Genomic DNA, 124,552 nt, shown 5'->3' with positions numbered 1-124,552 from the left:
AGCTCTGCTGGGCTGGTTGAAGACCAGACCTGCTGCATTCTGGATCCTCTGTAGAGGTTTGACTGGACCTGCAGGGAGACCCGCCAGAAGAGAGACATCACGAGAGCCTGAACCAGAAGCTGTGTGGCCTGTTGGGTCAGGAAGGGTCTGATCTTCCTGATGTTGTAGAGGGCATAACGACAAGACCGAGAAACTGAGGCCACGTGAACCTTAAAGGTCAGCTGGTCATCAATCATGACCTCCAGGTTTCTGGCTGAGTTTGTGGCACAAGTAGGCTGGAGTGAAGTTGGACACTGATCTGAGGCTGGACAGATGGACAAGCTGGAAAGACCATGAGTTCAGTCTTAGACAGATTTAGCTGAAGGTGGCGTTCCTTCATCCAGGTGGAGAGATCAGCCAGACATGCTGATATCCGAGCTGAGACTGTCGTGTCGTCAGGTGGAAAAGAGAGGAAGAGCTGAGTGTCATCAGCATACAGTGGTAGGAGAAGCCATGGGGGTGAATCACTGCACCAAGAGAAGTGGTGTACAGAGAGAAGAGTAAGGGGCCAAGCACCGACCCCTGAGGGACCCCTGTCGATAGGCCACGTGACCTGGACTCCTCCCCTCGCCATGAAACTCTGAAAGATCTGCCTGTGAGGTGGACCAGGACCACAACAGGACAGAACCTGAGAGGCCGAGGTCAGAGAGTGAGGAGAGGAGGATTTGATGGTTCACGGTGTCAAAAGGAAGCAGACAAGTCCAGCAGCAGGAGGACAGAGGACTGACCAGCAGCAGGAGGACAGAGGACGGACCAGCAGCTCTTGCCAGCCGCAGAGATTCTGTGACTGAAAGGAGTGCAGTCTCGGTCTATATGTTGTTTGTCCACGGGGACTTGCCGTAGGAAGCGGTGACGTCATCGGTAGGCGCGGCCCCCCCGGACAGATTTGGCAGCCCGGACACATCTGGTACCTACACCGGACCGGCACTGCAGCTTTCAAGTGACAGTTTAGCGCCGTTAGCGGTACTGGTAATGAATATGTCAGGGCACATCGTACACATCATTAAAAACGTGTAGCATATTTATGGTGGAAAATAAGTATTTTTAAGGTTGTAAAACTCCTTAATGCACCTTTAAGGCACAATTATGCACAGAGAGAACATGCAAACAGCCGCTTCGCTACAACCAGAAAAGCAGGCAGAGAAGAAAGAGGCGGAGTTAAAAATATAAACTTCAGTTTATTGCACAATCGTTGCTGGAGACTGAGGAGTGTGAGAGCCTGTCTGTTACACAGGGCGCTGACATGAGAAGTAGAGCACAGGGGCACGCCGTGTGTGTGTGTGTGTGTGTGTGCACGAGCACACGGGCCACACACACCTGGGAAATGAGGCACTCGGGGGACGCCGGCGGCGGCCCGCCGGTGCAACGGGAGGGAAACTGGACAACGGAACGGAATTCATGCTTTGCAAGAGAACACACACACACACACACACACACACACACACACACACACAGGGCCTGTGGACAGGCTCCCAGCCGTCCCTCAGAAGCCGTTTGGCTGCAGAGTAGCTACAGGAGCAGGGGGCGGCGGCCTCCACCAGAGGGCGCCGCGCTCGCTGCTTTGACACGTTTTAAAAAGTGGCTGAGGACGCTGCAGATATGCAGAGACGATAACAGACAGACTCCCTGCATCCTGCAGAGAACGGGCTCGTCTCAGTACCTGTACGCACGCACACGCACACGCACACACACGCACACACACACACACACACACACACACACACACACACACTGGTGTGTCCACCAGGACCCACACAGCGACAGTAATGATCAGTAGAGAACAACAGGTTATCATTAGAAACAGGTTGTTAAAAGGCTATCCGGCACCTGTATCATGTTAAAAAAAAAATCCCGTTTGTTTTCATACATCAGGTCTTTTTTCTTCTTCTTTCATTTAACATATAGACAAAACAAGTTGTTTTTTTGTGTGTTTTTGTTTTTAAATAAATGCCACCTGTAATCCCCCTTATTCAGAATCCGGGACTGACTGCAGCTGGGAGCGTGAAGAGACGGGGCGGCGGAGGGACGGACGGACGGACGGACAGACGTCTCCCGGCCATGTTCCAGATGTTCCAGCTACTGTTATGGCACCCTGAGAAGTGGGAGACCCAGGATGTGTGGGGCGGGGCGTGCTGGGGGGCGGGGCTTGGCGGGGCCGGGCCCTCCGCCGCCGCAGACCGAACGCAAAGGAACCCTTGGGTTGATAATGCATAGATAGACCAGTGGTAGTCACGAGGTATTGACCCGCCCGCCGGCTCCCCCCCACTGCGGTCACAAGACGGCGTGAAACCGGCGTCAGTCCTGCTGCGCTTCACGCCGCTTCGCTCTCTCTCTCTCTCCTCTTTGTGTTTGGCGTTGGCGGCGAGAGAAAGCAGCAGCATCCTTCTCTCCTCGTATCAAAACAACAGAAGTGGATCGGGGTGTATCCGTCTGCGCTGTACGCACACTCCGTCTACATACATGTATTTACATTATTTATAGGGACTCTAAATATGCTTCAGAACTGTAGTTTATGCTAATCCAAAGCCCTTTGAGATGGATGAACAGTGCAGGTTGATCGTGCCGTATTGCCTCTGATCATCTCCACCGTCGCCTTATGTTTGCATCACTTTTAGCCAAAAAATAAACTTTCTATTGTTGTTTTTTTAACCATAAAATGAAGCTTGAATTTCGCTGGAAGCCTCCCGTCTGGCCGTGTTCGAGTCCCTACTGGTACCTGCGGGTGTGAGGATGTTGTACTACCACTGCAGGAGAGGCACCCTCAGCCCGGAGACCTGCTCCCCACATGGCGGCGGCGGCGGCGCCCGGGGGCGGCGGATGACCTGCTGCTGCTGGCTACACTGAACAAACGCTTAGCTAACACTATGAGACATCAGTGTCTGATTCACAGCTACTTTCATGCAATTTTTTTGTTTGTTTGTTTGTTTGTTTTTCTTTTGTCAGTTTCATTCGATGGCCACAGGAAGTACATTAGATTCAGCTTCTACATGGTGGACAAACGGTGGTCTGACTAACGAAGCGAGGGAGGAGGAGGAGGAGGAGGAGGAGGAGGAGGAGGAGACTGTGGGGAATCCCGGTGGGCCTGTGAGTCAGCACAGGAAGCGGAGGATGTGCGACGCGTCAGCTGATTTGGCGAGATGAGACGGGATTGGCGGCGAGTCGGCGGGCCGGGCTCGGTTAAAACGTAAACTCTGCCTCCATCGTAGAAAAAAAAAAAGACTCACACGTTGGGCTTCAGAACCCAACAACTCCAGAAGAGCAGCTGGAATGACAGTGAAGCCATGAAAACACACACATGCACACGCACACGCACACACACACACACACCCCGCAGCAGGGCCGAGGGGTTCAGTCCTGATCCAATCAGCTGCTTTCGACCCTTCAGCGGCGAAACGCCCCGATGTGCTGAACAGCTGCATCTTTCCCTTCTGATCAATCCTGACTGATGCTTTTACTTTGAAATTCTAATAAATAAACCAAGAAAAACAACCTAAATCAAACTAATGCTACAATCAGTGCTGCACATTTCCCGTGATCGCCATGTCAATATTGCACATTTACTGTTATTGCAATCTCAACACGTGGTGTGAGAGTAGCGCTCGTGTCTCACGACATCGACCGACCGAGCTGCCGTGAGCGATTCCAAGCGCTGTGCAAAGAAAAGTGCATCTATTTGCCATTAAATAAAAACAAGTGCAAAAAGCGATCGATCGATCGATCACCGATACTGAAGATACCACACGTTGACGTTCTGCAGCACTAATGATACGTTACACAGCAGGACAGCGCTGCACAGTAAGCAGTTGATGCTCGAGTCAATCGAGAGACTTTTCAAGTGAGAATTGGTGAAAAATGTTTGATTTTTTTCGGTTTTATCCTGTTTAAACGGCTTCAATCTGACTTAGAAGACGACGATCTGTGGCGCAGTATTTCAACAAAGGGTTAAAAATACACGTTATCATTAGAGACAGAAGACTTGTGAGCCTCTAATCAGATTTAAAATAAGTGCAAATCACTTCGTGCTCCGGTCCAAAACCCAAACAGCTGCAGGGCAGAAGCGCTGCACTCAAATCAAACGCGCCCATCAGGAGCTCACGAAGGACCGGAGAGTTCCTCGGCTCCGCGAGCGAAAACATGCAAATCCAGCCGGACGCCGAGCGGCCCGAGGGAAGCCTGCCGGAAAAGAAATAAATAAAGAGAGAGCCTCCGGGGAGGGACGCACGCTTTAAAGGTCACCCTGCAGCCGTTTCTTTCTGGATTACTGCGAACGCGGCGACGCATCCAGACGGGTACTTTCTCCGCGGTATTACTGCGGGCCGGGCCGGGGGGGGCGGGGTGGGGGGACGCAGGGCTAATCCTTGGGATTTGCACGGTTTGAATAAAACAATGGATTTTCTTTGACCTCTAATGTGATCTGTGAGCCAACGATCCCACACGGCGGCGGCGGCGGAGGCGGAGCCTCACCTGCAGACGCCCATCAACACGCGCAAAGACTCAAACTAACATCGTCAGTGGAAACTGTTGGCGAGCGGCATGGTCCCGTTTCTCAGAGCATCACGTCTCTACAGCAGCCAGCGAGGAGCAACGCTTCCTTTTAAAATCCACATTTCACACACAAACACATGAGAACACAAAGAAAACAAGCATGAACTAGAGAGCTCTGGTTTTAAATAAAAGCGAGTCATAAATAAATAATTAAAAAGTTTTTCTAAACGGAGAGGTTTGGATCGAGTGCATTTATACTGGTTTATAACATTTTGTATTAAAAACTGCTTTCAGTGCATTTTTTTTAGAGTTATTAACACAAACTGAAGCATTTCAGTGCAGAAAGACCAAACTGATAAATAATAACTTGAACCTTTAACGTGCACGTTTTCAGAAATCCTGCAGGTTTCGGCTCGCCTGCTGACATCCGGCATCACGTCACGTATGTATTTTTTTAAGTTTTAAGAGCATCAATTAGCTGCCAGGCTGCGAAAAGCCTCGAATGCACGAAGTTTTGAAGCCAAAAAGTAATCTTTCGTTGTGTTTTGGGTCCGTTTACACAGCGACGGTGCTCATCTCTTGTCACAGTTTTTTGAATTTTATATGTTGACATCTGCTTTCTGAGGAATCGACGCTTCCTGCGTCTTCACCTGTTTGCAGTGATTTTGGCAAAATAAAATAAATAAAAAAAGCATCTACTGTGCTAAAAATCCCTTTAAGATTTAAAAATGTGTGAACTTCCTTGGAACTGAGCTCAGCTGACAACACTGCTGAAGAGACTCCGGTTAGTGGTTCAAGTCAAGTCACTGCCTTCAGGAATGAACCCCTCACCAACCGTTCAGAACACACACACACGCACACGCACACACACACGAAAACAAGGAGGCGGTGGCAGGATCCAGACAAACTAACAGTGCAGCGGGTGAAGTGGAAACGGCTTGTGCATCGCTCGTGAGTGGAATATAAAAATATAGGTGAGGTGGAGCGTGTGCAGTGAGGTGTGTGTGTGTGTGTGTGTGTGTGTGTGTGAGAGATGAGATATGGATGTGCTGCATAGGTAGCAACAGAGACATCTGAGAGGACCGGAGCGTGAGAAATCTCTTCCACCGTTCTGAACCATCGTGACGAACGCTCCCACAAAACCTGTATCAGGCAGCAGAGGCTTCAAACCGACGCCTCGAAACAGAGTTTCTGAGAGTGTGTGTGTGTGTGTGTGTGTGTGTGTGTGTGTGTGTGTGTGTGTGTGTGTGTGTGTGTGTGTGTGTGTGTGTGTGTGTGTGTGTGTGTGTGTGTGTGTGTGTGTGTGTGTGTGTGTGTGTGTGTGTGTGTGACTCGAGCTGTTTTACCTCCACTCACACCGAGAACCGGGATGGACCAAAGATATGAACATTCTGAGTTTGAGCACATGAGGTGAACACATGCACAGCGTCACCGCCGCCCCCCGCCCCTCCCCAGCCCCCCCCCCGGTGGGGGTCAGTCCGAGGGGCAGTTGTAGCTGTCGATCCACAGCAGGTCGTCCAGCACGCCCCAGTGCAGGTAGAGGATGGAGCCCACCACCAGTACGTGCATGATCTGGTGGCTGTTGCACCAGTAGTCGAAGAGGCCCGGGCGGAAGCGCTCGGGGATGCGCGTGATGTTGATGACCCCGCCCAGCACGGCCAGCGCGTCCATCATGAGGAAGTGGCGCAGCGAGGTGGGGCTGCCGCCGCCCACGCCCGCCCAGCGCAGCAGGAAGAAGGAGAAGCGGAACAGCGCCTGCCAGGCGAAGGAGCGCAGCCGCCGCACGCTGCTGCGCGCCGTCACCGCGCAGTAGATGGCGTGGCTGGACAGCAGGATGTAGACCAGCAGGGCCACGGTGCGGATGAGCGGGTAGCACAGCAGCGTGCTGTACACGATGGGCAGCGCACCTGGGCCGGGCGAGAGAGACAGAGAGAGGGAGAGCGAGTCACTGACTGACTGCCGGGACGCTGCAGACCCAGCAGTCCGGTCCAGGGACTCCATCCGGGTGACTCGTCCCCACGAAAACTTTTTTTTTTTTACATTTATCTCATTTTTAAATAAACTAAACAACATAATCAGTTTGAATAATAACATGGATCTGCTTCATATCTACCTGTTTTCTAATAAGTTTCCAAAAAAAGAATCGACTGCCCAAAAGACATCAGAATTTTCTATCAAATATTACATTTTGATCACAGTTAAAGTCACTTTCAGCATAAAATACCCCCAAAAATTCACTACAAGCAATTTTCCTTTATATATTTAAACTTTTTTGGGATTATTTGTAGACGTAAATGATAATCTGAACATCTCACTGCAGGTTAGAGATTAACAATCAGACAGATTCAGAGAACTTATGGTCTGTTAGTATTTCTCATGGCATGAATACATCATGACAATTAATTCAATTCAATTAAAATCTAAAAAAAAAAAAAGACTTTCATTAAACACAAAATTAAGAATTATCCTAAAAACTGACTTAAAAACTGCTGAGCGATGATAAAAATAATTCTAAATGACTGAGAGATTATTTACTCTTCTGAATAATCAGCTTAAGACTGGGCCTCACCGCGCCGCCACATATCATTGGCTATAGCGTTCCGATCGATAGATGTACTCAGACAATCCGAGAGGGTTGCTCCAAGGACACCAGCACATAAATACAGGAGGAATAATGCACTTGTCAGTCCTCCTCGCATCCTGGCCGATCAATAATCACTTCAGATCGCCGCTCACGAAACGCGGCTCCGGCCGATCGGCGGCGGCGGCGAGGAGGCTCACCCAGCGTGTTGATCATGCAGATCCCGCACACGTCCAGCTTGAGCAGGGTGTGGTAGACCGGCTCGCCGCCCTCGTGGTTCATGAAGAGGTGGTAGAGCACGGAGCCCAGCTGGGGCGACAGGCAGGCCAGGAAGTGCACCACGCCCAGCCACGTCACGCTGATCTGGGACCAGGGGATGTTGAGCGGCAGCAGCACCAGGAAGCAGACCAGCGGGATGCCTGCAGGAGCACACACGCACACACACACACACACACTGCTTTGAATATCAGGGCCGTGCCGCAAATCCTGCCGTCAAACAGCGGCTTTACATAAATCGGCCCGTCCTCTGTCACAGCGCGCCTCTCAGACGAGAAGAGCCTCGCAGACCGTCCAGGAAGAGAAACGGTTCGATCCCCCGACGGTCTGGAAGGAAGCGCTGAGACACTTCAGTACGATCACACATTCCAGAGCCAAAGACACACTTTCCAGGAATCTCACAGACTCAGAACTCTTCAAGTTAAAGACCTCTGTCCTGCTGTCAACACATTCTGGAATTACAGAACTAAAGCAAATTCCACAACTCTCTCAAACTCTGGAGGCCCGGCAGCTTTCAGAGCTTTATTGAACTGAAGAATTCCAGAACGTTCACATGTTGAGAGAGTTCTACAATTTGTGATAGTGTGACAATTTCAGAAAACTTTAAAACCGCAGAGCTTTGACTCACTAAAATTGTCGAAGCATCAACAATTCCCAACGATATGTGAAAGTTCCAGAATCCTGCAGTTCAAACGTGTGACTTTCCAAGAGGTTTCAGAGTTAGGGAGGTTCCACAATTTGAGAGTTTCCGATTGTTTCAACATCTTCATAGATTTAGAACTCACTCTGTGGAATTCATTCAGAACTCCCAAATTCTCAAATCCTCACAGATTCCAGAACTCTGACACGTGCTTCAGATTCTCCAACATTCACACCTTGTGTAACTGTCTCTGCTTTTGGAACTTTTTATACTTTTACAAGTTTTCTGAAAGAAAGAAATTTCACAATTCCCACAAATCTTTGAACGGTGAAACCTGCCCACAAATTCTAGAACTTCCAAAAACAGTTTTAGAAGCTGTTGGCTAAAGTTAAAGCTCGGGTAGACGATGTTGTCCAAAAGCATTTTTTGTCATACTGACTGAAACGCTCCCTGCCCCCTGGGAGAAGTCAATACATTATGTGGACGGAAAAAGGTGCGGAAAAAATCTGACAACAGTAGTGGCCAAAGGACAGTAAAAACTCCGACCAATCGTAAGGCGCGGACCACTCTTCAGGACCCAACCAAATCCCTTCGCCGTTCTACCAGCCCCCTGCGCGTTCATTTCAGTGGCGTGCACTGGCCCTGGTTCAGCGCGCGTTGCCAAGGCGCTCCCGGCGCTCGTGTGAAAAATAAAACGAAGCGGAGCGGGCGCGCTGCGCTCCTATGCGGGTTGTGTGCGGGCAGTCAGAAAGGTGTATAACATTGGAGGCGACCACAAACTCCGTGCGCGTGGCGCTTCCGTGCGCGTGGCGCTTCCGTGCGCGCGCGGCACTTCCGCGTCCAGTGTGTTCGCTCCCAACGGGAGCTCCTCCAATGGGGTGGGAGCTGGGCGGAACCTTGGGGGAGATGCTACATTTTCCATGCTAGTTTTCCAAGATCGTCGACCCTAGCTTTAAGAAAATGTGAAGGAGTGTCTCAGATCCCTGAATTAAAACCTGCCGGCAGCAGTGGAAGGATTCCCTCTGGCTGAAGTTTCTTCTCAGGTCAGCAGGAGAACCGGCGGAGCGCGGCGCCGAGCGTCCAGCCGCCCGGCGGAGCGCGGCGCCAAGCGTCCAGCCGCCCGGCGGAGCGCGGCGCCGAGCGTCCAGCCGCCCGGCGGAGCGCGGCGCCGAGCGTCCAGCCGCCCGGCGGAGCGCGGCGCCAAGCATCCAGCCGCCCGGCGGCTCCACAGCGACTCTGACAGAACCGGACGGCGGCGTCATGTTCGCCGTGGTGGACGATCTGCTGGGCTCAGCAGCAGAGACGAGCCGAGGAGGCTTTTCCCACAATGCTGAGTGTGTGCAGAGTGGCGGGGGGGACGGCGGGGACGGGGGGGGGGGGGGGGGGGGGGGGGGGGCGTCACGGAGGGGGGGACATCGCTAATGGCTAACACTGCTCCAATCTGAGCTCCTGGATTTGGCACGGAGGCGGCGCTGCGCTGCTACGTGAGCAAAATCCAGACCTTGAAACCCGATCCGTCCTGAGCTGTTACGACGGCGCATCGCTCCGCTCCACGCCGCTCTGCTCCACGCCGCTCCCTCTCTCTCTCTCTCGTCCCAAAGTCAGGCCGTTTGTCCCCGGCAGGTGATGCAGGGAATGCCAGCTACTGTAACACATCTATTTAAGTGTGTTATCTCTGCTCGCCCCCCGCCCCCCCTCCTCGCCCGTCCTGATCCGACCGACCCAGAGCCCGCGGCGTGACGCTGTCCCGGGACGTTTGGAGCTCACATGCAAAGCAACAAAAGAGGCTCCTGAACCCCCCCTGGATTAAGCGTGTGGCGACTTGGCGAGTGACACGTCCTGAACGCCGCTCGCGACCACGGCCGCAGATTAACGTGCGGCTGCCGACCTTCAGCGAGGAGCAGCTCCGCTCCGTCCGACGACGAAGCAAGTGACGCTGCTGATCCCATCACTGCGGACACGGGGGGAGCCCGGCGCAGCCCGCCAGCACAACGCCGGCCCCTCCGGACGCACCACTCAACGCGTCAGCGGAACCAAACGTCACACGTAATGATAAAACACCGAGACGGATGTGTTTGACATATTTCAAGCTGCATTGCTGCGATCTGCTCATTTAAACTGCTGCAGGGTCCAGTTCCTGTTATTTGACACCTGCCTCACTGTCGTTCTACTGAAAAAAAAAAAGAAAAGAAAAGAGCTACAGAGTTGTGCACGAGAAGGAGAATCTCAATAAACACGTTTAAAACGTAACCTGAGAAGTTGGCAGAGGGACGGGATTAAAAGTAGATAAATGCATCCAGACCGTCACTGCGGGGGTAAAACTGTGGCTTTCTCTGTTACTTCATTCAAAACTACAATGAAATTAGATGAAAGCAGCATCAATACAGAGTAGTAATCCATTCATTCACACCAGTGTGCCTAACTCACTGGGACTATACTGCAATCCAATACCTCACATGGACGACACACGTAGCCTCTGCAGGAGTAAGAAGGTCATCCCAACTGGATGTGAAGGTGATAATCACTTCCTGCATGTTGCATCGACTGATGTGTTTCATAAAGTTTACTAACATTCGAATTGTTCACACAGGGTGAACGTGAAAACTGACGACACACTGAAACGTGTCAGATTGGTGGAAATGAAGAGAAAAACATGATAGAATATGATCTGCAAGTAAAAGACAAGCCTGGTGTCATGATGAATGCTGATGTTTCCCACGATAAAAACATGTGAGTTTAGTGGAAAAGTTTACAGTTTGAGCCCTCTGGGGTGTTCATTGATTAAGACTTTGCATCAATAGAGTAATAATACCTTAATTTGCAATAAAGTTTGGAAATCCATCTGACTATATTGTAATCTAATACATATGGTGGAAGAAAAATGCTCCGTAAAGCAGTAATAAGGTTATTACCGCTAGATCTGAAGACATAATGACATTTTGCATGAAGTTTTCACAGTGCATGAATGCTTTGAATGAGTTAAGTTGAAACTTTGAGTAACTGAGCTGTGGGGGTCTGTTGATGCCGTTATTGCATCCCTTCATTTATTTAAAGTATGTAACTTCATGTGATTATATAGTAACGTGGAAGAGACGCCTCTAAAGCAGTGATGAGGTTATTACCACGAGATCACATTCTGTTGTGTGAACTTCCAGTGCGTTTTTACAATGTGATGCACTGAGATGTGGCAGACTGATGGACATAAAAGGAACAAAACTTTGTGACAGATGAATTGAAAAGCTAAAACCTCGCGTTAAGGCTGCTGCCCAGCAGAGTGAGCTCTGTGGGGGTTTAAATGAATGATCTCCAGCCTGCAGAGCGAAATCCTCCTGCAGGTGGAGAACATCTCACCTGCTGACTAAGCACGCCATCCCTCTGCCGGGTCCACTCACCGTGCGTGTAGATGTTGCCCAGCTCGTTGTGCAGGTAGAAGAGGCTCCGGATGCAGTCCTGCACGGAGGAGATGGGCCGGTACCCGGTCAGGACGTATTTGTTGAACTGCAGGTGCGGGGGAGAGCTCGCCCAGTCCAGCAGCCGCGGGCCGTTCAGGAACGCCATGGCGAACAGGACCGTCAGCAGGACGCCGCCGAACAGGTAGAAGACGGACTGGACGCCGACGTACACGTTCAGGAGGATTATTGCCACGAGGACCTTGTGGGACACCATTGGCGATGGGGTCGGTGGAGGGAGCCGCCGTGTGGTTGAGATTAGCCGCCTCTTTAGCCGCGCGCGCCACGCTAGCACGAGCCGGTGAATCCGCGCCGAGCCGCCGCGACCTGCGCGCGTGTCATCCGCGGCCGGCCGCACGCACGCTGCGGGCTCCGGGCACTCTTCAGCATGGAGGAAACGCGTCCGCTGCCGGATGAAACGCCGCCCGTCATGTTGGAGCCACTTCCCCGGCAGTTAGCATTCCTGTGGAGGGCGGAGGGAGGAGGAGGGATGCTGGGCGAAGCCGCGCGAGCGAGCGGGCGGGCGGGCGAGCGGCCACCTCCAGAGGATGCTAGCTCGATCCCAGCGGTCACGGATCCGCAGCGGATGGATGGAGGGAGGGATGGAGGAGCTTCGTCTCTCGGGCCTCGGAGGAGGAGGAGGGGTGAGGAGGATGCCGGCCACCGCTCGGTCGAAACAGCAGCAGACGGTTCTCCGTGACTGTGGAGCGCTGATTTTTTTTTTCTTCTCTTTTTTTTTTTTTTTTTTTTTTTTGAAGGACTGCGGGGCTAGCAAGCCGGGCAGTCAGCTACCGCCGTCCGGCGCGTGGAGCGCAGAGAGCGGGGATCTGATCCGGAGGAGCCCGAACACACTCACACTGCCCCGGGAAACGCTCCCACGTCCAGCTGCCCTCCATCATCCGTCCTGGCTGGATGAATTCCTCCGAATGCGGAATCCTCCGTGGCGGCCTCGCGTCTCTTGCGGCGCCTCCGACCGTCAAGTTGGCGGGAAAATAAGCATCCGCATTTCCGGTGCGCGCTTTCAGAGTAAAACACGCTCGATAAGCTAACAGATCGTTGTTCTCATTCAAACACACCACAGGCGCACACGTGAACGAAATCCTGATGCACATTCCGCAGATTGCAACACTTAAGACTTTAAAAGTGGCCAAAAAAGAACAGTAAAAAGTATAAAAACAGTAAAAATGTATAAAGACTCCTAATGTCTTTACTCCTAATGTATAAAGATGCCTGAAAGTATCGTACTGGATGCTGCACTGACAAACACCTTGATCTGACATCTGGATTTTGCACTGTGAACATCTTTTGAAAACATACATATTCAAACCAGGGGTATCAAACATAAGGTCCATGAGACAAAAGTGGCCAGAAAGATGCACCAATCTGGTCTACAAAAGATAAAAAAAAAAACAAAAAAAAAACAAGATGGTCATGTAGGAGCCATTTAGCACATTTCTATGCATAACAAACTAATCTTTGTCAGGAAAGTGTTTCTGCAAAGAAGGAAAATTGGTTTTTACTGTCAAAGAAGCCAGTTATGTTGAACTGTGTGCATGACTTGAAGCTTGTTATTGTTTGGGATCGATAAATGTACAGAGCTTTCAACCTGTAAGCTATTGTCTCAGACTTTCTTGATCCAAGCGGTAAAGGTTGTTGGCACGTCAGTCATTTCAATCCGTTTGAGTCACCTCACCGGCTTCAGGCATCAGCTTCAGCCTCCACTTTCGAGTTTCTGCCATTCTACCCAATCCAAACATTAAAATCATTTCATGAATTTTTGGAGTATTTAGAGTCTGTTAATCCATATTTTCTCTGAAAATCAAAACATCAATGTTTTACCTCAGTTCAAGGATCGAGTTTTACTCTGAAGGTTGACTTCCGGTGTGATTCTGAGTTGCTGAGTGCAGCTTGATGCTCCCCTTCAGCTCCAGCTGCCTTCACTTCATGGAAACACTGCAGATTGCACCTGAGCTCACAGACGAAAACAGATTTATCAGTTTGAAAAGAATCAATAAATTCATTAAAATCTAAAACCAGTCAGAGACTAAGGACAAGAAAACTTCAAATGAATGCAGATTATCTTTAGAAATAGTATCTGTGATAAAATTATCAACCTTAAATAACTCATGCCAGTCCTTAACAAGTGAATTCATGCCATAAATACAGGTTTGTGTTTACCAGGGGCAAACAGAGATAATTAGACACTGTGATACTCAAACACAAGCAAGAATTTTGAAAAGCAGATTAAAAGCTTTTTATTCAAACTAGAATTCATGTTGTCTTTTTATATTATTTGAGTGTTTTGCTCTTGATTTTAAATTGAGATCTTTCTCTGGTGATTTCTTCTGGATATGAGCATATATATAAAATAATTTATTTTAGTTTCCATTTTAAAGGGGCTGTATCATGCTTTTTTAGCTAGTCCAAACCCTCGTATAAGCATTAACATGGCAATAGTTTATTTTGGCGCAAAGGAAAAGTCATTTTGTGTGAAATAAAAGATTTTCTGGGGCTAATTCTGAAATCCGGAAGAGAAAACGCTCTGTTTCACTGAAAATCCCGCCTCTCCTCCTGTGGACTTTGACTGACAGCGAACATCAACCAAGCAGTGCTTCAAAACAAATACATCAACATGCATTAGCTTCTATAAGGGTTGGCTGTGGCTCTTTAGCTCTAGCTTCTCTACATGCAAAGACACATGAAAACACTCTTGCTTGATTGTTGCTTTCAGATGATGGTTAAAGTTTATCTCCGTAATCTCCGCTACACGCAGTGTTGGCGTCACTTCCGGTTTAGCCACCGGAATTCGCCAAAAAAAAATTGAAAACAAAAAGCGGCGACGCTGTTTCACAGCCGAGGGCCTGCAGGGGAGAGGGAGAGGGGCGGGGAAGAGGGGCGGGCTCAGGGGAAGAGGGGCGGGCTCAGGGGAAGAGGGGCGGCTCAGGGGGAGCATGCTGCTCCTAGTGACGTCACGAGAACAGACAGAGCGTTTTCACGGGTGTGGGAGGGGCTGCTTCTCTGAGCAGGAGAAAAACAAGGAAAGCTCAAACACAGGCAAGGAGGAAAAACCTGCTTCGGGGTGTTTTTGATGAGTAAATAACTATATAACAAAGTTGAAACATACAAACAGTGAATTTTGCATGATACAGCCCCTTTAAGATTCTTCTCTTTGAAGACTGAAATGAATTAAAACATTTTGGGGGCTTTTGCATTGTTTGCATTTCATGGATTAAAGTTACTGTATAAAGAAATTTATGAGAAAATACCAAAAATTCACACTTCAACAAATTTCCAACTCCATTGTCTAAATTGTGCAGTATTTCACTGCGTTCAATTTTGAGGAAACGTGGCGAAATTTACAAAAAGATTCAAGCCAAAGTACTAAGAAGGCTTCAACTGTGGTTCCAAACCAGCTGGATGTGAGACCCTGGACGTTCCACAGATGACACAGGAAGCTGTGAGTGAATTCACACCAGCTTCACCTTCACCTTCACCTCTGTGCCGATCACACTTCTGCAGGGACGTGAGAAACCCAGATCTGCCCTTGACTGCAGTTCTCATGATGAGATGTTACACTTTCAGCAGTACTCTCTCTTTAAGACATATAGACGATGTTCATTTCTGCTTTGAGGTTTTGTTCTTAATAACAGTGCTCTTTCTCTTGGTGTGTTTATCTTTTCTACTTCAAAATCAAGGTGAACTTTATTACCTCTGAAGTTCAACCGATGGAGCTCAAGAGCTACTGCGTCTGTTGGATCAGTGTGTCAGTAAACTGCAGGGTTCTGTGTGTGTGTGTGTGTGTGTGTGTCAGAAGAAAACCCAGTTGACTCCATTTAGAACAGTTTCTCAGATAGTTCTTGACATTTTTCCTGAGCTTGCATCTGTGGAACTTTGAGAAAACCCTCTGACTTCATCTCCGTGGAAACGGTGTAAATTGAACTTTTTCGGAGGGACCAGGTTGGGTGACGGAGGCTTTCCTCTGCAGAGTCTGCATGTTCTCCCTGCATGAGCGTTTTCTTGATTCCCTATCCTCAATCAGAGTTCTTTATCAGGCCTCGCTGAGTTTGCATGAGCGATGTTTTGCATTTCAGCTGCTGTCTTCTGGGTTCACCGGAGCGGATCGCGTTTTGAATTGGCTCTTATTCAACCTGCAGTTGAAGGTTTTTGTTTGTTTGTTTTTTCTCTGCGGGTCAAACCGCAGTATATTTCCATATTAGAGTGTTTTTTTTTATTGTGATTTCAACAGTTGTCCACCATTAACCATATTCACACCGACACTTGTTGTTTTTGCTGCAACAATCAGACGACATTAGTCATCACACGCTCCTCTTCTCACCTCAGAGCTCAATGTGAGAAAAATAACCGATTCCTCTGTGACCACTCCTCTTCGTCACATGTCCTTCATCTTTAAAAGCAGGATGCCGGTACTGACTGGGACAGGAGACGGAGGTAAGCCAGAAAATTACTCATCACTTCATTCAAACACTACAGAATATTTAATTCTGTCTGCTTTCAATGCTGTTGGTTCAATTATCTGTGAACAAAATAACTCAAAGTTTATTATCAGATTTTGATTAAATTTGGAAGATTAGGAGGTAATATACTAAGAAAACAGAATTGATTGGTGATGTGCTGAGGAAAGAGACAGAATTTTGATCTGGATCATACTCTGAATAATTACAATAATTATAACAGTAATAGAGTATCATTAAAGTACAAGGGATATTTTTAAAGTATTATTATAGTAACTGTAATGGTAATAAAACAATCAATAAAGCACCAGTACCAGTTAAAAAGTATAAAGTACCAGTAAAAGCTCAAAAGCATCAATAAAATAGTTAAAAACATCAATAAACTAGAATTTGGCACTCAGAGAGGCAGACCTCCGCCACAGCTCAAATCAGTCACCAACAACCATAAGAACACCAGATATAATCACACATTGGGGGTGTGATCGGAGCGGAGCGCTGCAGCGTGCGGTGCCTCTGTCTGTCTGTCTGTGTGTGTGTGTGTTTATCTGAAAAGGAAAACCGAAAAGTAACATGATTTATGTTATTTTACTTCATTTTAATTTGAAAATGGACCGGATTGTCTCGTATTTTCCGTTCCCGACTGCCTGTGTGGTGCGATCTGCTCTGTCCAGCTTTACAACTGGCGGTCCACGGCGTGCGGCTCGCGGAGAAAACAGAGCGGAGCGGAGCGCCGCGGTGCACGGCGCGAGCCGCTACGCACGCGGCGCGGTCCCGCACTTCCTGTATGAACCATCAGATAGGTGAACAGGGGCGCCGGTGTGACAGTCGCTGCACAGCGTCGGAAGCGGCGCGTCCTGTGAACCAGATGTTTGTCCACCCTGTCGGCGGGCTGCCCGACCATAAGAAAGACTCCCTATCTGTCAATGATAAACAATCCTTTAAAAAACTCCTGGATCCAGACAGTGATCCGGATCTTCACCAAAATTTAATGGATTCTAAGTTAGCCCAAGACCCACCTTTCCACTAAGTTTCATTGCAATCCGTCCATTACTCTTCCCGTGATCTTGCTAACAAACCAACAAACCAACAAACCGACATGATTACATAACCTTCTGGCGGAGGTAAATACCAAAAAAAAAAAAAAAAAAAAAAAAAAAATCAAAAAGCATCAATAACGTATCAGTCATAATGAAAAAAATGGACAAAAAAGTCTCTATAGGTGAAAGTAAGATAAAATCTCCCTGCATTTAAAGACGGAGCATTTCTGTTTTTCACCAAAATCCCATCCCCTGCGAAGAGGAAATCTTTCGCAGTTTTTCATGATTTTTGTGGAAACTGTTTAGCAGTTCATTAACAAAAGTCATGGCACCCTACTTTGGAATTTACTGCATGTTTCGATGTGCTTTTAAATGTTCTCAAAGAAAATCCGATGGCAGAAAACCATGAAGACAAATGGGGACAATAATATCAACGGCTCCCGTATCAGTCTCAGAAGAATCCTAACTTTTCTCCAGCAGTATAAATTACAGTTTCATGTGATACAAAAAACAAACAAACAAACAAACAATAAGCTATATATGCACTATAAATATTTGAAAAATACTTTGGGCTTTTTTTTCCCCAAATGATAATATTTCAGGAGCATTTAGTTATAATGCAGCTGTAACAGCTTTCGTTTAGTTTCATAGACCAGTCTAAACAGGTGAGCACACGTCTGATATTGGCAGGATAATATTGTCAAATTTTCTCGAGCACGGGTATTGTTGAGTTTGAAACAGATTTAAAGCATCTCAATTCAAATGTAGACTCTTCTTTTTTTTCCTGGAAAGAGAATCAGTCACAAATTAAGACTTTTAAAAAAGAAAAAAAAACTAGAATTAAAATAATGTTATTAATTTTAAAGCAATTAAAATAAGAATAGTAACATTTTTGGGGGCATTAAAATACCTCAAGAGTATCAATTCATATTCAAAAAAGTTCTGGATATTCAGAGCTCACAGTTCATGTATACCTTTTTTTTTTTTAATTAAAATTAGTTTGATAATTTTTAAATTAGAAATTGTTCGGAAATGTAAACATGTGACCAGAAGGTCCACAGGTGCAGAATGCATGAAACTGATGCAAACTTCAACATGTAGGTCACACAATCCGCCGTGCAAAGACATTTTACCAATTAAAATGAATCTTATTTGAAGCTGAGTGATGTGAAAAGCAGTGACTTACTCAAGCTGCTGCAGGCTTGATCGGAGAAGTCGGCTTCCAGAACCAAAGATCCTGCAGGAAGATAGAGAGATAAAGAGATAGCACAGACCACAGGATGGAAACGCATTGTTAGTGGAAGAGAAAGATGTATAAAAACTGATCATTTGGTCCAACAGCAACATGTGTAAGGAGACCCAGGATAGAGCTTTGAGGAACTCCAAAAAGGGGATATTCTTTGAGTTTTTCAGCTTGCACACAAAAACAACTGCCTTCACTGCATCTTCCGATCTGTTTGGAGATGAATACACTGAATGAAGGGTCAATGAGTGTATTTTAACAAAATCTTGGATATTTGAAGAAGGAACAGCAGCTTCCTGAAGGTCTGAGCAAACTGTGCAGTGCTGGTGACCACAGGCCACATCTGCAACAATCACTACACTTCTCAGGTTTTCTCAAACAAAAATGCTCTCTTTCAGCTGGAACATCGTCATGTTTCCCTCCAGCATGTGGCTGTGCGTCCTCCTGGCGCTGCCCCTCCCTCGGTCTTCGTACCAGTCGTGCACAGTCGGGACGCCCCGGCAGTGTCTTGACGCAGAGTTTGCGCCCGGCGCCAATTTGGCCGGAGAAGGTTTCGACATCACCAAGATGAAGCGAGTGGGGGCTTTTGTGGTCAACATGAACGAGTGGAAACGCAAAGACAAAACGTGCACCCTGTGCAGCAACCCCTTCATGGAGAGCCGGAGGCAGAAGCTGCCCCTGTCGGTGGTGGACTGGAGGGCCCAGCAGTCCTGCAGCAGCCAGGTGGCCTCCAAGCTCTACAAGTCCAGCGAGGCTCTGGTCAGCTCCGTCACGTCGCTGGTTGAAAACAACTGGAAGGTTGGTTTAGACCTCAGAGTAGGACATAAAGGCGCCTCGCTGATGTTGGCCGGAACCAACTCCAAACTGTCCGAATACTCAATGGAGAAAACAAAGAACGACAAGTACAGCTTTACGAGCCACGGTGCCTCCTGCGAGTACTACAGGTGAGCGGATGAGCGTCACACCACTTTTTATCCCCATTTCAGTACAGTTCTGAAGTGAAACTCTCGTTCTTTTCTTTCCTTTTCCCCCTGTTGTCTCCCTGGACGCAGCTACCGAGTGTCCAACACGCCCAAGCTGCACCAAGAATTTCGTAAAGCGGTGAAACAGCTCCCAAAGAAGTACAGCGCAGAAAACAAGCAGGCGTTTTACAAACTGATTGAAAACTTCGGCACCCACTACATCACCAAGGTGCAACAGATCAACCCGTCTCTGAAGCGCTCCGCCGTGAAAAGAGCTCAATGTCCACCAATGTGTGACCGCAGGTGAAGCTAGGAGGAAGCGTCCGGTCCGTGACCAGCATCCAGCAGTGCGAGGCCAGCCTGCAGGGCCTCAGCGGGGAGGAGGTGCAGTCGTGTCTCGCGATGGAGGCGTCCGCGAGCTTGAAAGTCACGGTCAACGTCGAAACCAAACACTGCAAGAAGGACATCCAGAAGACGGGCAGCAAATCGGACTTCTCCAGCGTCTTCAGCGACAGGTAGGACCGAGCGTTCCAAACCTTTCTGGAAGTTTTCAAACATAAAACACAAACTTATGGTAGAATGTATCCTTTTCAAGTGAAAACATAAAACATTTAATTGTCTTTTAATTGTCTGATAACGATGCTCGGAGCCACTGAAAAACGCAACTTTTTGAAAACACTCCAACTTGGTCGTGTGTCCATCAGAATGCTGTGTGCTCCCATTATTTAATCTTTCCACTGTATTGTTCCCTTTGCATGTATTTGTGATTTTATTACGAGCTCCAACTTGCTATCAGTGCTTCTGCTGTTTCCATGGAAACAGATATAATTTTCAAAACATCGCTTGAAAATGCAAATCTTTTCTCAAACAAAAATGAAAAAAAAAAGCAGGATGAGACAAGAAAAGAAGGGAAAGATTAAAACTGGATCACGAGGTTCAGACTGTTATCAAAAAGTTGTCACCAGCACTGTTCTCATGTAAACCGACGCCCCCCAAGCGCTACAAAAGTTTTGTGTTTTCACTTGAGAACGTGTGAACGGGGCCTGAAGCGGATCCGCCCGGGCTCAGGTTTGACGTCGTGTGTTTTCCAGGCTCACGGAGATAAAGGGCGGCCACACCACGGAACCAGACCTCCTCTTCTCTGCTCGCAAAGAACCCTCGGCCTACAAAGACTGGCTGAAGACCGTCCCGCAACACCCAGACATCGTCTCCTATTCGCTGGACTCGCTGCACGAGCTGCTGCCGGCCAACACCTCGGAATGGCACAACCTGCGCTCGGCCATCGGCCACTACATCCTGGAGAGAGGCCTGTGGAGGAACTGCACCGACCCGTGCGCGACCGGTAGGAGGAGCGACCCGAGGGATCCCTGCGTCTGCCGGTGCCACGGCAACGCCGCCGCCAACACGGACTGCTGCCCGACCCAGAGAGGTCTGGCCGAGGTCAAAATCACGGTGCAGCACGCCTCCGGCCTGTGGGGAGACATACTCTCAGCCACGGACGGATATGTGAAGGTGTTCGTCAATAAAATGCCGCCGCGTATTTCACCCGTCATTCACAACAACAACAACCCGCACTGGGGCTTTCTGGTGGACCTGGGCCTTCAGGATCTGTCCATGGTGAGCAACGTGCGGTTCGAGGTCTGGGATAAGGACTACTGGTGGGAGGGCTGGGACGACGACCTTTTGGGGAGTTGCTCGCAGGTTCTGTCCGCAGGCGCGAAGCCGGACGTCTGCTACTTCAGCCACGGCAAGCTGTTCTTCAAGTGGGAGGTGAGGTGCGCCCCGGGTCTGGGAGGGAAGTCGTGCAGGGACTACGTCCCTTCCCCGATGAGTCAGAGCATGAAGAAGCTGTACGTGTCCCGTCACGCCCGTCCAATTCCAGACGCCATGCTGTCTGAGATGGGAGTGTTTGTGGACAAGGCCAGTTGGTGGGGGAAGAAGATGCAGGGATACGATGCTAAATAGCAGGCCCGCTGGCCCTCATGAGGCCGACGCGCCTAAAGACAGCCACAGTGTATTAAACTGTGAAGGCTGAAGATTGGGTCGTCAAAAGCAAGATCATAGCTTTTCTTTTAAATGATTGCATATTTTGAATAAAAAAGAAAAAAAAATTGTGCTAATCTAAGCTTCTTCATGCATCAATAGCCGGCACCTTTTTTCACATGTTGCTATTAAGTGGTATTGTTCAGTGATAGGCTGGGAAATGACCTCTTCCTAGTTTCAAGACAGCTTTAACAGATAATATTAAAATGTTCCGATTGGATCTGCAGTATCGGATCAGGACTAATTTCAATGTTTCTTTGTTAATTTGGAAGCACAAATGGCACCTTCCTGATTGCAAGGTCAGGACACTGCTGTTTGTTGAAGCTAGCTAAGTAGCTAGGCTAACAAATTCAATCTAGTTGAACGTTTGGAAGAGAAACCCGAAATGAAACGGTGGAAGGAAGTCAGCAGTCTGGATTCAGAGGTTGGGCTGGGGGAGGTTTTTTCTCGGGACAGTTCTTCATTTATTCATTTTCATGGAACAGCTTCAGTGTCACATTTTACATCTTTTAAAGTTATCACCCTGTTATTTTCACTTCCGCAGCTTGTTTTCATTGGTTTGGTGTGAAGGAATAAAATACAGAGCATTTCCTTTGTGTCAGTCTGTGGTCGTCTCTCTGCTTTGGATTTGTCATATTGAGGTATGAGCTTCCACTGAAATGATGACAGAGTTCAGAACGCACCACTGCTCCCCGCTCGGCACGGCCACAGCCCCCCACCACTTCAGAGAAATGAGACTGCTCTGTGGTCTCTGGTTCCTCCCTGACTGGAAGGCCAGCCTGACTCTCATGTCGTCACCATCTCACCCCCTCATATGTCAGCTTCTCGCTCCTCCCACCCAGCCCCGAGTCTGCTCCGCATTGATGCAACTGTCAAACCGACACTCACGCCCACCCGCCGCCACCCCCTGGCCCCCCGCCCTGCGCCTCCGTCTCGCTCATTCTGAGACCACCGTCTCTCCACCGCCTCACCGTCGCATTCTCTTCGGTATTCATGCTCGCGGCGAGAAGGTGAGTCCAGACTCCTCACACCAAAACCTTCTTTTTGTTAAGTTCTTACAGGATCCCATCATAGCTCAGTCCTGCTGCGTGAAGAAGAGCAGCATCTTTAAATATCCAGCACAGCCTGAGACCGTCAGTCACAGCCGTTTGCTGTGTTGACTTGTTGGAAGCTGAATGATGAGAAATGGGAAAGTTTTCCTAAAATAGTTTTGAGAGGAAGTTTATGATCGGCTCCAAAAGCAAAGTTACATCTGTGTCATCAGGCAAAGTAAAGAAAAGTCTAAAAATGAGCTTTAGTTTGTGAATAGGTCAAATGTACTCCTGCATGCAGGCATGTCACTGTGCAGTTTGCATGTTCTCCCAGTGGGAGGTTGAGTGTACTCCAGGTACTTTATCCTGCAGTTCAAAAACATGTGTTTGAGGTTAATTTCAGACTGCAAATCTCCCAAAAATGTTAATGTGAATGTGTTTGACTGCTGATCTGTCCTGCTGGGATCAGATGCAGCAACCTGCAGACGTTTTCTGGATAAATCTTCCTGGAGGGTGGATCTACTGCAGATTTATTGTCAAAGTCATTTCAGCTCAGGCCATCCCGAGTGGACGGGACCAGTGAAACGCTGCCATAAGAACCAAGTCTTTCTTCATTATAAAGCAGTAAAGACGAAGCGTACTGAGCACAGACAAGAGTTAAAGCACAAGACTTCGGCCTGGAGACACACTTCACTGCAGAAACACTGTGTGAAGAGTCCAAGGAAACTTTTATAAGTTCAGAAATTCAGCTTTAAACTTCAAAGTATCTGCCATCCACTTCAAAATATTTCACCTAAAACATAAAATCTAGTCGAACAGAGTCTGCAGAATCATTTTAAAGAAACCCATGACAATTTTATTCTTTTTTTAGCTATAACTTGTTGAGATTTGCAACAGATTCTGTCACATTTAAAGACATGTTATAATAATGATGATGCATTGGTTTTATACAGCGCTGTTCAGGATACTCAGTTCCCGAACCCGCTTAGCTTCCAAGGTCTGGCAGAATTGAACATCTTCTAGCATGTAATGGTGTTCATCATTAAAAAGTTAAAAATTAAAATGTCATTCAAGTGTCCAACAATCAAAAGCTGCTGTTATACAATTCCAAAAGAAAGAAAAGCATGAATGAAGCATAAATCATGTGTAATCTCTTAAAAATCCCATGGTAGTCTGTATTTTCAACAATCGATTTGATTTTAAGCAAATATTTTAATGTTCTTAATGTTTTTTTGTACTTTTCCATGTTCACAGTCGGAGCTGTGAATATCTCAGATGACAGCAGATTAAACCTGAGCGTGAATTACAGGCAGCGAGTGTGTAATATGAGCGTGAGGAGGTCAAATCTAGAGTCGTACACGTCAAAGCAAACCAAGAACAGAAGAACTAAATGAGTGAAGCTCATTCTGAAAGTGTGTCTCTTTCATTTCTGCCTCTTCAGAAACCCCAGCTTGCTCGGCAGTCGTCGTATTTTGTGGTGATGGGCTGCTGCTCACTTTAGATCTGCGTGAATATTGTTGTTCCAGCTTCCATCTAGTTCCTGTGGCCACTTCAACCCTTTTCTGTGTGTTTGTCGAGGGCTGCAGCTGAAAGCACTTCCTGTTTGCTCACACTGAATCGGACCTCCAGCCTCGCCAAAGGGCGAGGCTGGAGGTCCGATTCAGTGTGAGCAAACAGGAAGTGCTGATAACCCGAGCACAGGTTTCACACCTGTCTGAAGTGTGAGACTCCGCTGTTGTGACATTTAAAGACCTACTTTTTAAATCCATCAAAAACGCAGAATTTTGTGATGAAAATAATTTCTAAATATTGAAACTTATCAGCATTAAACCTTTGACAAGTTGAATAGAGTGAAATTTCTTACTTGATGTCCTCCTTCCATCCTTCGGTCTCGTCCTGATCTCCTGCTGTCCTGCAGAAACATGCTTTTATTGGAAAAGTTTTTTTCATTGTTATTCTCTTACGAGATAACTCTTCGTGGTGGCACTTTTTTGTGGGCTTTGAGTGGATGCAGGTCGCTCGATGGCTGCTGAAGAATCCATTTGTATCCCTCAGTGTTTTAGTCCGTGTCCACGGCGGCCATGTTCTTCCTGTTCATGAGCCTTCGGCAACGCACATACAGCGTCAGTTTACGTCACATCCCCACGAGTGCGTGGGAAATTGGGACCCCGAACTACAACAAATTCTGTGGCACAGAGCCTGTATAAGGCAACGGACAGATCCGCGGATTAGGATGTTATTTTAGGTTTTTAATGCTTCACGGCCCATTACCATTGAAAAAACTGGAAATGCATGTGTAGTTTTTCACAAATCTTGCCTTAAGTCCCTTTGAAACACAAATGGAAGCAGCTGATTGGCTTTTCATCAGAACTGGAGTTAAGCTTGTTCCTTTATTTGTACCACAATGGTGAAATTTGTACTGTTGTAGAAGCAAGAGGAGAGTAATGACAAAGAATAAAACATAACAGCATAATAGAAATCAATCAGTATTTGACCTTCTTCCATGGTACTGCTGATGGGAAATATACCAGAGGTTGTGCTTATTGCACAGAGTAATAGAATAATCGGGTGGGGAGGCCTGGAGGGGTCAGGTTTGAGGACTTGAACACTAATCGCCTCCTTTCTCATGTTTCTATTTCAGTTTCCAACCCCCGTCATGTTTCCCTCCAGCATGTGGCTGTGCGTCCTCCTGGCGCTGCCCCTCCCTCGGTCTTCGTACCAGTCGTGCACAGACGGGACGCCCCGGCAGTGTGTCGAAGCGGAATTTGCACCCGGCACCAATTTGGCCGGAGAAGGTTTCGACATCACCAAGATGGAGCGAGTGGGGGCTTTTGTGGTCAACATGAAGGACTGGAGACGCAAAGACAAAACGTGCACCCTGTGCAGCAACCCCTTCCTGGAGAACCAGAGGCAGAAGCTGCCCCTGGCGGTGGTGGACTGGAGGGCCCAGCAGTCCTGCAGCAGCAAGGTGGCCTCCAAGCTCTACAAGTCCAGCGAGGCTCTGGTCACTTCCAGCGAGTCCTCCATCGAAAACGACTGGAAGACCAACCTGGACGTTGACGTGGGCCATCGTAGCGCCTCGCTGATGCTGGCCGGCTCCACGTCTAAACTATCCAGTTACTCCATGGAGAAAACCAAGGAGGACAAGTTCAGCTTCTCCAGCCAGGGCGCGTCCTGTCAGTACTACAGGTGAGGGAACCGGGTGTTTCGGGTCAACTCGTGCAGCTGCAGCAGCGTCTTTTCATTACTGTCACAGACAGAAGCTCCGTTAACGTATTATTTTCATGACATCTTGATGAATTTACTGTATATTGTTGCAACCCAACTTTAAACCCTCGTGTTAAACCTCCACAACAGCTACCGAGTCTCCAGGACTCCAAAACTGCACCAAGAGTTTCGCAAAGCGCTGAAAGGCCTGCCTAAGATCTACAGCGCTGAAAACAAGCAGCGGTTTTACAAACTGATCGACAACTTCGGCACCCACTACATCACCAAGGTAAGCGAGAGCGGCCCAGCACTCCGTCGGTAAGCCGCTGGAAGGTGTTGGAACGTGTTGGGATGTGTTCCTGCAGGTGAAGCTGGGGGGCAGCGTGAGGTCGGTGACCAGCATCAGGGAGTGCCAGGCCAGCCTGGAGGGCCTCACCGCCGAGGAGGTGCAGTTCTGCCTGGAGACCGAGGCGTCCGTCAGCATCCAAGTCAACATCAAGTCTGAAACCAAGCACTGCAGGAAGGAGTCCAGCAAGACGGAGAATAAGAAGTCGTTCTCCGACGTCTTCAGGGAACGGTGCGGAGGAGACCTCTGGCTTTTTTGTTCATTGTTCTCCACAACCCGAGAAACGCTCACTCGGTTTTAATGTCGACACACTGTTCCGCTTCACAGGTTCACAGAAATAAAGGGCGGCCACACCACCGAGGCCGACCTGCTCTTCTCCGCCAGCAAGGACCCGGCCGCCTACAAGCAGTGGCTGGACTCGGTGCCGCTCAGCCCGGACATCATCTCCTACTCCCTGGACTCGCTGCACGAGCTGCTGCCCGTCAACACGCCCGTCCGCAAGAACCTGCGCGCCGCCATCAGCCACTACATCCTGGAGCGGGCCCTGCTGAGGAACTGCACCGACGGCTGCCGGGCGGGGGTGAAGAGCGACGGCAGGGACCCCTGCGTCTGCCAGTGCCACAACCAGCCCGCCGTCAACCGCGACTGCTGCCCCACGCGCAAGGGCACGGCCCGGGTGGTGGTCACTGTGCAGCGGGGGTCCGACCTGTGGGGCGATCAGACCACCGCCACCGACGGCTACGTCAAGGTCAAAATCGGGCGGGACGAGCGCCGCACTCGCGTCATTCTCAACAACAACAACCCGTACTGGGCGACAGTCGTCGACTTCGGCACGCAGGATCTGTCCTTGACCAACAGGGTCCGGTTTGAAGTCTGGGACCAGGACAGCAACTGGGACGACGACTTGCTGGGGGAGTGCGAGCCGGTCCTGTCGGCGGGGGTCAAGCAGGACCTGTGCGTCCTGCAGCACGGCAGGCTCTACTTCAAGTGGGAGGTGAAATGCGCTCCGAGCCTCGGCGGCGACTCCTGCACCGAATACAAAGCTTCGCCGATGAGCCAAAGTCTGAAGGATCTGTACGTCTCCCGCCACGCTCGCCCCGTTCCCAGAGCCATGCTGCTGCAGAAGGGCGTGTTCCTCACGGAAACCAGCGCCCTGGCAAACCAGACGGCAGAGAGGCGTGTGTTCCCTCCTGTGTTTCCATAGCGACCATCCAACCGCCGCACCCTCAAATGGGACTGGCCAAGGCGGGGGGAAAAGAATTTCCCCAAGGCGATTAATAAAGTTTGATTGGTTTTGTTAGTTTCAAGTGAAAATACAAAACTTTCATCTCGTTTTCAGTGTCTGTTTATGCGAAAAGATTTCAGAGCCACTGAAAATGCTAAGTTTTGAAAACGCTCCGTCAACCGGTCGATGAAAATTTAAAAAAAAAAAAAAAAAAAAGCACTTGAAATGCTCCTGAGTAATTAGGTGGCGACACTGATGCAAGCTGCATCAAGAAAAAGGTTCAATGAACATGAATTGTGGATTAGTTGATGTTGGTCACAAATGTCCGTTCTAAATATAAATCAGTCTTCCGCTATAATGATCCAATGCTTTTTGAGGGTGTGTCGACCAGCTTGGCTTCATTATATTTTCTCCAAAGACAAAATGTTTGAAAATGACCATTATTTGATCTTGATTTAACTGTGTAGCAGCGTTGTCCTTTATCAAGAGAATAACTTAATATATTGTGTCAGTATTGCTCGTGGGGTTTTTTTTTCTCAGTTTGCTCTTTAGTTAAAACATTTTAATGCTTTTTGTTTACAGAAGAAGCAGGTTTGCAGAATCTATATTATATATTTCTATATATCACAGTCTCGCAGTAGTGAGCACAGTTGTCTGAAGTTGAGGCAGTCTGGGTTTGAATCCGAGTCGGGACATTTTCATGTGGAATTTGCATGTTCTCCCCGTGTCTCTGTGGCTTTTCTTAAGCTGCTATTGGCTTTGTCATGTAAAACCTATTATAAGGTCATTAACTGATCAGCGCTGCTCTCCTATAATGAAAATGAATGGATGAGAGTCGCCTCAGAGGACAGTGTTGTCTGATCGGCTCCGGTTCCCGGCTGTACTGTGTCTCATGCATAGTTTGACATGTTTTCTTTTTTTTTAAATCAATAAATATTCCACAGCGTCTGGTTTCGTGTCGGTACTTCTGGCCTTGTGTGTCAGTGGTCTGATGTTCTTCGGTGGCGTCGCCCACCATGGGAAAGGAAGCAGTGAAGCTTCCTGAGCACAGATGAGGTTTCGGCGAGTGAGCGGTTTTGACTCAGAGGTGTCAGTTTCACGTCATTTCAAACAGTCTTTTATTGGATTAAATCTTTTAAAATCACAACTTTTAGAACATAAGAGACAAGTTTTCTATTTCAGCACGTGGATCAGCGGCGGAGCTGAAGCCGGCGGCGGCACAGCGGGTTCAGAAACAAACGAGACAAACAGACGAGCGTTACAAACATCCACCGACAGGTCAAAGAGGAGCAAATAAACACAAAGAGACGGACAGACAGACGGACGGACGGACGGACGGACGGACGGACGGACGGCACAACGGGACACAGTGGAGGGAAACACAGACGAAGTTTGGAGATCCGGTTACACTGAACACGTTATGGAAATGATCCACTCGGAGGTCCAGGTCATTTGAATCAGCCTGGTTAGAGACAAAGGACAGCAGGAAGAGACGGACACGGGTCAAAACGAGACGGGAATCACACCACACGCCGACAGAGGCGGCTCTGAACACGCCCCTGACTTCCCCTCACTTCACCCTCACCTTTGTATCCGGTCACGTCGCCGTATTTTCCAGTCTGATCTCCTGCAAAAAAAGAGGTGAACAATTACTGGAAGCGAGTTCGGCGGGAGGAGAGAAGGGCTTTGTTCTGTTCTGAAGGGACTTCAGCCACACTCCCTGCGCCACGCTTCACACGCTTAAGTGGGAAACCATGCATAATGCATGCAGCTGTGCTTAAGTGCATGATTTAAATGAGGAAAGGAAGAATTCAACTACACAGAAAAGCAGCTGGATCGATTTGCCTTCACTGGCTGAGCAGTTTGCGTGTTGTTGCGAGAGGAATATTTAGAAGCTGTCAAAAACCACACAGACGACAGAGAGATTTCGCAACCAGGCTAAATGTGATGCAAACGGTGCAGCGCTGCTGAAACGCTCTGCAGAGGAGACGGGAGGAGTTCGGGCCGCCGGAGGCACGGCGGCGGCCGGAAGTCGGTGGCGAATGAGGAAGTGGCTGGTTGGCTCGCTTACCCAGAGCCTCCTGCGCCGCTCCGAGGTGCGCGCCGAAACCTTTTCAGACACAGAGAGGACACTTTCACTGGCGGGCAAAAAACAACAGAGACAAGCTGCTCAAGGAGCAACTGGAGGGAAAAAAACTACATTAAGCAAAGCACAGCAGCATTAACCTTTGAAGTTTTCAGTCCCAGGGGGCAAAATTTAGCTTAAACATCTGCATTTCGAGCAATTACATGAAATAAAATGTTTCAGAAAGCATTAAATTAAATTTAATTAAATAATCACCTGCTTGCTGAGCTCCGAGTCCTGTAGCAGCTTCTGAAACCACAAACAACGCCAGGCCATCGTGAGGAGGCGGCAGTACGACAGAAACAGTGACGAGTTCCTTCAACTAGCTCTGGACTCCACTCGTTCAGCACCGTGTCCCGAGGCACTCAGTGAGTTCAGCTCAGTTTGTGGGAGGAAGATGCTCCAAAATTAAGCGTTAATGAGGAGAAACTCCAGGATTATTGAAGAGGGGTTTAACAGAAGCACGGCTCCTCTTTCATTACCCTCCTCTGGCTGATGGTGCCTCTGAAGTGATTTAAATGGCTGAACAGAAGCGTTTCACACTTCTGCTCACTCTCACCGTATTTGCTGGCGGCCTTGGCGCCTTCGGCGGCGGTCAGGCTGAGCGGCTGGGCGGCGTACGGGTAACCGCCGTCACCTGGGGGGGGGGGGGGGGACAACAGCGGCAGGCGTGAGCGTCTAACTCCTCTGAGAGGCGAGGCGGCGTGCTGAACGGCACAGCGCCACTGAGTGTTTGATGATACGGCCACGGAGACGAGCGGCTCCTACCTTCCAGCCCGGCAGGAATCACCGGAGCGTTCCCGAAGGGAACCTGAGCGGCTCCTGGTGCAGAGGGGGACGAATGAAAAAGAAAAAGAAATCAGTCACATGCTGAAACTCACCTTCACCACCACACTGCCACAGAGGGCAGAGGTCAGCGGCGTCATGCTCACCGTATTTCCCGGCGGCTGCGGCAGCGTCCAGGCCGGTGCCCAGAGCTCCTGAAAGCAGACGAGAGAAGCTTCAGGGAAACATTTCAACCTGAGAGCACTGAGAGTTCATGTAAACGGGCAGAATGAGGAGAGAAACGTCCTCTGAAGCAGGGGAGACGCAGCTTCATCCTCAAATGATTCATCTGTAACGCCCAAAAACACCAGATGTCTCTACTCAATGTGGAAAACATGAGCGTTTCCTCAGAACTGACACTTTTGTTTTATTATTCTAGAAAATCTATGGTTGAAAATCGATAAGTTCTGAGAAACAGTGCAATCTCTAATCTCTTGCTCTCCTTCACGCTTTACCGTTAGCCTCTTTCCACAAACTCACCCTCATTCAGCTCGGATGCTATTTCGCATTAGTCGTTCTATAATTCGTTTTTCAGTTCTCTTAAAATCTGTTCTCCAGCCCGTCTGCAGTTCACTCTAAACTATGTGCAAATAGCTACGCATTTATATCTCATTTAAACAAAGAAATCAATCAGATGTGACAGTTTAATGTTTTAATATGCTGCCGATCAATGTGTGTGACAAAGGTTGCTTTTCGAAACGCACTTCCTGTTAAGATAGCAGTGAATAAAGGTGTAAAAACTGATGACTTAGAAAGCCACAATGAAAGTGCTGAACAGCTAAAACCGCTGAAAACGAGTGGATTGATAAGATGAAACTCTAGATGTTAAAAGCTGAAACATTTTAAATGTTTCATCAAAGCGTAATGGCATCAACTGCTACAGCTGGTGAAAGCACATATTAGCTAATATGGATAAAATATCTAAATGTTGAAGATTAGAAACAGAGAAATTGCCATTTAAACAACTAAAACCATCCTTTTTTCATTAAAATGATTTTAAGCTGGACATTCTCTCCTGCCTGTTCACTGCTACTGAGCACCACCGTGACAACCTGCATTCTCTGGCTGATATACTTAATTAAATGCGTGTTGTTTGTTGATGCTGGTGGTTGTGCGGTCGGCAGGAAGCGTCCTGCTCCGACTCTGTGAGAACAGGGTTTGTGGTCTTGGTTTCTCTTTTATTAACCCATCAGTTCTGAGTGAAAGGGTCGGTCAGTGAATTAATTCGATCGGTCCTGGTTCCTCTTTCCTTGGTTTACGGTCGGGTTACTGAAGTCTTTATAGGTCATTCAGCGGCGGCGCGTCACGGCCGGCGTCTCCGTGACGGCTTCTTACCGTACGCTCCCTGCCCGGCGTAGCCTCCGGTGCTGAGGGCTGCAGAAAGACACGGGCAGAAATTTACACCCAGATCAGTCGATCAGGAGACCTTTGGATTAAGGAGCTGCCGAAGCGTCTATGTGAGCGGCGAGAGAGAAACCGCCAGATCAGACCGGCCGGCTTCCACGGAGAAGAGACAACAGCTACACCCAGTGGGGGGAGAAGCCCACACCGGCTGAACCAGGCCTCTTCTCCCGTCTGACAGGTTAAGCGTCTGCAGGTTAGTGCCGCCGCCGCCGCCTCGCCAGCGGCTCATTAACCCTCCATGTCTTTACCTTCACTCTTCCCTGCTTTGTTCTCAGCAACATCAGCTAACTCAGAGGGGTAACCAAGCCCTGAAACACAGCTCTAATTAGCACTGATTATATACATCAGCTAAGAAGAGGGCGGATTTTCTCTGATTTCATTTTATTTATTTATTTATTTTTCTCAGTCTGTGATCAGAAAACACTCACCAGCTCCATAACCATCACCGACGCCGGTTCCATAACCTGCAGAGACATGGAGAGAGGAGCGCTTTTACAGACGAGCACTGGCAGAAGGTTTCAGAAAGACTTCTGATGAGTTAGAGCTGCAACCTGATCAGATAGAAGTGTTTACATGACCTGATTTTACTTTGAATCAGATTAAATCAGACTTTTCTGGATTCAGCTGCAGTAAAACCGGTGAGGAATTTATTATTCCAACACAAATACACTTAAAAAAAAAAAAAAAAAAGCTAAATGGCTATATAAACACGTACTGCAATGCCTTATTAATAAATGTCATTTTCTATGTATTTTAACTAAGTTACTCGGGAAAGAAATTGGCGTACCCAGACCGTTTCCGGCCACAGCGCCGAGGTATCCGGTCGCTCCGTCTCCGTAACCTGCTGCAACACACAGTTCACACACATCAGCTGGAAACTGGACCATCGAATGGGTTACTGAGCCGACGACAAATACGAAACGACACCACAAGGAGGGCTTTTCACCACTTCATGTATCCGGTTTTGCTGGAAAAGGAGGAAAATGAAGCTTCCAGCAGCGACAGGCAGTGGAGTCATTTTTACACTAATGATCTGAATTCAAAGTTATTTCTCACGGGAGACCAGTGACAACAAGCCAAGTGAAAACCGCGAGATCCCCTCCGGTAAAGCCACCCGGGGACCTTTCTAGAACAGTGAACACGCAAATGATGGGTTTACAAGGCAAAGTGGGAGCATCGGAGGATCAGAGAGGATTTTCTGCCGTCACAGGAAGACACTGAGGGAGTCCGAGTGGTTTACATTTATTCACTGGAGTTTTAAAGAAGTCGATTCGTCACTGAACAGTGAAGATTTAATGACAATCACAGCTGAACTCAGTGAATATTTACCTCCGAGTTTCCCTGCTGCTCCACCGAGGTATCCTCCGGCCCCCAGCGCTGAAAAGACACAGGGAAACATTTAAAACACAGCAGCCGCAGAGCTGTGTGGCTGTTTAAAGGACGGCTGCTGGTCAGAGGTCACCTGCTCCGTAGCCTCCGGCGCCCAGCCCGGCGCCCAGGCCGGCGCCCAGGCCGGCGCCCGGGTAGTTTCCCGCTCCGCCGATATAACCTGGGGACAAGTTTGATAGAAAATCAGCAACAAAGGAGCACAGCTTTCATGACAACTCCCATCACATACTGGATGAAGTGACTTAATAAGTCAATCCTTTAAAAAACACAACAGAAGAGAGCAAACATCCAGAAAAAGACATTTCCAACATGACAGGAAGTGAAAATGTGTCAGAACCTGAAACCGCAGTGAAATGAAGAGATTAAGATCTAATCAGTGACAAAGACGCCATCAGCCTCTGCAAATACGAGCCTTACAATGGAAAGCTGAGTATCAGACGATCTGAAACTGTATCTGCAGTGTGCTGCTCACTGCAAGAGAGGGAAGCCAAACACAAGATACCATCACTGCATTTAAGAAAATTACTCTTAAAATGGGTGAAATTATCTGTCCATGCAGCAAGTACAGGTCACTTAAAAGAACTTAATATATGAATTTTACATCAAGAAAAAAGCTCTCTATCTTAAATGTATTTTAAATCACGTGGGATCAGACTATTTTACCGAAAGACTAAATAACTTGGTCAGTTTTTGAGTTTTTGTAGTGCTGCTGTTTTAAGCTGGGAGGTCTCAGAAGCTGTATTAAACATCCTTATTTTCCTGAATATTATCAATACTGGAAAGAAAGAGCTTAAAAAATGTTTTGTTTAAAATGTCACAGTTTTACTCGAATGTGTGAAAATGTGCTAAATAACTGCTTCAAATTCCCCGAACCTTCTCAGATTGATAATGTTTTCAGGAGATGAGCCAGAGGAGGAAGATCCCGACACTGGAAACCCCGGAGCGGGGGAACAACAGCAAACCGCCACGAGAGCCGACTGAACGCCACAGTGAATGTTTACTGCCTTCTAATGAGAGCTCGGCCTTTTTGAAATGTTAAATACTACTGTAAGAGATGAACCAGAGAAATCAGAAACAGCTTCAGCATCTTAAATCGCTGATTTCAGCCTAAAGGAACCAGTGCTGACAGTGACTGGGACTAAATCCACACGATTCAAGTCAAAATGAGCTTATTTCCTATATTTCCAGTGAGTTCTGATCGGCTCCAGCAGCAGATTTTGATCGCATTAAGAGAGACAACGCTTCGCTGCAGCCTCACGCCTCAGAGTTCCACTGCGGCGTAATGAGAGCGACCTTTACCCGCCACGAGCTCATCACCGCTCCCATTCACCAGACGCTTCAGCCTCACGCTGAACGTGACACAGATTTATATCACAGCTGATGTGACATTTACTAAAAAAAAACTCCATTTGTCACGCAAAACAACACATCTTAGCATTTAGCACTGAAGCAACCGATGAACCAGAAACTAACTCCACAAAGCAACGGCAAACAAATGCACTGTACAATCACATTAAAATACACAAAAGATAAATGATAAACCTGCACATCAACCATAAATGTCAAGTATCAGCACAGCGCAGCGGCTCATATCATTATCATTTATGCTGCACAACAGAAATAATTGAAATAATAAAGTTAAATACTTCACTGCAGGCGGGAAATGTAGATTTTCTAACTTCAGATCTGCAGAGGAGTTTCCTTCAATGCAGAGAGATTCATTTACAGGTTAACCTGCTGACAGCCGTCATGAAAACAGTAGAAAACAGAAAGAAAATAAAAGGGGGAGTGGGGTAAGAGAGCTGAAGGGGATAAACGGGGGGATCACAAAAATTGGCTTTAAGGAGGAAAAGTGACTGAAAGGTGCATTAAGGAGTTTTACAACCTTAAAAATACTTATTTTCCACCATAAATATGTTACACATTTTAATGATGTGTCCAACGTGCCCTGACATATTCATTACCAGTACCTCTAACAGCGCTAAACTGTCACTTGAAAGTCACAGTGCCGGTCCGGCTCCAGAGTTTTATGGGGAGAATTTGAAAGGAATGACGTAATGCACGCTCCGGCTCCTTAAGTTTCGTTTTGTCCGCCATTACTCCGCCAGATGCTTAGTGAGCAACAGCTGAGCAGGAGCTTCCAGAAAGTCAGAACAGACTGGCTTCTAGCACTGCCACAGCTCCACACAGACTCCACCAGGTAAAAGAAACTTAAATCTTACTGGAGCGCTGCTAAACGAGCGAAGACGGAGTCCCCCTCTTCCGTGTACGGGAGCCACAGGGACGAGTTTTTCACTAAGCTGCATTACGCCCAAGGCCTGCAGGGGGCGCTGTTTCGCATAAAACGTGCAAACTCCTCAATGCACCTTTAAATGTCACTAAATATTGACAAGGGCTGAAATGGCTAAAATGGCTTAAACTGGGAAAAGATGCAAACATTATTACAGTAGCTCAAACAAGTACTGAAAAAGGTTATATAAAAAGATATTGAAAACGCAAAAATCGCTCAAAATGACCAAAAAATTGGAAAAAAAATTGGAAATGGCTGCAATGGCCAAAAGACGTGAAACCACGAAAAGGGTAGAAACTACTAAAAGGGACTCAAAATCAAAAAGAACATTAGAAATATAAGAAAGACAGAAAGAAAGAAAAAGAAAGAAAGAAAGAAAGAAAGAAAAGGCTACAACTGCTTAAAATGATGCAAAAGGGACAACAGCTAGATTAGCTGAAAACAGCCAAAAGGTAAAACAGTTAAAAAAAAAAGTATAAAACTGCTGAAACTAAAAAAAAAATCGTTTAAACTGCTGAAAGTGGCTGAAAAGGAAAACTGTCAAAGAACAAGTAAACAGTTTAAGAACGGCAACGAAAGGTTAAAAATATGTCTTTTCCAGTTTTGAAGATCTTTTACACACGTGTCTGTAAAACTGAAAGCAGACGTTACCCTGCATTTAAACATGCGGCCAGAAAATAATAAAAACTGACAATAAAACTATAAAAGAAAAGAACACCGTCCGGATCCATGAAGACACGGGAGCAAACAGACAAACGTGTGGATTTGGAGGACGGGCAGGAAAACCATCTGGAAAAAGATCATATGAAGGAGAAGAGACAGTGAGGAGATGGAGCGAGATCTGTTCTCTTACTTGTGCCCGGGGTTTTCCTCCCAGCATGCCCCGGGACAGCGAGCGCGGCTTTAGACTGGGAGAGGTGCTTCGCCTGCTGAAGGTCAGCGGTGAAGTCCGGAGCTTCTCGCCCTTCGATGGCGGCGAGGGCTCCGCTCTGCGGTCCGCCGCCGCCGCCCGGGACCAGGGGTCCGGGCTGAAGGCTCTCCAGAGGAACGGTTCTCGGGGCGTTAGCGCCTTTGGCTACGAGGCCTTTGACGTTCGGCCCGTGGGACCCGGGGCCCTGCTGGGGGGGGTACAGGAGCCCCCGGACGTCCTGAGCGGCAGGACGAGGCAGCTGGTAGCCGCTCTGTCCTGGATTCACGAGTCCCAGATGTTTCTGTTTTCCGGCCGGAATCTGAGGCAGCGAGCCGGGCGTCCGCCGCGCCTCGGAGCCCAGGAGCTCGTAGCGGTCCAGGTCGGACGGGTCGACGGAGGAGCCGCAGTTCGGACGCTGCTGCAGGGGGAAAGATAAGTCTGGGTCTGCCGGTGAAGACGCTGAGCCCAGCTGACGCCTCAGCTGATCGGCGGACAGCCCTCCGGCCGCCGGCTTCCTCTTCAGCGCCGCCGGCTCGCGGCCCTCTCCCGGTCTGTCCAGAGGCGCCGCGGCCTGGACCAGAGGACTGAGTCCCTTCACCTCCACTCCCGTTCGGATTTTGGGAAGGCCGGGGCTTCTCCCGGCGCCGGGCGCCTCGGGTCCCAGCGTCCGGACTTGGCCGAGAGCTCGACTCTTTTCCCGCCAGAGATCCAGCGCCGGCCGGCCCAGACCGGCCAGATCGGCGGCGCCCAAACCCGCCGCCGGGACACCTGCTAGAGAGACACCCGCACACACCCTCAACGTCTTCAGGCCGGAGAGGCTCGGCGGCACAGCCACGCTCAGATCAGCTGCCGATGTGTGTATCGCCGCACTGAGACGCGAGACAACACATCCTCAACACAGAGACGGGACGCCGTCCATTATGGCCTGAAGGGAGTCCAGAGGACAGGATCATCGCCATAATGAGGAACCCAGACGACGAAAAAGACACGACACACAACAGAAGCTGGGTTTGACATCCGCACAAGACGAGGCGCCGTCTGGACAAGCTGGGATGTCACCAGAAAGGTACAGGACGAGGACGGGGACACGGACAACGAGGACACAAAGCAGAGCGGCGGAGGCGAGACCCCCTCGCACACAGAGTGTGTTCGAAAAGTGAGAAACACTCCAGCGACAAACTTCCACTGAAACTCTGGGTCAACACTTTCCCCCCTGCTGGGTTCTTTTAATGAGTTTCAATAACTTTATTATAAAAACAGACAAAAGGCTTTTCGATGCTCCGTTCAGGATGCAGGCGCAGAGCAGCAGACTATCATGTTTTCATTTTGATTTACAGGTCCATCAGATCAGTTTTTCTTTGATATTTATGGGTGAAATGTATATTCATAAGTTTTTGTATTCAAAATATTTGGTCTTGTGTTTATGCATAGGCTAGATGGGTGTGTGTGTGTGTGTGTGTGTGAGATTGATTTTAACAGGATATTTTTTTCTGTTTGAAAAATGCATTCAGATTTTTGTTCCACTTTCATTCTAAGAAAACCAGAAGGTGGCCCGTCTAAAACCTTTCAGGAGATCAGAGGCTCCCTCTATGGGGCGCTTCAGATGGAAACACATTCTTTTACATTTTCCTGCTTCTGCATTTTCATTCAAGAAAAATCTTGCATTTGTACGGCAATGGCAGAGATGCTGAAACGCTGAAAACAGCAAAAGTTTTTTGCTTCCACTTGAAAACGGTGTCGTGTAAACAGCCTGACAGAAGAAGAGACAGCCTGACGGTTACTGTGTCCACCGGCGTGAGGCGTCACTGCGACGTCTGGGAGAACCAAAAATCAGAGACTGGGGAGTGCAGCACGGCTTTCAGACAGTTTGTGGTTGGGTGGCTGAGAACTAACTAGCTAGCTAACTAGCTAACTAACTAGCAGCCTGAAGCTGGGCGGACCGGAGCCACATGCAACACTCTGAACACAAACACACATCTGAACGTGGCAGCAGACGCACGGGAGGCCATGCAAATGACACCAGTGAAACATGACGCCGCACGAGGCCGGACAAACGACACAAGACGCAGACAAAGTCTCACACACACACACACACACACACACACACACAGGTCCAGGCTTTTACCCGCTTTCTGCTGCTTTGCCGCCTGTCCAGCGGGGTACCCGGGTAAAACCCCTGCTGGGAGCAGACAGGAGGGCTGTCATTGTTAACCCACACAGGAGACCAACCATCCAACACCCCTGCAGTCAGAACCTCTGCAGAAGTGAGGACGGAGACACGGAATCGTCTCTGATGATCAGCAGCAGCAGGACAGACGTGGCTGCTCTGCAGCGGCCTGTTTGGAGTCAGCAGTCGGCGCCGTGCGGCCCCATAAACCCGCTGCTCTGCGTGAGTCCGGTCCGAGTGTGTGTTCGTTCACAGACGATATGCAGGCTCGATTCAGCACGTACCTGGTCGAGCTCCAGGATATCCAATCCCTGCGAGAGCTCCGTAACCTGGGAGGGAGACAAAGACGGCTGAGTGTTCCGGTTTTTCAGGCGGTAGTTTTAATTGCTGCTCCACAAATCATCCTGTTGACAGGACGCCAGTTTCACTCTGACATGAGAAAACCGCGTACTCACAGAAACAAGAAGCAATTCAGACACTGGCTCACCTGGCAGAGCGCCCAGCCCAGCACCATACACTGGAAATAAAAAAGAAACATCAAGTTAATTTCTGAACTCATTCAGATTTACCAGGTGTAAGATTTGTCAGAAGAGTCAAACACTGTTAAGTCCAGGGAAAACAATCTGTCCAGTGTGACTCCAGTTCAGACAAATAAATTAGAAAAATGTACAATAACCTGTTCATAAAATCGAATGTAGCATTTTCACTTAGTTTTAGCTCAAATAAGAACAAACGGATCCAAAATATCACATTTCTTGTCAGTTTCTACAAAATATGTCGAGCACCATATAAATAAAAAAAGCAAGAAGCTACTCCCACTTATAAATATATATTTTACTAAAAATGTGTGAAAATGAGCATTGTGTCTGCTAAACACACTTCATACTGTATGAATAAAAACGGCCCTGGAAATGTACTGTTCACACAGATTCATGTGAAGTGAGAAGTGATTAACTCCTCTGGTCAGTTCACTTCATATTAACTGATTTTTTTTTTTAGATATCGATATCGGGAGTAGATATATCACCAGTCTCTTATTTGAGCTGAACTTTTGGAACATTAGAATTAGTTGTTTTAACGATTTTTTGGAAATAAATTGTTCCAAAAAGACAAAAACTCTAAATTATTTGTTGAAAACACATTGGAGACTAATTAAGTTGAGAGAATAAGTTTCAGTTTTCAAGCTTTTCAAGCTTTTGATGGAGATTCAGTGAGAACTTTTCCTCCGGATCCTGGATCTACATGTCGGGTTTCTGCACACGTTGGTGGATCTTACTCCGCTTTCCAGCCTGGCCGAGACCCAGGCCCAGACCGTTGGTGAGTCCGGTTCCCAGACCCAGTCCGGTTCCCAGACCGGCTCCTGAAACCACAGCAGAGACTCGTTAAAGCAGCACGTTTCGACCTGGACGGCAGGAAGTGGACGTCCTGCTGTACCGTAGGCTCCCTGAGCGCCGTAGGCTCCCTGCTTCAGGCCGGCTCGTCCTCCCAGTCCCAGAGCTCTGTAGCCTCCTGACACACAGCCATGAAGAGAAACTCACACGTCTGACTCCAGGAAGCAGAGAAAACCTGTTTCATGTAGCTTCATGCTGCTGCAGCCACTGAGCCAAAAGGTTTCCTTACCCAGGCCGAGCTGAGCTCCAGAATAACGACCAACTGCAATCCAGGAGAAGAAAGTAGAAAACATTAGAAGATGACCGATTTAAAGAGAAAAGAGAGGAGTTAGAGCGCTCCACGTACGTCCGGCCTTCATCGCTGCTTTGGTGCCGTATCGACTGCCCAGAGCTCCGAGAGCGCCGGTCACTAGGGGAAAATGTGAAATGGCAAAAATGAAATGTTGACATTGAAACAGGATCAGAATCTGTCATCTCCGATCTGTCAGTCGCAGAGTTCATTTGATTGATTAAAAACAAAAACACCCACCTCCAGGTTTTACTCCGATGCCCACACCTGAAGTGAAACACGTCACAAAATGCAAAGAAATGATGTTCAAGTATTCAGAAAACAGAAAATATACTGCGAATTGATGTGAAGCATTAAGGTTCATGAAAATAGTGAGAATGAAGACAGGTGCTGAAAGTGAAGGCCAAAGGCTTCACTTTGAGGAAAAACTACCAGAATTCCACAAATAAAGTCTAAAAATAACAACTAAAAAAGATCAAGTAGAAAAGTAAAAAAAACATTAATAGACAAGCGAACAGCTGAGCATAGGTGTGACAATATGAATGTCAATGAATGTAATGTGAAAACACAATTTTGAATATTTTAAGTCTTGATGCATTTTCACAAATTCATTCATAGATTTTTTTTTTCTGTTAATTTGAAATTGTTTGAATAAGAGAGAAAAGAAACTACATTTCTTCATTGAACAAAGATGCAGAAGACAAACCTCTGGCTGGCAGCACTCTGCCCCACGACACACTCTGAGGTTTCACTCCTGAAACAACACAAAGACGTCAACATTAACTCGTTACACACAGTACCTACCTGCTGCTTTAACAAAAACACCAAAACACTGAATCAAATTTTGACAAAAGCTTCTGATTATCGTTAACAAGGCCAGGATGCTGAACACTTCAAGTAAAATACTGTAAACACCGTATGCTCTGTGCAGCTTTATGAACAAGTCAAGATTATTTCAATCAGATTGGATGTAAATTTGAGTACAGTCACAACACACAGTGTAAAGGCCATTTCTGCAAGTTTATAAAGTCAGACAGTAAAGAAAATGTGAAAAAGCAGATGAAAAAATAAGTGATATATAGAGAAAATGCCTTGAGGAATTATCTGAATTATGCAAATGAGGAGGCTGCAGACTGGTGTCAAATACAGTGTCTACAGGCCACACACACACACACACACACACACACACACACACACACACACACACACACACACACACACACACACACACACACACACACACACACAGGCAGAGGAAGCGACAGCGACTGAGTGGAGCCTTCTTCTTCTCCCTCGCAGCTGGCTGCCACATTTTACCGTCCTCCGCCACTTTTTGATTCGGTGAGATCAGATCATTCAAACCGCAGCGACTCTCTCTCCTGCTCTCTCTCAGTCTCACACACACGACATCTATCAGGTGAGTGAGACTCTGAGGCATCGGACCGTTGACCCGCCGGTCGGACTGTAAACTCACTGATCTCCTTCATTTAACACCTCAAACAGATTGGGACGGCTGCAGGACCACAGTTAATACCTGGAAACTCACTTTAACCAAGTCACAGCTTCAAGCAACGTGTTTTGTGTCTCTTTTAAATCCTTTTTCATCATTGATATTCCTTATATTAGAACAATATTGAACACGGTTTTGGTTGAATGCCAATCAAAGTTCAAGTTCAGTGGATGATAAACACATCTCTAAAACTTATGTTGGAAAAGTTTATTTTTCACATTTAATCAAGTGAATCTTCCATAAATTGTTAATTTATTTGGAAATTAGGAGAAATATTTCAAGCTTTCTTTCAATGATAACCATGTTAATTTGTTAAAATATTATTCCAGAATGATTTTCTTTCTTTCTCCGGAGTTTTATTAAGAGTCCACAAGGATCTTTTAATGAGAGGAAAACAGAAGAGGTGCAGAACACCTACTGTCACACAGGGAGAACATGCAAACTCCAGTATTATGAGTCAAATGAGTAGTAGTTTAGTTTTAGTTCAAATTAAACTGAATCTGAGTTCAACATCTGTGTAGAAGAATGGAATGGAAGGTCCAGTCGACTGAGGTGAAAGCGTGGGTTTCTTACCGCCTTGCAGGGTCTGCTGAGCCAGGACGAGGACCAGCGAGGTCTGGAGCAGAGCTGGAGCCAGCATGATGGAGGACACCGGGGACGACGCAGGAGACGGCGGCGGCGCTGAGAGGGAGGCGAGCGGCTGGAAGACTGACCCACCACGACCACGACCACGACCACAGCGGGACTTGGAGCTGGGAGACCTCTCCCGCCTTTTATAGGGCCGATTCCCTCACACACACTCCCACTGACCACACCTGGCCTCTGAACACACACACACACACACACACACTCACACGACGGCCAATGGAGCCTTCTGGTACATTTCCATTCACATTTCACACATTTTCTTCTGGTTTTGGATCAAACTGTTCCTGCTGCTGAGCCTGAATGAAACACGAGGCCCAACTGGACGAACAATGCAGAGTGTAGAAATAGCAAAGTGAACATCACCTGCATTCAATTAAAAAAGTCTTGATTTTCTTTCTGGAGGTTGTCGAGAAAACTTCAAGTTCATATTTTGTGCCTTTATTATTTGCATGGAAAGAATAAAAACAAAGCAGAATCTGAATCCTCTTATTTTGCACAACAGTTTCTGCAGACAGGTGAAAACATCCCGTGAGCACACAGCAGAGAAAACAGGCTGAACTCCACATGGAAAGAGGAATAAAAACAGCTGTGGAGGAAACTAGTACTCAAGAACAAACACTGAATTTACTCATAACACACACACACTCACTCACACACACACACACACACACGGGGATGCAGTGATTCCTGCCTCACGGTACTGAAGAGAGTCGATGAGACGTGAAGTACAAAAGTTCAGACATTGAAGGTAACTTTATTTGCATGTTGTTTTATCTTTGTACAACGGCATCGAGTGCCATGAAAAGCACTGGAAATAAGATGTATTATTATTTTTAACCTATAAAATGAGGCATAAGAAGTTTCATATGTAGTTCAGATACATATACAAAACCTAAATCTTCTGACGCATTTATGGAGTTTTAACCACAGTTCAGAGAAGTGAACATTTTATGATACTGAACTTCTTTTTGCACCTGATTTTAGCAGTTTTGTTCTCCTTTTCAAGCATTTTCTCATGACAATTTTGAAATGTTAGTTGTTTTAACTATTTTTCCTCCTTTAAAGCAGTTTCTCAGGCTTTTTCCAACTGGCTTTATCCTTCTTCTTTTAGAAATTGTACAGATTTCAGTTTTTCTAATCTGTTCCATCATTTTTCACCCCATTTCTTGTGGTTTTAGCTAATTTTCAGAATCTTACTTGCACCTCTCTTGAGTCCCTTCTGAACCAAGAGTGACAAATCATTTTGAATAGTGCTGTGGTGTATCACCATAATAAAAATAAGTTCAATGTTTAATCACATTTCAGGACGTGAAACCTTCATGGAGCCACTACTGAGGGACTAAAGAGCCACATGTGGCTCCAGAGCCGCAGGTTGAACACCCCCTAAGTGTTGAAGGACGTGAATTTTCTAATAATTTGCACATTATCGCCGTCATATCCTGTCAATGTTGAATTATTGTCTTTGTGGATTTGAGCCGACTCGGCTGCACAAGAGCGTGAACGAATCAACGAAGACAAACTAAATGCATTACTGCAGCATTATTCTTATTGGTGAAAGCACCTGCTTCCTTCCATCGGGCTCTGTGGTGCAACACGCCGTCTGCTGAGGCGTCTCTGTAGCGTGGGAGGTCCTCGTACGGCAGCCGTTTCTTAATGTGACGTTTCGGTTTATGTCTCCGCAGCACGCCTGAAGCAGACGTCTGAGTCGGAGAGCTGCGAAAGAGGCCACTTTGTTTTTGTCCACGCCGCCTCGGGAGAACCGGAGTCACGTGTGCAAGACCACCGCATCGTCTCCCCCGGTGGTACCGGGCCCAAGACAATAACAGAACCCACGGCTGACTCCCGGCTGCCGCGGCCGTGACTCGTCTCTAAACACTGACCCGTCTCCTCACAGAACAGCCGCTCTGGTGAAGGAGTCCGTGAGGAGACGAAGCTCCGAAGACGAGGCAGGTGGGACGGACGGGCGGGCGGGGGGGCGGACGAACGGACGGACGGGGGGGCGCAGACCGCCTGGGCCCACTGAGCCGGGGGAAAGCCATGTGACGCTGTGGAGCCACATCTGGACGGCAGGTCCACTGTGGTCCCACATGTTAGAAACACAGCCAGACCCAACATATACATACAGGCGGCCATGTGTGCTGTCCTCATGTGTCCTTTATGGACAGGAGAGGAGGGGAAAGTCTAACGTACCAGAGAGGCTCCAGTCTGCAGGACCAGGGACGCTGTGAGGCCCTTCAGCTCTGCTTTTCACTGGGAGGCCCTGAATCAAATGAGAAGTACTGTTATCATCGGCTTCATTCCATGTCAAACCGTCACACTGCATCTTGGTTAGCAGAGCTAGCAATCGATACCTCTGAAAATTGGTGTCTCACAATGGAAAAAAAGATAATGAGAAGAAAAATGTTTTATATTGACTTTCTGCACTCAAAATTCAGAAAAATGTCAGCATGATTTCCAGACAAAGGCTGGCGCGTAAAAAGTATCACTGTTAGAAATGGCTTTTTATCCAGAGATAATTCTTACTGAGCAAAAGTCAAGCCAGCTGAAGTCTTGTCCAACAATAGCACTGCTAATTTTTCACGTGGCGTTGAACAGTGCGTTTCTAGAATGGTGCAGTCTGAAAGCTGAACAAACAGCCAAAATGCCATTAAACTTTTCCATTTTCACTTGAAAACGTGTAATCGGAGTCTCAGAATAATTTGTTTCGGTCAGACCAACCCGTTAGAAGGACCTTGGAGATTTGTTGTGCTTCATCCTTGGACTGGAAGAGATTTCCATCAAATTAATTTTTAGTCTCACACCTGAAAATGATCACACAACTGCTTCCAGAACACGAAGCAGCCAAAATCTGGAACTGAGAGGAATCAGGAGGCCGCCCTGCACTGCATTGGCAGCGGTCACTGGACGTTTTCTGCACTCCGTCCTCCAGAGGGCTGAATATTAGTGTTCAGCTCTGCGAAGCACAGACGATAAGTGGGGAACATAAAGACAGTTGGTTTCGTTGGTCAAACAGGTGCGTCGGCTGAACGTCACGCCGCCGACTGTCTGAAATCTTCTTACACTTAATCTGTATTCCGGCCCAAACAGTGAGGACTGTGGAGACTAAAGTCAGTCAACAGATTAAGTCGGGCTGAAAATAGCTGGATGAAGGTTGTGGCTGCTCGGAAGATCTGAAGTGAGAAAAGGTAGAAACTGATTGATACCGATACTGAAAGCATCCACTGGGAGCAATGTGAGGTTCAGCGCCTTGCTCAAGGACACTCTGATGCACCAGCAGGGAGAGACGGGGGGTGGAACCTGCAAACCTGGGGACTGAAAACATGAAAACAACCTAAAAGTTCTAAGATCTCCGTTGTGTTTGAATGTATACCGACTGGCCATAACATTATGACCATATGACGGCACGGCATCGGCTGGTTTGACGGACAGAGCGAGGAAGTTTCCAGAGTAGTGAAGCTCACGTCTCGGTCCGGCTGGGACAATATTGATGGTAAATTCAGAAACTGTTCAACAGCAGTCTCATTCAGTCCATTGGAGAAGTCAAAACTGTGAATGTACAGATATACAGTTTCATTCAGAAGTCACTTTTGTCCAGAGAGATGAACATTACAGGAACATTATGGCCAAACGCTTAATGCTCTGTGTGGTGCTTATTTCACTTTCTTACATTATTTGTGATTTACTGGGATCAAACTCCTGAGATCACTTCATATGTATGATATTTTCTTTATGTCTTTTATAACAAATCATTTCATTTTGTAGTTTCATCCAATTATGCTACCATGAGTTACAAATTAAAACAGGAAATCATTTATTAGCTTCGCTTGAAGCAGTTTGAACCTGAAGTTTGATCTACTAAATATTAGTGCACGTAAAATCAGGAGATATTGCAAACAAACACTCAAAGCTGTGGAATCACTTTAGCTTGTGTGAAATATATCATCGGATTAATGTACAACGTGTAGCGTCATTTACTACGTCTGACATTTTGCACTGTTTACAACTGCATGGGCTTTTTCTTTCATGGGGTAAAGGAGCAACAAACTGTCCTTGTGGTGAGAGACGTTTCCTCACCTGGATCGCCACGACTTTCCTTTACAAACTTTATGCAGAGATATTTTCTTTGCTATACATCTTTTTAAATATCTCTGTTGTAGTACTCTATGTTTTTATAATAAATTGCGCTGTAATAAGTTTACAGTTTTGTGTTAGGGGGGGCTCAGCACTTCAGCCGATCGCTCCATCGTGAATGCTAATAAACCTACACAGAAGTGGCAAAGTTTGCAGGGAAACATTTTTATGCGATAGAAGTCTAAAACACACAAAATCCACATTATAATGATCCAATATTCCTGTGATTATGTTAATTTGCGATTATTTTTATTCGCTTCATCATTGCTGTCTCTCCCAGACGACATTTAAATCGATTTAGTCACATTGCGATCAAGTTCATTACTTTGGTGGCTGCTCAAGCAGCAGAAAAAGCATGAAATAAAGAAAGAAGTGTTAAAAACAGGAAGGTGAGCTTCATTTTACCTCAATTTCACACATTTCATCCATTCAAACTCCATTTTTGGCTGCTTATATCCTCACATTCACCTTTCAAATGAAGCAGCGTTTTGACCCTGAAGTCCAGTTCATCTGTACGTTGATTCACTCCGTCATGATCTCTGTCCACCAAAAAAACTTCTCGGGACAGTCTGCATTAACAGCGAGCAGAGAAACTGGTTGCCACGGCAACATAAACCCAATAGAGAGCCGAGATGTGAGCTGCTCTGAAGTGAACTCGAAAGCACTGGAGGAGCTTCAGATTGACACGGGGAAGACGGGACGGCGCTGTGAGCCCTGGCAGAGACGGGCGCCGCCGCCTCCGTCCGACATCACACACACTTACTGCCTCACACACAATCCTCAGTTGTCCTCCTCTTGGCGTGAGATGCAGCAGACTGTGGTGGGTGGAGGGCAAAACCATCTGAAGTCTTCTGTTTTCGACTGTTTGTCAAGCAGGTTGGTCCCACTTTGGAGGATGGCTTGAATCATTTATTCTGTTGGTCTGCACACTGTGTGAAACAGCTGTTGGATTCATCACAAGCTGGAAAATTAAACTTTAAATATGGACGTCTTTACATTAGGATGTTGGAGGTCATAGTTTCCACACATTCTCATTTAGACATAATTTAGTCGTGCTGTGTTGAGTCTGCAGTGTTTCCTCCGGCTGCTGTGTGGATATAAACTCCTCACCTGCTGCTGGACTGATGCTTTAATTCAGCTCAAAACCTGGTAAATTATTCTGAATGTCGCTGCTCATCAGTTTCTTACTGAAGAGCCGCTATGTTGGATCAACTACGGAGGAAGTCCTGAATCACTTCTGTCCTTTTTAATGAGGTCTGTTAAATTTATATGAACAAATGTGGCTGCATCGCATCACCTGAGCATCAAACAGTGGGAGGAATCTGGATGTTAGAGGGAGGAAGATGCTCTATAATCTGGAAACTAACCTTCCACGCTGCAGAGAGCTCTGATAAACTTCAGATGGCACTAACGCTATGCTGCTAGTGCACAAAATGTAAACATGCCATTTTATAATCCACAGTTCTTTCAAACCTTTAAGTCAATTACATACCGGTTGATGAAACATTACTGGAGTGAAAATGTGGATCAGCAGAGTTCAGACAGATTATGAAGAAAGCAGCATTAAGGTAACACTGACTCACCTTGACCGCCTCTCAGTCTTCTGGTTCCGCTCCATCCTTGTTGGGTTGGTGCTGATCGCAGGTTCCTCGGCAGACAGGTTGCCAGTTCATTGCAAGGTACACAGAAAAATGCATCCAATACATAAACCTTCAGCTGAAGCATGTTGGAAATGGAGGTACATTACGTGAAGGTAATATTCACATCATCACATCTCAGCTGTGATAAACTGTAGTAAGACAATTAGCGCTGCACTGGATGACGACCCTAATGGTTCCAGGAGGAGTGGTCGGTAGAGATTCATTTAGATATTCCAGTCACTTACAGTCAATACAAAGCGAAAAATTAACCAAACAAGCATGATGTCTGATTGTGGGTGCTGGAATACCAAGGGAAAACATGCAAGCTGCACAGGAAAGTCCCAGCCTGGATGAAATCCTCACGCCACTGTGTGCGAACCTTCAGTCTTCATTCAAGTGCATGTTTTTAGACTGTGGGAGAAAACCCACACACACACAGGGAGAACATGCAGCTGACCCCTGCTCCACAGTGTGGAGCCCATACATGTCGTATCTAATCTAAAACTCGCTCAGGAAGACGTGACTGGACGTGTCTGGCAGCTTTTCTGGCTGCCTGAGTTTCCAGTGCACGGCGGCCGACCCCGCCTCCGTACACAGAGACGCTCAGACGGCACGGCGGCCTGGACGCAGTTCGAACCGCAGCCTCAAGCGACCTGTGCAGACAGAGTCGTCACGGCCGTGTGAAAATCACAAATTAACCCCCCAAATCCTGGACGCTGCATCTCGACAATGACCAAACTGGAAATAAAAAGCTCGAGTGAAGATATTCAGTAAATATTAATGTAAAAACAGCCAGAAAATTAAACATTTTGAATATTTTAAAGTAGTTCGGGAAGATTTTAGTTGTGTAAATAAAACATATACAGTCTCTGGAGGTAATAAAGTTAAAGTCTAAACATGTAACGCAGCTCCTGTTTTAACACTACGGCAGAAATGAGTCCGTTAAAACTCCAGTAAACAAAGGACAGGTGTCCCGAAAGAGTATCTGAGGACAGGGGGGTATTTATAACAGTATTACCCCCCTCTGGTGGACAGTCTGTATCCGGGCCACCAGGTCACATCAGAACTTCACAGGCTCTAATACAGGAGAAAAGACGCTGTTTTGATAAGTAGAATAGCTTTAAACTTACCTTTCTCTTTGCTTTTGCCAAACTGGAGATATAAGACTGAACTTAGGAAATGATCTCTGTGAATTTTGCAGGTTTGATTCAGTTTCTCCAGCTTCTCCAGTCCAAACATGGGCTTGCTGGTGAACTGGGGCTATAAATTGGATGAAAATGACCTCGTCTTGACTGGCAGATCATCTCTGCACACAGTTTCAAAAGCATTTCTGGATAACAATGATCAAATTTAAATAAACATAAAAAAATAGTGTTATTGGAAACGTTTCATTCACTGTTGAGGACCCTGCATGTATGATATGTAGGAAAAAAAGGTCTCCTTAAAAGTTTTAAAATGGTTAAAAGAACTAAATGGTAGAAAACAGCAAAAAACACAAAATGTTTTAAAAAAACACTTAGATTCATGTTGTTCATTGATTTCATCATCTTGGAGAAAAAGCTGCATTTCTTTCATGTGTGAATGTATTTTTCTGAAAAACCCAAGAAAACAAGATATGCAAGCAAAGAAAATCACTAAAAACAAAAGAATAATTGAAAATGAAAATCAACAAATGAAAGACAGTTAAAAGATCTGACAGTCACTTTAGATGTTTCAGTCATATCGACTCAAGAACAACCAAATCCAATGAAAACAGTCCTCCATAATGCTGAACTATGAAACTTCTCTTTGTTTGTACAGCAAAACAATACAACTTCCTATTAAATAATGCTTTGATTTTTGGCTCCACACACATTTTGACAAAAAAAAAAAAAATCTTCTGCAGGAGATTGTGAAGAAACCAGCATCAAAATCATCAAACATTAAACTCCAAATGTAAACAAATCAGCTTATTTTAAACCTTTGTCCTCCAGCTGAACTCCTCTGAGTGACTCACTCACTCTCACTTCCGCCACGGACGGAATCATTTGTTTTCACCTTCCTCCTCCGGGCTCGCTCGGCGCCTCCTCCCCTGTCGGCTCGTATCGGCCCGCCTTCGCACTTGCCCAAATATAAACCGAGTTTCCTGGCTGGGAGACAGATTGAAATGGGGAGGAGTCAAACACGCCGAGTTCAGATCAGGACAGACTGAAGGACAACCGAGCAGGAAGCACAGATCCACAGAAAAATAAGGAGGCAGTCCGGGTTATTGAGCATTTCTCACTCGAGGAAAGGTGAGTATTGACTGGATTTTTGCTGGATTTCACCTGCAGGACTCCAGGCTCTCTGAATGCACTGCAGGAAGAGTAGGCCCTGCTTCAGGCCTGCCTGCAATGCAGACAGTGAGCTTAGCTTGTCATTATTTTAATACTCTTAAAGAGATTCTTCACACATCTAGCTCTTCCCGACAACTGCAGCATGAATCTGCATCTTTTTGTCTCGATACGAGGCGCCTGAAAGCTGCTCTGGCTTGTAAACAACGTGTGTGAACGGCTTTCAGTGTCTATCAGGCCAACAGCTCCTATCCAAAGCTTGATTCTGCTGCTCTCCACCTGTGCAGATGTCCCTGTCTGCTCTGGCTGCGCGGCGAGCGCTCGCCGCCGCGTCCGCGTCCAGCCACGAAGGAGGCGGTGAGTGTGTTGAGTCGACAAGGAGTGTGTGGAAGTCCCACACATATGAAGGGAACTGCGTCAGTCTGCTGCTGAACATGAAGTGAAAGCTGTGTGTGTGTGCGTGTGTGTGTGTGTGTGTGAGAACAGCGAGGACCTGGAAGATCCTGACCATCATCCTGGCCGTCCCCGGCGTCGGCGTCTGCATGGCCAACGCGTACATGAAGGCACAGGCGCACTCGCACGAGCAGCCCGAGTTCGTGCCGTACTCCCACCTGCGGATTCGCACCAAGGTGAGTCTCCGGCCGCTTCGAGTGAAAGCACAGCGCGTCAGGAAAGTTCTGTGTCGACACACAAACGTCAGAAACACTGAGAGCGTTGTAGTTTTCATGTACAGCCACTGGATGGTGCCGTTGTGCATTTCTGTAATTAAACCATACACACACACATGCTGCAAAAAAACAATAAGCTGGGAGTAAACGACCAACTTGAACTCAAGTTTCCACCTGAAAACGTGTAAACCGTTGAATCCCATCTCCCCCCGCGTCTCCCTGCAGAGATTCCCCTGGGGCGACGGAAACCACAGCCTCTTCCACAACCCGCACACCAACGCTCTCCCTGACGGCTACGAGGACTCCCACCACTGAGAGCACCACTCGCCCCCCCCGCATGCTGTGAACCCCCGTCTGCACCCAGACCGGAATAAAAACCTCCTCCTGATGAACCAGAACCGCTGCAATGTGGCTTTTGTTCTTGAGTCCAGCAGAACTTAGTACAATTTTCTGCTGATGCAAAACACTGTCAGCTGGCTTTTAGTGGAGATTAACATCTCAGGGACTTTGGATTGCACTTAATTTTATCACCAATTTCAGATTGTTTGTAAGTTCAGGAAGTTTTGAGGACAAGTGAGTGGATTGGTGTTTGACCTTCCTATATAAACACATACACACACACGCAAACACACACACCAAACCACGGCGGTGCTCCAACAATATATTCAGTGTCACAGACGTCCATGAGACAGGTGAATGTTCACTCTGCTATCATCTCTATGTACAAAACAAACAATTGGCGCTGAGGCCAACCCTGATCATTCCAGCTACATGACACACATCCAATGCACTGGAGATACTTTTCTCCCGTTTCCCAAATTAGAAAAAAAAAAAAAAAAAGAAAATTTCAATATAAGAAATTAATCTGGCATCAGCAAAGTGGAACATAAGTCTGTCATGCTTCAAGAGGCTACGTTAAGAATCAAAGGAAACGTCAGGTCCAGAACGTGAAAATAAAGTGGTCAGTCCTGTGGAGTGGACGTCAGGTCGAGTCGTTTCAGACGCTCGCTCCTCCGACCCTGACAGGATGGCGCCGGTCACTTCAGCTCAGAGCGCCTGAGACCAGAGCCAGCAGGTCCTGCTTCAGGGTGTCGGTGCAGTCGGCCTCTCTGGCGAGCCGGCGGAGGCAGTCGCCGGCGGCGGCGGAGGAGAGCGGCCGAGGAGAGTCCCGGAAGCCCAGCAGCACGGCGAGGCAGGCCCGCCGCAGCGAGGGGAAGCTGTAGCGCTGGCAGAACCAGTAGACCTGGGGCAGCAGGGCGGACAGGGCCGCCGCTCCGGCGCCGCACTGCAGGAACGGACCGGGCGCCGCCGAGGAAGCTTTCCCCGGCTCGGCCGGACCTGGACTCTCGCTCTTTGGCACTGGACTGGCCGAAGCGGAAACAGGAGCGGCGCTCGCGGCGTGTTGCTCCGTTTCAGGCGGAGACGCCGTCGTACTCTCCGTTTGTTGAGGAGAACCGTTGATTTTCTCGGCCTGCTCGGGGGAAACCTCCGTTTGCCTCTCAGATCCCGTCAGCTCGAGCGCCGACGTCCGGATCGCCAGGTTCTCCTCGGCGGACTCGGGGCCGTCTTGCTCCATCCTGCAGGGAGTCTTTTTGGCGCGGTCGTCCGACGCGGCGGCGGCGGCGGACACGAGAAGCGCCACGCACAGCTCCTCCAACTCCCTCTGCAGCTCGTCCACCAGAAACCTGCAGGCTCCCGCCATGCCTTCGCCCAGCGGCGTTTTCTGGAACGACAGATCTTTGGCCGACTGCTGCGCTCGGCAGACGCTGAGTCCGTCGAGCGCCAGCGCGTCCAGAAGCGGGCAGTGTCCTGCGGCCGCCGCTTCCTCTGCCAGCCGGCAGCCGTGCAGGTAGTGCAGCACGGGCAGCAGCATGCCCGGGCTGACGTCTCCGATGCAGATTTCTCTCTCGGCGTCGCCGCGAGCTTCCTCGAAGCCGCCTCTCAGCAGAGCCTTGAAGTACTCAGATCCCCCTCCTCCTCCTCCTCCTCCTCTTCCTCCGTCCGGTCCCGCCACGGCGTCCCTGCTGGCGGGGATCCGGCTCCCGTCGTCCAGCAGCAGCAGCAGGTCGAAGCTCGCCGCGCTGTACGGACACGTGTCGGCCAGTCGGACCTTCTTGGAGGGAGGGGGCAGAACCTTCCCCGCCGGCGACTGAACCGCCGGCGGACCGGAACGCTTCCGGCCGAGCTCCAGTTTGAGGGAGGCGGTGAGCGCCGAGAGGCATTCGGCCAGCAGCGAGAAGTACAGCGAGGGCAGCTCGGCGGCCACGTCCGCGTGCGGCGCGGCAAACAGGCGGGCCAGCAGCCGTCTGCTGTCAGCCGAGTGCTCTTCGCCATCGTCGTCGTCCTCGCCGGCGCAGGCGAGGGGCTGCAGAGCCAGGAACAGGCCGCCGCTGTCCACCAGGAGTTTCTTCAACAGGGGTTTGTTGCTGTTGGAGGAAAAAACCTTTAGAAGTCTGATCTTCTCAGTTTTAGGTTGTGTCGAGGGATGATACAGTCTTATAATGGAAGAGTTTACTTCCTGTCCCAATAAAAACAGTCAGTGTTGTAGAATTACTATGATTTCATACCCAAAGTAAGGTGGAAACAAAAAAAATCCAAACACTGCGCTACATACAAAACCTGGTTATGAAGCTCGGCAGATGCATGCTGATGAGAATAAAGTTTCATTAACAAGTTTATGACCAGAAGATCTGGTTCAAATCTGAATTTTTCACCGTAGCTTCGTTTAAAAGAAAAGTGCAACGAGAGCTCTAGCTCTAATATCTGCCAGTCTTCATGTTACTCATGTGCGGCATGTTTGTAAATCTCCTCTGTGATTGGACAATCATGCTGTAGGACTCCCATAATAAATAAAAGGAAGTTGCAAAGCTCTCTTTCTCTGCTTCCTGCCAGTAAGAGGATTTTCTAAACGGTTTCAGAGTGAGGTATCCAACACAGTGACAACGCAGCTGCTACATCTCATTGTAATGAATCGTCAGAGCGTCAACATTGAGACGAGTCAGAATAAAACTCAAACTGAAGGTAAAAGCAGTAAAGAAATCAGCTCCATTGAAAGCAGGAAATGACTTTAAACCAGATCAGATGAGTGAAAAACACCACTGTCAGTATTATTACTGTCAACTGAATGCAAAAAAAAGTACATTAACAGCTGTGCAGTGTGTGTGAGGGCTGACCTGATGATTAAAGGCAGACAGAGCGCACAGTTCATCTTGTCGACCTCTGAACCCGACAGCATCACGTGTGCGACGACGCCGGCGCCGAACGCAGACTCACACTGGACTCGCAGGTTGTTGAGGAGAGCGGCGCCTGCAAAGACGGCACAGTGACGGTCTGATCAGAGAGACAGCAGCTCCTCTCACCGCCCTGACGGCGTTAAACATCAACCACCTTTATGACGCAGCTGTAAATCTCAGTTTATATCAAACTACTTAAGATTTCAAAGTCTTCCCAGGCGTCCTACAACATGATCGCTACGAGCTCTGACAGGACTTTCTGTCAAGACATGAGGGCTTTAAAGTATAAATGATCGTTATTTTACAGTTGTCAGCCAGGCACAATGTGGAAATCGTTTCAAATGTGCCTTTAAATGTACAAAAATATTAATAAATCAAGTCAGAAATGTATCAGTTATTTGTGGGGCAGCTGGAAACTAATAGGTTACAAACTGACTTTGTTCAGCTGCTGCCTCCTCAAACAGACGACTACTAGAAAACTGTTCAACAGCAAACCGAAGGCTTTCCTGCTGACAGATGAGGGGGTTAATCAAGATTATCAACTGATTTTTTCTGGAAAAATACGATCTGTTGGAGCATGTCATGCACGGAGGTTTCAGCCCTTTGAAAAGGATTAATGCCAAAGTTACAGATGCTTGAAAACTCCTGCAAAATACTGAAGATTATTGAGAATAAATGCCAGGCTAGTGATGAGAACCTCACAATTTTCTACCGAAACAATCTAAAAAGAGTGAAAGTGTATGTTATTGTAGATATTTGCATATATGGAAACATTTAAAAGCTTTGCCTTTTTCACAAACTCACAGTACTGATATAAAACAAGAATCCAGTTCATGATAATTAGCGTGTAAACTTCTGCTGGCTTCACTTGAAGTGACGCAGACACAATAGAAACAGTGGAAGTGATGTTTCCCTCATCAGAGATGGCAAATAAGTCCGATTTCTTCCACCATATAACTACTGTTCTCCCGTCACGGTGTTCCCTACCGAGCTGTTTGACTTTGGCCTTGGCCCAGTGCGTCTGCCGGTCCCGCCCCGGCAGCTCCGGCTCTCTCTGGCACAGGAAGCGCTGGAACAGGCCCACCGAGCCGGTCCGGACCAGCGCCTGCAGACAGCTGGGGTTGCAGCTCAGGCGGCACAGCATGCGGATGCAGCGGGTGCTGGGGTCCCGGTGCTGGGTGACGTAGAGCAGCAGGCCCGGCATCACGCCCGGGGTGATGAGGGCGGCGCTGGGGTCGGCGGCGTGGGAGAAGCGCGACAGCAGCAGCAGGATGGGCGACTCGGGCGTCCACGGCTCGGGGTGGTAGGGGTGGTAGGGGTGGCACGGCGTGGGCCGCGGCGCAGACGGGGGGGCGTCCAGGGTGACTTTGATCAAACGCGCCGCCGAGCTGGCCTGGGGCCGCCTCCTGTGCGACGACGGGCACGTGGCGGGAGAGACGTGCGTTTTGCTGGAAGAGGAACCCGACCGGGAGTGAGAGGAGACCCGGGCGGAGGGGGGGGGGTGTCTGCTGAGAGACGAGGAGGCGTGAGATGACTTCTTGGGAGTAGAGGAGACGCGAACAGAGGCTGAAGATGTGTTCTTAACAGAGGTGCTGGAATACGAATAAACAGGAGTCTGAGGGGCCGAAGGCGGCGGCATGTAGAGGGCTCCCCACTCCCCCTCCACACCCGACGAATCCAGCAGGTCTCCCTCCGAAGAAATCAACCCCTCAGCCACCAACCAGGACCTGCAGAGAGCAACGATCACGTGCATCAGCGGCTGGAACAACCAAGAATCCGCCAGACTTTCCTCAAAAACACTGACATTACCAGACCAGTTCTGAGGAGAACCAGGGACCAACGTTTCATTATGACCCACCTGAGACTCAAAAAGCTGGACGAGCCCTGCTCCTTCCCAGCTTCCCCCTTCTTGCAGCTCTCCAGAGTGGGAAAGTCGAAGGAATCGAAGCAGGGGGAGGACAGCAGCTCGACGGGGGTCGTGCTGGAGGAGAGGCTCACGTCCATCTTCTCGGCCGCCTGGCCGTCTCCTCCGGTGAGCTCCACCAGCCGCGCCACCAGCAGAGGAACCAGGCCCAGCTCCTGCAGCTGCTCCATGGCCGACTCGTCGAAAACGAAGTCCACGCAGGCCATGAGGGGCAGCCGGGCCAGCGGGTGGCTCTGGTGAGCGGACATGAAGCCGACGAGCGCCTCCAGCCCGCCGCTCTCCTTCACCTTGGCCCGGTTCACGGCCTCCTTGCAGCACAGGCACAGAGCCTTGAGGAAGACTCCTGCCTTCAGCGGGTCCTTCTTCACCTCCTGTGAGAACTTCTTAATGACCCCCAGGGACCCCACCAGGGGCCGCAGGCAGCCCTGGGAGCACATGTTGGCCAGCGTCTTCAGCGCCAGCTCCTCGAACGGCTTGCCCGACTCTGCCGACACCATGACGCCGAGCTTGGCGGCGACCCCCGAGCGGGACACCTCCCTGGCACACTCGACGCTGCAGCTCCGCGTCAGCTCGTGGACGGTCCGGAGCGCGGCCCGCCGCAGAGCCTGGGGGTACTGCGGCGCGATGAGGGGGGCGAGCGCCGAGAGGGTCCCCTGGGTGAGCAGCGACAGGCGGTTGGAGTGTGTGTCCGAGAGGTAGAGGAGAGCCCGAGCAGCAGACTGAGCACACTCCAGTTTGGGGCAGTTTTCTTTGGGCGGTGCGGCAGTGGGGGAGGACGGGGCCGAGGACAGGGACACACAGAGGAGGAGGAGGGGCACGCCACCTGGAGGAAAATGAAGAGTTCAGAACAAACATCAGAGTTACACCACAGCATGACACTCCACGGAAACACAGACGGATCACTTTGTGTTTGCTTCCCTCAAACTAGATATTCACATGAATTTTTCAGTTTATATCACGTTAATAATCCCCTTTAAAGTCCATCTCCATGAGTCCAAACATGAGAAATAAAACAATAATCTGAAAAAGACAGCAACATTCATGAAAAAAAATCATGAAAGAAATGGAAAAAGAGGATAATTAAAGTAGGGATGCACGATATGGAAAATTTTAACCGACACCCGAGAACTTACTACTTTTCATGGCCGATACCGATAACCGATAAGCTCAGATTTTTATATTCAATATAATCTTAAAATAATCTTTGTATACAAAGGAAAATAAAAACACTGAAGATGCAGTGATGAAAAAGTAATACTTTAGCAGCTCTGGCCTGACTATAACAGCAAACAGCAGTACACACTCTTCACATGTTCATTTATTTTTTGCAAAAATATCAAACAGTTACAATGAGTAACAGTCTATTTTTTCCAAACAAAAATAAATCAAAATAAAATCTCCTGTAATTGTTTACACAGGCTGTCAAACTTCTCAAAACTCAGTGTATCAAATATGACATCAAATCCCAACCTAAGCAAAAACTGCATCCTTTAAGAAAAGGGTTTTACAGAACTGTGACTTGTCTGCCAAAAAATGAAGTGAAATATTTTTCAACTATGAAATAAATTAAATGCATTGACATGTCAGCCTCAAATCTGAAAACTAGGGGTGTCAACTTTTACAATTTTGTTCTACACGTGCCGTCAGATTTCTTTTTATATTGCAGTTGTGCTAAATGACCACAAGATGGCTCTGTCTCCTTAGAAATACACTGCCTCATAATTCCATTAAATCAGAGACATTCTACTCGTTATCAGACAAAAGGGCCATTTCAGCTGTTAACTTGATATGTTCACTAAGCATCTTGTCACATTTCTTTAATTTGTTGCATATGAAATCCCTCATGCTAGCTTGTGAACCGCTAGCTAGCGAACTAGCGAACTAACAGCGTTAGTTCGCTAGCTAGCGTTAGCATCGATGCTATCGGACCGATAATTATCATGCATCCCTAAATTAAAGCATGATTTACTTTACTAAAACATAATTTTCAAACTAAATATATTAAATATGTAATGGAGATTTATCAAAATCCTGAATCAAACAACAAACATGAGCCTGGCAGTTCCAACCATAGATATATATAGAAACATATTTTTTATATGATATCTATGGTTCCAACTAGGGATGTGCCAATTTACGATATAATCGCGATTTACGATATTGGACAGCCGAGATTATCATATCACGTCATTTACAAGATATCGTCTGTTTCATCTGGAGACAAGCCCGTTACCGAAACAGCTACTGATCTTACCCAAGGTCTCAAAGCCTCTGCAGCAAAATGTACTGCAAACCACCACAAAAGTCCCAGATCCATAGAAAACCCCGAAAGTAAGTAATTTTATGCCAGGATGATTAAAACGAGGCATTAACGCGTTCGGCCCGACAGACACTGTACCGCCCCCTCAGCGCACCTCCCGACACAAAACGCAACAGAACCAGAGATCCGTGTGCTCCATCCCAACGTACTGGGCCTCGCGTGAAACTAGAAAAGCTGCTCTTTAAGAGACACCAGGCAGAATCTTCTCTGAGCCGACCGCCTCCCGTCAGCGGCAAAACAAACCCAAAACCCATCTTTACATTTCACAGCCAGCGCCTCAGATTGCACGTTTCTCTCACACTTCTTCACCAAATCTCAAAGCTATTCACACCAAACACAACATGTTTTATTTCCTTACCGTTCTGTGGTCATTTTCCACCTATCCACGCTCTCCTCTGATCAAAACTAACTTCATAATCCTCTGCAGTAGTGACAGCGCGTCACGCGCCTGAATGTTATTGTCGCCATCTTGTGGGCTTGTCGTTAATCTTGGGAGTTTAAATAAAGTTTGTTGACATTCTTTCGCGTCTGGTGAGCGTTCATACGATATGATACACGTGACTGAGACATCATCCAGCTGGGAGACATCTTTTAGCGTAACCGCACGAGCGCCGCCGCCATCTTGGTTCTAAAAGACGCAGCAGTGCGCACTGCAGCGCGAGACACACGCGACACACACAATCAGTGATTGTTTCTGTGATATTTGGCAATTTTTTTATTCTGAAACGTGCACATTTATCTTCATTGTGCGTTTCTACAGCTTATTGCACATTGTTTTTGTTTTTTTCTTCATGTGTTTACATGTTGCAAAGGGGATTTTTTTTGTTTTCCCTGTCATATAATTGGCTATTTTTGTATTTATTTTATTATTATAAATATATTTCAGTTGGAAACTAAATGCTATGGCTCAGTCATTTATTAAAAAAAGTATTTTATACTGTGCACAATACTGTGCAAAATTATAAGTTTCTGCACAAAAACTGTGCAGAAATGTATGATATAGTGGCTAAATATCAGAGCCAAAGGCTGCATTGCATACAGACTCCTGTAGTGGAAATTAAAAGTATTTTAAAGTCAGATTCCTTTCAAATAAGTTATAAACCTACTTATTATAGTTTGGCATAGGTTGGTCTCCAAATGGCCAAATGAAGGGTTCTCCTGGTTCTATCCAAACTAAACCCTATAAAATCTGTGTGCTTTATGCTGATCTCATAAAAACCTGGTCCAGTTGTAGTCCAGGAGCTGCTGAATGCAGTCAGTGGCAGCTTTATGGCTGCTTCATTGTTATCATGGTGTTTTTCAGTATGGAATCTGGAAAAAAAAAAATAGGCGAGAGTAAAGTTTCATTTTTTCCCTCTGCTTTATCAAAATGTGCTCAGGCGTGTTAAAATGCACAGTATTGTTGACAGATGTTGATGGATTTCACAGTGTTTTTGAGCATTTTCAATAGTATTAAAAGCAACGCGCCAAATATCGTGATAATATCGTGAATCGTGATATTTTGGGCCACCAATATCGTGATGTCAAATTTTCATATCGGCACATGCCTAGTTCCAACAGTTGCAGACTACAAGTAAAGACTTACTAGACATCCAGAAATTCAAAGCTATTTTCATGGATTCCAAATGTAACAATTGTAACAAATGTAACAAAACAACGTGTCTGGTGTAGGGGTGTGCGATATATCGTCTTTGATACTACCGGAAATGTTGCTTTGAAGATAAGCAATTTTACATTATTGAGTGTTTACAGTCGTGTCTGTCCACTGTTAGCATATTAGCTTAGCCACTCGCATCAGTCTGTTGTTAGCCATTAGCTTAGCCACTCCAAGACACAGCAGCAGCTGTACCGGTGGTGCATTCAAGACCCAAAGTAAAAGTCACGTTCTTTCCAGATCAGAAGACTGATGAAATATTTCTGTGTGCTTCTATTTGTTCGCTTCAAAGGAGAAACAATCGTTCACAAAATTGAAATGTACAAAAATGTTGACAGTATGGATATGAGAAATATAGTTTGAGAGAATGTTTTGTGTAATATGTTCATCTGCATTTTACATATTTGTGTCTTAAGGACAGTTTCTGTAATAAGTTAATGATTAAAGACGGCAGTCACATTATCGCTAGACTACTAGCCTCATGAATGCATATGTTTAAAGAAGTTAAGTTTCTGTTCTGAAACATTTTTTTCCAGCCATGAACGTCCTGGTTAGCAAGAGGACTATGGACAGCATTTTTGGGAGAAGAAATCACATTATAAAAGGTATCATGAGATTATCATTATCAAACTATAGAATAAACTATCAAGATAATTTGCTTTTGCCCACATTGTGCACCCCAAGTTTTGAGTCAGGGATGCTGTCGTTGACTAAAACCTCTGAACTCTAGATGGTGTGAGACTCACCAGCAGAGTGAATGAGTGCAGAACTCTCTGGATCCATGGCCAAGTTCCCCAAAGCCCGGGCGGCCCGGTTCTGAACGCTCTCCAGGGCCACGTTTCTCTTCAGGACGTCCACTGAGACAGTGAAGAAGCTTTTCAATCCACTACATGCACAACTATATATCTTCACAATTCATGGCAATTTTGGCCTCAAACATTTTTTAAAATTATTTTACTCTGAAATTGCTGGTATGAATTTGAAGACTTACTTACCTACAATACTTATTCCATCAAGCTTTCGAACCTGAAGAAGATCATATTCCAGATGTTAGCAGCTGTGATCATTTCTCACATTATTCTTCTATCATTGACTTGTGTTTTTATGTCACCAAAAATACTGCTTCAGCTTGCTGAGGTCCAGAGATGTTGTTAAACTTAATAAACCAGTTGAATAAAATAACAATGGCACATGTGGTTTTCGGTCTTTTTGGTCCCAAAGCTTGAACAAAGAATCTGCAAGTCTCAGCAAGTGCACCAGACTGATGCACTAATCTTAAAAATATGAAAAACTGTGCTTGGAAACCAGGAAAATGCTACAAGTGACAGAAACTGCTGTTACTGTTCAGTCTTTTAAGAAAATTCTACATTATGACAGGATTCAATAACATATCAAATCATTCAAAGTGTCAGTTTCATGTCACACTACAAGCATGTAATGTATCCAAAAGTACAGGAAGTTCCTTCAACAACACTTTGAGATTAAAAGTTCCGTGGTTACATTATCAAAGAACTAATAATCAACTACTTGCTCAATAAGGAATGCACATGGTCGGTTTCCAGGTCAAGTCGTTAATCTAAATTTGTATGTTTTTAACTGCTGGGATATTTTAAATAGATACCAGTAGATTCTATTTCCAAATATATAACCGTTTTAAAAACCCAATTACCAAAATGAAGGGAGACAACGTGCAGATTGTACATTGAGAGAGCAATGCAGTGATTTATAAAACAACAGCACACCGCTTCACTGCACAAACTCACTTCCTGCACGTTTTGACGAGTGTTTGAAAAAACCACAGTGATCAAACCAACCTCCACTCGCGTCTCCAGCTCCGTGCAGCAGTTCCCCAGGATGCTGAGAGCCACGTCCAGAGTCTTCTTGGAGCACTGGGGCTGTTTGATCAGGTCCAGCAGGGGCCGCAGCCCCCCCTGGCTCCTGAATCTGGCGATGCCAGCTTTGTCCCCCTTGATGTGCTGCGTCCTGATGGCGACCAGGGCCTTCCACTGAGACACCCGGGACCTCTTGTCCATGTCCCTGCCTTTGGACTCATGTCCGGGGTGCTCAGCCCCGGAGGGAGCAGGTTTGTAGATGTGGTCCAGGCACCAGGTCAGGGAGGACTCGGGGGACCCCTCAGCGGGGGGGATCCTGAAGTGTTTCCAAGTACCTTGCACAGATGATGCGGCCATTCTAATCCGGTGGATTAAAGCTTTCCAAACACGAAACCAAGTCTCTTTAAACTTTTCTCAAAACAATGCCAGAGTGGAGTCGGAAAACTACAGATACCAGCATGACGAAGAAGGCCGTACCAGCTGACGAGCTGCCGCCGCGGTCACCGACGGGAGATGGAGTTCTGCGAGCTCCGGTCCGCGCCCCGAAAACAGGCCTACATCGTCACAAGGCCGAACTAACGCCGCCCTCACTAATGGGCGTGTATCTGCTCAATGACACGTATTTTTTCAAGTCGAACAACGATTTAAAGCTGTATTATATCCATGTTTTGTTACCACTGGCCGAATAACTTTGGTGAAACAAAATGCAATCGCCTGCGTTAGCCGCTAACGCCATCTTTAGCCAAACAACAAAACAGGGGCGGCCGAGGGAGGGAGCAGGGAGTCTGGGGGAGGGCCGCCGAAGGGGATTCTAGGATATGTAGTTTACATCCCTATCCTCCCATTGCTTTCGCCGTGTTATAAACTACATTTCCCAAGACAGTGATCAATTATAAGGTACGTTGGTGAGAGTGGAGAGTTTGGGTGTTGCAGTCCATTTATTTACGCATCTAACTGAAAACCAAAGTATCGTCGACGAATATGGACTACAATTCCCAAACTGCTGACTGGCGTTGTTATAGTCATCGCTTTTGCAGACGCGAGACGGTGCATCGGTGCCTCTGACAAGTTGTTAAATTCCGCGATAGGCACACCCTTGTCAAACAAACAAGTTTGTCTGCTATGTTTGAGGCTCAGGCGGCATGGAGGTGATCGATACTATTGTGGTACAAAACAGTGAGGTGGAGGCAAAGGAGACGGCGGTGTCCAGCCTGGACACGGATAAAAGCAAAGCAGGTTGGTACTCAGTCTGAAGCAGGATTCATCGCATGATGCGAGGAGGGCCTGATGAGTACAGCAGTATATCCCGGCTTCACATGACACCCAGTCAATGTCAAAAACAATCAGAGTATCATAGATCATCTGGGTATTTACAGCTTCAAATCACACACAGCACATAATGAATCGTCAAATTTAGAATATAAAGTCAAGTCAAGGTCAGACATTTATCAAGCAGTAACATGATGCATTTGTTTTCATTTCTAGAATTCATTTGGACCCAGGAGGCCACATGGCACCTGGTCAATACCCGGCTAGAGATGGATCAGGCGTTCGACCAGCCTGTCTGCAAGAAAAAGAAACTCTGGGAGATGGTGGCAGAGAAGGTGAACCTCAAACTACGGGAGTCAGAGGTCACGGACTTCACCGTGAAGGCCTATGAGTGTGATCTGAAGTGGAGAAACATGCTGGCCACCTACAGAAAGAACGCAGAGAGGGCCAAGAGGCTGGGCGCCGCCAGCGTCCACTGGGAGTTCTTCAAGGCCATGCACGAGGTCCTGGGCAAGACCAGGGAGGAGATCGAAGCGCAGCGCCAGGCCAAGCTCAGCGGCACCAGAGTGGGCAAGGCCATAGCCAGCAAGAGGTTCACCCCGATCCTCCCCACGCCTCCCGCCACAGCCCCCCCCTGCCCCGCCAAGCCTCCTCAGGACGTCCTGCAGCTGTACATGGAGCTTCAGGAGAGGAAGATGAACATGTGGGCGCAGCAGAGAGCTCTGGAGGAGAGGAAAGTCGAGGCCATCAACAACCTGGCCCAGGCCATCTCCAGCCTGGCCCAGAACAGCCGCTCACAGATGCAGAAGGACGACCATTAGACTCGCTCCTGAACTCTGATCCGTGCTGTTTGCACAAACCAAAAACTTTCATGACACCACAGGAAGAGGAAAAGCTGCATTTCTGTAGTCTCCATATTGCGATGGGTCATGCTATTACAGTTCAGACTGAAGATTTTACTTTTTCGGACGTCACAGAGAGCCAGAATTTATATTGAATGATCAAAAATGTATGGTTTTTCTTATTTTTGTTTTTTAACCACACGGTACTGTAATGGTTTAATGACACTTGAGAGCACAAGTCACAAGATCACACACAAACTGTACCTGAACCACTGCAGTGTTCAACACGAGGGTTTTTTTTTTCCAATCACAAACAAGTTATTTTAAGTTATTTTCATATATAGTTGCTGACTTGATAAAAACTGTTTACCTTCCTGCTGCCTGCTGACAGTAACAAGGCCATCTAGTGGTTGAAGTTGAAACTGCAACACAACCGTTCTTTTTTTTAAATATTAAGACACTAATGTTCATCACTTTATGGTCTGCTTTTCAGAAGCACTACACATTTCATGAATTCAAAGGAAATCATTTACATTAACAACTAATCAACCCTGGAATAAATGTTACTTTGTCTAAAGATTGTGACCTTGTGAGTCTTCATTTCAATGAAAGCACTTTCCCTTATCCGGTAATCAAAATAATCCAATGGAGTTCACTTTTTAAGTGAAGTTTATAATCGCACCAAACTCGCAAGAAAATTACTATTAAGTTACTTTGGGTGCACTCATTGTAAAAGTGGAATTACAAAATCTACATTTCACTCATGCATTACAGAAAACAATTATCAATTGTTACTTCCCTCCCTGATGATTGGTACACTTCTGTATTTTTTTATTTTCCATTCATGTATAAAACCTAGATATTCTATGTTAATCATGAAGCTGAGGTAGTTTACTGACTCCATGACAGGAGACCAAACAAATCCAGAGCAGTGTGGAGTACCTTCATGACTTCTCCCTTCCGTGTGCCTGCTGCTTGCATTGGTGTGTGTGACTATGAATGAAGTCTATTTCAAACCACAGAAATTAAACAAAAGTGACCATTTGTGGAGAAAATGGAGGCAAGTTTGACAAGTAAACAGAGTCAAGACAGTAAAGATTATTATGAAAATAAAACTTTAATCTCCCAATAGGAATAAAATCACATACTTCCAGAGCTGGACTTTGCAAAGAGCAGCTGGGCGATGGCGTCCCGTGAGCGCACGCCCTCCTCGTCCACGTCTCCCTCCAGCGGTGTCGTCTCCTCTCGCTCCACAGCTCCTTGCACCGCCGCCGCTTTTCCAATGTCTAAAAACACGTTATGCAGCACGCAGGCGGTCAGCGCCACCGCTCTGGCTCGCTCGTAGTTCCCGATGTCCAGGTACCGGAGCTTCTGGAACCTGGCCCGGAGGCCGGCGACGGCCTGATCCAGGCCGTGCAGATGCTGCTCCAGCGTCTTGTTGAACAGCTTCTCTCTGGACCCGGGGCTGCTGGTGGCGTACGGTGTGAGGACCCGAGCGGTGAGCGGGTATCCGGCTCGGGCCACCAGGACGGAGCCGGGCGGCATCAGCTCGGGCTTTCGCCTGAGTCTGTCTGCCAGAGCGCCGCCTCGCTCCGCGTCCGAGCCGCGGCTGACTCTGCAGTGCAGGAAGCGGCCTCTGCGGTCGCTCACCAGCTCCAGGTTCAGCCAGGAGTCGGGGGGAGCCTCCCTCCGCATCCTCCTCACCTCCGGCAGAGCGCTGTCCACGTCGTGTTTGCCTATGGGCAGGCGGATCGGGACCCGGGCGTGACCCAGGACGCCCAGGACCTGAGGGACGCTCTGCTCCTCAGCTTCCTCATCATCTTTTACCAGCAGGCTAGAAAGTGGAACAAGAGCGTCTACAGCATCTTGTCCTGCAGAGAGAGAAGGAAGGATGGTGTGAAGCACTCCACAGAGGAAATAACACAGAACAGTAACACTGGAAGGAAATAAATTTAATTAAGAGTGGAAGTTTGGAAGAAAACTGGCTTAGAAAAGTGGAATTCTCCATTTCTGATGTCAGTGTCGTGTAAAAAGAGGCCTATGGCCAGCCAAAGTGCTGAACAGTACAGCAAAACAGTGCAATAGAGAAAAGCAGATCCGCAGGACACTCTGCTCAGAGAGCCCAGCGTCCTCCCAGCAGGACCTCCGCTCACCTTCGGGCCACCGGATGATCTTCTGCTGCAGCGTGTTGACGCGCTTGCAGAAAGAGAAGAAGATCCTGTGGATGTTTCCCTTCTCCAGCCGGAAGCGGCGGGACACGCAGCGGTAGCTGAGGCGCTCGGACAGCAGCGTGAGGGACAGCAGGACGGTGTGGGGCAGGGACAGGCGGGCCCGGCCGGCCAGCCGGACCCGGGACGTGGAGCTCTGGAGCAGATCTGAGATGTACTGTGATCGTTCCCACAGAGAGAACAGGAAGTCACAAAAACACGGTAAAACAATCCCAAACAGCAATTTCCAGGACAAATGGTTCTAAAAACTCACTTTTTTTGTGTAAATGTGATCATTTTCTGTTGCTTTCAAACCGATATTAGGGAATCTGAGATGCAAGAGTAACTGGCTCTATGACTGTAATCAATGCAGATTTTAGAATATCTACACTCTCCTCCAAATACTACTCCCACTACAGTACAATGTATGGCACATAATTGAATCCACTACTTTCAAAAGTCCCAGATCTTTGTCGAGTGCATTGGAACTGTTCTCATGAATGCACGTGCAGCATATTGTGCAGCTCCAGATCATCACTGACATTGGGGCGATGCACACGATTTTAAGCAGCATAGTAGATTACAAAGTGTAAGACGGCTAGGGTTAGTGGGTTTAGGGTTGATGTATGGAATTTTCAGTGCAGTGCGTGGCATCTGCATCAACCTTTGTGCGTGTTTTATCCGAGACGGTTGCATGCACCCACCTTGACCGCTGCTCCGTGCACACTGTCCGGCTCCTGCAGGGAGTCTGCAGCCGCCTCCCCCTCCTCCTTCGGGACCGCCGCTGCTGCTGCTGCTGCTGCGGGGATTGTTTGTAAAACTGGAGACTCCCCTTTGACTCGACTCTGCAGCAGCTGCAGGTAAACGGCGGACGGAGCGGGACGCGCGTCCAGCTGAGCCCTCAGCCCGGACTCCAGGATCTCCTCCACCGCCTGGTCCAGCCGGAGCTCCAGCTCCCCGGCGGACAGCGGCTGCCACTCCCGCTCCACCATGTCCAGCACGGCCCTGCCCGCGGACAGGACGTGCTCCCTGACCTCCATGGGTTGACTTCGGTCCGCGGAGAGGCGGCGGGATGCTACAGGCGTTAGCACGATGCTAACCGGCTGGAACCGCGCTGCCTTCACGTGTTGTCGGAATTTTTATAGACGAGATGAGACGTTTGAGGAACCACAAAAACGCAGATTTCTGCCACTTTCCATTGAATCTAATTCGCCTGAAAAACCATGTTAAAATTTTAAATTGCGGCTTATAAAGTTGTACAGTTTGACCAAACTTAGAATAACAGTATATGAGGTTATATTTGTTCCCAGACCACAATTTCAAAGTCTGGTCTGGGTCTTGACTATAATACAATAAATCATTTATACTGTATAGACTCTTAAATTTTCAACTGTTTCATCTTTTAATATGTTTTAAGTCGTTTGATCAGTTTGCTTGTATTTTTTTATTATTTAACAGTTTGTAATGGTTTAAGCCATGATGAATATAATCACCTTTTTTGTTGTGGCAATTTAATGGGATTTTAACAGTGACTCTTTAAACACGAGTCGTCTTCAGTTTTTACACTTTCTGGGTGGTTTGAGCCAATTCAATTTTTTTTTTTTTTTTAATTGGTCTTATGAAGTACTTCACATTTTACTGTCCACTTACATCAATAAATAAATCGTTTTAGGGAAAACAGTGTGATGTGCAAATAAAATGCTCAAAAACATGAGTCCGTCAGCTGCAGACCCCCAGAAACAGCACAGTACAACCAGGTGAAAAACAATTGTTTTAATGTTAAATCAGTTACAAGTGCAACTTTGATCATGTCCCACTGTTTAACAGCTTCAATTGGCAAACCTGTTGAGTTTTTTTTTGTTTGTTTTTTATTTAAATCTCTCTTCTTCTTAATTTAATGCAACATTAAAACGGTTTCATTCCACACCGGTCAGAACTTCCACAGCGTTTCTTCTGGTTTCGAGACGGCGCGGCGCAGTGTGAGGCCTCAGGTTTGTTCCTAATTCGTGCTCAGATTCAGAATTCTGTGTGGTCGGGGAGATTACTGGTGTGTGATACAAGACAAACTGCAGCGTGGCATCAACAGCGACAGAGAGGAATTCTGGGTAAAGTCATGTGCAGCTCCACTTTTGGCAAAAACGGTTTGGTTCCTGTTTTGGGCCGGCGGTTTTAAAAGTCAACAATCTTCACGGGCTACAATCAAACATCAGGAGAGCTGATCAGTCCTCAATCGCTGTTACCACGGTGACGATATTCAACGATCACCACCAACTCATTCACAATTGCTACTGCGTGTGTGTGTCAGTCACTTTGTTTTCCACACCGACCTGCTGCCTCCAGCCTGAGAGCAGCCGCAGCGTGAGATCAATAACTACTGATCGGTAAAGTACCGGGAAATGTTTGGCTTTCTGCCAGCAACGCGCGTCTGTTTTCTATTGAGCAAAAAAGTTCTTGAAATACATCGTAACTTAGAAATTCACAAACTCCTAGCTAATGTCGCAACACATATCCAGGCCAACGACCGAAAAACATGTTAATCCTAGCAATAGTTTATTCAAAGAAACACACAAACATAAAAAGCCTAAAACGTTAACACCTCATCGACTCCCACTGTCAAGCCAGCAAAAAATAAAGGAGCACGAGTAAGGCGGCGTCGACCTTACCCCCAAATAAAGACGAGATTTCATTAAATACGAGGTACGATGCTTTGAGTTCAGCCCTCACCAACCCCGCGGGTGACTGACAGTGTCGTGACAAGTCCGCCAGGTTTCTCTGAAGGGTCTGCTGTGAAATTATCGATTTTTTATCTAGCATGCGTTCTCCGATTTCAGGACAAAATGAACCACTTTGAAGCTCCCTCACATTTACAGCGTGGGGGGGGGGGGTTGGAGGAGGGAGGAGGGGGGGCCCGGGCTCGGAGGCCCGGTCGTCGGTAACTTCACCCGCCGGGGCGTCGCTCCCTAAACCCCTCCCCCTCCCCCGTCCCCGTCCCCCCGGGTGTCCCTCGTGTCGCCCCCCCCCCCCCCCCCCCCCCCCCCTCCCCGCCTCCCGGCCCCTCACTGGACGGCCTGCTCGTTGGCTGTGCTGCCTGAGTCCTGCGGCTTCATGACGTCGGGGAGCTCTGGCGGGGTGGAGAAGGGCTCGATCCTCAGCTGCTCGAACGAATCATCTGACAGGAGAGAGTGACAGGAAGCGGGCGAGAGAGGCGTCACGTTACACCGTCAGACACAACACTGCTCCACAACGATCCAGATCCACGCTCAGGATTCACTTCTCTTCCAAACCCAAACCTCTAATCCCATTAGATCTGATCAGATCTAATGGAATGAAATGAATCAGATTACTTGGATTTTCTGAGATTAACAGAGTACTGGGGGAGAAAATCGACATGTTTCAATCCCATTTCTCACTCATCAGATAATTAAAATGATCAGAAAAGCTGTATAATCTGATATTTTATCAGCAGGTATCGGATTATGAGAAACAGTATCAACACATATATATCCTGACTAATCGTGTATTCTACATGGAACTGTGTTAATCTGATTCATTTGTATCCACTATAAGTAGTAAAACACAGACACAGAGTACCGATACGAGTACTTACCAAATGCCATCAAGCCTAATTAATACTCAATCAACGAAGGATTCTACCACTACTACCAGTCAGAGTAATTCATTAGTGTCTATAAATATGTTTCAGCCCAGGTGAAGGAGGGCGTGGCGGCGCTGATGAATGGTTCTGTTGTCATTAAAAGAGAATTAACTCACCGCCCAGACGGAAAGCTAATCCCACCGTGGCCGGGGCCTGAGGTCGGGCCGTCTGATTCGTGAAGCCACAGTTTCCAAGAGTCTGACTGTCGTTGAGCAGCACATCATCCTGGAAAACGGAGCACAGGGAGGAAAATTTAACCTCACTGGTGTTATTACACTGTCGCGCTCATCGCGTGAGGCTTTATGTGCTCTAACTTTGACCAAGTACAAACTACCATATGACAACGTTCAGCGCAGGATTCACCTTGTAAAGCCTCTGGTCTTCGGGTGGTCTCTTCAAAATGCCCTCCACGATGCGCTTCAGTTCATAAACCGTGGTCGACTCTTTGGCATCTGTGAAGATGGTCGTCTTGTGACGTCGGATCATTAGAAACACATCCTGAAGGGACGACAGGAGCAGGTCAAGCATGGAAAATACACTTCCTTCCGGAGGCAGGGCAACAGAAAACAGCATCTCTTTACTGTTTTCATCTCCAAAAAGTCTTGATGAGGATCACTGGATACAGAAATACCAGAAACACGCTCTGTGATGTCGTCTTCTTGATGTCTGAATCACAGTTCTGGAAGTTTTGGGCTTCGACTTGGAGTTTTGGCAAAGATTTCAGTTATGTTGGCTGAACCTAAGATCTGTTTCATTCCTTTGTTCAAACTGCCAGTAACTCTCGCCTATCAGTACAGAGGAAAGCAACCTCAGTACAAACATAAACATTAACAGTTCCAACATGTTTCCTTTCACTTTTTGCATAAACTTTCATTTTCAATGGGTCATATCAGCAAGAGGAGAAAATATGATTCACTAACAAACATTTTTTGGCCACAACATTTGGTGCACTTGTGCAAGCTCATACGATCCATAACGCCACACTTAACCATTCTGAGTAAAGTGCTGCTGTTCAGATTTGCTGAAGTGGTTTTCCTGAACGTTTACGTTTGAGTCGAGCCGTGACATTAAGCTGAAATGTGTTTGTTTATTACAGGAAGTGCCCGAAAAAGTCCAAACAAGGAAGTTTAAAATCTCTGATCAATCACTTCAGAGCATCGGTTCAAGTTTCAGAGAGTGCTCGAGGTTTTGTAAGTTAAATTTGTACATGTCAGAGGAAATACAACAAATCGGATTTCTTTCAGTTTCAAAGTGAGAGTTGGTGTGAGATCCCACCGGCCGTCCAGTCTTTGCTCTGGGCAATTTGAAAGGAACTCAATCATTAAATCTGTTTATCTTGGGGGTTTTCTTTATTTTCAAATTCAGCTGAAAAGTGATTAATTTTGTCATGAAGACAATGAAACAGTCTGTATACATCCCATATGTAGCTAATGAAGACCACACTACAATGTTCCACACTTTCATCGAAGAAAAGGTCTCACTTTCCTACTAATAAACAGAAGTGAAGTGTTAGTATGAGGTGTTAAAAAGGAAACTAGTGCAATATTTACAATTCTGTAAGTGTGAAACTCTAAAAAAAAACGATAAACATCAAGAATCTACAGTGAACGTTAAAGAGCCTTCCACTTTTTCCCCAAATCAAGCAGTTCACTAGTTGTAGAGGAGTGTTTCAGTTTCTGTTATAACACGATCTTTACAGGTAATCTGAGCTGATAGAACGTGTGTAAAGCTGGTAGTAGGACAGGTCCAGTCTTTGAGCCATAAGTCCTTTAGGTTGCATCTAATGAGGCGTTTAAAGAGCTGCTATCTGGCTTCATGAAGAGGAAGCTAATGTTAGCAGCCAACTGTTAGCATCCAGCTGCTGCAGCTTTGGGAATGAGCTAAATATCGAGATACCCTGGTGATGCCAGGCACTACTCTCCTGACAGTATCATGTCTAATATTAGTATCAAGACTTATAATTTGGAACATTTTATCCTCTCAGCTGTGACCGGGAAGCTAACGTTAGCCGAGCTTTAGCAGCTGCAGCCAACTTTAGCTACTTAGCTCCCTAGCTGCTAACTAGCTACTTCATCAAAAGCAAAGTTTCCTGAATTGGGTGTCATTTATTCAAAACAACGTAAATCTCTTCTCTTCTCCTTCCGAGGTCTATTGGCGAAAGTTGTATTGAATTTAAACGCTTTAAGGCGACGTCGAGTCACCGTTAAGCTGAGTGTGTTGACGCTAAGACAAAGCTAGCCGCTGTTAGCTAAACAAAGAATCAGCTTTACGGTGCTCGTTTTTTCAAAAGATGAACACAGCTTGTATAAGCTGCTGTTAAACCGCCGAAATCAGGCTCTCTGGACGAACTAAATAACGCTTTTGACAGTCAACCGGCCGCTACGTTAGGGGCTGTGTGTTTTCCTCACTCACCATTTCTTGCGGTTGGCTGCACACTGGAGGAAAAAAAAAACCCTTCACTTCCACTGCACAGCGACAACTGTGCGATCACAGCAGCATCAGGCGAGTCCGCCGGCCTCCGGCAGGGGGCGCTGCAGGCGCGTTAATCCGGGAAAACCAGCAGGGGGCGCTGCTGGTGCGTCATCCGGAAGAGCCAGTTTGTTTTCAGAAGCAGAAGATTCTAGATGGGCTTTAAAAAAAGTTACATATCTGATCTAAATCAGCTTTTCAATGAAAAAAAAAAAAGAAAAAAAAGTAAAAACTGTAGAACTTAATAATTGTTTTAAAATGATTAGGATCACTCCAAAAAGGTTTTGAAAAAAGGTACAATAGCCAAAATAAAAGACAATCAACATATCTAAACTCACAAAGTAGTTAAAATAGCATTAATAGTTCACAGCAAAAAAAAAAAAAAAAAAAAAACTGAACTACTTGAAAAGGCCACAATTCCTTAAAAGTGCTAAAGTTATTAAAACTACATTTTTTAAAAAGAGTAAAATACTCAAATTTGGTATAGTTGCTTAAAAAAACGTAAAAAATCTAAAACTGCTTTAAAAAAATCAAATTTACAATATAGAACTTTTTAAAATAGCCTACAAATTAAAAATTTCTTTATATTGCCTTTTATACATTTTTTATTTATATAATTTTTAATTATTTTTTTTTTCAATTGTATTCATTTTTGCAGTTTTCATAATATTGCCTTTTGAATTTTATAAAACTGCTAAAATGAATAACATGGTTTAAACGGAAATGGCCAAAACTACTACAAAATGTTCAAAACAAAATTAAAAAATGTCTGACCTTTAACATAGGTACAATTGCTGAAATAACTTAAATGACGTTCAATGGCCTAAATTTACTTTGTCAACATTTATAATTGCTGAAGATGTAAATTTGCTGAAAAGGATAAATATATGAAAAACAAATTAATCCACTAAAAAAGGCCAAAAATTTGCACAGAAATTTCCAAAATTATATAAAAAAAAACTACAATAAACATTGTATGCATCTGTGTGCTGCTGTTACTGAAACATCTGTGATTTCTGCTCTGTGAGATTAATACATTAACATTAACTTATTAATCTCACAGTGATTAAACTGAACATTTTATTAGTGGCGTGGAATGGATGAATTAAAACATTTTTAATCTCTACACACCCAAAAAAAACAAAAAATAACAGTCTGGAATCACCCACGTGCAGACTTTGAATAAAAAAAAAATGATGTTGCAGACAAAAAATATTATGAAGACATTTTCAATACGAAAAGATTTATTTACATGATTTACAACTTCATAAACACAGCAAAAGCGTTCAGGTAAAGCAGCATCTCTAAATTTACTCTGCTGCTTTTCTGTCGTGTGCAAAACTTGAAACCAAATGAACACATTCAAAGACTTAAAACAGCCTTCTCAGGGTAAAAAACACAAACGAGGAGGAGTACACTTTTTATGTGCATCCGTGGAAAAACGTCAGGATTTTTTGGGAGGATGAAGATTTCATGATGAAATCCTCCCGTCGTCGTTTCCACTGTGCTGATCTGAAATATTCCTCTTCCTTTGATGAAACCCAATCCAACCTGATGAGAGAGATGAGACGTGGAGTTTGTAAAGTCCCAAAAAAAACAAAAAAAACATCAAATTCTTCATAAAAAGACAGATTCAACTCACCCAGTGAGCTTCTATCTGATCACAAAGACGCTCTCTCTGATCTGGGAGTACGTCAGCTGTGGAGACAGCACGGCGCTCAGTGATTGGTTAAAGTGAATCAGGGTTGATGAGGGTTGGTTTCTTACGTCGAGTCCCCTGGCGGAGCGGACCGGCTCCGGTCCTTTGCAGCAGAGCGCGGAGAACGGCCTCTCTTTGGTGTGCGGATGCTCTCTGAAGCACAGGCCGAACACCTGAGCGGGCAGGTAGACGTCCCAGTCTGCAGCGTGCTGCTCCATCAGGTCGCTCACCATCCTGTCCCAGAGTCAAGGAGCATGCAGGGACGGGTTCAAACTTTAAAGCGGACCCAGACGTCAGCCTCTCTACAGAAAGCCGACGGCTCAGTGAGGTGAATATGAGCACAGCCCAACCAGACCTGTCGATCATCTGCAGCGTGTTCATGTCCGCCGTGCCGGTCTGCTGGTGGTGGACCAGCAGAGGAATGGAAACCTTCAGCTTCTCTTTCAGCTCCAGGTTGATCTGACCAAAACGGGGCAGAGAAACACAGCGGATGCAGGTGAGGCCTGACTGATCCGCAAGCAACACGGCAACCAAGAACTTAACGGCTGTTTGAGAAGGATACACACACACACACACACACACACACACACACTCACTTTCTGGACGACGTCGTGAGGCAGCCTGGACAGGATTCGGACCGGGTACCCGAAGTGTGCGATGACGTCCTCCACGCTCTTGGCCACTTCATGCGGGAGGCAGGTGTTCATGGGAACGGCCTCCACCCACTTGGAGTAGAGGTCCGCGACCGTCAGGATGTATCTGTGGCCATTGTGCGTCTGAGCGAACGGCCCCCGGACGTCCAGGCCGAGCCACTGCCACGGCTCCTTCACCTGCGATCGGCACGCCACGGCCACGTCAAACAACACCAAGGCCAACGGCGAGCACGCCGACTCCGCGGATCACTTACTTCTATCAGGTTGTCACAATCTTTTTGCTCCGTCTGTGAAAAATACAGAGAAATGTGTTAATAACATACAGAGAAATGACCTTAAATGTTAGTTAAATGAAATTCTACTTACAACCAAACCATCATCAGGAGCCCAGTGAATACTCTGTTGAAGCAGGTGGAAGAATAAACACATGAAGGTTAATACATTCAAAGAGAATCATTAAAAAAAAACCACTACGCCGTGTCTCACGTACCTGAGGAACACAGTAGTCCCCATGAAAGAAATGAGGAAATGATTTGATCTTCATCAGTTTTTCGTCCATGACGACTCTCCATCTCTCCGGCTTTCTGGCGTCTCTGTCAACAGAAGCAGAGCAGGAAGGAACAGTGAGGAGCCGCAGGTCAGGTCAGCTGAGACCGTTAAAGCTCCACCACAGGCGCAGACGACGGAGACAGTTCAGTCAGCTGGATGTAACGTTACGTCTCTATAATGGTTGTAGAATGAAATTAAAGCGGTTGCTTTTCACCCTTCGGAGTCAACAATTCGACTCTGTTCAAAGCCACTGATGCTGCTGTTTGAATAAACAACAACCCAACCATGACGACCACCTGTTGCCCCGGGACTCAAGTTTAAGAGGATGTGAAACAAATGAGCCGAGGAGGCCGTATCACAGGAAGTCCAGACTGCAAACATGACAGCACGACGTTTCCAGAGAAAAAGGAAGAAGCTGCCAAAACACACACTTTTCCCAGAAGATGACCAAACACTTCTTGTAAGTAGTAAAATCAACATTTCACACACTTCCAGCGAGGCGCCTACCAGAGGTGGACAGAGACTGTCCTGAGCCGTACCTGGGAGCGTTCTGCGGGGCGGGGCTCTGCTCTTTGCTCCTGCTGCTCTGCTTTGCTGTGGTGTTGCTGTTCGACTGAGCCGAGTCTTTCTTTGTGGCTTTATCAGCGGCCGGCTAAAAGGAAAAGAAAAAACTTTGAGTGCTCTTGATTTTTAAAACCATCCTCCCCAATATTTAGAGAAAGTCACGAATACCAACAGAATCATCATCCCAGCATATCCTCACCTTGTTTCTCTTACGTCTGGAAGTGATGGACGGCTGGAGAGAAGAGGAAAGAGAAAGAGGTTTGTGTAAAAATATCTCAAAGCTTCATGAAGAAGCTAAAGTACGAGCAAATAAATTCCAAAACATCTTCTTCCTCTCATTACTGAGAATGTGTCAAGTGAATTCAAACCTTCTCCTTTTGTGTATTTTCTGAAAATAAGGTGGGAACGGCGTCATCTCGAAGGGTCACAGACTTCCCCGCTCTGTTGATGTATTGATCCTCGAAGTGGTTGATGCACAGCACTGAGAAGCGAGTCGGAGTCCAGTCCTCCCACTTCATGTTGACAAGCCATTTCTTCAGCTTCCGAGCGTTGTACAAGGGAAACCTAGAAAATAAAACACACAGCTCACTTTAAAGCCATCCCTATTTAAAGGAATTGTTCCCGTTATCACACTGGAAATGAGATAATGGAAACAGAAGGTCAAAATTTCATCTAAAATGGCAAAATTTATCATGAGTTAACCTGATGACTCACAGAAATTAGATTATATCAACATTTAAATGTGATATAAAAACAAGAAAGAGAAGTCAAACTATACAAGACACAGGAAATTCCTTTAAAGGTACCCTTAATGACAAGAAAATATATAAAACAGATTAAATGATGACCACAGAACTAGAATAAACACAGATGAAAGACAAAAATGCACTGACCAAAGAAAACACACAAAAACACACACAGGTGTTAAATAACCAAGAAACGAGATAAGCCAACTATAAAGAGAGGCTGTACAAGCCTGAGAGAAAATAAATCAAAGAGACATAGAGAAAAGATGTGTTGTAATAAATAGAGAAGAAAACAAACAAAATATGTCAAATTATGCAGACAGAGAAGAATGAAGACACAAATAAAGTCACAAAACCACATTCTAAAATGACACCAAACCCAAACAAATGCAAAATAATAAATCAAACACAAAATAACGTAAAAGACACCAGTGTTAAGTTAACTGTAACCCACACACTCCAAATAGTTCACTAAACAATCAGAAACAAGCCCAAAATACACCACAAACTCACTAAATGTCCACAAATAGATACAGAGTGATCACAAAATAACATAAAACAAATGCAGGTGTATGAAACGCTCCGGCAAATGACCAAAGGAGCGAATAAACCCAAGAGCAGCTCACAGTAACTACAAATAGACAAAAAATGTTGAACAATTACAGAAAACAAAGTAATCAGAGTACAAAATGCTGACATGGCACAAGTAAATACAATAAAAAACAAGTAAGCAGCATGAAACGACTAAGGATGCACACAGCAGCAAAGACTCGATGCTAAAAGACCACAAAGTGGAATAAAATCGACACTGAGAGGAAACTGAAAGACTAAAGAAACTTAAACGACACTAAAAAGGCATGAAAGCACAACTAATGCAAACAAAATGAGCCCAGCGATTCGCAAATATTGAGCTTTATGCTTCGTAATTGCTTTTCAACATTCTCAAGGTTAAGAGAAGCAACTTTCAATTTACACATCAGATGTTCCTAAAGTAGAAATTATGACAAATCGAGCTGGAAAATAATTTAAGACTAATGTTGTTACCTTTGTTAGCTAACTTCACTTGATACAAGAACTATCTTATTCAGGCAAAACATAAGATTTAAGATTAAAAACTTACTTAAAATACTTGATGTCTGCATCGCCCGAGTTTTCGCAGTTGTAGGCACATTTATATCGAGCCATTTTTACACAAATTCGGTGAAGTTACAGCTCAAACGACTTGTCTTTGAAGCTAAAGTTGTTAGCATTAGCACAGCCGGAGCGGAAGTCTCATGACCACATTTCAAAATAAAGACCCACTCGTTTTTAATTTAAAAAGAAGCGGCAATTTATTCCAAAACAAATACCAAAAGAAACGAACTCCCATTGTACATGCATTTGAATTAAATTCTACTGTGTTTATTTTCACAATGTCACCTTAAATACACATACTAATTCACTTTCGTCAAACTTGTGATTTTTCAATATATTTCTGAACGTGTTCATCATTAGGTTCCTCGTGCCTCGTTTTCGTAGCTTATTTTGAATTGCAGTTCATTTTTCTTTTTCAAATTGAAACAGCGTTCATAAGGTTCACCCTCAATTTTCATTACATTCTGCTCCTAAGTTTACTTTAAATTTTAATGTGACAGATTATAAACCGGATGTTGATGTCTTTCTTCTTCTGTGGTGGTGTAATACTTTGGGGGGCATTCAGCACTGCCCCACAGTTAATGTAAAACATGATTTGCATGTTATGTCGTGCTGTTAAACACAATATGATGGAAAATAAAAAATAAAATCAAGACTGAGTTAAAAAAAAATATTGTTTATTTCACAAAAAGAACGAGAAATGAACTTTGAGAAACAGCTCAGCTGCTTTTTGTTTTCCACTCCACCCTCCACTCGTCCCAGTCCAGCAGAGTCCGGTTAACGTCCCATCCTGCAGCTTCAGCACCTGCAGATCAGAATACACCCAAAAAACTCAGATCATTGTTATAAATACAGTCGACAGTCAGCGAGGAAACATGAAGCAAAGCAGGTTATCAGTGAATAAACAGCAAATAAAGCTGATCATCACCCAAGAAACATGGTATTCAGTTAAAAGTGAAAAAAAAAACATGAACTACTTGGATACATCAACACACAACTCCCCTGTTGGATGAAGAAACGCTGAGACAAAACAACAGGAGCTTTGGTCACCTTTGAGAAATGCGCTGAAGGTTGTGTCCATCAGCTTGTGACTCTCATGCACCAGCTCCCAGTGGCCTTTACAAATGAGAATGATCAGTGAAGTTTGACATGTGAAAAGTTTTTTTTTTTTTTTAATGAAAAAGACGTTTTGGGCTCACTTTGCTGCTCGGGACGTCCAGCTCTGCTGCTGAGCCACAGGGCCTGACAGGCGGCTCTGATTTCATCACGGACGGATGCCTCCGGTCCCAAACAAACACAAACACACCCTGAAGGGAACGCAGCGAGGTTTAAAAAGGAAAAACCACTCACGCATAAAGCAGCAGCCGCTCTGTGGCGGTACGGCGACGTACCGTTTCTGATTCCGAGGAGGAATGGCCTGCTGTTTCCCTTTAATGCCAAACTCAGCTCGTCTGGGCTGCGACACAAACAGAATCAGCTGAGTCCACTTTGGTCTTCAGGTGGCAAAATCTTTGAGAACCAGTGATTTAATGTATTGTTGAGATTTATTTTTGGTTTTTAATCACTGGAAGTAATTCATACAATTTACTCCTAATAACCAAACGTAAATTCCATCCAGTGCATTGACTTTTTATTGTATAGGTGGCCACAATCATCTGCTGGTCTGTCCAGTCCGATTTCATACTACTGGATCTCGAAAAAAAACAACAACAAAAACAAAACTACAATTAAAAAAAATAAACAACTTTCCCCTTCCTTTAGCTCCAATAAGGGATCAGGGTTTACCTCTGGACAACTTCCTGTAGCCTCACTCCCAGCTTGATTGGCACCGATTTTCCAAAATCTGTAAAAGCAGAAGAGATGTGAAGACGTGAACAGACTCAATACTAAACATCAGAAAAAAACCTGAAACCGAAAAAGAAGAAAAAGAAAAAAAACAAAACCCTAACCCTGAGGGTCAGGTTTGGCCTGAACCCTGAACCCACCCAACAACACTGGCTCCCTCCGATTGGCCTCCGCCGGGCTCAGGACTCCGCCGTCTCTCAGGTGCTGCTGCAGGACGATGGACAGCCGCGCCTCGTTGAAGGTTTCCATGACGACCGAGCGCACCGCCTTGTAGTTGGCGAAGAGGTGGAGGATGGTGAAGAGGAAGAAGAGGCCGACAGTCAGACTGCGGGAGAAAAGGAGGCGGCGTTACGGAGGTTTTAATCACTTCGGGTAATATGGATTAAAATAAATAAATAAATAAATAACTCACGCTGGATTATCAGTGACGAGAGGAATGAGGATCAAACTGACCAGGAGTCCGGCCAGATTCACCAAAGTCTCCTGCAAAAAAGAAAAGGTTTCAGAAATGTCTCAGAACATCTTTTTACTGAGAATGTTTTTCTTTTTTCTTTTTTTTTTAATTAAAAATAAGTTATTAGTTCATTTATAAGGATTCTCTTTTCAGACAATTAGTCTTTTTCCAGCATATCTTTTTTACGTTTCCACTGGAATCTCTCCTCTTTGTCAAAAATCCAATAAGACACATGCCATTCACCTCTTATATCCATGTTCTTTTGTTCAACTGCTTTATTATTTTACATTACATTGTGATTTTATTCATATCTTTCCCTGCTTTCGTCCATCTTTGTCACTGCCTCCCGTCTGACAGTGTCATTTGTTCCTGAACTGTGTGATACACATAAAGCTGCCTTGTCTTATCTAATTTAAGATCGTTTTAAGGATATAAACTGTTGTGAAGTCCTGAAATGTCTTTTCTGACAGTTCATTTTAGTCATTCTGATTTTTTTTTTAAGTCAAATTTGATTTAATAACTCAATCATCTATTTCTCTTTTTTTTTATGATGGTCTGTTGAATCACTTCATCAAACATTTACATCCCTGTTCTTCCTTCATTCTGATACTCATCTTGCCCACATCCACATGTCTGCAGGCGTCCCTTGCTGCCGGGTCAGCGGTTCAGGAGTTGAACCTGACGCTGTGGCCTTGAGTGTAAACATCTCAGTCACCTGACTGCCGTCTTTGGCAGAAATGTCGGCCATGTTGTCCCTGCGAGCCTGATGAACGGTGAGAGCCGCCCGGGTGGCGCCGCCCGCCACGCCGACGATGGACTGAAGCAGGGAGAGAGCAAAACATTAAAAACAAAGAAAAGAAAACAGCACACATCAGACTGTGACAATCATCCAGCAGTGTTTACACTCATTTCCTGATCTGTGCGTCCCTCTTCTAAACCAGAACTTTTCTTTTTTACTGTCGGGAATATTGATTTAAATGAATCTCAAGTTGCAGGTTTTCACCTTGAATACCCCGGCCGTGCACAAAATCAGGGTGAAGAAGGCAGGAAAGTGCGGAGCCAGGATTTCCATGAACATGGCGAGATCGTTGAGGCCGTCGGCAAAAAGTCTGACAGAGAATTAAAAGGATTCCCATCAGAACGCTGTGAAGGCTGCTGACCGAGGCCTCCGCGCTCAGCACGTACCTCCACTTCTTGGCTTCAGAGTCCAGCTTACTCCTGGAACAGAGGAAAAGATCTCAGAGAGGAGGAGGAAAAGAAACTGAACTTTCAGGAGAAACTTTCAAGCACAGATATGAGTTTACCCTTTCTGCCAGGCGAAGAGGATCCTTCCCAACATCCCGGTTCCATCTGCACGAGGAAACATCAGAAAACAAGTCATGAACGGAGCAATTTAAGATGTTGAATATCGGACCAAATCAGAATCCGCCTGGACCACTGACTGTAAGCTATGGACATGCATGGACACTGTTCTCTCATGCTTTTCTCAGATTTTTGGAGGATGGTTTGTTGCAGAAGAAGTCTGGATGAATGTTTGTGAACAGGTTATAGCTGTGTGTGTGTTATAGCTATCATAAATGAAGAATAATGTGGCCCTCTGTATGACCAATAACTTTATTTTGTTAACAAACTGTGCATTGTTGAGTTATATTCGGTCAGGTTTGTCTCAGCTCAGCTCCCCTCAGCTCTCAGTAGCCCGCAGGTAACACGAAAAAGCTCTTGCTAATCATCAGTTGTAATGTTTCAGCTGTTAGGCCTTTGCACCTGTTGTTACATAACGTTTTGCACTATGACTTGTTTTGATTAAACTCCACTTGTTTGAGTTTTATCATTCATTTTCAAAAAATTGAGAAGACATCCTGCTGACTGTCAGACTTCTGCCCCCCTCCTGAGGTTTCCCCACACTTTGAGAGCCATGGATACAGAAAGATAAATTAATGGGAAGATAACATGAGATTGAGGATAACAGTCCATCCATCTTCTTTCCCATTTAGTTCAATTCCTGATGGAGAGACGCTCATTCATCCTCTGCAACATCCTCCAGCTCCTCTGGAGGGCCCATCAGACTCTCCTAACAGAGATATCTTCTCTCCAGTAGTTCCAGCTTTTCACTTTATCAGGAAGACTGTGGAGAAAACTAATCTCAGCCCTCAGACAACAGGTGGCGATGCTCAATATGAACCAGATAATGATCATATTACATTTTATTTCAGAGATTGTTTTAAGTTGTCTTTCTGCCACGTGTGTGCACATTGCACAAGCCATGCATGATCCATGTAGTTGTTGGCTTAATGTTGCACCTCTTAATAACCAGGTCACTGTGGCTGCAGCGACAGTCGCCTCTTGGTTTCCAACTCCAACTCCTTTGAGAGAAGCCTGGGTGGCCAGAGTCCCTGACAGGGAGCTGGAGAAAGCCTGGAGGGTGCAGACAACAGTCAGACTCCGATCTAACAGGTGAGCTCAGAAGCAGCAAGGGTTCATCTGCTTCACCTGCACAGTGTCCCAAAACTGGTACTGCAGGTAATCATCACTGACGCTCTCTGGATACCCTTGAGGCAGAAAAACACTCTGAAATACACACATTTAAAAATCAGGTTAGAGTGACAGGATGGTGAATGTAGGTCCTTAGAAATGATGATTAATCTTACTTTGAAAACTGAAACCACAGAGTTCCCAGTGGACCGACCCTCTCCCCCTTCTCTCCTCCTCTCCATCGCTCCATCTTGAGCCCAGTACTTCCAGGACTCCGCGCTGCCGTATCGCTCCGAGGCGACAACCACACCTCCGGGCTCCTCCATGTCAGCTCCTAAACCCAGCTGCAACACAAACCCGACATAAACCCGAATATCTTCACAGACACAACCGCTTCCTGCACTTCTACTCCCAGCCGACGTGGCTTCCTCTCCCGCTTTGTTTACTTCTGAAACACTTCCGGGTTTGTGTTTCCGCTTCGACGTTTCTCGACCGCTCATTGGTGGATGGGAAAAATTAAGGCGGGGCTTCAACAGGTAGCCCTCAATGAGAAACTGTCAGTTATTGCGAAATATAATAATAATAATAATAATAATAATGAGAGAGACCTTGCCCTCAAGGAGAGCTCGTCCCCTAATAATAATCGAAGAAATACAACAGACTCAAAATTCAGCAAAAAAAAAAAAAAAGACTGAGAAGTCAATGACAAAACACGATGTTAAAAAGATTGTTTTTTAAATCTATTTCAGCCTATTAAAAATCATCCAAATAAAGACCCCACCATAAAAGCCAAATATCACAGCAGTACATGACAAATATGAACTGTATGAACAAATATGAAAGTCTTGCATTGGCTCCCTGTTTCGTATTGTATTGATGTTTAAATTATTTAACTTGTTTTTAAATGTCTTCATGGTCTCGCTCCCAGGTATCTCTCAGAGTTGCTGCAGTCCTATGTCCCAGGGCACAATCTTAGGCCAGCAGGCCAGTCCTTGCTGGCCACTCTAGATACAGATCTTCGAACTGGAGGAGACCGTGCTTTTGCCAGTGTGGGTCCAAATCTATGGAATGATCTACCCTTGTATCTTAGACAGATAGACTCACTTCCTGTTTTTAAGTCCGCTCTTACTCACCTTTTCTCCCTGGCCTTTTAATAAAGGAAGAGTTGTTTGACTTTTTACTTGTCTGTTATTTTACTATTTTATTGTTCGTTTTTACTGTCATTTTATTGTCGTGTTCAGCACTTTGGTCAGCTCTGTTGTTTTTAAAATGCTTTTGAAATAAAGTTGGATTGGATTGGATTGGATTGGATTGTCACATACAGTTTGGCTCAAAATGGACTTAATCAGTCAATCAAAATGTATTTGAATGATATTTTACAGTAACAAGTAGTTACCAGATGTGCTGTACATCCATGTAAAATACCATGAAATCCAAATTACATGTAAAAAAAAAACACAGAAACGGACAAAAATACATAAAAATCTACAAATACATCAAAATACAAGTCAAGAAAAACATGTTGAATTGAAGTAAATCCAATTTAAATAAATTAGTTTTAAGTAAGGATTTGAAAAGAGCTCAGTCAGAACCAGTGTGTTATTTATGGCATACACTGATGGATATGGTTTGTTTTTACACCCGTTTGCTTTGGGAATTGCTTTGTAAGGAATGTTCAGTCGGAGACATCTTTTAATAAGAGACCTTCCAAACACACCTGACAGAGAAGGAAAGGAAGCTGCGCTGCTGATGTATATGTTGTACATATTTCTGTGCAGCTTCCTTGAGCAGCAGTACTTTGGCAGGGATGTTCAGTGAACTCTGCGTCACCTTCGCTTTCTGTTCTTACTCCTCATGCTTACAGCTATAAAAAGAAACATTGCACGCCGTGTGACTCACCTCAAAAATGCATGTGTACGAGTGTGTGCGCACGCCGCATTGCTCGTGATGCAATGGGTTTAAAGTTTCCTATGAGAAGTATTCAGAAGGGCCGGCTGTACTGCAGCTCTCTCTTAGATCTGATCATGTTTGACAGAAAACATGGACCCGGCCTGTTAGAGCTGTGGTATAAAAGACGACAGCTGGCTGAGTTCTTCACCAGGTTCTTCCTGTTGTTGTTCTGTTGACACAGATTCTTACAGTCGACCGGCGTCGCTCACCTGCTTCCGTATCCATGAGAAGAGTAAAACAACACAGGAGGAAAACAAAGGCTTTCATCAGACGCTCACATTTCAACAGAATTATTACAAAGAGAGCTGCACTTTGTCAGATCTATTTGTACTACACAGAGACGGTGTAGTGTTTGTGAAAAGAGGAACACTGAAGCAACGGGGTGAACGCACCTGCAGGTCTGAGTAATGAACTCCAGGCCTGCAGCCTCCCCGTTACATGGCGTTCCAGCTGAAGTCATGATTTTCACCCTGAGAGAAGAGGCGGACGCAGCTCGGTGGCGTCATCCTGTGAAAGAATGTGGTCGGGCCGTCATCACTCATGAGTCAGGACGAGGAATGACGTCTTATCTGTAGGGCAGAGAGCAGAAACGATGGGAGGGGACACCGCAGAGCAGAGGATTTAAAGTCATACAAGAAAGAGAGGAAAGATTTCCAACTGAGGCAGCCACAGAAAAACTCAAAAACTGAACTTTTAATTCCTAGAATTAATTTCATTTCCTGAAAGAAAAGTGGAGGGAAAACTGTTGATTTTTATTTATCAGTGAATTTATTCTAGGTGCACCTGTTCTAATTCCAGACAATGTGATCTTTATCAATAAAAAGCATCAAACTGGCTGAAGAGGAGTGTTTGTTTTTATCAAATCCAGATCTCGATAACATTTTTTCATGTGAAACTTCCCTGATGTGCAGCGCAGCGGTGGCTAGCACTGTCGCCTGGAGGGCGGCCTTCCTCCAACAGCCTGAGAACAAGCGTCTGAGGCTATGGGGCGTGAGTGTGAGCGTGTGTGTGGTTGTCTTTCTTCATGTTTGTACTGTGGTGGGCTGCAGGTGTACTCTGGATCGGCTCCATGGCCTTACGGCCCTGAAGTGGACAAAGCAGTAAAAACAGATCGATGAATTGATGGACAAACTTCAGGAAGTCAGAAAATCCCACTTACACACTCTAACAGTCTAACAACCCTTCATCTGAACTCATTCTTCTGTACAATGGTAGAAACCGAAAGCACCGATCCTTACAGTGAAACTCACCTGAGGAGATCCCCTGGTCATAAAGGAGGTTTTTCCAGGGCGAGGCTCGGCCAGCGCGCAGCTCTGCTGAATAACTATTCCCAAATGTGGAAATCTGGACTGCAGAGGTTCCGGTACAGAGAGGAGAAGACGAGAGCGAAATACAGGGAAGTAATTCCCCCTTCAGTGAAGCATCCTTTCTTCTTCTAAAACTATTTGTCTGATGTATGGATGAAGATATAAGCAAAGCTGAGAGATCTGAAACCTGAAGGACCGAGGATCCCGGGACATTCCCAGGCCAGCTGAGAGACAGTCCCTCCAGCGTGTCCTCGGTCTTCCCGGGTCTCCTCCTGGTGGGACAGGCCCGGAGCGCCTCCTCAGAGAGGCTTCCATCCTAAACAGAGGCCTGAGCCTCCTCGGCTGGCTCCTCTCCATGTGGAGCAGTAGCGGCTCTACTCCCAGCTCCTCACCCTGCGGAGGAAGTTCATTTCAGGATCTTGTCCTTTCGGTCACGACCCAAAGCTCATGACCACAGATGAGGGTAGGAACGTAGATTAACCGGTAAATCCAGAGCTTCTCCTTTGGGCTCAGTTCCTTCTTGGAACAATTCGACGGCCGCATCGCTGCAGCCGAGCCATCCCACCTCCATCCTTCCCCCACGGCGAAGCATCAAGGAAAAAATGCTTTATGTACAGAAACCGAGACTACAGGTAATAACTGTCACAGTGTTATCAGTTTAAATATATTTTATTACATTTTTAGCCCTTTTTTTTCTCTTCAGCCATTATATACGTTTCAGTTATCCAGCAGTGACAGGTTATTTCCGCTCCTGGGTCTTGGCGTGATGAATGGATGAATGGATGAATGGATGACGGGGAACCACCAGGATGAGACCTGCTGAGTCCTTATTGGTGGCTGTCGTCACGCCGAGGTCACCTGGAGCCCGGGCCCGTTTGGCCCCCAAGGCGGGACGAGCGCAGACACACCTTTTCCCCGCCGAGCTGGAATGCTGTGTGGGAAAGCCTTAAAAACACGGCGCAATACACACCACCCCGACGAACACCCGAGAGGACAGCAGCCAGAGGCTGAGGGGAGTGTGACAAGTGTGTGTGTGTGTGTGTGTGTGTGTGTGTGTGTGTGTGTGTGTGTGTGTGGGAGGGAAGGCGAGTGAACAGTGGATGGGCGTGGAAGGTTTCACAGGGAGTTTCACTCCACAGCTCTCCCGTCATTCACCAGCCGGTCGGCCTGGATCGGGAGCTGCTTTCTGTCAGGACGGGACCGAGCGGCTGCATGTGGACGTCTCAGCCCAAACCTCTGGACTTCAAGGAGTAAAAAAACAAAACAGAAAACAGCTGGAGAGGAGAATCCACCTGCTGAGCATCTGACAGACTGTCACTAACTGTTCCTCGCAGGTGAGTGAAGGCAGGCGGGCAGCTTTCAGCTCTTCAGATGACAACATCTTCCCTCCGAGGAAAACAACAATCCACGTTTACATGTTGAGCTGAGTGCAGGAGCCTCGGCTCACGCCTGAGCTGTACTGTTTTCTGCTCACTACAAATGATTCACAGGCTTGTGCAACAATAAGCGCTCGACACAGACGGAGCCGGCCGGCGCTCAGCAGCACCGGAGCGAGCTGATCTCTGATCAGATCGGAGATTAAATGTGTTACACTTCATGTTTTCGTGTCTCTGTGTCAGCTGGTCGAGCAGGAAGTCTTGAAAAACAGCGGACTGGTTCAAGTTTTTCAGCTTTTCAGTAGTCAAGCTGAAACACTTTCTGTTTGAGGTGGAAAAACCCTGCAGAGAGACGGCAGCGCGGCGCTCATGGGAATCAAGTATGTGGCTGTCGCGGAGAGCCTGTTTAGACTTGTAGCTGACATTATTTTCACATTCCTGGAGCGGGACTGGAAACAGGTCAGGCCTTAAAACTGCCGCAAACTGGTATCATGCTGAATATTCGGGATGTTTTTAAAGTCGATTCCCAATCCTGATGTTCGCTCTGGGAAAGTGTTGACACCTGATTTGAACCTGGACAGGTAGGTGTGTGTGTGTGTGTGCTCACCTGAAGCCTTCAGCAGGAAACCAGTGACCATATATGGGCACTTCCTGCTCCTGTCACATTCAGGTCAGACTAAAAAGATTCAAACCACATCACCTACAGGTGAGAGATGCAGTGAGCAGGAGGATTTCTGGAATCCGTTTTCAGGCAAAGCAAATGAGGTGATTTTTGTGACTTTCGATCAAAACAAATCTTTATTTTAAAAGAAGATAAGACAGCTATTAAAAAAAGATAAGTGTATTAATCAGTGCTGGTAATTTTAGATGCTTTTTCACAAACTCAAATTTCAAAAGTTTCCATTTGTATTTTCATAAAGATGAACACAAATGGGCCCAATCAGATCCAATGAGGGGCCGTTTTTGGCTCACAGGCCTCATGTTTAACACACCTGGCTTACGTCAGGAGATGAGTTGCAGATTTTATGACATTTCACTGTTTTACACTTGAAGGTTTGATTAAAATCGACTTTATTGCAGCTAATTTTTGAAAAATATAGATATTTTCATGACATACTGCACCATGACAAAGAAGGCTTTCCATTCAAAGGTTATTACCGTACATTACTCACTGGTTGCTTCTATTACAGCATGATTATGTTGTTAACTAGAAATGGATTTTTTGCTCTATGAATTCAGAGGGTAGTGGTGTGTTTACACTGATTATTGTATTCTTATCTGTAATTAAAACATGTATGAAGAGACTTGATCACAAAATAGGTCATATTCAAATATTCGATGAGTAAAATGTCTGAAAACGACACATCAGAGGTTTGAAGGTTGAACAGATGTGATCAGAAAACAAAGCTCAGACTTTTTCCGTCTCGTGTGCAACTGTAAGGCAAGAGCAGAAGTTTCCATAAAACTGGTTTACCTAAGAAAACTATAAACTGCTTTCATCTTGAAGAACAGACCGTCACACTGAAGTCTGAGCCGCAGCGAACAGCTGATAAGAAGCAGTGAGCTCCAGCTGCACCCCTCCTGATCTCCCGCATCTCTCCTCCTGCAGGGATGTCCAACGCCGTGGACGCCGTGGTCCCCATGGACGCCGTGGACGAGCCCGAGCTGATCCCCCTGAACCGCCTGGCCTCGCCTCAGGTCCGAGCGGCGGCGGACGTGGAGGAGGTCCCTCTGAACATGGTTCCTGGGCTGGGGAACGAGCAGGACGGCGGCGGCGGCGGCCGACAGGATTCAGCGTTCTGCTGTAACGACCGGCACTACAGGAGGCTGGCGGTCTGCAGCATCGTCTGCGGGTGCTCCTGCATCGGGTACAGAGCGCTCATCGACTCGGTCAAGGTACTTCATCATCCGAGTTTCTTCTAAGGCGGACAGGACGATGGGGAAGAACGGGAGCCGTCTTCTGAAAGCTGCGTTTTTAGCACCGTTGTCATGTAAACAGACGCCCAAAATGCCACTGAAGTTTGGCATTTTCACTCGAAATCCTTAACATGCAAACAGGCCCTAAGTTTCCCGCGGCACTAGAGAGTCGGAGTCCACTGCTTGTTGTGGACCAGATGTGAGCTCGATTGGATTCAAGGTCAAGTTCAATTTTGGTCACTGAATGAATCCATATATAGCGTTAGTTATTGCTTCGTTGATATATAAATTCTCCGCACGGCTGCAGCTGTTTGAAAATCGGAGGATGGCGTCTGATCCGGTGTTTGTGCGTCGTTAACATGTCCTCTGACATGTGGAGGTTTTCTCTTCCTCCCAGTCCAGAATGTTTGGGGTCGACTGCCTAGAGGCTCGTCTGTCTCTGTTCTCCCTCTGATGAACTTTACTCACATGCTCAAATAATATTTTGCTCTTGCGGTGCCGATTCAGCCGTAACTCTAAAACGCCGTTGTCTTCACAGGCCGAGACGATGGCGGCCAAGGACCCGGAGGCGGCGCTGACGCTTTCACGGCGAGCAAAAAAACTCAGCATCATCTCCATCGGGACGTTTATCTTCATACTGGCGTTGATCCCTGCGCTGACGGTCCTCATCTCGTATGTCCTCACTTTCATAAACTGAACTCCCTCCTCGGAAACGAAAGAGACAGCCGAGGTTAAACGAGAAACCCCGTCTGGTGACTGATAAAACAAGTTTAAGAGTTCCCATGAGCTTACTGACCAAAGTAATGGAACGTCTGGACGACGGACTCTGGACATCAGAAAGTACGAAGACGTTCATTCACTTAAAAACTTGTGAAGAAGAGTTCCTCCACAAGAAGAGAGACGGCGGAGCAAAGCTTGGACGTGACGAGGAACTGGAGCGCCGAACCAAAACAGGGATGGAAGTGAATTTTTCCTGCTTTCTTTGGAGCCCAACGCTGAGAAAACCCCAAGAACTGTGAAAGCGGCCAAACCGGGACTGAAAGACGAGTCTCCAAACGCCTGTGGACTTTTACTCTTCCTTTTTGTTGCATGTTAATTATTTAAACACCGACTCCTGAAAAAGGTACTAAACACATTTTGTATACTGTAATATTTATTTAATGATATCGGGACAGATCCTGAATGAACATACAAAATCCAGCATTGCCTCTACTTTAGAACGTAACACTACGTGACACACACGCACACGCACACGCACACACACACACACACACACACACGCACAGAAGATAATGAGTGTCACTGTCCAGTGAGGACCCGGTCCTGAGTGTCGGCTGCAGATCTGTGAAGAGCGTCTGACGTGAGGATCGGGTCTCGGCTGGATTTACGGACGGCAGTCAACGCACCATCGCTGCTTTATTGCATTGTTACCGTGTTTCGCTTGAACACATCGCGCGGATCCACACTTTTATATCGAACGGAAGCAGTTTTGTAATAAAAATGACCAAAAGTGTTTGTGCTCTTGAGTTGATTGAAGCATCTTGACAGGCCTCGGTAGAAAACAATAAACATGATTAAAAATTTCTACAAAAAAACCCCCAAAACATCTATATGAACAAAGTTTACAGTTAAGGCAACCTTATGACCACTTTGCGTGAAGAAGGAATATTATTTCATTCTCCATAGGTAGTTTGACGTGAAGTCGATACAAACAGAAACAATCCAGAGAAGCTCGGGCAGAAGCAGCCGGCGGCGGACCTTTCAAACCCTGTAGTGCCAATTTAAACTCCCCACAAACAGCTGGCCGCCGGGCGCCCGAGCGCAGGGGAAACTTGAGCGCAAAATCTCTTGCTGGCACACTTTTTAAAAGTTTCAAAACTTCAGCATTTATGACTGAAAGAGAAAGAAAATAGCTGCCTGGGTGAAGGACGAGCAGAGAGCTTCTGAACGGACAGTGCAACAGGAAGGCAACGCTTCCAGCTGATCAGCAGAAGCGAGCGGAGGCCCGATCTGACGGCGGCGTGGCGTGAAGCCGAGGGGGCGAGCGGACGGAGGGAGAACTGGAACTTGGAAGTGTCAGCTGTCCCGCTGGTCGTGGATCAGCCACAGGTTGAGCTGCTCCAGCTTGGAGCACAGCAGCGAGTCCACGTCCTGCGCGCCCAGCGGCGCCTCTTCTTTGGCAAAGCCGCCCCGCCGCGGCCGGGAGGCGGAGGAGGAGGAGCCGCCGGCCTTGCCGCCGCCGGCGAGGGGCTTCTTGGGCTTCCTGGGCTCGCCGCCCTCCAGGAAGGTCAGGAACCTCTTGAGCCGCCTCTGGCCGAACCAGGACTCGGAGCCGTTCTTGCGGTTGAGGGGAACCTCGAAGATGGTCTCCAGACGGCTGGATTAGAGACAGAAGAGCGTTTACAGCTGGATGACGCAGCGCTGAGCGCGGTTTCCTGTCGTGACGTGTTAAAAACCTCACTGCTGCATCAGAACGCCTGAAAGTGGACTTTAACGGTAAACACCAACATGTTAGTCTGACAGAGAAGCACAGAGCGGCGGGGCTCTGATGAGTGGGACAGCGGAACAGGGCTAAACCTGCCAATATACCTGAAACTCGTATAAATTAAATGGGGAAAATCAAAACAAAAAGGAAAAACTGGTCAAATTGGCTGCAAAAGCAAAAAAAAAAAAAGGACGAATATAAATCTGAACTGCAGCCATGAAACATGACAGAAAAGCATTTTTTAGTATGTAGATTAATTTTATAGAACATGAGTGTTTTGTGGCTCTGCACAAATTTTATTTCACAGAAAATCATAAAAAAAAAGGCTCTTTTGATCAAAAAAAGTGACAGACTCAAGATCTATATTCACCATCATTTTGTTTTATGATGATGAAGATCAGCTGGAAATGGTCGTCTGAATCCTGCGCCCGTCGTCATGGAGACACGACTCCAGCGATACTCCCGACCTGCTGCCCCACGTTAACGTGCGTGTCGGTGATTATGAGCGCCCGGTTCGGAGATGCAGCTCACTGCCACGCTGATTCATGGGCGTCTCCACGCAGCCACATTCCTTCCAACTGATGCTCCGGTCTCACTTCCTCTACAGGTACTGAACTCCGCAGCGATCTGCTCACGGCTGTTGCTAAGCAACCAGATCACTAACCCTGTCAGCGCACTGTGAACAGAGCATGTAGGGAAATCTGTCTAAACCACTGGAATATCGAGAACATTGTCAGGTAAACTCATGCATGAGATGTTTTGGAAGCGGTGGTTTGATTCTGAACAGGAGGGAAAAGCCTGTCGACAGCAGGAGCCTCATCAGTTCAGACATTTATCCTTCACGCGGTCCGACTGAACAGGGAAAAGAAAAAGGTATTTTTCTCAGAGGCTGTTTTGGCCCGACGGATTCCGGATTCCTCTGTCTGGAGTGAGGCTGAACGTTGAAACGGTTCAGAAAAGCTTCACGTGGTCATAAAGACAGTCTCCAGCCAAAGTCTAAAGGGAAAAGGTGGCAATGGGGCAATTCAGCCCGTCGGAGTGCAGTTATGTGTGTTAAAGTCTGCGTGTGTGTGTTAAAGTCTGCGTGTGTGTGTTAAAGTCTGCGTGTGTGCGTGTGTGCGTGTGTGCGTGTGCGTGTGCGTGTGTGTGTGTGTGTGTGGCCAGGCCACGGCCTCACCTTTCAGGAGGTTTGCTGAAATTCTTATTGGTGTAAATTTCCTCCAGACTGAACTGCTTCTTCTTCAGCCTGTGGAGGGAAAAACATGAGCCTCGTGTCATCAGTCTGAATATCGACCAGCGGGTCGTGGCCAGACGACACGCAGCACGCATGGAAACACATCGACCAGGGTTCAGAAAGACCGGGTCAGAATCTGCCCCGGAGAAATGAAGCGAGACAGAAAAGACTTCATGATTCAAATGCAGTTAAACACACGAGCCACGACTGGAAGACTGAACAGGTGGAGAGAGGTCCGAGCGCCGCACCTGACGGGTTTAGGGAGGCCCATCGGAGTCAGGTTGTTCTGGGGTTTGGGTAAAGTCTTCCGAATCCTGATAGAAGAAACTTTTCCAGGTTCCTCCAGCTTCCGCACCACCTGAGAGATCACACACACAAACACACACACACACACGAGTAACTACAGGCAGAAAAGTACAATGAAGACGAAATCCATCCGGCAACGGCTCAATGTTGTTACGACGGCACGCCGCCTGAAGAGGCAGCAGCTGCAAACTTTCAAAGCAGCATCCAGTCCTCCACAGCAGAGCCACCACCGAGCCTCATTCACAGCTGAGGAAACGGCGTCAGAATCCAACCGGACCCACCGAGGCGCCAAAACAACTGCAAAGAGCTTCGTTCATTTCAGATCCACAATAATCGCCGAAGGATGTGATTCCAGGGAGCAAACAGCTCTTCAGACAAGCACTTCTGGGATAGAGCTTCAACTCTGTCAGATTGGAGTGTTTTGACTTTTTCAACTATTTAATGACAATTTAATAAGTCGCCAGAGAAGTTCACGGCCAGAACGTCCCAAGTTCGAACCCACTGCTCATTTTAAACCGACTAAAAATATCTCTTTATTTGGACTGAAACAAAGGAAATGCTTCACCTTTGTTTGGCCTGTACATGGAGAGAGAGAGACAGGGCCTTCTCCTCAGGCTGCATCTTTGCAGTGTGTGTGTGTGTGTGTGTGAGAAACAAACAAAATAAAGACACAAAAAACAAGCCGAAATAAAAGCACCGACTCCAAACGGCTCATTCAGCAGACAGAGGAGGAGACAGCACCTTGATTTCAGAGTCGGAGAGAGCCTTCTCCTCTCGGAGGGCCACGTCTTCAAACTCCTGGCTGGAGGAGCTGGTGTCCTCGCCGTCGTCGTCGTCCTCCTCCTCACTCTGCCGCCTCCCCTCCAGCTCACACTCCAGTGACGTCCCGCTGGAAGAAAGAACCCAGGAGTTGAGATGAGGGAGTCATGTGACCACGGCCCAGATGGCAGCTCAGTGAGCAAACTGTGGCAAACTTCTCTCTACTTTAATTAGTGCTAACTAAATACACTCCCCACTTTTGAAATTCAATATGTTGATGAGGAATCGGTGTTTGATGAACGCAAATGGATTACCAATAGAACTCTAAAACATTTTAGACACAACTTGTAAAACCTCTTCTTGATACGCACAAAGAATCTTTTATGAAAGGAACCCTTCCAGACTCATAAAGACTAGCTTTAATAACTGATATTAAAACCAATCAAGCCCCTGACTGAACGCTCATCCTGCAGACCAAGCAGCATCTGGTGTGACCCAACAGTGCAATGTTATCAACAGCTGCATCCCAGGCACGCCAGGTAACAAGTTGGGGGGATTTAGATGACTGAATAACAAACTAGTGCAGAAAATAAGGGATCTCTGTAATTAGCTTTGAGTCCCGATATCAGAGATAGCAACTTCCAAAAACACATTATTTATTTATTTATCAAAATATTTGCATTAGTTAAAAAGTTACATGTCATCAAGAAACAGAAATAATTCATCCAACACCCTGATCAGACCTGGAGGGAAAGGCTACATTTTCAGATATTATAATTTACTGATTGCACACAGAACTGAAAAACTGTAAACTCGGCTAGAAGAAGGACATGCAGGAAGAAACAGACAAGGGAGGCTGGAATGAAGCTTGTTAAAGGCACAGAAACAAACAACACAAGACTTACACTGCTGCAGCATAAATAGTTAATGAGACAGTCCATAACTCCCATCATGCTCCATCATGTTGGCCAAAATCCCTGATACCTGCTCTAAATGTTTGAATGAAAAAGGCACCTCTGTTTCAATGTTTACAGCTATGTAAACAAACTAAAACTAATTATGGGAAGACGTGTTAGAATGTTTAACGTCAAAGTTCCCCTCGGTGCTAAATTATACATATTTGGAAAAAACCCAAAGCAGTTTCCAAAACAACAAATCAAACAGGAACGCTGGACTTCAGACTCCTGCAGGCCAGACGAGTCGTTACGCTCTGATGGGAAACTACGGAGGCTCCTCCGCTGGAAAAATGGATGGAAGGGACAACCGAGTCGCATCAGACTAGAACGACTGACGGATACCTCCAGGGGTAAATGAAGGACTTGAACGAACTCTGGAAACCTTTCATGGCCGTTGTAACAAGGGACCATGTCACTGGTCTTTGTGGTTCTGTATATCCGGATTTCATCAGTCTGTATCTGATCAGTTTGTTTCTCTTCATTCCTGTCGAGTGTGGATGTTGGTGTGTTTGCGTTGTGTTGGAAACGTTACAAAAACTGATAATCAATATACTGTGGGGGGAAGAGGAGAGCATCGCTGGCTGTTTACCTGCTGCTCGAGTCCATCGGGGCTCCGGGGGACTCGGCTCTGGGGATGAACGCCGGATGAGGGTGGTGCCAGGCGGAGCTCAGCGGGGACGCCGCCGCCGCCGAGGACAAGGCGGAGGGAGCGTGGCCGGACGCGCCGGGGCCGCCGCCGGCCGGTCTGCCGTCGGTTTTCTTGGACAGAAACGCCAGCGGACTCGAGAGGAAGCAGGAGGCGAGAGCCGAGAGCGACGAGCTGGGGGAGAGCGCCAGCGTGGGCGGGAGGTGGTCGTACGAGGCCGACCTCCGGGACGGGTACACCTCCTTCCGGAGGCACAGCGGGGCGATCTCCCGCTCCACCTCCACGCTGCACACCGTGTGGCGGCGGGTGCGGCGCTGGTGCCTGGAGTGGGAGTGGTGGTGCGGGTGCGCCGCGTGGGCCCTGCCGTGGTGGGCGGCGTGCTGCGGGGACGACCAGGGCGCGTCGTGGGAGCGCAGGGACGGGATCTCTGGACAGGAGTAGCTGCGGCGGAGGCGCCCCGTGAAGCCGCTGGCCGGACGGGAGGCGGACCCGGTCAGACCTGCGTCCTCCATGGTGACGGACTTGGCGCCGTCGTCACCCCGGGTCCGGCTGTGCAGCAGCCTGCACCTCCTCCTTTGGCTTTCGGCTCTCCTCGGCTTCACTTTCACGTTCCTTGAGCAAGGCGGCCGCCGAACACCGCCGCCGGGACCATCTGCCGCTGCGGTGGTACCTTCACATTTCACATCCATCATGTGCTCATCGCTCTCATTCAACTGGACAAAGCAGTCTGGCAGCGGTTCAGCCGCAGAACACTCTGAGTCCGGTGACCTTTCACCTTCGTCTGACTGGTTTTCTTTGGTGTGATTCGCCGCCTCGCGGGTCCCGTTGGTAACGGCGGAGTGGGCGGGGCCTCGGGGACCTCTCCTCGGCCTCTTGGACAGCTGGGTCTGCTCAGACGTGGAGTGTTTGACCAGCTCAGTGGGTGTGACTCTGTGTAACACCAGGGACGGTCGTGGTGAGGTAGACGGCTCGCTGCTGCCTGATTTGGCCAATGAAATCGCTTGGTTTGGCAATTTCCGTTTGGGCGGCCTGTAGGTGAGGTTCTTGCACTGGCTTTTGCTTTTTAGCTGCTTTATATCAGGACGGACGAGAACTTCCGGTAACTGCGTCTCCTCGGCCTCTGCTGGGGAGCTGGTCGACGCGGCAGCTTCCAGATCCATGCTGGACGTCTTGCCGTCGGGTTTTGCCGACAACGCTCTGGTTTTCAGTCTTTTGCTGGAACCACCGGATGTCGGTTTGCTGCAGGTGTCTGAGGAACCGCTGCTTAGATCCACAGAGCAAACCGACACGGCGTCCGGGGAACCTTCAGTCTGCATGTCTGACACCGCCTCACTCACTGCAGCCAGCATCACTTGTTCACCTTTGTCGTTCCCGTTTCTGCTGGTGGATCCAGCCGGCTTATATCTCGAGGACTGTAGAGTCTCTTGCTGATCTGTGATTGTGCTCGTCAACGCAGTCCCTTTTCTTGGCGATCTCAGAACCCTGACCGAAGGCTTGTTCACCGCCTCTTGGTTCCCCGTGTCCTCCGTCTGCAGTCTTTTCTTCTTGATCGAGTTCTCCGAGTGGTTGTTCAGTGTGAGCGGCCTCTTTGTCCTTCTGGTCCCTGTCAGGGTTTCAGGGTCCAACGCAGACAGCAGAGGCCGTGCAGCAGTTTTTCAGGGTCTTCCTGTTAGCACCGTGACTGTGATCGTTATGGAGGCTTTGCTGCGCCGGCGGGTGACCTTCAGCGCCTGCGACGCCTTCAGCACCGTGAGTTTGAAGGCAGTCTGGGTTGGGCCGGGAGTAAGGGACTGGAAGTGAAGACGTTTCAGTGGCGTCGCTGAACTCAGCGCTGCCTGCTCCAGCAGACTGAGACAGCTGCTCTTCACTGGCCTCCGCGTTTGACCGTCCCTTCCTGCTGACCGACACACACTTCCTGACGTCGACGCTCTTCACTTCGGACCCGTTTCTGGCCCGTCTTCTGTGCAGAGGTTTCACCTGGGCAGTCTGTCTGGTGCTGCGGTCCTCCGCGGCTCCGGATGTGTGCAGGCTGGGTTGATGGGAGGCACTTGGTCTGGCAGAGGGGTCTGCCGGGGACGGATCAACAAACCCAGAAGTGTCTGGCACCCTGCAGGAGGAGGGCCTGTGTGTCGAAGGCACTAAATCAGGCGAGGATTCTTCCTTCTGATTTACTGCACAGTCATCCTGCTTCGAGCTGCATTTCTCCAACTCCCCACCAAAGTGTATTTTTTTAGAGTACGCATATCCGATCGGCTGATCGGCCACATCCTGCGGACTGCCGTCCCCACGTTCCCTCTCTGTAGAAAACGTGGCGCCTTGCTCATGGTCCTCATCGGACGGCACAGAGGAGCCTTTGAGGAGTTTCACCGGACTCATAACAATCTCAGTGAAGCTGGCCATCTTCGATTTGAAGGACTGAAACAGCGGGCCGATCAGCCATCCCGCTGGCAAGGGCGCGTTTTCAACATTTTGTCCCGCGTCAAAACGTCCGCAGGCGTCAAAGTTGGATCTGGCGCCTTCCAGATCGGTTTGGTCAGGAGAAGGGCCCGTGTTCGTCTGTGGGCTCTTCTGGTTCGTTTGCCTGAATTTTAAAAGGACACAGAAGAAACAAGACTTTCAGAACAACAAATAAACACCAAGTATGAAGGACAGGTCACGTTCATGCTAATTAATCACAAGCTGTAATATAAAAGGAAGCATTTTTCACATCGAGTCATCGTTTTCTCACAAGCTGCATGATTCTGCATCCAAACACTCACTTGTCGTTTCCCTGCTGTGCTGTAAAGTCAAGGTCAAATCCATCCTGCAAACAGACAAATCAACAGTGACTGAGCTTTAAAATCAAAGGGAAATTCAAATACAAGCAAAACGCTCGAACTGCTGCATTCAAAAGAGATCAATCAGCAATTTTTTTTTTTTTTTTTTTATTTACGACAAAAACATCTCAAAACCTTAGCATGAAGGTCAGATGACCACTTAGCTACAATACAACTTTTTTTGGTAAATCAAAATGATCAAATTACATATTTTATACTTTTAATTCACGTTGGCAGCATGCATGCATAAATCCCAGATAACTTATTTTGTTTCTTCTCAGTTAAAGTGTAAAAATTAACTTTTGTGTAACAAGTAAAGGAACACACTGTTTGAGGATGCAGTCATGGGTATTGTCATTTCTTCAGTATGTATTTTCATCCACGTTCATTAAAGGAAAGCGAACACCGGCCGCCTAAACTCGACTGAAACTCGAGCGCCGGCGCGTCTCCGTGGGGAGAAAGAGGAGACGCCGACGGCGCGCCGTGACGCCGGAGGCCTCCAGCATCATTTGTAGGTCGCGTTAAGTCACTCGATTGCTCGTCTGCGTGAGGCGCAGCAGACCGTGAAGGAGGATTAATTCACTCGATTAACCCCTCGTGCGCGGCACGCTGTCCGGGTCTCCCATGTTTCCACACACAGCCTTACTGCAGCAGCTTCTGCTCGCAGATCACACACCGCCGGCTTAGCGGCTCGGCACGTGAGGCCGACGGCACGTGGCCGGGAAGCATCTCGGGACGCTTCGCAGATGAAACACACTGGAAACGAGTGAAACACTGACCTGGTTTTGCTCGTGGTGAGCGTGCACGCCGTCCACCCGCGGCTGCTTTGGTTGTGATATCTGCACCTATTGAACACAGATGAACGAGCAGCGGATGAGCGCCGTTTCTCTTCAATGACAAGCACTGAAATAAGATGCTTTTAAATCAAAGTCCCACCATTTTTGCGGTCTGTTTCTGTTTCTCTGTTGGGGACGGAGTCTGCCTGGGCGGCTTCTGGGCGGCGGCGGGGCTGTTTATGTCACCGCGTTTTTCAGGTGTGTGGCTTTTATTCTGCTGAACTCGGCCTCCCCGTCGATGGCCAGATATCCCATCATTCACACAGCTGTGAATGTTTCAGGGAGGGGAAGAAAAAAATAAGTAAATCCAACATGCAGCTTTTCGCAAACAAATGAAGAAGACGACGTGAGATCAGGGAACAAAAGGAGCGCCAGAAATGATTTCTAAACTCCGACAGACTGACGCATAAAACAGGAACAAACATGTTAATTCTGGCAAATCCTCTACAAGTCATTCCAAAATCAGTTAAACTTGCTGTGATTTATTCAAGCTTTTATAAAAACACGTTCTCCAGCCCTGCAGCCTGGCTTCACAAAGTCATGTGCAAATAAACTAAACAGTCATTTTTAACGAATCAAGGAGACCAGGGATGAAAGAATCACTTAATGAGAGCAGATCTACAGACAGCACCTATCAGGCCACATGCTAGGTTTATTCCAAAGAGGGCTCATTATCTGCCTGCTTCAAATGTTTGTGTTTTCACTGGAGGACTCTTAAAGGGCCTGTAAAACTCTGTGGGCTTTTCATCAAGATCTTACACGCTCGTATCATTTGTGATCTTCATAAGAATCTGGTGTTTTCTTTCACTGCAGCACATAAAAACTGGATTACATTGCACAGATCGAATGTCACCGATGCGTCTGTAATAAAGTATTTCTGCAATATAAAGTAAGAGATTTCATGTGATTGGACGGAGCCGGCGTGGTGGATTAGATCCACCTGATGCCTGTCAGGTAAGGTTACTTGTATTATTCATCCTTAAAGCTCACTGAGGAATGAAGGGGTAAAAAACATGTAAGATGTCTGAAAAGTGCACGCTGCTAGATCACCAACAAAATGTAGGAAGGAATAAAACTATGGGAATTTAAAGAATTCTGAATTACCATGTTGTTGAACTGAGGCCTACAAATGAAGCCTCCCTGTGTCGTCTCTAAATTCAGAGCGCTCAGCGAGAGCAAAAAAAAAAAGTTCTACGAACCAAAAATTAGGAAAAGTCCACCGACAGCAAATGAAAGCAAAAAGGTGCCAAAGGGGAAGACGATACCTGGGGGTGGTGGAGGAAAGGGAGAGGAGAGGTGGTGGAGGGTCACTGTGGGGAGGTGCACTACTGAAAGGGTTTGGGGGAAGAGCATCTTCATCCATCGGACAAGCTAAGTGAGGGAGCGAGTCAGAGGGGTAAGTCAACATCCCCCTGCTCTGGCTCTCCCTTTTTCACCTTCTCTGTAAACAACAACAACAACAACAACAACAACAACGGAACAGAAACACATGCGGGGTGTCATATAAATACCACAACACTTCAAAGTGGGTCGGAGAAGAGAGGCTTCACTCACTTTACTGAACTCCGGGACGGGGCGGACTCTGAAAGGAGGATCAGTGACAGTAGTCATTTCCAAAGTCACCGAAGCATGAACAGATCAGGACAGGCCTTAAAAATTCATTAAATAAAACAACAAAACCGATATATATGTGTATTTTTTTTCGAGGAATTCCACTTTGCACTCAGATCTGTCAGCCCAGCAAGCCTTCACTGAAAGGCAGCTGCCGTCGGCATAAAGCTCGATGAAGCAGGACAGAAGACAGACAGATGGTTTCAATCTCCTCGACACCGATGAGACTTTAAAAATCTTAAGGCATTAACTTCTGCTTGAATGGTTTTGACACAACCTTGAGAGGACATTTGTCTTTTTTCAAGTCAAACGTTCTTTGTTTGGCATCGACTATTTTCAGCTGAGCAACAACGTCCCGTTACTGATAGTCTGCGAATGCTGAATTTTTCAGTTTCACAACTCACAAGCTCAAACCAAACAGAACAAAAACAATTAAAAAAAGAAAATCTGTTTATGTGTGATGAATCAGAACTACTTGAATCAGAATATATACATACATATATACATACATACATACATACATACATACATACATACATATATATATTATGCACCTGAGAGTTTGACATAGAAATCTTACAATTCAACATCAAAAGAGAAGCTCACACCGATCACAACAGCTAAAATGTTAAAGAATGTTCCTCTGGGATTAAAAAAGTATATTATATTCTACATAAACACAAGAAAAGTGAAACGACAACATCTCCCAGCTGAGATTTTGTCTGCATATATGCGACTTTTTCTGCTTTTCTGCAAAACACAAAGGTTACATAAAGCAGCCATGGGGCTCGGGCCACGCCCTTCAACTTTCTGTCCATTTAATTAAAAAACAAAAAGCATTGTTGCCACAGGTTGTGAATAATTCAAACACATTTAAAAACATGTTATATACAAATACTCGATACTCATTTTTCAGAATAAATTCTGTCGTCACTCTTCTGATTAGTCGAGAAGTGCCTGGTCATTACTCGTTCCTCTGGCAGTGATGATAAAATGATTAAAGTTGCCCATCCCTGACTGAGAGCCTCCAAAGCAGAAACATGAGTGTATTAAAGAGTGAGAGACTGTTGAATGAGCCAAAAATCGGTTAAAACCCAGGAGGCGAGGGAGCTTTTCACAGCGAACCTGCCTTCAGTGGTTTGTTCCTGTGAGTCACAGGAGGTTTTTTAGACACTCCTCCACAGACAGGCTTCTGACTCATGTCCTCGGTGTTGGGATTACCATTTCTCTGTTTTGGGCTGTGTTTTATTTCCTTGCCATTCTACTATTTGAGTGTGTGCGATCACTTTGTAGCTGCTCCCAGTTAAAACGGCCCTCTCAAATAAACCTCTCAATAAGCTTTATTTACCTGTATACAGACAGAGAAGACCAAGATAAAGCCTGTAAAAATGTAAACAGCAGTCCAGGCAGCATGAGGGAAAAGGAGGAGCCATTCTTGACTCAAGTGGGATTTGCTGGAACAGCACATTTTGGAATATGAAGCGAATAAAAGACTTTTAAACGCTTTTTTTCGTCCTGTGTCATTTGATTTTTGGTCTTAGAAACATCAGAGTAATGAGAGATTATGGAGATATTTTATATATTCTAAATCCTCAGGTTTAAAATGGAAATAACTCCAGATTTTCTTTTAAAATCCACTAAAAGACAATCAGATTGGAGACATACACTCACGGTTTGAATTAGATCTTATTGTGGATGAGACAAATCTACTTAATTGACGTTAAGCTTGCAGATTGAAGTTGCCTATTGCACATCTAATATAAGACAGAAAAAGGAACATAAAAGCAATAATAGGAATGATTTGTTTCAGGTTTTCTGTGATTATTTCAACCTCGCTTGCAGCCAAACTGAAGAAGCGGGTGCATCCAAATTGACCTCCGTCTATTTTCTGGAAGACAGTCTCACAAATCAACTTTCAATGAACAAATTTTCTCTAGTTAAGGTTTGTGGAAAGTGAATAACGCGAGAAAGTGATGGGTTGAGCCCTTTCTAGTTTCTCTTTCTGGACAACTCGGTGAGCACGGCGTGGTTTAGCCTGCGCCGGTTTTCCTCCTCACACCGATGCGTTACGGTGTCCGAGCCGGGAATTAGACGCCGCCGCGAACTGTCACATCTCCAGCGTTTCCGTTTCTTTCGCAGCCCGCACGAACACGCCCTCAGAGGGGAACGCTCCCGCGCGCGGCTACCGGGGCTGAGACGGGGGTTGGGGACTCACCTCAGGTGTTCAGGACCGGGACAGAGGATTCCGACCTCGGTATAAACAAGACCAAGACATGCCGGACGGACGGCGCCCTCCCAGCAGCGACTCGCAGACGGCTCCGTCTTTACAAATCCAGCAGCCAGACACGCGGTTCGACCAATCACAGCGCGGCTTCGGGTTCCCTGCGAAAACCTGACCAATCACAAAGCGAGGCTCAGGGCAGCGAACCAGGATCAGCCAATAGGAACGCAGGGAAAAAATGGCTCACAAAACCTGTCTTTTTTATGTCCCAGAATAAAAAAAAAAAGAAGAAGAAGAACAAGAAAAAGAAGAAGAAGAAGAAACAATAAATGTATGAATAAATAAAAGTCCACCAATATTGCTTAAAAAATGTGTTTTTTTCATCAAGGCTGCAACACAATCCCAGTCAGGTTTCGACTTGCAAATATCCATAGTTTTATATCAGGATATATATCATTTTTTAACACAAATTTTATTGAAGTTTTGAGAGACACCCATCATCGCTCTTGAACAGCTTTCACCAGTACTGATATCAAATGATAAAAATCATCACTTAATCTGTGCATCACAGTGATTTTCTCACTCCACATTGTTTATACCACTGTCAGCAGATATAGGTCATGGGGACTGGCAGCTCAGTGCACCACAGACACACTCACACACATTATCGACGCTCAAATGTATATCTCTGGACTGATGGAGAACAAACTACACACAAGATCAATTTGCAAAGAATTTACACAGAAAGCGCTTGACATTGTCTCTCTGAAGCAAACATGGAAACCACAACACCACCCTGAGGCCTTTCTTCAACCACAACAGACATTTTTATCAACTCATCTTTTAGTATGATCTGATAAAATAATAAACCCTTGGACTTCAATTTACTGTGCTGAACAAACTGAGAAGTCAAAATCGCATCAGAGTGGAGTTGGGAATAAATATTTTCAGGCACAGCTACTCGAGAGAAGAATAAAGGTCGACATCAGAATCAAAGTCAGCTTTTATTGTTTAAGTTTGTGCAACAATCGAGAAATTTGACTTCAGTGTGTTTTTCCACTCTTGACGGAAAAAAAATATGTTAAATACTGAAATTAAAGCAAGAATGAAATATACACGTATTCCAAAATGACAATATCTACAGTGTATGCTCAAAGTGGTTTTTGGGGTACAAAGTTGTGCAAAAATGATCTTTAAGTGTGTTTCCATTGGTTCCCGAGTCTCTGCTTACTGAGAGTTCATCAGGGTGACGGCCTGGGGGAAGAAACTGTCTCTGGGCCCTGGTGGTTTTGGCGCGCAGTGCTCTGTAGTGGGTCTGGGATCAGGGGTCCAGGAACGGTCCCGATCTTACCTTTGCGTCTGCCACTGCTTGTCCCATAAGGTTCAGTTTTGGTTCCTCTGTTGTTCTCCTTTTCCCATCTTTCCACTGCTATGCAGATGACAGTCAAACATCTTTACCACTCACAGAGTGACAGTCAAGCTTACTTACTGTCTTGATGGCTTTTCAACTTGGATGGCCTTGAACTTTTTTTCAGCTTCATCCTGGCGTTTTAATATCAGGCTTGCACAAAACACAAATACGTGGGGTGATGGGAAGTTTCGCGATGAGAGTTTGACAATTTCAACCAGAAGCTTCACCACATCCTGAGTACGAGGTCTCAGCTTCAAACACCCAAAGCCTGCTGCTTTTTCATGAGCTACATGTGAATTGTTTATTTTTTCTTGTGATACTTTATAATTCATCAGTGATTCATCCGTTCTCTCCTGTCAGCCTGCAGGATGTGAAGGCTTTAGTCTGCAGGATGAAACGCTCATCAAGCCCTGCTGACATTGTGCCGACGTCCCTTTTTTTTAAATACTTTTGATTCTGTCGCTTCATGGACTGTGAGACTGACAAGTCTTTCAGTGAAATCTGGCTCGATTCCCAGGTGCTTCAAACATGCTGTGGTTAACAGCATCAGGGTTTAGAAAAACTCACTCCACTGATGGCTGCAGACTCCAGTCGCTACTCGGTCTTCCTGGACTTGTCCTCTGCATTCGACTCTCTCAATCTGACTGATCTGCTTGAATCTGAGGTTTTCAGGGTCTGTCCTCCAATCATTCTCATACATCAAAGGAAGAACTCTGAATGTGGTGATAAACAATGTAATATCTGTTGAATCAAACATGACTTGCGGAGTTGCTCAGGGCTCTGTTCCCGGCCCTGTTCTTTTTAATTGTACTTGAAGCCTCTTGGTCAGCTGATTCGCAGCTTTAAAAATGTGTCTTATCATTTTTACGCTTGGGACATTCAGCTGTGTTGTTCGTTTAAAGAGTCAGTTTCACTTTTTATCTGTGTTCTTGGAGTGTGTGTCACAAATGATCAACGCTGACTCTCCTCAAACTACCTGCAGATAAATTCAAACGGAACAGAACTTTGATCATTTCACCTGATAATAAGATCCCAGATTAGAACCCATGTGAACTCTACGGTTCCTTGTCAAACCCAGCATCAGAAATCTCAGGGTTATGCCTGATCAGGCCATGTCTTTATTGTACCATTTAACACTGGAAGTGAGCACATATCCCAGTAACAGAGGATATGACAATTTAAGACTATGATTAGTATTAATAGTCTCCTCTTCACATATGTGGAAAAATAAATGCATCTGTATTAGTTGCTAATAGAGGCGTCTAAAGCTGGAGCAGGATGACATTTTCATGAGTTCCAACAGTTCTGGAGATACTTTGATTTCAAATGCAAGATAAGAAAGTAAATGATTAGTTTTCTGCACTTCAAAAAAATAGTAGTTATTGATTCAGTTTAAGAAAATCAACACCAACTGCCAGAGTCTGAAACAAAATATTCCATTTATTATAAGGCAAAAAAAAACAATGAATCAGTAAAGTCACATTTGACAAACTGTTAAATCGTCCAACTGAGTGTCAACTGCAGGGCTAAAACTGAGCATTTTAATTTCCTGATTGCGATGAAAACGTCCGGTTCTCAAGGTAATTACTTTTAAAATTCTGCAGACACGACGCACAGAAGAGAACTGATCACTCTTGGTTTTTAAGTCACATCCGTGTGCGTCAGTCGCTCAGTGTTTTCTCACAAAATCAAACCAAATGAATCCCTATAAGACCACAGACATGTTATCGTTATTCATTTAAAAATATGATACATGAACCCTTTGGCTGAACCGGGACATGGAGCCAGATCACGTGTAGAGCTCGAAGTCCAGCCTCTTGGAGTTGTAGAACTGAGAGCCCTCCTGATCCGCCCGCCTGCAGTAAACCCCGCTGCTGAAGTAGCCGTCGTCCACCCAGTCCTGAAACGGAAAGCAGCAGAGGGAGATTAAAGCCCATCGTGCGGAGATTAGGGTCAGAGGTCGCGCTGACCTGCGACACCACCGTCAGAGTGGGACTTAGTGCAGAACGTGCAGGTGGAGGAGATAAACGGGATCATCTGGTCAGTGTGTGTTCAAGTATTGAGGTAACTACCAGTCGATCAGAGGTGAAAACACACGACTCTCAGACTCCAAGGTTTTCATTTCAAGTGAATTAATGGAAACGCTAAATGTCTTTCAGCTGTGCATCACATGGATGTTTAAAATCCATACCTTCATTTTGAAAAGACTGTTTACACGACAGCGTTTCATGTGAAAACATCTTTTTTTGTGCTTTCTCTCCACAAAAGTCTCACGTTGACACAACAATTTGAAACAAGATCCGTCTGCAGGCAGAAACACTGAAAACATGTCGTTTTCATGTGGACCACAAGTCAATCAAACTTATTTATAACACACTTTTCATGTAAACAAAACAACACAAAGTGCTTCACAGTACTAAAACAAATATAAGTGTATTTTATTTTTCTGTTTTTGTGAAAGAAACAAACCGGTGGACGGACTGCAGGAGCTCCAGGAGCTCGTCCAGGACAGTGGGAACGGCGGCGCCAGGAAAACACCGTGTAATGGTATTAAAAAAAGAAAATCTTCTGCACTCTGTCTCTGGTGATGAGTGAAATGGGGCTGGAGAGAGGATGAGGTGGGGAGCAGCCTCGTCTCTGGGACGGCGACCCCGGGTCAGTGCAGGGCGATCGAGCCTCCCGGAGCTGCAGAGGCTGAACCGCGGGGAAATGGTTCATGAATCGTCATCATGATGCAGCAGCAGGAAGTGGTTCCAGAGGAGAGTGGAGGTGTTCCGCCACTGCTTTTGGGTTTTTTTTTTTCCCAACCCCGGATCACAGCTTCTGTCCATGAGCGCTGGTGGTCCGGGGGCTGTTGTTTTTGTAATGAAATCACACACGTGCAGGCACGCCCCTGTTCACACGGCGACAGAGTTGGGCTGTTTTCGAAAGTCCCACCTGAAGTCATTTCAAAAAGTTGCCTTTTCAACGGCTCCGAGCATCGTTGCCGTGTAAACGAACATCCAAAGTGCTACGAAGGTTTGCCTTTCCACGGGCGATGAATGTTCCCTGGCCGTGCGTTATGAGACGCTTTATTCATCAGTTATGAGAGGAGAATGTTTTCAGATGCACTCTGTGTTCAAACCAGTAAATATACAGCATAGACACAGGTTTTGTTTTTATATACCTTTAGAGGTGCTGCTCAAACTTCCACATATTTTTGCTTTATTACCAGTAGAGTGTGGTGGCGTTCCAGTCAGGCCCAGCAGTAACAAAACAACCCCAATACATTTTCATTCCGAAATCAGGCCACCATTATTCAACGCTACTTTAGGGATTAAACTGACACCAACATGTCAGTGATCAACAACCACAAGGCATCACGACTCCATCAGATCATCCCCCCTCAGGTCACTCCCTACCTGACAAAGCACAAACCACATGGACACAGTAACAACCACAGAAGAGAGGTTTAGGCCCAGAAGCATGTACGAGTAAAAAACCCCCAAAACAACTAGCACTCACCCATCACTTGAAGATGAAATCCATCCTGCCGTCCTTTTTGACGAAGCGCTCTATAACGTCCTCGTGCAGCTGTCTCTGCTGCTTGAGGTGAACCAGCAGCTCCTTCTCTATGGAGAGAGACGGCGGCGTTTCCCCAGCTGCAGTCCGTGAGTACGCTTTGATACGTTCCAGAGCGGAAAACGAGCGCTGGGCGGAGGCCGCGGACAGCGGGAGTGTCAGGATCAAGCATGTGAGGGCGTACAGCTGGGACATGCTGACTGCGAGGCCCGTGGCCATCAGGAAACTCAGGAGGTCAGCTGGGCTCTTGCCCTGGAAGTTCGCCATGCAGTACACGACTTTGAGCTCGACTCTGAGCACGGAGAGGTCAAACTGAGCTCCATAGCTCTTCTTCAGGCTCTTCAGCTCTGCTTCTGGGAATTTTATCTTGTACTGTGGAAACTTCTGTGCATCCAGCAGTTTGACAAACAGCAGGCTCTTGTGATCCGCAAACCGATTACGGATTTGTGTGAGGGTTTTGTTGATGAAGGCTGCGTGCAGCGCTCTGTAGTGCGCGCGTGGGTCGGGTTTTCCTCCTGCTGCCACCGGCTGCCCCGCTGCCTCCACTGCTGCCTCAAAGACGCCATCGAACTTTCCTCGCTCACCTTCGAGGTTTTGGCAAAACTCTGCAATCCTTTCCAGAGAGAACTGCACGTCCAGCGTCTTATTTTGAAGGATGCCAGAGAGAACATCCGCAGAGTCAAAATGCGGACAGAAGCAAAAAGGAAAAAACAAAAGTCGAATGACTTCAGATGTGATAAGTGTCCTGACGCGCAGTGCACTGTGTCGTGGTCAAAGACCTCGGCGTGGTCCAGGATGTGCTGGAACAGCTCCACCAGCTCCGCTCGTTTCTCGTGCACCGTGCACACCAGCCTCGAGCCGAAGTTCCACCTGACATTAGACACACCTGGGAGTCTTCTAGCGCAAATATCGTCCAGCAGTTTTATCCGTTTGGGAGAACCTGTAAAAAACGCTGCCAATCCCCCCAGATTGGCAAAAAAGATCTTACAGTCTTTGCTTGTCGAAGCTCCGTGGGAAATCAGTCGGTGTAAGGCGTGAGCGTAGCAGTGCACGAAGAGAGCCTGAGGGATGGTTTCCTTCACGAGCGCCTGCGCCGTGTTCAGCCCGCATGGCGTTACCGCGACGCCATCGTAGCTCTGAGCGACCACCTTAGTTTTGCAATCGTAGCTTTCCAAAACCTTCATGATCAAAGCAGCGAGATCATAGGCTTTTTTTTTAACCGCAACGTCTTCAAACTTCAAAAACCTCTCTTTCACGCCCTTGTCTTCCGTGACGTACCTCAGCACGTACGACAGCTGAGGCGAGTTGCTGAGGTCCGGTGTTTCGTCGACCATAATGGCCACAAATCTGGCCTGCCCGATCTCTTTCTTGATGGCATCAGTTTAGCACCTCCGCCACGGCGTCCATGAGGTCCTTCTGAATCCTTCCTGACGCTCAGTAAAAACGGCGGCGGATGCGAGCTGCTGTCGCAGGCCAGCATCATAATTTGACAGCAGAGTTAGTGACTCCATGTAATTAGGTTGATGAGGAGATCCGCTTCTCTCGTCGCCGCCGCTGAAGGACAGTTCCTGCTGCCCCAAGAAGGTCACGCAGTCAATCAGGCGTGTCAGTATGTCCCGGTTCTTTTTCACTCTCTCATTGTGCAGCGTCGTTTCCCGCCTGTGCTGCTCGTCAGGCTGCAGATCGACCCTGGCCGCGCCGAACGTTTTCAAATGTACCACATTCATGATGTGTTGCTCCGAGGCCTGATGTCTGCCGATCGCCTTGGTCAAGTTGCTCAGGTTGTCGACGCCACTGCTGCTCCAGGCACCTCTGCCTGTACTGAAGAGCAGACACGGCCAGCAAAACAGCTTGTTGATCTCCGAGCTGGCTGTCAACCAGCTGAACCGTTGTAGTTTTTCCGTGTTGAAATGCCGCACAGAGCCCTTGCAGGTTTGCGTCAGCCCGTCCATTTCGGGCGTCGGTTTCCCTCTGCCGATAATTTCCATTTGTGCTGCAAACGGGCGTCTTGAAAAAGGCACACGAAGCAGGTCCACGACTGTATCGGCCGGCCTTACGGTTGAATCGGTCAGTCTTACGGTTGAATCGGCCACCACCACCTTTCAGAATAACAGACGGTGCGTCAGCGTCAGATACCTGCCCGTCGGCCAATCAGTCCACTTCATTTGAAAGGCGAGGCCCAGACCAGCTCTGGAAACCCCGCTGGCCCGAGAGCCGTCTGCCAATAACACTTCAACCTCTGACGGGCTGATGATACACAACCCAGTGGCAGAGTCACAATCCGAGGCTAGCTATGAAACTACGGCAGGCCCAGCTGCGATGCGTTTATAGAACATAGGACATTTCAGCTCTACAAAATATAACCATTCCTTTTCTTTTATAACCACTTCTTTGGAATTGTGGAGAAAAAACAAAAAGTCCTTATTGACATGGCTGGCAGTGCTTCCCTGACTGCACACCACTGTTTGTTTCAACTGAAATATTTAAAGTCTTTTTTTTATCTAACATTAGTTGAATTGGTTTATATGTATATGTATATGTATGTGTATATATATATATATTATATATATATATATATATATATATATATGTAAAGTTTAAGGACACATTTACAGCAATCAAGTGAAATAAAATATCTGCACACTCCAAAGCACCGTTGTTTTCAGTCTCCATCCAATTCACATGACAATGAAGGTGAAACAATATTCTAACGTTCTGAGATCTTCTCCTTGTGCGTTTAAATACCTGCATCTGCTGGCTGGTGAAGGGTCCGTAGATGACCGAGCTCGCCGTGTTCTCCCACTTGTACACCCACATCACCTGGTCACTCACTGGGAGGAAGACAAAGACAGTTTGACACAACTCATATTTACCGGTGTTACAGGTAACAATGTAGAAAACACCCCAACTACCTCTTTATTCACACCCCACACCATGACAAACAAATAATGCTCAGCATACTGTTTTTTTTTTAATACATAGACGGGTGTGTGAAGGGGTCACTCCAAGAAGCTGACAGTAGGGGGCCCAGTTTCCCATATTTATGTGGGAGCAAACATATTAGACAGGATATGGTCAGATATCTTTTACAATGGGAAAAAACAACGTACATGTAACAGAAAATCCCAGTAGTGTTATATAATTAAATATATTCCGATAGAAGCTGCATTTTTAAATGGATTTTTTTAACGTGGAGATGGAATATGACAGTCGAAAGGTGTAATATAGGATTCTGCCCAGAAATTCAAGAAGAGACGCCCTAGTCCCGCCTCGTCACTTTTTGAAATACTGCGCATGCGCCTGCACTCCAAGGAGAACGCCCATCAAATGTGCACGAGCAAGCGAGCGCGAGCCCTAATTGTCTCGTGCACAGCCGTGTTTAAAAGGTCTCTGGGCTCTGTTAGTGTCTGTTCAACAGCGTTACTTTCTGAAAGAAGATATTTTCACCATGTCAGAGTCGCCACCGGTAAGTGATGAAGTATTACTACTATGATATAATTTGTACCCTCATAATGTTTAAGTTTACCATAATACTGTAATTGTGAATAAATTTATGGTGTCTCCAAAGCTCAGTGTAGCATAGCATCTAAGTTTATTTTCCTTATTGTTGGTTTGTGTAGAGCTTTGAAGAGGGGAGCCTTGTGGGCTCGGACATGGACTACGAGCCAGTGATCCCTTCATCCCGAGAGCCGAGAACCAGGAGGGGGGTGTCTGGAGGAACAGGGAGGCCAAGACAGCCAGGAGGAAGCACCAGCCGAGGGAGGAGGAGAGGCGGAGGTCGGGGGTAGAGGCCGAGGCAGTCTGCCAGCTGACCTGTCTGACAGGGTCAAAGCACTTCAGAACCAGAGGATTGAAAGTGAAAAGGTATCTGTAAAAACTCTGATTTTCCCTACTGTCATAATGCAAAGGATGCTAATTAATACACTCTTTGTATAATGACTGCTGTTCCTATTGGAATGTGTGTCAGAGGGAAGAGTTTCCTCTTAGTAAAATACTTTTCAGTCTTTTGTTATTGTAACGTTCCCTTCTATCTTAGTGAGACATAACCTTGCTTTTAATCGCTTTGTTTATAATGCATATGGACATTATTTGTCCATATGAATTCAAATAACCTTTTTTGCTCATTTATGTAGTTGAACTTTGTACAAATCAAAGGGCTTATTCTTAGTCATGTCTAAATGTTTATCTTTTTTGCAGGCTAGGATAAAGAGACTGACCTTTGACGAGTGTCAACAGCTTCAACAGAAATGCCTCACCCGTGAACCAAGCCTCATCTTTGACCTCTTGAGTCTCACCCCTGATCCTCCGCCCCCAGGACCTCCTCATCCACAGTCACCTAGCTGGTGTGTCTGTGGAAACGGCCGAAATATGCCCACACTGCTGGAAAATAAATGCTGTCAACGACAACCACAAAACTGCATATCGCTGTTGCCTCACATGAACGATACATCTTGCAGGAAGGTGTCCTAAGACTGGCTGGACGGATAAGGAACGACCTTAGGGCAGAGGCAGACCCCCAGGAATCAGGAGAAAGTCACAGACAATTCCGTTATGCTGCCTGCAGGAGCTTTGTGGTCTGGCAATATGGAGTACTTGGGCCAGGGAATGGAATTGTCATCCCCAGTTGTTGTATCTGGAAAATTCGTGATCGTTTTCCAGATCCAAACGGTATTTACATAAGCTTTATTCCTGCAAGAGTGTCAACATGTTGTTTTGTTTTTTTCTCATGCATCTTTCTGTTTGCACTTTATTCAAGATTATACCCCAGGAGCTGTACTTGCAGTCAATTGAAACTTGATCAGTGCTTGTGTATTATGTCACTATTTTGTTGAATTTTTGAATTTTGGTAATAAATAATTTTCCCAATGATATGTTAGATTTTCATTGATCCATTTAATTGCACCAAATGTTTGAAAATACTCTTACAAATTCCACAAACGACAATAACTTTTGTAATGGAATTTTCATGTATTTGATGCATGTGATGGTTATCAACTTTAAGTCGACTTCCCCAGCAGACGGCCCCCTGGGATCCTCACACAACTGTAGCCGAGAAGGGGGGGATTTCTTTCCTGCTTGTCCTGTTACATTTTAAACAGATGCGTCTCCCCCTGACCGGGCGTAATCTCCAAAAGGTATCTATGGTTTGAATGCTATTCTTCTGAAGCTAGGTTTACAATACAGTTCACGAATAGTTCAGGAATGCGCACATTCACGCATAGTTTGCGCATAGTTTACGTGCTTCCCGCAGTGGCACGACGTGGTCGCGCAATTCGGCTTGAGCTGTTCGTGAACTATTGGTTGCATCCTCCCGCATTGTCCCGACGAGTTCACGAGGCGTTCACGGACAGTTGGCGCATAGTTTACGGTCAAGTCGCGGTATTTTGTCCGGCCCAAAATTTTAAACTTTTCAAAATTCTCGTCCCGACATGACGCAGCCACGACGGGTTTACGCGCACTTCACGAGTGGTTTGCGACTCGATTCGTGCCAACGCGTGCCACAGAATCGTTCAAGTGTAAACCTAGCTTGAGATGCACCGCTAGCCACAGGGGGCTGAAGTGGGCTGGGTTGTTGTAGTTTCTGTTCTTTTGTCACTTCATATGTTAAATATGTGTCCCTTCCTGACTGAGGGCAGCCTCTAAGACATGTTAATGTGGGAGAGGGTATAAATATCAGCCTGTGTCTCGGAACTTCAGAACTCACACTCACTACGTTTACATGCAGCTAATATCTGGGTTTCTGAAACATCAGGAAAACCCCGTTAACATGCTTTAACAGAGAGTTACCCCGTTTACAAGTCAGAGCATTCAATTGGGATCTCCCTTTCCAAACCACGGCGCACGTCATGATGTTCTCATAACAAAACAGCTTTGTGTTGCCAGATTGGGTGGGGTTTTCGCCAAAGCAAGCTTCTTTTTTGAACACATCGGATGGGTTGATAGGGTTGATTATGTGTTTATGACATGTTTTTTTTATCATACAAATACGGTTTTAACCGAGATGGAGGTTTGGGCTACTTTCTACGAGTTTCAGATTTTTTTACGGGCTAGATCAACTGATCTGGCAACCTCCTCCACTGGACTGCAGAGGCAGACGCTGCTGCGGTTCCGTTCTGTAGACGGAACGCAGACAGAACGGTTGTTCTGTTGTACATGATTTTTCTGCTGGCCGTACAAATCTCCGACTTTCAGAAGGAAGCCTGTGCGATGTGCGCGCTCAGAATAACAGTTCGTATCGTGCGTTACAGAAGCCTCACACGGACAAAAGTGTGGTTGAGCTGCATGTTTCCGGTGAGTTTCGCGCCTACTCGTTGCTGGACTCAAAAGACCATGATTCATTGCGGATGGAGCATGAGCGGATCCAAAAACAATGTCCCGTTACCCGACGTGTTTACATGGCGGCACTTTCGAGTTTGAAAAGGAGTAACCCAGCGGTCTTTTTCGTGTTTTAAAAATCTCGAAAACTATCTTTTCCGGGTTTTGGCGGGTGTTTACACGGCCACGCGCTCCTGGGTTATTGCCAACATTCGAGTTTGAAAAGGGTTTAAAAAGAGTTATTGGCTGCATGTAAACGTACTGAGTGACTGAGCAGTGGTGACTTCTCTCCTGTTGCAACTACAATAAAAGAAATCAATAAGGAACTCATCGTTGGTGCATTTTATTAAAGCTCGGGTAGACGACGTTGTCCAAAAGCACTTTCAGTCATACTGAGTGAAACGCTCCCTGTCCCCTGGGAGAAGTCAATACATTATGTGGACGGGAAAAGGTGCGGAAAAAATCTGACAACTGTCGCGGCCAAAGGACAGTAAAAACTCCGACCAATCGTAAGGCGCGGACCGCTCTTCAGGAACCAATCAAATCCCTTCGCCGTTCTACCAGCCCCCTGCGCGTTCATTTCAATGGCGTGCACTGGCCCTGGTTCAGAGCTGCGGCGTTGCCAAGGCGCTCTCGGCGCTCGCGTGAAAAATAGAAGGAAGGCTCCTATGAGCGTTGTGTGCGGCAGTCAGAAAGGTTCATAACATTGGAGGCGATCACAAACTCCCTGCGCGCGGCGCTTCCACGTCCAGTGCATTCGCTGCCAATGGGAGCTCCTCCAATGGGGTGGGAGATGGGCGGAGCCTTGGGAGATGCTACATTTGTGCTACATGCTAGTTTTCCAAGATTGCCGACCCTAGCTTTAATAGAATTTCCACAACACTTTAAAAGTAACTAAATATTGCAAAGGCTTTGTTGTGACAGTTTAGAATGGAACTTACATGACATAAGCAATTACCTAATAAATCATAATCCTTACCAATGAATGCTTTACCCATTTTTATTCAACGCTATAACTTCTATATTCTGTACATTTATAAATGGCATGAGTCACTTCACAAGAAAACTGTTCTGATAAGGCTCGTTATGGCTGGAGAAGAGGAAGATCCAGTTTCTTTCATGTAACAAGGTTGCATACGTCAAGGGCTACAACATGCAGGTCAGGGGTGAGATGGTTGACCTGTAAAAACATAAATAGGGGCAAAGTTTCAGTCCTTTAGAGCAGTTTATATGGGATATAAACTTTTTAAAAACAACAATATGAAATTGAAGTTTACTGTACATAATTCATCCAAACAGACAATAGAATAGAAGGCAACTCACCTAACCCCCGGCGGGCTTTCTGCTCCTTCAGCTCCTGTCCTGTGGGAGCTGGCCCACCAGACAACAGCCCCAGTCGGCGTGGATCATCAGGTGCAGGAGGCTGCTTTCCCGCCATCCCCCTTGGAGCCAGCAGTCTGGAATGCACAATGATGCTCTGGAGATCTGGGATGTACTTGTAGCTTTTCGGATTCTTGATCGTGTACAAACGCCACATCTTGGATCTTTGGTTGAAATGTCTGCCGTACCTTTGAGGAGTAACAGGAAGTCAGTTTTATTGTCACCATGTGCTTTGTATTAATAACGGACTGCAGTGAAAAGAAACTTACTGAAATGAGCCATCTGCATTTCTTCGTGCTCCTCGGTTTAGGTGGTAGTTGTAATCTAGCCCTGCCAACTGCGTCCGAGCACAGTACACCATCGGTGAGAAGCTGAAGCGCTTGGATGCATACATGAGTATGTGGTTGTGGAATGACTCCAAGTCTGAAGTTGATCTTTGTTCAAATAAAAAATAAAAAAGAAATGAGTTGAAACAGGAATGTGATAAAGTATGATTTTGTTTATAATTGAAAATGCACTGTGTACCTGAAAGACAGATATTTGGGGATGTTTTTCAACCAGCGGGCATCATGAACGATTTGCTGGAGTCGTTTGTGTGCAACAGAACCCTTTGATATCCATCGCTTACCCCCGTCTTCCTCCAAGGGACCATGTCGACAGGCGCCCAAGGACCACTCATGTACATTTGTCACATGATGCAGTACTCCGGTCCACAGATCCTATAACGTAACATACAGAAATATGACTTGTCTGTTCTACTACAACATTTGACCAGTAAGATTTAGTTTCTAAACATTTGTATGCTAGCAATCAAAATGCTGGGATTTTTTTTTTTCTAATCACTTACGATGAAAGCTTCATATGTTTGCGCCTCTTTGCTGCTGTACCAAAAGTGATCGCAAATGTCTCTGTTCCAGCTCAGGAGCAAGCTGCAGTCCTTCTCACGTCCAGCCTAAAAAAAAAGAAGTCTATTACAAAAAAATGAAGAACAGAAACTAAAGTTATACAAGCAATAGAATATCATTTTGCCTACCGCCAGAATCTTCCTACTAAGGTTTTGTGCACCATGCCAAATATCCAGGCTGTGTTTGACACCGCAGTCCTTTGTATTGGCCACTGTCTGTAACATATTAGAGCAAGATTAGCAATCACTGTGACAATGAACTGGTTTCTGCCACAGAAAATTACAAATCACTTACTAAAAAGTGCCGATATTTGGATGTTGGCATCTGTGCAAATTCTGTCACATTTCCAAGATTGAACAGAGCGTGTCCATGGTCTTCATGAACGTCGACTTCTCCATTGCCACGGAGTTACCTCCAACCTCCCGTTTATCCATGTTGACAATAGACACAATTCTTTTTGTGTCATTGTCCATAGCGGTGTATGTGCAGAATTCAGCACAAAACCCTGGACTGTCCATCCTTGCATCACCTTTTTAATGAAAAAAGAAATGTAAATAGGGGAAAAAAATAAATAAAAGACTGAGGACAAAAGCAAAGTTGCAACACTGATGTGATATACTGACCGAGGAGCACAACAGAGTCCTTCGATTTCAGCTGGCCGATAACATTGCCACTCTCCCTCTTCCAAAAGTCTTCAATGTTTTGCAGACAGAACTTGGTTTGGATCATGTGGAATGTATTTGGGTGTATCATCCCCAAATTCATGAACTTGAAGAGCAATGCAATTTTCCGGAAGTTATTACCGGACAGGAGGACGTTCATGCCCAACATGAAATCGCCAGCGAGCATTCCATTCTTGAAACACCGCTGTGAAGTCCACTTCCAAACAGTGTGACCATTTGGACAGATCTAAAATAGTGCGGACAAACGGTCATTAAAAATGCTGCTTGGGAAACAAAGGGTTACGCTATGAAAATATAACAATGTTCAAACACTCACCCATTCAGCAATGACAGCAGTGCATCTGGACTTCACTGAAACCTCAAAAGGCTTTGCTGCATTGCACGGTGCCTTCGTGCTGGGGTCCTTCTCAGTGCATCTTTCAACTGGGAGAACAAGGAAGTCCAGCAGCTGCTTCATGACGTCATGGTACACTATGGATGCCGGCTGGCTGACAACGTCTTCCTCTGTGAGGACCACTGGCGCATCTGCTGGAGAGGCAATGTCTTGGGTTTCACCCTCATCTTCTGGATCATCGTGGACGGTCTGATCAAGGCCAATCACAGGAAAGTCCTCTAAGGAGACTCCTTTTGGGAGAGCAACACCAGACCTGCGAAAGTACGTACGGAAACCCTTTTTCACACATCACCGCAAACAGACTGCTTACGACAGAAAACAAAAGAGACCCTCCTCAGGTTATAGTGGGTGTGACTGAATGTCTTTGTTCTATGCCTTCCCCACAAAAGGCCAACCTATTCGCACTGGATCTTCTAGACCCTGTGGAATGTGTGAACTCTATTAGCACACTGAAAGTCACGTCTGCCCCCACTCCACAAAGTGTAAATCCCTAGTGTTTAAAACTTCTGCAGCAGAGTAATCAGAGTAATAAAACACATACTTTACACAAATTTGAGGGTTCACATCTTCTAATTCATCAAAGTCCGAAGAAGCCTCTCTGGTCTCATCTTCTTCTGCGGAGGAGGACAGTGAGTCTGTCTCCATATCTGGAGTCCATGTTTCATCATCCCATTCAATCCTAAGAAGAAAGTCATTTCAGTGAATATTTCAGTTCCATCCAAAATAGAGCAACTGAAGCTGTGATGCTCACATTGAATTCTGTAAACTGTTGAAGACATCTTCATCAATGTCAATTCTACTGATGGAGGCCCTAAAAAAACAACAACAACCAAAAAAAAGTAATAAATTAGCAAACAACAATCACTAAACCATAAAGGCAACCCAATCAGTTACCTGCACTCAAATGTTTTACAATTACCTAGCTTCCACTTGTGGAGCAGCAATCCTTTCCTCACCACTGCTGCTGCTGCCGCCAGCAATTTTCTCGACTCCCTTCACAGAGAAATCTGCTTCACTGAAAAATATTGAAAAAAGTACATTATGAATCAAACCCTTCTTTGCACAGCCACCAATACATAACACAATCTCTACACACAACAAACACTGTATGTACTGTAATAATCATGGAAACAGCGTACCGATCAGACAGCGAGTCCTGAACAGCGGCCACAGCAGGAGGCTGTGGTCCCGTTCGTTCTGTGTGTGTCAGTGGAGTGGAAGTGACACGATCGTAGCTGTAACAAATATTGAGAGAACACGTGACTATTCTATTTCCCCAAAGCTGAAGCATGTAACAGTGGTTTTCATTTCGTATCGATGCATGAAATGGCATGCAAGTGGAAGATTGCTGTAAATTATGAAGTAACACAATACCTTCAAGACTAACATCCAACAGACAAGCATTACAGAGCAGGTTCAGACCGTGTTGTATTTATCTATATTATTGATTATGTCCTCGATGCGCAGAAGCAGCAGCTTGTTGCGTTTGTATAATGTACTAGAGTGACCACATTAGCATTATCAAAACCAAGGACAAGGTTTACAGAACATTTCCACACAATGCTTTTTACCACTTCATCATGAGGTTACTTTGGAAAACGTGAGATGCTTAGCATGTCAACGCAACACGTGACTCACGCCTGGTTCCATCGCTAATAATGATAGCTTACAGACAGCTTCATCAGCACATCTCCGCTCATACCAAGTAGATATTGTCAAATGAAACATACTAAAACCATACCGCCATGATCATCCGCTGAGTGCATTTAGCTAGTTCCCAGTTAGAGGCTTGCTTGCTTTCAAAAGTATTTGTAATCCACTCAGGTGCATGTCAGCTCCAAAGGCCGCATGCCGTCCCACTCTCCTCTCACCCCGCTGTGTTTACACGCTTCCCCGAGCCACCGGGGAAGAGGGGCGGGGACGTCCTGAGCATCGCACCGCGAGCTGGATTCAATAATATGAGCCACAATTATCAACAAAATTAACAACTTAAGAAGAGTTGCCCAGCACAAAGTTTGTACTCGCAGCTTTACATTATTGATATTTCAAGCAAATTTTAGACATATGGCGGCGACTTTGGAGAGGGGTGTAAAAGTAACGCAAATAACAAGGAAATGTCAGGGGAAGTAATGAAGACGTGTGGTCACCCTAGTAAAGACACAAACGATGCACACTACACATTCAACTCAAATGTATTGGCTGGTGTTACACTGCAGACATAAGTTACTTCTACTAGCAGGGACTGGAAATAAAAAGTAAAATAAAATAGTAAACCAAAGTTACCTGTCGAGGAGAAACTTTGCAACGGAGGCATCAGTGGGAAGTCCTGCCTGTAATTTCAGTGCTCGCCATCTTGTGAAAGAATCTCCCAAAAACACTCTGGTCTTATTCCTGACTTCCGAGGCCTTTCTCTTCTTCTCATAAATTTCAAAAACAGTTTTCCTCTTGCGACCTTCAACCATATGAAAAGTACGCGGTGAGAGACTGGAGTCGGAATGGTTGAAATGAAGCTCACGACTTACATAAATAGGCAAAGTGCGCATGCGCAATAAATAGAACGGCCTTACGAAAGCAGCTCGTCGGAATGATTGACTAACAGAACCACCAGTTATTCTGAAGATCCACCCGGAACTCAAAGCAAATAGAACATCCTATATTACACCTTTAATCATTTCATCTCGTTCATTCTGGATCTGTGGTCCTCTGCTAACAACACTGAAGCGGTTTGTTTCAGTATGTCTGGATTCTTGTGAGAGAAGAATATGTTTGCATAGTCAGAGAATAATACTGTGTGTAGTACAGAAGAGGAATTGACAGAGCCATTTATGTACCAGTGGAGGAGCAGTGGTCCTGATATAGAACCCTGGGGGGCTCCGTGTTTCATGGATTTACATGCAGAACTGTGGTTATTGACATGAACATACTGGTATCTTCCAGACAGATAACTTGAGAATCAATCCAGCGCTGGGCCTCTGATGCCGTAGTGGTGGTGTTTAGCAGAGGTGGGAGACTGGAGCCTGATCAAGTCATCTCCATGCCATGTTTTTGCCCTCACCATGTACCACAGACAAGCTGAGGGGCAGGGTTGATTAGATTCACCTGGTGTGATACATGGTCAGAGCAAAAACATGGCATGGATATGTCTTGATCAGGCTCCAATCTCCCACCTCTGGTGTTCAGTAATTAGAATGTCATGTTCGATGGTACCAAAAACTTTAGACAGGTCTACGAATATCCCAATGCTCTTGATCAATTGCATCATTGATTTTTTTCAATTAGATCAAGTATTGCCATAAAGGTAGTATTTTGTGTCCTGAGGCCAAACTGGGATGGGACTATGATGTTTAGTTTGTCCTATTGTAACCTTGTCTTTCCAGAATTTTGGAGAGAATGAGCAGAACGGAGATGAGGCAGTCATCACTCAAATCATTCTTAGCTCCGAAATTGACTGGTGCTATTTAAGCCATCTGTGGCACGACTTCAGAGAACAGACAGGTTGAAGCAGTAAGTCAGTGGTTCAGCAGTTAGACTCATGATACTTTTCATGATTGTACTTGAGATTTCATCAGAGTTCCTACTACTCATGATGACAATTATTTCTTAAACTCCATTACAATCAGTTGGGCTTCAGGAAGAAAGAGTTTGAGGGGTTACCTGTTAGAGGTTGTGTGGAAGAGGCTTCCACAGGTTGGCTCGAGACGTTTTCTCCAGCGGTATTGTTGGCAGCATCATCGTGCTCATTGTCTTCTTCTTCTTCCTTCTTCACCTCCACTTTAATCACAGCCGTCTCGTCAAACTTATCACCGAACATGTCGAGTTCCTCGTCCACCTCCTCCAGCTTCACCGCCGGCTTCTGGCTGCTCGTGTTCTTCAACAGATACGACAGTTTCTCCACGGTGTGCTGATAGATTTCAAACATGCCCGATCCCACCAGCCTGTCTGCGAGCGCTGTGAGCTTGTCCAGCTTCTCCGTGTCCCTTTTGGTTTCCTCCGTGGATTCACTCTCCTCCCTCAGTTTGCCCTTCTTCCGTCCGCCGAGGCCTCCTAACCGGCGGAGCCCCGTCGCGACGGTCTCCCCGGGCTGTAAGAGCTCGATCACAGCTTCGAGGAGCTGCTGCTGCGTGTAGGAGGCCAGAGGATCCTCCACCGGCTCCTTCTCCTCCTCCTCCTCTTCGTCTTCCTCGTCTCCATCTTGAGCGGCCTGCTTCTCTTCTCTCTGCCTTTCTTCCTCGGCCTCATCTTCGTCTCCGGCTCTGCGGGTCCTTTTGGCTCCGAGACCTTTCTTCTTCTTTTAAAAGGCTGTTCTTTAATCCTCACCTGGAAGAAAACAACTATTTAAACAGTGTTTTTTTTAAGTATTTACAATAATTTAAGTCATTACAAGTGGAAGTACCCAGTCGATGTTGTCGAGCCAGTTGTCTCTGATCTGCTCTTCCTTTTTGATGAAATAGTTTCCCTCCGAGTCGAAGTGTCCCTCCTGCATCTCCTCCTCCAGATTGAAAGGCGTGATGGAAACGCCCTCATCGAAATCGATCGTAGCTCCTTCTTGACCTGAAACCACAGAAACAAAAACCAATCAGGGGGTGATTGTGGCTCAGTTGGTCCATGAGTCCAAAAGTCTTTGGCCAAAACAACAAACAGAAAATTCCACCCAACATGCAATAAACCTTTAACAGAGTAATGAGGATCACGCACCTTCCACATCGTCGCTCGCTAGAATGTCGTATTTGCTGCTGTTTGTGTCCTCGCCTTCATCCTCTTCGTCACTGTCGAGGGAGTGTTTCCCCTTGAATCTGGACCCAGGCCCACTCACAGCTTCACAACTCTGTTTCAGAAGGAAAACAACAACAACAAAAAGAAGTTGAAATGGAAAAACAATTTAATCAAAAGGATTAAATCATCATGCATTTCTGAAAGAAAGGTGTGCTACATTTAAAACACAACAAAGGTTTCTAATGAGCTGAGCAATCATTTAGAAAAAAACTGTTGATTACATATTGAGCAAAAACTACAATTCTGATTGTTGATATAAATTAACAGCTCAACTTCGTTCGAATACAAGCTTATGTGTAGTCTGATCATCTGGCTGGGATCTGCCTTCACGGCAGGTTCACTCAAATCCTGGGACTCATTAAATCAGCACAAGTCTGTCTAATAACTGTCCATCTGCTTTTGATCAAACAATAGTTTGACTGAAGTTTAACTCTAATTGTCAAATATCCATATCTGTGACCAAACATATAGTTGTGACACTTATGTCACACAATATACGTCCTAAAGTATTTATGTAAGGTAGTGAATTTTTTTGACAGGATGTTTGCTGGTTTTAATCTCACTGCTGAAGAGTTTGAAGCTTTCTGATAAATGTGAAGGTTAAATCTGCATCATGTGCTAAACCGTACTTTTCTAGAAGTGTGTCTAAATGTGTTTTGCTTATTGAGAAGATGTTTCAGATCATTTATCCATGTAAAGTTAATGTCAAGCAGTAAAAATAAAACACCAATGGATGTATTTTACATCCTGTTAACATCCAATCGAGTCGTTTCAGGTGTTTAATGTTTAGGAAACTTAAAGGAAAACTTTTTCTTCAGTCCTTCCAGTTTGAGTTCGGACCACCAAATCGCGACACTAGTGTTAACACTGTTATAATCTGTTTAGAATAAGGCAAGCGTTCACTTTCACAGAAATACATGAAAAACACGGGAAAGCATGTTAGAGACGATCCTGTCTGAACGAGTGCTGTGAGAAAGTCTTGATCGAGATTAAGTACGGCCGTCAAGTAACGGACGTTCACAGTTCAAATGTCAAGAATATGTCCAGAAAGGCTCTTAAAAACAGTGTAAACAGACTGATACCTTTTTATTCGGGACGTCTTCTTCCAGGTCAAACTCTCCGTTACCATCTTCAAACGTAACTTTTCTTTTAGACATGATGCTACAGAAAGAAAAAGAGCAACACTTCAAATTAACAGGACTAAATGTGAGCTTCGGCACTAACACTAGACTTTAAACATTTACATGCCAAAACGAAAGCACCGATGTTAGCTTCAAGGCTAAAAATGTTAGCCAAAACCAAAGCACTTCCTGCAGTAAATCTAAAGCGTTTATCACATCCTAAACTACACCTGGATGGCCTTCATGTAACTACAATAAAATACGGATGATACGCTGTCAGTCAGCTGCACGGTGGAAGTATTTAAATTGAAGTTTTCTTGTAAATTCGATCACAACATACCCAAAAATAACGCACGCGTTTCTTCTTCGCGGTGTTTCTTCTTCGCGGGTTTCCGTCTTCCTTCCGTTAGAAACACACTGGCGCGTCTTTACTGCCCCCACCTGGTGAGACTGCAGACTGCAGGTTCGTTCAACAGAGACAATGATAAAGAAGAGGGACGGAAATCCACACAGGAAAAAAATTAATAAATGAAGACTCAAACCCGGGAAATATTGTTGTGGGTCTACAGTACACACCACTGTACCAATGTCTCCCCCACAGTTTTCCTGATTTTACAGTAACAAAAAAGATTGATAAGCGGGAGATTGCAATGCCATTAGCACCCTCTGCTGGACTGTAGAGGCAGTGCATTTATAAAAAATCCCTATAAACAGTCATCGCTCCAACTTCAAAACGTAATTATAGATTGGATTTAAACTTGATAAGAATCACTATCGATGTCATTAGTAATATCCCTAACTATTGTTTTAGTGTGGCTCCTCTAAAGGTTAAAAGAGTTTGAATTTGCATTAGTTTTAATTTATTTTCTTAATTTTTTTTCATTGCTTCATTTTCTCCCTCTGTATGGATGAGTTTTCTAAAGTTAGTCTGTCTTCCTCCCACTGCAAAAAACAAAAACAGAACATGTATCTGTGGTTAACTGATGACTCTGGATGTGTGAAACAGTTTTTTGGAGGGTCTCTGTGTTTGCCATGCTGTGACTGTGGAGCTGTCCATGGTCATTCATCAGCTGTGATCCGTTTAGTTAGCCAAAATGATTTATGGCTAAATCTAAAACTTTGAATGAGACATCAGAGACCAAACTCAAACCCTTCTGAGTGGAATTGCACTGATGTCTTGCACTGATTATTCCTTCATGACCAGGGAGAGAGAGCTTGATTTTCCATTTAGAAATTGGTAGCAGTGAGTTTTTGCATTCATGTTTAGTTGACTGTTTTGAGCTGGACTCTGCTGTTGTGTTGACAGACCTGCGCGCTGCAGAAGGTCTGCATG

At 46.4% G+C, this 124,552-nt stretch overlaps 13 protein-coding genes and 1 long non-coding RNA gene across 19 annotated transcripts in view; 6 read left to right on the top strand and 8 right to left on the bottom strand.

Annotated features, from left to right (window-relative positions):
• The window catches only part of LOC115386386 (uncharacterized), a 17,866-nt gene extending 12,133 nt beyond the window's left edge, over positions 1-5,733 (top strand). The window contains exon 4 of the long non-coding RNA XR_003931297.1: positions 5,721-5,733. This is a non-coding gene — a long non-coding RNA (uncharacterized LOC115386386). The remainder of the gene's footprint in view (positions 1-5,720) is intronic.
• The window catches only part of paqr4a (progestin and adipoQ receptor family member IVa), a 24,980-nt gene extending 12,481 nt beyond the window's left edge, over positions 1-12,499 (bottom strand). The window contains exons 1-3 of one of the 2 annotated variants that reach the window (XM_030088608.1): positions 11,414-12,499; positions 7,306-7,524; positions 6,032-6,431 (exon numbers count right to left, since the gene is read on the bottom strand). In XM_030088608.1, the coding sequence (XP_029944468.1) occupies positions 6,032-6,431; positions 7,306-7,524; positions 11,414-11,687 (893 nt within the window). In that variant the 5' untranslated portion in view covers positions 11,688-12,499. Of the gene's footprint in view, positions 1-1,197; positions 6,432-7,305; positions 7,525-11,413 lie in introns of those variants that run through there. The other variant, XM_030088607.1, reaches the window with a different exon arrangement.
• A 6,134-nt stretch (positions 12,500-18,633) lies between these two features.
• On the top strand, positions 18,634-21,814 carry LOC115387613 (perforin-1-like). Its single transcript, XM_030090398.1, has 4 exons — positions 18,634-19,166; positions 19,275-19,413; positions 19,488-19,699; positions 20,276-21,814. Exons 1-4 carry the CDS (start codon positions 18,634-18,636, stop codon positions 21,147-21,149), a joined length of 1,758 nt encoding a protein of 585 aa, XP_029946258.1. The 3' UTR covers positions 21,150-21,814.
• A 312-nt stretch (positions 21,815-22,126) lies between these two features.
• LOC115387612 (perforin-1-like) lies at positions 22,127-27,982 on the top strand. The gene is made up of 5 exons (XM_030090397.1): positions 22,127-22,237; positions 24,900-25,447; positions 25,616-25,754; positions 25,831-26,042; positions 26,139-27,982. The coding sequence occupies exons 2-5, from the start codon at positions 24,915-24,917 to the stop codon at positions 27,013-27,015; spliced, it is 1,761 nt and encodes a 586-aa protein (XP_029946257.1). The 5' UTR covers positions 22,127-22,237; positions 24,900-24,914; the 3' UTR covers positions 27,016-27,982.
• A 21,887-nt stretch (positions 27,983-49,869) lies between these two features.
• cox6a2 (cytochrome c oxidase subunit 6A2) lies at positions 49,870-51,133 on the top strand. Its single transcript, XM_030090205.1, has 4 exons — positions 49,870-50,028; positions 50,355-50,424; positions 50,554-50,696; positions 50,961-51,133. The coding sequence occupies exons 2-4, from the start codon at positions 50,355-50,357 to the stop codon at positions 51,048-51,050; spliced, it is 303 nt and encodes a 100-aa protein (XP_029946065.1). The 5' UTR covers positions 49,870-50,028; the 3' UTR covers positions 51,051-51,133.
• Positions 51,061-62,465, bottom strand: armc5 (armadillo repeat containing 5). The gene is made up of 7 exons (XM_030090204.1): positions 61,681-62,465; positions 60,862-60,892; positions 60,613-60,723; positions 55,827-56,715; positions 54,956-55,695; positions 53,909-54,041; positions 51,061-53,161 (listed from the first exon to the last, which is right to left on the bottom strand). The coding sequence occupies exons 1-7, from the start codon at positions 62,053-62,055 to the stop codon at positions 51,778-51,780; spliced, it is 3,663 nt and encodes a 1,220-aa protein (XP_029946064.1). The 5' UTR covers positions 62,056-62,465; the 3' UTR covers positions 51,061-51,777.
• Positions 62,466-62,742: 277 nt separating this feature from the next.
• LOC115387399 (uncharacterized) lies at positions 62,743-64,377 on the top strand. The gene is made up of 2 exons (XM_030090101.1): positions 62,743-62,934; positions 63,184-64,377. The coding sequence occupies exons 1-2, from the start codon at positions 62,841-62,843 to the stop codon at positions 63,786-63,788; spliced, it is 699 nt and encodes a 232-aa protein (XP_029945961.1). The 5' UTR covers positions 62,743-62,840; the 3' UTR covers positions 63,789-64,377.
• A 572-nt stretch (positions 64,378-64,949) lies between these two features.
• LOC115387447 (uncharacterized) lies at positions 64,950-67,160 on the bottom strand. Its single transcript, XM_030090156.1, has 3 exons — positions 66,721-67,160; positions 65,963-66,194; positions 64,950-65,680 (listed from the first exon to the last, which is right to left on the bottom strand). The coding sequence occupies exons 1-3, from the start codon at positions 67,054-67,056 to the stop codon at positions 64,950-64,952; spliced, it is 1,299 nt and encodes a 432-aa protein (XP_029946016.1). The 5' UTR covers positions 67,057-67,160.
• Positions 67,161-67,774: 614 nt separating this feature from the next.
• On the bottom strand, positions 67,775-72,172 carry elob (elongin B). The gene is made up of 4 exons (XM_030090419.1): positions 72,084-72,172; positions 70,035-70,169; positions 69,788-69,896; positions 67,775-69,185 (listed from the first exon to the last, which is right to left on the bottom strand). Exons 1-4 carry the CDS (start codon positions 72,084-72,086, stop codon positions 69,073-69,075), a joined length of 360 nt encoding a protein of 119 aa, XP_029946279.1. The 5' UTR covers positions 72,087-72,172; the 3' UTR covers positions 67,775-69,072.
• Positions 72,173-73,366: 1,194 nt separating this feature from the next.
• On the bottom strand, positions 73,367-77,615 carry LOC115387101 (uncharacterized). The gene is made up of 12 exons (XM_030089666.1): positions 77,472-77,615; positions 75,974-76,169; positions 75,805-75,837; positions 75,581-75,693; positions 74,983-75,085; positions 74,859-74,891; positions 74,747-74,779; positions 74,436-74,669; positions 74,195-74,298; positions 73,908-74,073; positions 73,783-73,838; positions 73,367-73,691 (listed from the first exon to the last, which is right to left on the bottom strand). The coding sequence occupies exons 1-11, from the start codon at positions 77,534-77,536 to the stop codon at positions 73,794-73,796; spliced, it is 1,125 nt and encodes a 374-aa protein (XP_029945526.1). The 5' UTR covers positions 77,537-77,615; the 3' UTR covers positions 73,367-73,691; positions 73,783-73,793.
• A 526-nt stretch (positions 77,616-78,141) lies between these two features.
• Positions 78,142-85,906, bottom strand: rusf1 (RUS family member 1). Of its 3 annotated transcripts, XM_030089663.1 has the most exons (17): positions 85,701-85,906; positions 85,457-85,555; positions 84,599-85,289; positions 82,433-82,600; positions 82,275-82,352; positions 82,085-82,199; positions 81,089-81,134; positions 80,970-81,002; positions 80,788-80,893; positions 80,500-80,601; positions 79,743-79,813; positions 79,471-79,655; positions 79,271-79,328; positions 78,877-78,941; positions 78,685-78,792; positions 78,536-78,601; positions 78,142-78,290 (listed from the first exon to the last, which is right to left on the bottom strand). In XM_030089663.1, exons 4-17 carry the CDS (start codon positions 82,580-82,582, stop codon positions 78,205-78,207), a joined length of 1,269 nt encoding a protein of 422 aa, XP_029945523.1. In that variant the 5' UTR covers positions 82,583-82,600; positions 84,599-85,289; positions 85,457-85,555; positions 85,701-85,906; the 3' UTR covers positions 78,142-78,204. The 3 variants fall into 3 exon arrangements, with proteins under 3 accessions (XP_029945523.1, XP_029945522.1, XP_029945525.1); XM_030089662.1 differs by lacking the exons at positions 84,599-85,289; positions 85,457-85,555; positions 85,701-85,906 and having other exon boundaries at positions 82,433-83,689; XM_030089665.1 differs by lacking the exons at positions 78,142-78,290; positions 78,536-78,601; positions 78,685-78,792; ... (2 more) ...; positions 85,457-85,555; positions 85,701-85,906 and adding an exon at positions 78,950-79,171 and having other exon boundaries at positions 82,433-83,691.
• Positions 85,907-85,922: 16 nt separating this feature from the next.
• On the bottom strand, positions 85,923-102,781 carry prr14 (proline rich 14). 3 transcript variants are annotated; one of them, XM_030089661.1, is made up of 11 exons: positions 102,671-102,759; positions 100,399-100,426; positions 100,110-100,285; positions 98,945-99,110; positions 98,788-98,853; positions 97,952-97,995; positions 95,136-97,773; positions 93,573-93,720; positions 92,774-92,883; positions 92,469-92,537; positions 85,923-86,444 (listed from the first exon to the last, which is right to left on the bottom strand). In XM_030089661.1, the coding sequence occupies exons 7-11, from the start codon at positions 96,539-96,541 to the stop codon at positions 86,357-86,359; spliced, it is 1,821 nt and encodes a 606-aa protein (XP_029945521.1). In that variant the 5' UTR covers positions 96,542-97,773; positions 97,952-97,995; positions 98,788-98,853; positions 98,945-99,110; positions 100,110-100,285; positions 100,399-100,426; positions 102,671-102,759; the 3' UTR covers positions 85,923-86,356. The 3 variants fall into 3 exon arrangements, with proteins under 3 accessions (XP_029945521.1, XP_029945520.1, XP_029945519.1); XM_030089660.1 differs by lacking the exon at positions 85,923-86,444 and adding an exon at positions 90,371-91,183 and having other exon boundaries at positions 100,110-100,215; positions 102,671-102,781; XM_030089659.1 differs by lacking the exon at positions 85,923-86,444 and adding an exon at positions 90,371-91,183.
• On the top strand, positions 86,587-89,960 carry LOC115387102 (transmembrane protein 265). The gene is made up of 3 exons (XM_030089667.1): positions 86,587-86,847; positions 88,499-88,785; positions 89,345-89,960. The coding sequence occupies exons 2-3, from the start codon at positions 88,501-88,503 to the stop codon at positions 89,501-89,503; spliced, it is 444 nt and encodes a 147-aa protein (XP_029945527.1). The 5' UTR covers positions 86,587-86,847; positions 88,499-88,500; the 3' UTR covers positions 89,504-89,960.
• A 2,726-nt stretch (positions 102,782-105,507) lies between the features above and the next one.
• On the bottom strand, positions 105,508-123,638 carry cd2bp2 (CD2 (cytoplasmic tail) binding protein 2). The gene is given in 8 exon segments (XM_030089989.1): positions 105,508-105,987; positions 110,394-110,479; positions 120,980-121,618; positions 121,621-121,642; positions 121,719-121,876; positions 122,021-122,153; positions 123,181-123,259; positions 123,575-123,638. Coding segments are annotated over 7 exon segments (1,224 nt in total). The 5' UTR covers positions 123,256-123,259; positions 123,575-123,638; the 3' UTR covers positions 105,508-105,876.
• Between the last annotated feature and the right edge of the window lie 914 nt (positions 123,639-124,552).

Source organism: Salarias fasciatus, chromosome 4 (genome assembly GCF_902148845.1).
Source record: "Salarias fasciatus chromosome 4, fSalaFa1.1, whole genome shotgun sequence".
In the NCBI taxonomy this organism is placed as follows: Eukaryota; Metazoa; Chordata; class Actinopteri; order Blenniiformes; family Blenniidae; genus Salarias; species Salarias fasciatus.
This window is presented reverse-complemented; position numbering and strand designations above follow the sequence as displayed.

Bases quoted from the DNA above. Each gene is read 5' to 3' on its own strand.
- LOC115387613 (XM_030090398.1), top strand. From the start codon at position 18,634: ATGTTTCCCTCCAGCATGTGGCTGTGCGTCCTCCTGGCGCTGCCCCTC. The intron at 19,167-19,274 runs GTGAGCGGATGA...CCCTGGACGCAG, and splicing joins GCCTCCTGCGAGTACTACAG to CTACCGAGTGTCCAACACGC. The intron at 19,700-20,275 runs GTAGGACCGAGC...TGTGTTTTCCAG, and splicing joins TCCAGCGTCTTCAGCGACAG to GCTCACGGAGATAAAGGGCG.
- LOC115387612 (XM_030090397.1), top strand. From the start codon at position 24,915: ATGTTTCCCTCCAGCATGTGGCTGTGCGTCCTCCTGGCGCTGCCCCTC. The intron at 25,448-25,615 runs GTGAGGGAACCG...CCTCCACAACAG, and splicing joins GCGTCCTGTCAGTACTACAG to CTACCGAGTCTCCAGGACTC. The intron at 26,043-26,138 runs GTGCGGAGGAGA...TCCGCTTCACAG, and splicing joins TCCGACGTCTTCAGGGAACG to GTTCACAGAAATAAAGGGCG.
- cox6a2 (XM_030090205.1), top strand. From the start codon at position 50,355: ATGTCCCTGTCTGCTCTGGCTGCGCGGCGAGCGCTCGCCGCCGCGTCC. The intron at 50,425-50,553 runs GTGAGTGTGTTG...GTGTGAGAACAG, and splicing joins GTCCAGCCACGAAGGAGGCG to CGAGGACCTGGAAGATCCTG. The intron at 50,697-50,960 runs GTGAGTCTCCGG...GTCTCCCTGCAG, and splicing joins ACCTGCGGATTCGCACCAAG to AGATTCCCCTGGGGCGACGG.
- armc5 (XM_030090204.1), bottom strand. From the start codon at position 62,055: ATGGCCGCATCATCTGTGCAAGGTACTTGGAAACACTTCAGGATCCCC. The intron at 56,716-60,612 runs GTGAGTCTCACA...ATTTTCCTCCAG, and splicing joins TGCACTCATTCACTCTGCTG to GTGGCGTGCCCCTCCTCCTC. The intron at 53,162-53,908 runs GTCAGCCCTCAC...TTCCTCCAACAG, and splicing joins TGTCTGCCTTTAATCATCAG to CAACAAACCCCTGTTGAAGA.
- LOC115387399 (XM_030090101.1), top strand. From the start codon at position 62,841: ATGGAGGTGATCGATACTATTGTGGTACAAAACAGTGAGGTGGAGGCA. The intron at 62,935-63,183 runs GTTGGTACTCAG...TTTCATTTCTAG, and splicing joins CACGGATAAAAGCAAAGCAG to AATTCATTTGGACCCAGGAG.
- LOC115387447 (XM_030090156.1), bottom strand. From the start codon at position 67,056: ATGGAGGTCAGGGAGCACGTCCTGTCCGCGGGCAGGGCCGTGCTGGAC. The intron at 66,195-66,720 runs GTGGGTGCATGC...GAACGATCACAG, and splicing joins TGCACGGAGCAGCGGTCAAG to TACATCTCAGATCTGCTCCA. The intron at 65,681-65,962 runs GTGAGCGGAGGT...CTCTCTCTGCAG, and splicing joins GATCATCCGGTGGCCCGAAG to GACAAGATGCTGTAGACGCT.
- elob (XM_030090419.1), bottom strand. The intron at 69,897-70,034 runs GTGAATCCTGCG...TCCGTTTTCCAG, and splicing joins AAGACCAGAGGCTTTACAAG to GATGATGTGCTGCTCAACGA. The intron at 69,186-69,787 runs GTGAGTTAATTC...CTCTCCTGTCAG, and splicing joins ATTAGCTTTCCGTCTGGGCG to ATGATTCGTTCGAGCAGCTG.
- LOC115387101 (XM_030089666.1), bottom strand. From the start codon at position 77,536: ATGGCTCGATATAAATGTGCCTACAACTGCGAAAACTCGGGCGATGCA. The intron at 75,694-75,804 runs GTGAGGATATGC...TTTTCCTTTTAG, and splicing joins CCAGACGTAAGAGAAACAAG to CCGGCCGCTGATAAAGCCAC. The intron at 74,299-74,435 runs GTGAGTGTGTGT...CGTTTTGGTCAG, and splicing joins CTCACGACGTCGTCCAGAAA to ATCAACCTGGAGCTGAAAGA.
- rusf1 (XM_030089662.1), bottom strand. From the start codon at position 82,756: ATGAGCGGTCGAGAAACGTCGAAGCGGAAACACAAACCCGGAAGTGTT. The intron at 82,353-82,432 runs GTAAGATTAATC...TGTGTATTTCAG, and splicing joins CTGTGGTTTCAGTTTTCAAA to AGTGTTTTTCTGCCTCAAGG. The intron at 78,793-78,876 runs GTACGTCGCCGT...CGTTCCCTTCAG, and splicing joins CCTCCTCGGAATCAGAAACG to GGTGTGTTTGTGTTTGTTTG.
- LOC115387102 (XM_030089667.1), top strand. From the start codon at position 88,501: ATGTCCAACGCCGTGGACGCCGTGGTCCCCATGGACGCCGTGGACGAG. The intron at 88,786-89,344 runs GTACTTCATCAT...TTGTCTTCACAG, and splicing joins CGCTCATCGACTCGGTCAAG to GCCGAGACGATGGCGGCCAA.
- prr14 (XM_030089660.1), bottom strand. From the start codon at position 96,541: ATGCTGGCTGCAGTGAGTGAGGCGGTGTCAGACATGCAGACTGAAGGT. The intron at 93,721-95,135 runs GTAAACAGCCAG...TCTTTCTTCCAG, and splicing joins CCGATGGACTCGAGCAGCAG to CGGGACGTCACTGGAGTGTG. The intron at 92,538-92,773 runs GTGCGGCGCTCG...TTCCCTCCACAG, and splicing joins GGCCTCCCTAAACCCGTCAG to GCTGAAGAAGAAGCAGTTCA.